Source organism: Erithacus rubecula (genome assembly GCF_903797595.1).
Source record: "Erithacus rubecula genome assembly, chromosome: 3".
Classification (NCBI taxonomy): domain Eukaryota; kingdom Metazoa; phylum Chordata; class Aves; order Passeriformes; family Muscicapidae; genus Erithacus; species Erithacus rubecula.
Window position 1 is genome coordinate 109,360,126 of NC_136689.1, and position 144,179 is coordinate 109,504,304.

The window sequence follows — 144,179 nt, forward strand, 5'->3', positions numbered from 1 at the left end:
ATAGCAGTTTTAATTCAGGCTTTCAAACAAAGGACTAAATTGAATGTTGCAAACATTCAATTGCCAAATTAATTGCAAACTGAAGACCTTTATTAAAAACATCCTAGGATTCCAGCCACAGCAGAGAGTTGGGCAAGACAACTTCACGAGGATCCTTACAACCTCAACTATTCTCTAAACGCGATGCTGCTTGAGAGCATCAACTTAGAACTCAATTCTTAGCCAGTATTTGGAGTCTGGGGACTAGACGTTCCCATGCTACTCAGTAATTTTTGTGGATGTTTTTAATATGAGTGAGTGTTAATAGATTGAGTGCTAAAGGAAGTAACTGTTTACTCTTTATCATTTATCATTGCTGCTTCAGGACTGCAGAATGGCTTGTAAAGTGAGCTAAAGACATCAGTGACCTTAAAATGCAGCATTGAGATAGATCACCGAAGTTTAAAAGGCTTGAGAAGGCAAGGAAGTTATTTTATGGAGAATGCTCCATTTCTGGAATTATTAATTTGGCACTAAGCAGTAATTCCCTGCATTGCAATTGACTAATTAAAAGAATTATAGGAATGAAACAGCACTCCAAAGTACTAATAAATTTTTGCCATAGCTGCTTACAGCCAATCTGGCTCCTAGCTAAACTCCATGAAAAAGGGGAGCAATGTAGGTGACAAAGAAAACAAGCACTGCAAAAAGGCACATAAAATTCTGCAGAGGGCAGACTGCCCAGTTCTACCATGCAACACAGGTAACTTAGAAAAAAGTGTATACTTCAGTGTATAAATGCTCCTACTCAGACCATTTTAAGATTCAAATGCAACACAGCTGAATTCTAAACAGCACAAGATCCTGACAGGAGACCAACTGCAGAGCAGTGCAAAAACTGATACACTTCTCAGTATTCAAATGGATGTAGCTTTCCAGGAACACTGGAAAAAAAAACCCTTTTAAATTATCACATCCTTTCTGTGTTAAGTCTGCAGGACAGCATTTGCTTTCAATCAACTTTTTCTACCATTCATTTTCCTTTTTGCAGTTCAGAAAAACAAGTTTCCTCTCTCTAAAGCCAGACTTTGGAATAAACATGCATTAGCAGTAGCACAGGAGGCTTTTATTTTTAGTATTTGTTAAGTTTCCAACATGCTGCTCCACAAAAGAATTAGGGAAATTTGAGATCATCAAACTTATCCTCCAACTTCTCTCCCATTCCTCCTGACCACGCTCCTCATCCAAATTATATAGCTATACACAGAGTTTTATTATGGAGCAAGATGAAGCACATAGATGGTACATAACAAACATACTTTCAAGAACTAGTAAGGCTGTGACATACAAAAAATATGTAAACTACATTTTTCTCAATGACTGTTCAGAATCATTACTGAATACATTAGAAGTTTGTTTGACAGAATTTCCATTTTGAATATACATAAAGATTATAAAATGAAACACATGACAAATATTCCTAAAACCCAAAGCCACTGCTGTTTATTTATATTTTAAAAATATGATGTCATGTAACAATAACAGATACATCCTGGCATCCTTTTAAGTGGTAGATATCAGCAGGGAAGGAGTTTTTCTTCCCTCATAGTTTGCATTACAGCACTTAATTTTAATCAATTTATTTAGGTGCTTCCCAAGTTCACTTTCATATATTGTTCATGTGTTACTGAGTTATATAAACCTCAGTCATGTCTTTTTATCTTAAACTAGAAATCAAGCCAACTTTCATAGTATCATAAATCATCACTGCTACTGTCCATATATAAGCTTAAAAGTATTTTTAATCTAGGCAACAGTAAAATGAGACTAGAAAGTTTAGCTGTTTTTATAGACAAAGATGAAGGAATTTCTGAGGTTTTTTGGCAAGGAGGTCAATTCTCAGCACGAGTTTTGTACTCACCTCACTTCAGCACTCAGGGCACCATCTCAGAGCCTGCAACAAATGAACTTCATGGTATGTCATCAACACAAAGCAGAAAGACACAAAAATAAGCATTTTTCTTACACTGTGAGTCATTGAGCACTAAGGTTTATGTATGCCCTAAAAGGGGTGACACTTGTATGTTCTCTGTCATGTAGGGCCATCACCAAATTAGCAGTTTTATCCAACTTGGAAGAACTTGACTGACAACACCTTTCCTCCATGGAGAAAATTCTAGGCAACATTTTACTCATCTTTTAAGTAGACTATTCAATAACAAGAGTGGGGTCTTATGTTATAGAACTGGACTGCCCCTTGCTACACAGATTCATTGATGCTACTCAAGGAATAACTACAATCCCAGAAATGGAAGGATTCAGTGCCTCTCAGCAAAGTCTGATGCCTCCCAAGAGACAACTAATCCATGGAAGACTTCTAATATTCACAGCAGTAGTAACTGAGGCTGGGAAAGTTTTGTCAATGGGTAAAAGACATCAAGGCTTCTCAACATTTGGCATATTAAAAAAATGAATTATGCTATGCGTGCAACTTTTTAAACCACTTGTGACTCAGCTGACTTAAGGAACAAGACTGCACCAAATTGCAGACAGAACTGACTTTCCATTTAGAGGAAGATGAAAAATTCAATTACAAAAAAAACCCACTGCATCATGGGTTGTTTCTTTGGCTTGCTTTTTCATGCATTAAACCTGTCCTATAGATCTATGCTATTTACACATTTGACATTGTGCAGTACTCAACTATGGTAACACAATTCTTGAAGAACAATGCACATTTGAAAACTAATTTTAAAAGGTCAGTACATCAATCAGTAAATTAAACCAGGTGAAAATGCAACTTGATGAAACGACATTCTGTTTTCCACAGATCAATTGTCTCAGATTTATTTAATCAAAGATATGATACAGTTACAAGCTCATGCATTTTATAAAAATCTCAACTTAAAACTTTTATGGAACAAAATTTTTAAATGAAGCATACACAGATGTTTCTGGATATTCTGGACTGATTAATCTAGAGAAATATTATTCGCAACATATGAGCAGAAGCACTGAGATTTTAATTTCTTTTTTCTTCCTCCTTACCTGAAGATAAATCACAGCTGAATAATCCTATGGATTAAATCCTAATTATAAACTCATAACTGACCTCATAATTTTATTACTGGCTACATATTTATAGTACATCCCTTTTATACTGTTATGAAAAATAAATAAATAAGACTACATTTTAAAAATGTAGACAGTATCACTACTAAAAATGTCCTTTATCCATTTAATATGCTGACAAATTCATTTTTATGGTAATTACAAGATTACAAGGTAATTCTTGTAATTCCCAAAGTTTTTTTGAAAATTACTACCTCTCATGGAAAATCTGGGTATTTCTATGTGATGAAACTGCTGGAGAAATCACAGAGAAGATGTAAGAAATTAACATGAAATAAATATGGGAGAGAGTATTTTAAAGGCACACAAATACTTCAAACACATACAGTTTCAAATCTTTATTGTTTTAAAATTCTACATGTCTTTTACAATTACAATAATTTGTTACTTAAATGACTCTTGTATGGTTAATGTACAATGAGTTTTTTCCTGAAACTCAACCATGAAATACAATTTCATCAATATGATTTTTCTAAATAGATTAATACAAGACTTCTGTTTTCCTGGGAAGAACAAGTGCTCCACCTTGAATAAATGGCACAGGTGTCTTCCCTTCAGAATCTGTGTGATCAATCCATCGAAAGTGCTTTTGAAGATTGCAGATCTAACTGTGACTGATTTTCAAAATCAGTCCATCAAATTACAAGGGCTTTTTAACATTAAAGAGCATTTTCATGTAATGAAACAAGCTGCAGTAGTTATTTTTATTCATCTACTGAGGCAAACTCATGTTGAAGAAAAATTATATGATTATCTGCATGCAATGAACACCCTCTTTAAATAGTTGATGAATTTTACACATATAAAGAATCTGTTAAAGAGTGCAAGTACTTTGATAATGATTTCACAAAAGGACATATGCTGGTAATAATGGTAACTAACATTTAACATCTAAATACAAGCTAATGTATATTTAACAGGCAATTAACATGGCAAACAAACCATGTCTCATGTGGTTGCCCTTCGAGAAAATGAACTCATTTGGTCCACACTCTTAAAGTTATCTGGGTAAAAAAATCGAAGCAGTTAGGGCCAGAGTTTTTGATGAATTTCTAAAATGTCACCTGTTAAAAAGTAAAAGCAGTACATCAATGACGTATCTTGTCACATGACCTCAGTATAAAAAGATGGCCTGGTATTTGGAGCGATGAACAAGCACTGAAGGACAAGTCAAAAAAGAATAGAGACAGAATGAACTAAAACTTTGCTGTGTTATACTTTCTTGTTCCATGGTACTGCTTTCACTCTGTAGAATTTTGTACCCAAAGGAACTTTGAATCTGTTTTGTGCCTACAAAAAAAAAAAAGAATAAAAAAATTAAAATGTGGAATTATTCTATTGATTTTTGCATTTTTAAGCTCAAACTGATTCCCACTACTCAGTATTCAGGAGACTCTCAGGAGTCTCGGCAAGGCTCTGGACAGTGTGGATGCAAATATCCAACCCAATCATTCTTCTGGTTCCCCTACTCTTGATATTCACTGACTCAAAATAAAAGCAAGAATAGCAGAACTTTGGGCAATTTTCATCTAACTTCTTCTGCAGAGAGAATTTGTCACAATTGTTAAAAATACTAAAACTGACTCTCTTCTCTATTAATCACAGATGATTTCTCATTACTATTTTCTTACCTTTTTTGCCTGGCAATATTCCTTTTCCATCACTTTTCCTAGCACCCAAGGTCTCCTAGATGCACCTGATGCTAAAGAGAAAATATATTTATTATTTTGGATAAGCAACTACAGGTACCAGGATATTACATTAGATTTTCATTAAAAGCAGAACTAAAAAAAACCCCTCAGTTTAAATATATGAACCAACATTAAGTAAGGTCAGGTTTAAATGCAACATTTTGCTGGCCCTTGGAAAAATAATTCACAGTAGCTAGGTCAATACCAATTTTAGCCTATCACAAATACAATTACTGCTTTGAATTTCATTTTCCCCACTTCCCCAATGCAGGAATAGAATCAAGACATGGTTTCCTGAAGCACTAAGAGACAAATGCATCCCTCAGGCAATTGATAAGTCTTGGTTTGTTCTATGTGTAGTTTTCTCAGATTTGAGATTAACTCTGTTCAGCAATTGGTAAGGACTACAGCAAGCAAAGTCCATTTGAAACAGACAGGTCAGTGAATTAGGTACTTGAAGTAATGTTCAAATTGATGTGGCTTCCACCTAATAATATGCAAAAAAAACAGTAAGAAAAGTCTACTGTATTTTACACAGCTATGTATGCACTACTAATGCCACAGTTCAGAATATATTACACCTGGAATCAAGATAGGTATTTTCCCCTTATGTTTCACATATAACATATGGCACCAATCCTTCAGCAAACTCAGAATCCAGTTAAGGCTTAGTGGTCTTCTGGAGATTACACAATTACTCAAGATCTATCATCTTTCATCATAACTGCAACCTACAAGTGAGTCTGCTCAGGGAAATTATTTAACAGCTTGTGACATGCAATAACATAGAAACATTCACTGATAAGTTAGAATTAGTTCACATTTTCTTTTGATACATATTCTTAGATGTTTTTACAAAGCTGGGAGCCCAGGTGGGTTTGCAAAAAAACATGATAGTTTAAAGACATTTCCATGAATCCACTTCATGTAGTTCATGGTTTAATAGAAAACATTGTTATTTTTTCCTAATTTAAAAAGATTTCAATTTAGCTAAGTTTAGATAGCTGCCAAAAAAAAAAGGCAACAAAGAGCCTTGAAAATTAAGGGAGAAAAAAGTAAATGTGCCATCAACTTGAACATAAAGAAATACAGAAAGTCTTCTCTGAAAATTTGCAATAAATACCATTTAAATTTGGTGGAAAAACTATGAGCTAAAATATTGCTTGCAAATTCCCATATACTGTTGTCTACATTTTTTTATTTATTATTTATACTGAGTAGTTAAAGCAGCCTGATGGGAATGTTAACATACTCTCTGCATGTACCAAATTGGCATATTCTCCCTTTTTTTTTTTTTTTTTACAGCTTATTTTGAAGAGGCAGATACTTCCCCCCAGTTTTCCAAGAGATTAATATAAATTTTTAATTTAAAATGTTCAGCTTTGAAAGATATTTTGCATCAGACCAAGTAGCAAAAGCTACAAAGATAGCTGGCAACTGTTTCTTGTATTTATCACATACATACTTATAAAAATCATTTATGTTAGAAAGTTAAGAGTGTTAGTTGCAAGAGGAGGTAATAACTAGAAAAAAAAAAAATCTGACACTTACCACACTCACCTGGTTTGAGATCCAATGCAGCAAGGGACTCTGAGTGCAAGAAATACAAGGTTGGACTAACAGTAAACAACACGTAGTTGTCATGCCTTTCATCCAAGATAATGAGAACCAAATCGCCAACCTGAAAACTGGGGGGGGGGAATAAAATCACAGAACTTAACTAAAACCAGTACAGAAGCTTAAAACTACATTAATTACACTACATTTTTCCCCCATGTATTGCATGAGACAAAGCTGAACAGCAGCAGACATTTCCACTTGCTATGTCAACTCATATTCATCTATTTTCTGAAGTGAACAAAAGCAGGCTATCTTCAAAAAGTGTCTTTGAAATCTTCTACACCCATTAGCTCAAATTATTTTTCTCAAAAGAACTGTCAGTTTTGCTTTAAAAGATAATCAGTAGTACCTAACTAAATGTCAATGTTTCAATTTTGTATTATTTTTATTCAACAGTACTTAAGGCAACCATCACTGTCTAGTTATGTTTACAAACATTCTTTTTTTGTTTTAAACTGAAGCATATTTGAACACGGAAAAATACAGCAAAAACATTCATACGGCTTTCAATCTCAGAATTTTAAACACACAAGACAAAGAAGGGATGAAGTGTTCATCTCTGATCTAATGATGAAAGGCCAAAGAAAACACTGTGGCAATTGTACAAAAAAAAAAAAAAGTTTTAAAAATCTGCTTCTTCCTGACACCAGGGTAACATAAGAAGTTCTCATTATTCATTTCAGTAACAGAATTCAGAGAACTTCCATCTCCAAACTTCTTGTTCCACAGTGTAAAGTGTTGGAAGCATATTATTTACCCATTAATGACATGAAGTCTATAATAGCTACAAATTAAGCATTAGATCAAGAGGAAGCTCTAAGAATAAGTATTACTTCTCTGGGGACAAGGGAGGAAGTGCAAAGAAAATTAAAAACCTCTCCATAGAAGAAGACTACAGACACAGTCAGTCAATTGAGTAAAACTAGAGAAATTTAGGTCATCATCTTTAAAGTTCATTTCTAGATTAAATAAACAATGCTCCAAGCTTTTCTGCCTGGACTGACTTTGAAGAGAGGCTATATTGACATAAAAACATTTTTACTGGATAGATGAATTCTTCTTTGACACCATTTTCCTCCTCAAAATTACCAAGATATTGGCAACAATTTTCAGATACTAGAGAGAAAAAGTAATTCTTCATCTGCTGATCTTGGTTACAGCAAAAATGGAAATTGGTGTAATTCAAAAAACATTAACAGAGGAATCTGTGCAGGTTTTATTTTGCAAAAGATTTTTTTCTATTACTCAAATAATTTATAAGCCTAATATTAATCAAGAAGTTGTCTGTAGCTTTCACATTTTACAAGAATACTTTTTTTTTCCAGCAACAATTCTACATGCAGCTGCTAATGGATTGATAATAGAAAATGTTTGTATATGATAAAACAAAATATTTGAGCTAATTTTATTTCATTCTGTTGGAGTAAGGCAAGAACTTTGAAACCTTCAGGAAGGTAAGACTTCTCTTGAAATATAATACAGCACTATGCATAATGAGAATGAATAGATTTCCTTTTTCTTAGCATGACTTCAAGGTTAAAGATAAACAAAAAAGGAATCTTAAAAAATCATCAGAATTCTAGAAATCCCATGAAGTACAGAACTCAAGAAAGTCACTGACAGAATTCCAAAAGGCCACTATATTGTTTATAAAAAGGCTTTATAAAATTCATTTATGCTCAACTGGGATTGTTCAACAGCTGATGGTTAAATTATAGTGATTTATGCATCTTTTCATCACAGAGCAAGAACAGAAGAACTGTAGCATTAACTATACACTTATTTTACTGAAAGCATATCCAACTGTTTATATGAAAATTAACATGTACTTACTCTCTAATTGCTATTTTTTCAGAATGTCTTGAGGATACTGATGACATGCTTTGGGACATCTATAAAAAAAGAGAAAAGCTATAAAGTACTGGCAAGCTACAATGAAATGTATATTGCAGGTAAGACTACACCAAGACAAATTTTCATTGATTTCAAAGAGTGCCTAGTCTTGCAGATGTTATATTCACTCAGAAAACCGACCATACTTTTGTCATTCTGTTCTGCTGCAAGTTTGGTTGGTTGTAATTTGGTTCTGGTTTTTATTATTGTGCTTTTTTAATAGCTACCTTTGATTATAAAAGTTCCTGCATAACTAACTTCTCCCTCATTATTTAAAAACCAGAAAGGGCTTTTCATATCAGTGCCAGTGAAGATTTATTCTGGGCATACACAAGATCCATGACAAAACTGTTCATGTTAACATAAGTCACTGCCACTAGAAAAGGCTGATGATAGAACATGAGAGATTAAACATTTATTACAATTAAACTCTAGATGTTGAGCTCAACACAGTCTCTTAATTTTTCTACAAACTGTCACAAAATCTAAGTTCTATTGTAATCAACATGGCAGCACTCCCTGGAACAAAAGTGGAGTCAGATTTACTAAGAACAAACCAAGGTTTACTTCTGTAAGGATCTGGACATAACAATTCTCTTACATGTATATTTACCTTTAATTCTGTTTAAATTAATAGCATACTAGCACATGGATCAACTTCAATAAGACAAACTAGACCTAAAAATAGATATAAGTGCACACAAAGTTTCTATAACAACTGTGATAACAAGAAATGACAATGGGTAATTAATGCTACTTCTATCTCTAAAGGAACACCTATCCCACAGGCAGGCAAGTAGCTGGGGAAGCTGTCAGATGTCAATGTATCAGTTCCATTACCCTCTTGTAACCTCCTTACAAAAGATAATTCATAACTGCTGAAACTCTGACTAGAAGTCCAGCAGATTTTCCATCCATTCCCACTTCCTGGACCTTTATACATGCTATCCAAATCTAGATTGCTCACACTTGAAGATTAGCATGTGATTTTTCAGCTGTAACTCAAATATTGCTCCCTACAGTGAATTTCCTTCCTATTGCCAATGTTGCCCCCTGCCTTCCCCAGAGGCAGTACCAGCCTCTGTCTCCATATGAGCTTGAAGCCTATTCACAGCTCATTTTCTTAATTTCTTCAAAGAATGGGTCCAAATTGAATGCAGTATATCACAGAAAGCTCTCAAATTCAGATAACACTTTTAGCAGTTTTCTTTACACGATCCATCTTCAGGTTTTTTTTTAAGGCTACCTTTCATTCTTGAAAAAGTTGCAGTTAGCATGACATTTGTCAATTTGCTGAGACTGTTGACAAAATGTTTGAGAGTTCTCCTCAAATACCCAGAGCAGATAATTTGTTATTTTTTCAAACTGGAATAAGTGTTAAACGAAAACACAAAATAGCTTGACTTCTGCATTTTTCCCTAATTTCTAACTTCAAGAAAAATAGAACAAATTTGAGTGTTGAGAATAGTTACATTAGAACTAAGTAAGGAATGTTTTCTGAGTACAATTGTAATAGCCTTTATAAAGAAAAATTTCTCAGTAATTAATTTACTGTAATAAAATCCTGTAATAACATTGCAAGTATTAAAAGGAGCTCCTTTTTGCTCATTGTAGAAATAATACACAAGTTCTTCTGCAAAAGCCAGTGACCTATGAAGATATACTTTTTCACACAGAATGCCTTCTGAGCTCCTTATCTAAATTTCCTCAATTAAAATAAACATTGGTATTTAAGTGTTGATGTATCTTTCAATTTTAGAAGTGCATTTAAAAGGAGGGGGAGAGGAAAAGAAAGATGAAAAGACAAACTTATCTATGTAAAAACTGATTTTATAAGTAAGTAATCAAAATTATATGAAGTTTCTGTGCCCATTCAGAAATCAAATTTGAATCGCTTTAGAGACCAATGAGCTGCCAATTTCTCTTACATGGCTTTGTATTAATCATAACAAGAATAATCTTCTATTTGCCTTGTACACAGTTGTTTGTTCCATTTTATTTCACTCTAATATGACAGATCAACAGTTTGATTCAGGAAATCTATAGAGAGATTTAGAAAACTGTCTGGGTGAATTTCAAGTGTCATTACAAAATCTACACTTGAATAAATTCTGTGTACTTCACTGACACTATGAATTATAAATAATTCTTTAAAAATTATACTTGTAGATGTCTTGTGACCCTTTCTTACACCTGGCACGAAGTGCCACAACACAGATATCAGTTCCTACCAAACTTCTAGACATCATCTGTGACTTAAAGTGTGATCTCTGTGGCCAGTTCAACTGAAGGATGCACCTGTTTCCTATACACAGAGAAATTTTTTTAAGACTAAAAACTGAGACCTGCTAGCAAGGATAAAGTGGGAATAAATAAAAGGAAAAGAATTTATAGTGCACGAATAAAGGGCGCTCTGAAACTAAATTATTTTTCCTTCCATAGGCATTTACTGTATTTGTGCATTTCATTTGGTGGCTGTCTGCTACTAGGCAGCATTACAGTTTCACACCTTACAAAGCTGGCAGGTGTAGTTTTCCCAAAACAATCTGTAAGTTATTATTAACATTCCCAATTATGTTTAAAGTGGAGGCGTATTTATATTCTTGTAAACTGGCCTGCAAGCTACTGCTGCTGAAAACTGAGTCATAGTGCCCTGGAAAATAGCACACCATAACCCCAATTCTGGATGGTCTGTGTTCTTTGGGAAGAAGTCACTCTCCAGTCCTGAGAATGTTTTTCCATGAGAAGACTAAGCCCAGGTGCCTCTGGAAGGTTAACAGGTTACCTATTTACCACTTGCTTAACCCTTGAAATATTCTTAAAATTAATAAAAAAAATTCTTAGATTTTAATAAACTTAACAATTTTAAGCTTTTTTTTTAATTTTTCATGAGGTCTACAAAGTGGATTACACAAATACTTACCAATCTTTGATTTAATCTCTTATTTTCCTCTTCTTTCAACTGCAAAGTCTACAAGAAAATCTTAATCTGATTAATTTGATATTATACCTCATAATGTATAAACATTTTTTAAAAAGTTCTGCTATGACTAGAGCCCTGCTTGTACAATAATATATCTTTCAGTTCTAAAACAATTATCAAAATATCTCTTGAACAAAGACATGCAAAACTCCCCTTGAAGTCTAGTAATTATCATAGTGCTACAAACTCCACTGCTAAGATTTTACCTCCATACTCACACTCCTCTTTCAGTTAGAAAAACATGTCAATGAGAGAACAGCAAAAGAAATGTAATATATTACTATGTTATAGCTTCTACCCACAACAAATCCTTTGTAATCAGATGACAGAAAAAAGCATGTATGTGCTCATAGTCAGAAACATCCAGGAAGTTGCATTATTAACACAATCCATTAACAGAAAGCATTTCTGTTCTTTATTTAGTCACAGATTTTAGTCCAAGTGATCCTAGAAAGCTGGAAGTTAATGACATCTTTTTTTACAAAAAGAAGTTGACTTTAAAAAGACAACTGAAACAAACTTAGATATGACTGGTCAGTTAAAAATTACTAGAATCTGAAATATTCCAGGGGTTAATCTCACATTTTACCAAAAATACAGCCTACAAGGAGAAATTACCTATATTAATGAAAAACTGATAAAACAATCTTAAATCCCGTCCAGCTGTTTTGTATGGCTTAACTAGGAAACTAAATTATAACTTTTTCTTATATAGGAATTCTTTGAGTCAATGATCTGTCCCTCCTAAAAAGAGGCATTACACCTGAGACATTCATATTGAAGCCTACATAAACATAACAAGGATAGGCCAAGAGTAACGTTTTAATAGTTATCTTGAATTACAAGATATCACTGAATTAGTGACCCAAAAGCACAATAAAAAAACATTCCCTGAAACTATATTTTATAATTCTTGCAGACACTATATTGCATCAGAGCATGTAACCGAGCACATCACAACTTCACATGCACATATTTTTAAGTACTGAGTCAAAACACTTAACCTCACAAACAATCTACTCACTCTTTCTAACAACATTATCCTCTGCTTTTCTTCAGACATATGAACATTTTCACTAGAAGAGAAAGAAAATGGATAGGTTAAAAACTTTTTTCATAATCAAAACTTGTCTTTTATACACCTACCTGCCATCCTCACTCAGTGAAGAATACTGTATTTTCGCTAGCACAGAGGGAACACCATTGTAAGACACATGCTGAAAGAATCAGCATTGATAAACCATACTAATCATCACTTCATTTTAGTTAAAAAGCTGTTTAGCTCTCATGTAATAGGAAGCAGTCAATTTTTTTTTTACAGAAATCTGTAAAAGCATCTGTCTAATCATACGCTGAGCCATAAATTTTTTGTTCACAAGCTCACTTAAATTTTTTTTGTACATTTGTTCTGAGAGTGCAGATGAATGGATAGAATGATTACTATAAGAAACAGTTCTTTTTCTAAAGAGAGGGTAGTTCCTTGTTTTATTATGAGTGCAAGTTTAGCTTGGGAAGGACAAACTGTTTTCACCTTCACTTCCACAAAACTCTTTGGTGCTCTGGGTATGTGATTCTGGGTTAGGCAGCATCGGTTGTGATGGACAGACTGAAGTTAATGTAAACACATCTAACAATTCTGTTCTTGCTCCCCTGCTAAAAACCTTGCTCCTCTTGTGTGGCTCCCAGTCAGGTTTCTTCTGTGAAAGGTATGGAGGAGAAGCCTGGGATTCTTCAAAATGTTAATGGCATGAAAGTGAGACACTGCTCAACAGATGTGTCAGCAACATGCAGCCTCCCAGCTCATTCAGCATTACAGTTTTCCTTCTGTTTGACTTACATTTTGTGTACTTAGGTATATCTTTTATGCTATGATTGTGGAGCCAAGTTTCACATTGAAGCTGCATTCTTCAAAGTTATCAAACCCACATATTCCTAGTGATTGTGACACCACAATTGTATGCACACATATTTTTAGAAGAATATTTTCAGTAAGGGTATCAAAGGCAGGGGGGAGAGTTAAACATGCTCATCTGTACTTCACACCACCCAAGAGCACATGTTTCCAGAACGAGAGCATGCTTTGTGTGTTTCTACTCTAACACCCCACACTTACTGCACAGCCATCATACTGGTTTCCATCGTGGAGTCCATTCTCCCTTCAGCCCCAAAGTCAGCAACCAATCTGTCTGTGTCAGTGGGCACATCAGCTGCACAGGCTCCACAAGCTTCTGACACTGCTGCCAAGTAGGTTGATGGAGAAAAATTACTACTTCTCAGCTTATTAACTTCTTCTTCAAGCTTCTTCTTCTCTTCAAGTAAGCGAGCTCGATCTTCAGAAAGTGTTTCAATCAAATCTATGACACAAACAGAATTTCTTTTAATTACAGCAGCATTAAGGATAAAAACCAATCTGAAAAGAATTGAATGTCTCTATTAGAAAAGATGAATATTTCTTCAGAACTTTGCTTACCCTTATCTTTTTCTTGCTGTTGTGTAAGCGCTTTTAATTTGTCACTAAGATCATTAATTATGTTTTCTTTTTTCATTTTCTCCCTTGCCAGAACAGTGTTAAAGTTGGTCTGAAAACAGAAAGGAAGCATTACTGAAATAAGGAATGTACTGTAAAAATATAATGCAAAATAGTACAAAAGACAGCATGCATTTCAGTTTTCTACATTATAATTAAAAAGAAAAAACTTTTTTAGTTGTTGCTTTGGTGAAGAGATAAAATGCCTGTACATTTTATTTTTATGTTTGTCTGTAAAATTTTCTTGCAATTAATTTTATTTTTAATGCTCTCATTCCCTCAGGTCTGATATATACAAGTAGTATAATAATAAAGAAATCATTTTTACAATCATAAGTTGTTGTTTTTTCTTTAAATATAATACTTTCTTTCCAGATAATGTAAAATAGCTGAAATTCTTTATTTAAAAGAGTTACTTGAAGGCTTCAAATTATTAAGATAAAGCTGAACTGCATCCAGATATGTTACATACAATGAAAAAGAAAAATACCATTATCAATACACTATAAACTGAATTTAAAACATATTTCAAGTCAGTGAACAATTAACTATTGCAAAAGATACATAGGAATCCTGGTTAATAGCTTGAATAGGTGAACATAAAAAGGCCAGCATAGCCTTCAGTACCTGTCTAACAAATCTTTCCCTCTATTGACCATTTGCTCTTTTACTCTTAGGGCGCTGCTGAAGAGACAGACAAAATCTACCAACAACCATCTATTAAAAGGATATTTCAAACACACTTTAATTTTTCTGTGAATTTGAAGATTGTCTTGATATATGCCTATCAACTCTCAGTCTTAAAATGCAAACTACTTGGTTGGCTACACACTTTACACAGGACACAGCAGCTTCTGTTATATGTCTGCATAACAAAATTCTCACACCTCAAGCATAAGTGACATCACTACAGAAACTACATAGAGGAAAGAAAACAGAACTCAAAAAAGACAAAGGCAGAGCTAAATACCCAAAAACATTCAGTAATCAGCGCAGCCAGTGAAGTAAACTGTCAGCACTGACTGGTGCACCATTTTTCTGGGTTTTGGGGTATTTGTCTGCTTTGGTTAGGGATTTTTTTGGGGGGGCGGTAGGTTGTTCTTGTTATGTTTTAAAAAAGTTCCAGCTTTCCTTGGAATTTCCTGTCAAAGCCTCAGAACCTTCCCTTCCATGCTCTGCTGCAAAAATGAAGAATACTATTAGATAATGAGGAAAATGGAATACTAAGGAATATTGGTAAAATGAATCTAATGATTACCAGTGCAAGAAAGACTTCCTATTAGATTTACTATGTAAGGCTAAGTTCAGTATTAATGCTTGCAGCCCAATTGCAGTAATACTCCTTTCTTCACAGCCATCTGAAATTCTATGCTCCCTGCACCAGAAGTGATTCATAGCATTCATTCACTAAGCTGGCTGATCACCACCTTTGTCTCGTTGTCCTTATTTGATCCTAACACAGCTACAGCTAAGGAGAAGTGCTTAAAACAGAAAATCCTTTTTCAGTGTTTAAATGTAATAAACCTGCAGATAATAGCTGTTACTAACAGAGATTTAATTTAAGAACTCAAGACTCATCTACAGAAACTAAGAGGCTCAAGATGTTTTGAAAGGGAAAAAAAGTGTGGATACAGATGTAAAATATTAATCCAGTGCAATACGATTTTTTATCAAGGAGTACACAGCAGTTTAAAGTTCATTATGTAAAATGCAACATACTTAGAACCTCAACATACAGCATATTTATGCTTTGAACCTCAAACCACCAACTGCCCATAGAAATAAACTTTAAAAGCCAGTAAGCAGCAATCCAAATCAATTAGTATTTCAAATAATTAATTTAGTGTTGTCCACCAATTTTGTAACACCTGGTATCTTTCTGCAGTTAAAGAGATGAATGAATATGAATTTCAAGCACTTATGCTAAAGAAATCACAAAAACTGAATCTGGATTGCCAGTTGTTTGGCAATTGGTTTGGCCTTTTGGTCTTATTTTTTTCAGAGGGGTTTTTTCTTTTTTTCTTTTTTTAATGCTTAAATGTTTGATTCTATTAACACATCCTATCCTGCCTTCAGATAATCACACAAGTTTAGAATGTGCAAGTATTACAGAGCAAAAGAGAAAACTGTACCCTAATTTCAAAGCAGGGAAAGAACACAACTGTCATGGGAGCAAAAATAATTTTTAAAAACCAGCTTTACCTGCTGCTCTGCAGTGAGCGACGTTCTGATGTTCTGCATTTCTTCATTCTTTCTTTTCTCTTGTTCTTCAAGTTGCTCTAAGAACTTCATTTTTTCTTCCTGAAGCTTCTCCTGAAGTTCAGCAACTAAGTTTGATTCAGCAGATGATTCAGCAGGAGGACTTAAAAGAAAATGTTTAGGCTTTAAATGTGCAGCATATACTAAACCCTCCAATGCATGAAACAAGCACACACTAAAAATGGCAGACATTCATTTTGAGACATTAGTCCTAAAATATTTAAACAATACTATATTGCAATTAAGCCATTACTAACTTCAATTCTACTTTTAATCATGTGCATCTCAACAATTCTTACTCTTGGACATTGTGTTTTTAGTGTAGCACACTGCCTCTTTGAAGTTTTGTTGTTGGGGAGGACTTTTGTTTATACTTTTACTAATGTATCAGAAGGTATGGAAAGTGGTAAAAAGAACAAACAACTATCAACTTTACAAAGATACTTAGTAGGTCAAAAGGCAAAGCCTTCAGAAATATTACATAAGGAAACCAATTCAGCAGAACATCTAGTGCTAAGAAATCCAGAACTCTGGAATGCAGACTGTGGAAGACAACAGTAGTGATCATAAAGGAAGGAAACCATCAACAGTCACAAAGGCAGGAAGAATAATGGCTTAAGGATAACATTAAATGGCTTTTGAAACAATGTTACATAGGCTAAGTATTTTTCACCACTGAATCTAACTACACTTTCTGTGTTTTGGCCTGAATTACCAAGAACCACCCAGAAGAACTTCAGAATAGAGAAACCCCTGTGCAGGGCAACAATTGTGAAAAAATGCATTATTTTAAATTTGTTATTCATCTTCACCAGAATCATATTTTAACCATATGAATATTAAAACTAATCATATTTAAACCCAAAGCTCTTAGCTGAACTAAACCAAAGCAGGAATCATCTGCCTCTCAGATGGATTGCCTGGAGCAATCTTTGCAAATAACAGCCAAGTAAAGGATATTGTAGTTCTGCAAAGGATGCTAGCACATTACCAGTTTTTACACCTCATCACTGTACCAGGCAGTAGGTTTAAATATTTAATCTGGAAAGATCTTATCAACTACAGCAACAGTGGTAATGACTAAGTTTATTGTTTTCAAGATACCAAAAGTACCTATCTTCAGATTGGGGTTTCTTTGCAAGCAAACACTTGTGCTCTAAGATGACAACGGATGTACTTAACAATACTGCTGTTCTATCAAATGGGCATATACTGAATATACAAACTATTATGCAGCAACTAAGCACTCAAAAAGCTCATAAGAAGCTTTAAATAAAAGAGCTCTGAAAGCCAACTGAAGTTCTCAGAATGGTAAACAGCCTCTGACATTCTAGAAGTCAGAAGCAAAACAAGCAGAGTGAAGAAAGTCATGAAACACTCACACAAGTCTGTTTTTGTGCCACCAAGAAAACATTTTTGTGCTTGATTAAATTTTGATTCATTTCTAAATGAAGCCTAGCTAAAAGAGAGAGGACATGTGCTCTGCTGTGGTCTGACAGAAGTGGCTGGACATTACCAAGAATGGAAGATACCAAAGAAGTAATTCCATCTTCAAAGCAGCTGGGATTCCTATTCTACTTCTGACATTCTTTACAATATTATAGATATTTTAACTAACCAGAAAACGGTTTCAAAATGTTTAACAACAAATCATTAAAGATACTGGCTTTTTCTCTACTGTTTTACAATATTACACATAGTGCAGAAAGGGTAAATGGATGTACAAATGCCTTACAATTTTATTATCTTTCCTAATCAAAATGACTTGATTTTCAGACACACCAAACCACATTAATTTTTACAGTGTGGTAATGCACGGATAGCAAACACTTCTTTGTTGCCTCTAAATACTTTTGTTCATTTTCATGAAAGTTCAAAAAGTAAATTCCTGACACCAGCACAACACCCAGATCAAATTTAACAATCCCTCTTTCTGTCTGTACCTTCTGAATGGCTAATGCAACATTAGTCTTGCCAAAACAACAGACACATGCTAAATAAAAGTTGCTTTCTACCATTACTAGTAAACTGCTAAACAATGAGTGAGGATAACAAACCAACTTGAGTTACAGCTTGGGGTCTTAGGAATCCAAAAATCAAACAACTAAATAGTGACTTTGAAATGGTAGGACAGATTTACTTAACACATATGCCTTTTGGAGATAAAAGGTATCTTGATTCATAGAGGAAAAAAAAAAAAAAAACTAACAGCAGACTAAAAGCATAAAAAGAAGCATTAGGAGGCAAAATGCATTCCAACAGCACACTAAAAATTAAATTATTTGACAAAACTTATAACTAACAGCACTTCTTTAGATTGAAGCAGATAATATTTCTTTTAAATACATCATCTGTTTTATCCAGTTTGGATAGAAGGCACACAGCTGTGCTTACAAGTTCAAATTTAAGTGTGGGTGGATTTTTAGAAAGTCTGATGACATAGCTACATCTTTTTCCTGCTGAGTCAAGTTCTTCAAATTTCTACAATGCATTAATACACAGAAATGGGAAAGAATACAGAATTTATAATTTTTCTTCTCATTTCACTGTATTTCATTAAGAGAATATTTTCTTCAAATAAGAAGGGCTGTTTTTAAGTTTCATTATATCCCAATCTTAACTCAAAGAAACAATATTATCTTGGTGCATTTCTTTATACACTGACAAGCAAACAGTCACTAACACATCACATAATTAATGATGGATTTGCTTGCATTTGAAAAACCTGAGGTAGCAAACATTTCCAGTGAAGACACTCCCATTTCCCTTGGACTATGCTGGTGGACTCTGCATGACCTCCCCCCTCTCTTACTGGTTTTGTTTTTTTTTAAGTATATTGACACTCAAAATTTAAAAGCTAACTTAAATCTGTACTAATCTCTTGCAGCATTCTTGCTTTTATGCCCACTCTGTCCATTTTATTGATCTTTGCCCATTTCACATACTTAGTATAGCCTAATACCTGGGAAAAAAATTCATCTATTAAGATATTGTACAAACAAGATCTATCTGCTGCATTGATTCACACTACAAGAATATCAATAAGTAATGCTAGCATTAAAAAAAAAAAAACAAAAAAAAACTGTTGCTAAGCCTTAGTCACACCGAAAAATTCTATTTCCATTCCATAACAGCACAATCTAGGCTGCTGGCAGGTATTATCAACTCATAAGTACATAAAATACAAGTAGTCAAAAAGAATAATTCTATACATTCTTGGCAAAGGAAAATTATATTTTTAAAATGGAAAATCTCTGCAGAAATTAACAAAGAAAAACAGTGATGTTAGAATGTTCTTTATGACTGTTGCACCTTTGTGCTTCATTATGAAGCTTAAACTGAAGATCCTGAAATATGTAAATGGGGCAGCAGAAGTCAATGGAAGCCCATATGACCATGGGACAGCTCTCAGTCAATCCTGTATAAATTCCAACACAAGTTTTCATGCCACCATTATCACCAACCTAGTGTACAGCTAGCCAATAAAAAATTTATCAGGCTAACCTAAAAGCCAACCACTGCATGTTCTCAAAATGCTAGCAGAACAAGTTTGGCAAAAGAGAGAGGGGCTGAGACCATCAAAATCAGAATTTCAAGTAACCTGCTACTGTGGAAACACTCCTTCAATATGACTGAAATATAAAACCTTCATTGCTGTCTTAAAATCATTCTGTATAACATATTTTACAATCTTTGCGTAACTACAGACATGGGAACATCAGTACCTATAAAAGGAAGCAACTTGAAATGTGAACGTAGGAGCCAATACAGATAAACACTATTACAAATACAACAATTTTAGTTGCTGCACAGTGTCCTGGATGCAACATATTGATTAAAATACTAGGAAATCACAGTAACTTAATTCTTACAGTACCTCTGATTCACTTGCATCTCAAGTTGTAGTATTTTTTCCATAAGCCCTTTTTCAGCAGCTTCCCTCTGCAACTCCAACTCTTTACAAGCAGTTTGCACTGCATCCTCTTTTTCACAACTGAGCTTCTGAATGAGCAACTGCCTGTCTTGTTCGTGGTTAGATACTAACAGTTCTTTCTCTTCCTTTAGCTTATGGATAATAGCTTCATATTTTTCCTGCTGCTCACAGAGAGATAATTTTTCTGTTTTTTCCTTCTCTAGGGCACTCGTTTCCAACTCTAACTTACTTTGCAGTTCTGTTATTTGCTCTGAAAGTCTTTTTTCTGCCTCAGCAGTTTTTTGATGAAGAAGAGTTACTTTATTTAATTCAGTTCTAAGCAAATTTGATTCTTCTTCATACCTATTTACTAGCTCAGAAATACACTGATCTTTCTCAATTGTCATCAGAGTCCTTAGTTCTGATAAACCCACTTGATATTCATCACTGCTGATTTGTATTTTATTGTTTAATTCATCTATCTCCTTTCTTAAGCTTTCAGTTTCCTTGTCAATCTGAGATCTTAAGGTCTCTTGTTGCTGGTTTCTGCTTTCTTCCAAAAGAAGCTTCATTTCATCAGTTTCTGCCTCTTTCAGGGCAAGCTCAACTTCTAGTTTGCACCTCAAATCAGACAGATCTGAAACTTTGAGTTGTAACTCTTCTACTTGTTGCTGTTTCTCTTGCATAACTACTTCATGAGATTCCTGCATTTGTTCAAGTCTATGCTGGTTCTCTTTATTTAATTTATCCAAACAGTCCTTGTGCTCAGCTAAGACCTTCTCAAATTCCTGTAAATGCCTGGCTTGTAGGTTGCTTTCCAGTTCTTTTAAATGGCTTTGCTCTAAACTCTCAAGTTCTGCCCTCAGGAGTTGAAGTTTCTCGTTATTTTCAACATGAAGTTTTTTCAAGTCTTCAAGTACTATTTCACGTGACTGCCTCAGTTCCTTGATTTCAGAACTTTGTGTCTCCATTTGGCATTCCAATTCAAGTAATTTCTGGTCTTTTTCATTCTGAAGGCAAACTACAGCTTCTTTCTCATTCTTTACTATTGCAAATTCATCATTTTTATTCTGAAGAACTTCCTCAAGGCCTAAGAGATCCCCTTTTAACTTTTTGATTTTCTTTTTACTTTCTTCACCATCCTCTAATAATTTATTAATTTTAGTTTCATACTCACTTTTCAAAGACTGCAATTCATTTTGATGTTTATCATTTAGTGCTTTTTCAAGTGAAAGTTTTACCTTTTCAATTGTATTTACTATTTCTAAGGAAGTACATTTTAAAGAATTAGAAAAGTCACACTGTTCTCTTTGTACAAGTGTTTTGAAATGGCAAAGATCTTCTTTTATGCCTCTCAAATGTACCTTTGAGTCTTGAGCAATAACCCTACACTTCTCCACACGAACACTGAGAGAAGCATTTTCTACTGAAACATCCTTTACACAAGAACTTGTATCTTGCATACGTCTACTGTCTATTGCATTGATAACTGAAGAATAAAGAGATTCCACCATCATTTCTGGGCTTTGTGGGTCACTTATTACATTAGGAGACACTGGATTTTCTTCTATTACAAACTCATTTACTGCTGACATAAAGTCAGATTCTGGACTCTCTGCTAATGAATCCAAATCTAATGATCCTTGCTTGAGAGCTTGCTCCAAGTTCGGATGGGCAATAGTTTCAAAATCGAACGTGTGAGCATCAATGCTGTCTGGAGACAATTCTTCTAATGGAGCTGGGGGACACACAGGAGGACACAAGGGACCCTGAAGGCTGAGTGATGGAGGAGTTCTTGAAGAGGTAGCAATTGCAGTTCCTGTAGTACTTTCCGTCCTTGGTGTGGTAGCGGATTGTGGCGATGCTTGGCTATTGGAGGCCTACAAGTTATAACAAGAAATAAACACAAAGTGGTAAAAGGAACTGTTAATATTAAAAATTAATTCAAAACCACCAGGCAAAACAAGAACTTAAAAAAATCAGCCTTATTATTTGCAACAATCCAAAATACGAACTATTGAAACTTAAGCAAAAATTGCAGAAAGTCAAGATCTTCCATTAAGTTTTAGAAAAGCATAATTTACAAATGCATAAATAAAATACTAAATATTCACCTAGCCGAAAATCCTATGTAGAACATACCCAACTTTATCTTAAAAGTCAGAAATAGGCCTTGGTTCTTACAGCCTACTTGTTTTCCTAATAATTTTGTTACTAAAATATTTTTTTTCTATTATTGCCAATACTGCTATTAAAAACTCCTTTTGTACCTTATGCTATTAACTATCATATACAACACAGAATATGGAAGCCCTAATGCCAATAATACATCTGTACATTCTTAAGACAAAAATATAAACCTTAAGCTTCAGCAAGTTTAGAACACATTCCAGTGTAAACCAAAAAGCACAAGCAATGTACAGCCTCAGTATCCACCAAGGACTCATTCCTGAAAAAGTTTGTAATAGGATGGATAGCGAAGCAATTTTTCCTAGGAAAATTACAGTGAAAGAGACACAGTTAAAATACATAAGCTGTGAGACACAGAATTAAAGGGTATGCACAGGATCATCAGGATCACAACCTGGAAGTGATGCAAAGCTTTCTGAACAAAGTTTTCAGTGCTCTGAAAGATCCTAGATGTATTCTCTGTAACACCATAGCTCAACCATTACCTTGCTCTTCCATCCTTCATCACTAAGAACTCCTTTGATTTTATTCATCTAAGAAATGTGACCACCTTGAAAAGAAATATTTCCTGAAGAAAAACTCATGGGAATTTTTCCAGTAGAAAATTCCCATAAGATGTTCAGTCTCAAAATGCTGGGAATCTAGTGGTGCTCTTCTTCAAAAAGCCAAACTGCCTTCAGCTGATAATTCTGTGATCCCACTCAGGCCTCTTTCCCAAACACTCCCCCACTGCCTCAATGCACCTAAAATGCATGTCTGGTGCTCTTCACTATGTTAGCTGTTACTGAAGAAACTTCTGCCATTCATTGATTTCAGCTACTTGACTGGCAACAGTTAGTGGAGCTTGGCAATAAACATTCAGCAACAGAAGTCCAAAAATCCCAGAAGTGACAAACACTGATCTGCTGCCATATAAATAGCCTTTATTTTTTTGCTTTCTTGATCTTGTAAAAATAATTGTTACTCAAAAAGGGACCCTACCTTCCTCTGTACCAAGCAAATCTTCTCTTAATGGAGATAGTGTTTAACAATTCTCAGCTGTGATTCTATTTCCAGTTTCAATGCTTATCTATTTAGCAGAGCTGCATTTGCACCTCAGCTCCCTTAGGTTTTGCATCTCTATGAATCTAAATGATACAATGATTTTTACATCATTGTGACAAAAAAAAAAAAAACAAACTCGTGGTCATTGCACACAGAATATTGCATTTATGAAAAATGAACAGGACATGAGACAAAAAAATGGAAAGGAAATGCTCATTTTTAAATTTTTCTATTAGCCCAGGTTTAAGCATTTCCCTTAGATTTAATTTCAGCTTGTTTATCCACGAAAACTTACAAATAGAGGTGTTGAAGGGTACCTTCAACATGTAGCATGTATGCTGATACATGCCTGAGTTCAAAGCATGCTTTAAGTGACAAACATTACCATTAATAAACCAGAGCTTTAACAATAACAAAAACTAGCATCAGACATATCAGGTATACACTACAAAAAGCACTTCAAAGACTCTCAATATGGAAAAGTCCTACAGAAATCCACATGCAAAGGAATGATAGTATCTACTTTTGGCAACCTTGCAGAATTGTCCTAGAAGGTGAACAGTAAGGATACACCATAAAGGAGAATTTAAAAAAAAAAATGTTACTCTGTAGAACAATAATAAACTCCTTCTTCATGATCGGAGCCTGTAAAATAACACATCTCAGTAGTGGCTGCTGGGTGTCCAATGAGAGCACCCAACTACTGCTTAGAGAGGAGTTAAACTTCACATTATGAGTGGTTGAAAGCATACAAAGACTTTGTTTACTGACAAGCCCATACCTGCTATCTAGTCTGTTTACAATCTACAGGCAGCAATGTATGCACATGTCACACACTAGTTTTTGTAATGACAAAGGAAGAGGAGTCAAGAGCAAACAATAAAAAAATTGAGACAGAAAAGCAAAATTTATTTCCAAGTTCTCAGGTATTGCAGGATTACATGCCTTGCTTGACTTATGTTACTACAAAAAACAGTAGTCAGGGAATGCTGCAATTCTCAGAAAGATTACAAGCAGTGCTTCAATTCCAAACTCAACTAGAAGAACCGGTAGATTTACAATCTGATTTGAAAACTTTAACTCATTTGTTGATGTGCTTAAACTCTGCATTAAGGAAATAAGAGGGCACAGCACCATCTTTGATGCGAGGCTATTAAATTATAAATAATAAGGAGAAGATTTTAAAAATGAAACAGATTTTGAAGTACTAACAAATTAAACAACTATCCGCAAACACGTCCTTTAACTACTCCTGTGTAATACTAAAGTAAAAAATTATCATTAATGTTCTATAAACTTGAAAGCTGAAACAGTTATGGAGACACTTGAAAAGAAATACTCTCAATGTCTCCAGTATTCTGGGGGTAAGTAAGGTGCTCTTACATATCTCCTCTGACTTGCTGTTTTCTCACTTGTCTGCAGTCACAACTTTTCCCTTCCGCCTAAAGCAACTATTAAAGGACAGTTGCTGAGGCTGATGCAATAGGATGAACTTCCACTTGACTCAGACAGAATTCAACCGCTGTACTACCAACAATCCAGGGAAACCACACCAGTCAAATCTGAAAAACCAGGCTTCTGCTGCTACTAGTATGGAAAGAGGGTGAATGTGCCTCCTTGGTAGGAATATGAGAGTAATAATATGGGCAATGCTCAATGTTTAACCTGCACAGTTATTGCCAACTCTGCACCAAGCTGGGACAGTTCACCACCAGATCAAGTGGATGCATGAAGATGTAGGCATCTTCAGGACAAGTATTAAATGTTTAGTCATCCTAATTATTTATTGTGAATTCCCAGCAATACTGAAGATATAAAAAGGAGCACTTTAAAAATTACTTAATTCTACACCACCAAAAGTAGTATAATTTAAAAAACCACTTCTAGATTATCTGCAAGCAAAATAACAGAGAAAGACTTTGTGTCTTTCATGAAGTAGCAACAAGAACACTGTCTTGGAAAAGAAAAAAGCTCTGACAAATCTGTTTGCTACATTTCCAAAAACAGCTCAAATGAATCACTGAAATGACACAGAGACGGGCATTTTCAAGATGACATCATGAATGGTCCAGCTCTGACTGTGCAATGCAATTTACTCTAAGGAAAGAGACAATTATCCAAATCTGTCTAAGCACCTGACATTTCTGTATGAGTGAAGAATCCAAATTAGTCAAACAAAAGCAAAAGAAGAGAGTATTTTCCTGATTTGTCAAACATCTTTTTCAGTACAGCCAGACACTGATAAAATTTTTCCAGATAAGCATGTCAGAACAAAGAAGGGGAAACTACAAAGACTTAAACAGAAAATCTGTCTGAAATTTTTATCTTTCCACTGTTATTATGCATATTTTGAATTAAAACATAAATTTCACATTCTTCTCACACAGCAAACCTTAGTGAAAAAAAAATAATTTATTAGAACAACTAACACTATCCTGGTTTCTTACGAGATAAATTTGAGGATGCTCCATATTGGGAGTGAACTTCTGTATTTTATAGCAAGGTCTGTTTTGTAAGGGCATGTTCAGAAAATGGCAAAATTTCACTGAATTTCACTTCCTGCAATTTCAATGGCTGTTAAGTGTTCAGGCCCTAATATTTTTATTCTTAATGACTGTTCATTTGAAAAGCAATCTTCATAAAGAGAGCAAATAGCTGGGAAATTACTTAAGTGACACACATTTTTTAAATTACGGAATATAGAGCAGCCGAGATTTCTTATTTTACACAAATAAAAGATTTCCAATAAATCTCCTGTTCAAATCCCAGAGAAATAAATGGAGAACTTCAAGTCACTTGGTTTAAGCAGAAAATTGCCATTCAAAATTAAACAAGTCCATAGACTTATCTGTTATATAAGATGCTTCCAGTAAGCCAAGTGCATAGAACAATTTACACTGCAGACAATAACACAGCTCCTGGAAAAACCTACTGATTTTCTACAGCAAAAGAAGCCAAGTTTGAATCAGACAACTTCACGAAAAATCTTAAGCATTGCTAAATTCACTCTGAGAAAGGCCACAGTCAGAAGCTAAAAGGAACCTATTGTGTGTATTAAGAAAGTCAAAGGCTGCATGCACAGAAGCAAAAGTGATTGGCAGAAATACAGTTTCTAGGGGAAGGAATCTTTTTGACAGGCAGAGTAAAGCTAGGAAGAAATCTTTTTACCATCTGTTCCTCCTATATACAAAGGAAAAGACTGCACAACAGCCAAACAAAGCCCTAAAATCTCCTTAACTGCTTGTGGCAAAAGGACCTAAGAAACAAGAAATCCAGAGAAGTAACAATGCAGAAATCTAGAGAAGTGACAAATTCTCTGAATACAAACTAAGCAATGAAGTCAGAATGAACATTCTGCACACAGAAGATTTGAAAATGACAAAACAAAATATAAACAGTGCAATTTTACTTCTACAACTTGTGTGGAATACAAACACTTGTTAATTATTTACAAGTTCATGATTAAAAAGGAAACTCATGCAGTTAATCTTTATATCGGGAAAAACAAAGATGCATTCTAAAGTGTTTGATATAACAGTATTATGAAAATATTCCCTGTCTTAAATATAATATTCTCATTTTTATTGATAAAGAAAACTGAAAATACCTTTTGTTCATTCAGCAGGTCTGTAATGGTTTGTGACATTTCATCCAAACTCTGTGCTGCCTTGACCAGGTTATGTAGAGCACGTACATGCTGGTGAAGAGGTTCAAAGTCACAAAGTATGGGAACCCTTAAAAACAGTACAGGATTATTTTTTTCCACACTGTTAGTTTAATACTCCAATCTATTAAATTATTATGTGTGTATTTCAACAACACTAAGCTTCCCTCTGAGTAAGGTCCATATTTTCTTAATTTAATCTATTTTATATGGAAAAAAGTCTACTAAGACTTCCTGGTATTTTTATTTAAAATCAATTGGGCAGTTTTAAGGAGTCATAACAATAAACAGTGAATAGGAAGTAATTCCAGTCCTTCCTCCCTAGGAAAGCATTTGCCAGTAGTACCTAGAGATCCAATGACAGCAACAGAAGTGATTAGATCTCTAAATGAAGCACTTGTGTTTCTAAATGAGTATATCTTGTCTCCAGTTGGATTCTCTTCAATCCAGCTCTTCCTTTGAAGAAGCAATTAATTCTCTACTATTTTATTTTCATGACAGGTAACCTAAATGATCAAATTTCAAGTGTTGCAAGCTGAAAACACAAAGCAGGATTTTATTTAGACTAACAATACAGTAAAAGCAGATTACACTTCAATGTACTCTGCATTCTCTGTTCAGTATATAGCACAAGTGGCATCAAGTGTATTTTTGAAGAATTAATATTTCAATAATTGCCCAAACACACAATTTCAGAAGACTGAAGCACTGTAAGTAAATTAAAGAGTCATTTTAATTATGCAGCTAAGAGGTTTAGTGCTGATAGAAAAGGATTTTGTGCAGGGTCTCATTTTTGCCTGTTGCTTGCTCTTTACATGTTAAATGAAAACAAAGAAAGTACTACTCTGAAGTTTCCTCTGAAGATCAGCATCTACACAAGGTGTGTGACAGCTTTTGCCCACTCCAGTTTCAAGTTCACCCCTACCCTCTGTATTTTTCAACAAATGCAACCCTGAGCCCAGAGACCAGGAGGAATGACATAATCCCATCTCTATTGCCATCAAGTGGAAAGCTATGTCACTACAATTCAAACCAACTAAAGTTGGTCATAGGTTTTCTAACAATAGCAGGACAAAATTCTTCCTGAACTCAGTATTAACTTGCAGGGAGGTTGTAAAACTCAGGCAAACATCAGGAATAAGATCGTATTGTTGCTCTTTTTTCCCCCCCACAAAATTAATGAGAAGAAAGCCAAGGAGCAGAATAAGAAATTAAAATCAGCTGTAGCATGACCTATGGCAAATCTACTGTCAAGCTGACTGAGCTCACTACACTTGTTAACTCCACCAATACCACCATAAAGATAGTCAGGAATTCTGAATAAAAAAGAATGCCAGTCCAAAATACAGGTGATAAAAAGCAGTGAATTCAGCTCTTGCCTTATGCACCAGTAACAGGTGACACTGCTGGTGAACCTGAGAGATGGCAGTGAAGCAATCCCAACTTTGTGGAACTGTAGCCTCAGGGTTTAAAAAAAAAAAAAAAATCACAGCAAATCTCAAATCTCTAGCCTCTTTTAGGAGGAGGATGATGATAAATGCAACATCGGAATGTGGTCATACTGAAAAATCTCCTAGGCAGAACCTGACATAGAACTTGCTACTGCTCATTTCTGGCTCTTTATCTTGGTTGGTATTTCTCCACCTTGACTGCTCTGAGTTTGGAAGCTCACACTAGCAGTCATCTTTTTCACAAAGATAAAGATCTAGGATATATAGATCCTAGATATATGAGGAACTAATCCCATAAATTGCTTGTGAGACAAACCAGTAGCTTTCCTGCCTACACATGCATGTCTGCCTCATTATTGGGAAGTATGAAACATAGAAACAGAGCTTCCATGCAAAATGACAGACTTCCACAGACAGCAGAGGAACTTAAGAGAATACACTTTTCAGCAAAATCAGTTTAATAAAATTGGAGAAAAAGCAAAAATATAGGAGATGTCTATGATCTCATGCTGAGCTGAAGACATTTATATTATTTCTTCCAGAATACCACACAAAGAGCAAAAGAAAAAAGAATCAAACCTCATTCTGATCTGACAAAACATAGTATGAATTTATTTCAGTTTAAAACTGATAGCCATTTTTTTTGCTTTTTAGCTCTGAGGCAGATCAAAGGAACACCCAAAATCCTCTACATCTCAATACAGAATAGACATGTTCAAATCATCACAACTTGAGGACATATGTATCTGCATTAAGTCAGTGAAGATCATTGTAATAGATCAGAAAATATCCATGTTTGCTCTTTATGGAAAATTACCTAAGAGGGTGGAAAACTGATAGGGATGGGACCCCCCCTGGAAATATGGGAAACACCTCCTATTTCTATAACATACAAAGTATAAAAAGGTGCCTTACCTGAGTAATGGCTGTACTTCTGAAGGGCAGAAAGACTGCAAAAACTGCAAGTCACTTAACGAGATATCTGGAAGCTCACTGTCAAATCTGCGAGGTTTTCGGGTCTGTAAAAAACATATTAATTTACACATTAGTGTAAAATATCAGATTGATAAAGAAGGATTAAAAAGAGCTTAATAACACTGAAAAATCAGCAGTAAACTGATCTCTTACTCAAAAGATTTTTCATGTTTAAGAAACAATATCTAGTCCTGTATCCCTAATAAAGTCCCTTACACTTGTAATGATTAACTATTCACAGTGCTTGGGCAGCAGTGGAATAGAATATTCCAGCTGGAAGGGACCTACAATGAGCATCTAATTCAACTTCCTCCCTTTGACCAAGCTTCAGAAATATTATGGATGCATTTAGAAGTTAAGGGACAGGCAATGGCAAGTGAAGCTTTATTTATTGTGCTGCTACACATACCAATATTAATTCAGTTCAGTATTTGAAACATTGAAATGAGTAGCATTCGTATTTTTCAAGTATCCTTTAAACAAAAACAAGCAAAAAAAAATGCTGAAAAGGTTAAAAAGGCAAAGTGCAATGGCAACATTAGAATCAGGGAGTTAGCTTACTTCAATTAACTGAGCTGTACGAAATCAAAGCTAACAGACAATGCTCAATTACAATGCCCTCATGTTATCAGCCAATTAAGAGGCCAAAATGCTTTTCCACTCATCCAGTGATTACATGGAAAACTTTTACTTGCTTTTACCATCCAATTAATTTTACTGCTCTATTATTCACAAGACAATTAGGTGATCAAATTATTCCTCCTGGCTTCTTTTTTCTGACCATCAAGAGTAATTTTTTTTTTAATACCATAGACCTTTCAATAAAAAAGGACTGCTAAAAAGGAGAGTTGACATTTCCTCTCGCACTGCACTGCAAGTTACAAACCAAGGCTAATACAGGTCACTTGAAATGGCAGAGAACACTAGCTCCAGCTTCTTCATCTTTGTCACAGCAATACGAAAGGCACATAGCTTCAATCAATTAAGCCAGGTTTTTAATTCATGGAATTATATAGAAATTAAATAAACCCGAAGATATGACTACATACACAAAAAGATGGAGGCCAGGAGTCGAGTCCTCTAAACAATCGATTCCTTAGAAAAGACTTCCCTGAAGAAAAAACCCAAACAAACAACTTAAAGGAAGAAATGTAACATCTCAAGAGAAATCAACTAAAGTTACTGCAGTTTAATAGCTAAACTACACATGGAAGCATTACTACTTATATTGATGACTACATAAAATTGCAAATGACCACAGAACATCAGGCAAAACCCACAATTCAAGCAGAACTCCTTTCACTGAAGCCTCTTTTTGCTTAATGGTCACACAGGCAAAAGCCTCAACCTGTTTTTGAAATTTTCACTGTAATCTTCCTCATCTCCTTTCCAAGAAAGTTTGATAAACTTTCACTCAACTGTCTTATTTTAGCTGTTCCTTCAGAACGTAAGTTACAGACTTTGTAGAAAAAGTAATCAAAATTGTTTTAGTAGAGTCTTATTTCAATTATTTTTTAAAAACTTCTGGTGAATGTCTTTAGATAATGGGTATTAATTCTTGCATTCTTCTGGAGTAGTACAGAGAAAGTCATAGCAGTACCCAAATATTCAGTAACAGTTTTAGAAGTGTTATTTAAAAGAACAATAAAGCTCACAAGGCATGTTTAAGCACAAACTGCATTCAAATGTGATAATGAGGAACAACATCTTTTCACAACTTTCACATTATTTTGGATAATCTATATGAAATAGTTAATTATTTGATTAACAAAAAAACATTTTCTCTGCAATAGGACCAGCATGAACTTCCTATTTAAGTAAAAGAAAATTATCAGATATTGGAATTTAGAGTACGATGAAAAGTATTTTAATGGCAAAGACACATGATATATTTTTAACACAATTTACTTCACAGAAGAGAAATTACTTACTAAAGAGTTTACCAAAAGATTCCCTTTTTGCCTTTTCAGCTTCATATAGATGTTTCCCATCTTTTATTAAAGCACCTGCCCACTGTGAAAGCAGAAAATATGTAGTTAATTGTTAATTTATGTACTGACAGAAAAGTTTAGTCTCAAAGTTTTGTTTACTTACCTCTCTGTAGTGTTTTATGAACATTTTTCTCCTCACAACCTCAACAACAGCTAAACAGTACATCTGAGGAACAGTGCTGAGAGCCTCTACAACTTTGACCCTTTCTAGGAGCTCTGTTACAAGACGAAGCAATGCTTGTAGTTTCTCTCCATCTTGGTCAGCATGAAGCATTACAAAACAACACCATCTGCAAAAGCAGGTTACACTTTAGAATATCACATCTTAGCTTTTTTTTTTCTATTTAAATTAGATTAGCAACACATCTGGATGAAATGAACAGTAACATTTCACATGGGACAACAACAGGTTAACTGAAAGTATCAAGCTATTCAGAATTCAGTAGTCACCTGGCAGTTTCCTATTAATTTCTCACAATAGAATATCCACATCAGTGATCAAAAATTAACATGTGTCACCATTTTCAGTTAAGACATTGTTTTTAACAAGTTCTTAGCATATATAACCTTAATAGTAGTAATAATGCAACTTTCTCCAGTAGAATTTAAAAAACCTGATATATCCCGAGCAAAAAAATTTCAACTTTTTGTTTATATTAAAAATACTTATTGAAAAGCTTTAGCAAGAGGTATTAAATGTTGGAATGCTGTCAAAAAAATAAGAACACAACACTGGCAAATAAGTTCACACAATGCACTACAAGTAACCACCCCTGTACCAAAACCTCATGTCTTGCAACCACATCTTCAATTCCCTTAATCATACAATCAACAGAAAAATTTCAAGCACAGACACCAATATAATTAAACCACAGGATAGCTGCTGAGAAGGTGATCAACTGGTGTGCTTGAGAAGAAACATTACAGGAACTTCACCACCAGAGAAGTCTTAAGGTGGAGGTATATCCCACAAGTAATAAAAACCATTAAATTACTTTTATTGAATTGAAGCAAAAGTGAAACAGCAAATACAAACAAGTCAACATTAAGCAGTCAAGAATATAGACTAACAGACAGCAATCAGGAATATGTACTAACAGACACTACAAGACATGTACTCTTGATATTTTCATAGTAATGATTTCCTTAAGACACACATTCCTTAAACAGCATTGCTGCAAGTAGCAGTAATATGAAGTCATAAAGTGTTAACTTACTTCAGTCTGACTTGCAGATTATTTGCAAGCTCCTGTTTGGCAGTGGTACATTTCTGTTTAATATCTAACAGCTTTCTGTGATTAGTTAACATAATCATCAGCTGATTTGCATGACTCAAACACAAATCAGGCAGCACAGAAGGATCTTTCAAGTTCTCAGCTCTCTTCTGATTAGCCAAAAATCCCTAGAGGAAGAGAGACATTTGTTACATAAGCTTTGTGACAATCAAAAAGTGGGAAAGTGATACATATTCTCTAAGATGCAACAATTTTAACAAACTTACTGAAACCATTGAGAAGTGTAACAGAATGATACACAAAGAAAGCAAGTATCAAAGTTGCTTTCTTTCTACTCTGCCCTCTTTTCCATACCAATCTCTTACATATTTCACCCATGGTTACCAACACAACCATAATAGAACTTTACACAACTAACCAATAGCAGTAAAAGACAACAAACCCTAATGCAGCAGAAACATAACTTTACTAGGATGGAAGAGATCAACCATCATTTTAACTTCTGCTAACAACAATTTTAACTTTTGGCATTTGAAAGATTAAACACCAATTTAGAACACATTCAATACTAAAATGGACTAAAGAATTTGTATTTCCTGCCTAAAAAAATTCACACATGAAACTAATTCTTCCCAAGAGCCACACATCTTATTTGCATGCAGAATACACCCTTACATCATAAGTAAAGGAGGAGACAACTTATAAAAAGAAATGAATGGCAAGGATGAAGATTTGAACATTTAAGTCTCTGCCAAGTCTTGAAAAGGTACAAATTCTAAATTTACAGTAGCATTTAAACAAGGTGACAAAGTCTTTTTCCAACTGACTGCCAGGCTTCTCACTTCCCAAAGTGGGACTTGTAAACTTGAGGTAGGCTCTTCATCCAAGTGAAGAAGGAAAAAATAGCTAAAAGCACCACTCACAATTCAAGGCAACCAAGCATAGGGATGGAAAGATTAGCTTAGCCATCACACTAAATTCACTTGGGCTTAGCACTAGCCTACAACATAAACACCACAAGACTGAAATTTAGTACAAACTTGCTCCTAAATTTACTCACTGAACTTATCTGGAGACAGGCTCCACTTTTAAACAATGCTGCCAGAAATACTGGTTGTATCCACCTTCACATACCAGACCAGAGGCAATAGGGAGCATGGTCCTCCACAACTCAGCCCAGCACTGTCCTCCTCAAAAGGGGCCTCTAACCCCCCCTCAAAATAGGAAGGCAAGATTGTTCACTTATTCCTACTAATAATATATCAGTATCCAAGCAGCAGTAAGAAACTCATGCCTTTTTTCAGAGTCCCAGCTCCATGGTCATGGTAAAAATCTGATCATCATATATTGCCACATAGACAGTTCTTTACTTTCAGTAGCAAACAAGACATTAAAGGACAATCCTAATTAACTGAAGCTCATTACAGAAACTGTATTTAATAAAATAACTTTCATATTATACTAGAATTTTTTTAAAAATGGGAGCTACACATTTCACACTTAAGAGTCTGACTAAATTTCTTATCACTTAATGACACTGTCCAATGAAGACATAATACTTTTTCTCCTTACTAGTATATTGATGACGAAGCATTAGCCTATTCCTTGATCCTGTATCACTGAGTGATAAATTATGAAGGACTATTTCCCTTCAAAATTAAAATCAATCCACTTAACTCTTATTCCATATCTCTAACTAAAGCTCTGATTTTCTAGCTGAAGCTTTAAAACATGTAAAAACATAACAAGATGTAAAAACTGTCAATATTTAAATGTCAAATTATTATGAAGTAGCACCTTATTGAACAAACCCCAGTGTGATATGTTGAAAACTATCTTGCATTAAGACATGCAATTGGTTCATTGCAATTTTAACAGCACACACAAATCAAAAACCTACCATATTCCGATGCTGAACACACAATTGTGTATTACCTGAGCAAGTTCTTTTTGTTCATTCACCAGTCTGCTGCAGCTTGCTATCATCTGGTCCAATGCATAGAGTCTATCTTCAAGGCCTTTAATAGCCTTCATGTTCTGATTATCTAGTTTGGCGATAGTTTGGCGACATTCTGCCAGAAAGGGTTGGATGATCCTTGGATCAAGCTAAAAAAATAAAATTAGTAGTAGCTGACACACTGAAAGGTGATTTCAGTTAGCTAAATGAGGGTTTTTAACATTTTTTTTTAATCTAATGTATGACTACATCTATCATTGGTTTCAGAACTCTCAGTAATTCTATATCACAGTATGAATTTTTCTGAAGTATTCCAACCAGACCACAGCAACTTGGATCCCTATAAAGGGAAGGGAACAAATCAAGTTTAGGGGACAAGTCAAGCTGCAGGAGGAAGAGGCACTTTCTAGCTAATGGACAGTCTGACCTGTGACAGTCCATAAAATTACAACCAAAACCGAACATAAGTGTGGCTCCATGGAAAGTGCAGAAGGGAAGGTAGTGAGAAAAAGCTGCAAGAACCATAAATCCTTTCCCACTAAAGGAGTGTTTTAATTGACTGCTTAAAAAAGCAGATAATTCCTAAGCAACTGGAAAAAAACCACGGAAAAATAGTGTATTTGTCATACTTTTAGCTAGAGAGTTTTCTTCCCAACAGAAACACATTTTAAAAGTTATTTCATAATATTTCTTCACACATCATTATTCAGAAAAAAAGAACTATTTGAAACACTAAGGGTCTACCAATGCCCACAGACTCTTCATGCTCCACTCTAAGAGCAGTAAATTAAGAGTTCTAGAAACAACGTAGGTAATTGTTGCCTCGTATGAAGGTCAGAGTTTAGTGTAAACCTGAAATGTGTCAGTTAAGAACATAGTAAAAATCATTAGGGGAAGCAGAAGATGAACCAATGTGCCCAAATTTATCCAAAATGCTCATGGTATGCCATGTCTTTCAAGGAATCCAGTGAAAATGATGCTCTTTGTGAAGTCACACTGGCTGTCACAGCACTGGCTTCTTCCTTTAATATGTCAGGTTTATGGCACTTAAAGGGCACACAAATCAACCTCCATCCTCAAAAAAAAAGCATATGACTCAATAGTAACATAACAAAGTGCATTTTCCCCCTCAATGTACTATTTGACTAAGTTTTCACACATAACACTTCATTCTAGAAACAACCTTTGGCACAGGGAGTAGAAAGAGGAATTTGGAGAGGAGAAACATTAAAAATTAAGGAGCAACTATAAAGAATAGGTCTCCCATTTACTTCAGAAACAAACTAATCAAAACAAAACCAACCAGCCAACCAAAAACTTCATGGGAAAGTAACAAAGCCTAGTAATTAACAGAGAACTCCTGACAATAAACAAACAGTGTTGTTATTAATGTGACAAAATACATCCAAATTCTCTGAAAACAAAGATTAATTTTTTGTATGTGATTATCTTATGAATCTTGATGTTTTCTCAAGTCATTTGTCCATCTTCAAGAAACAGTAGTATCTAACCAGATTGATTTACAGGATCATCTTAACTGCCATCCTGTTCTGGATTACTCCCTACAGCACCCTGAATTAGTCCACTGCAGCATCCAGAAGTTTCCTAACAAACAAATTACTAAGGAACAATATGGTGGGTTTTTTCTATTTTTACCTTCTTGAACTAATGGTGTATTATCTCTTTTTACAAAGAATGAGAATTTCTTTCATTTTTTACTTACCTATTTCCTCCATCCACTATTTTCATCCCACCTTTAACCTAATTGCATCTATACGATTCAGCTTTACTTTCACTGGTAGGTAATATTGCTCTTTTCACCTTTTAAAAGCATCTTCCATTTCCAGCCTCTTATTTAAGTGGCTGCAACAGCACTTAACAAAGCTCTGGTTAGCTCCTACTTAGCCAGTGCTTTTACTGTAGCCAAGGTTTATGTAATTAGAAGTACCATTTTATACAAAAATCCAGAAGCTAGAACTATCAGAAACTTAGCAAGACTCTGCAACACACTAGTTATGTCAAAACTACCAGTACCAAATGTATAAAGCTCTTTCTCTGGTGCTTTAAGCTTTCAGGAAAATCTTACCTGGATTCAGTTTTTGAAATAAGAATTGCAATCACAAACCATTTGTATGGTTCATATTTCCAAGAAAAAGGCATGGGGAGAATGCAGGCAAAACACTTGTTAATAGAATAAAATGACACTAACTTTTATTTTGTTTTTTATATTAAAGTGTCATCTCAAATGAATATTAAAAGAAAAATAATTGTGCAAGATACTTATTTAGGATTTTCTTTCTCTTTTCAGCCGCAGGCCACTTCTTTACTCAACTAATGCTAAATCAATGGTGAGCAAAGATTTAATTTTTTGTCTGTGCTGCTATCAAAACAGAATAAATTAATGTTTTCCTAAGAAGAATCAGGAATGCACTACTTCAAAGCTTTGGAGTTTTTCTGTGAACCAAAGTGGATCAGGACTGATCAATCACAATTGCTCTGGAGGTGGCCAGAATACTCTGAGTGAAGCACTTTCCCTACCTGCCAATTTTGCTTATGCCAAGAATACGAAAAGAAACTCCATTTTTTGCAGATTAAATCACAATTTTTTCCTATAAAAATTGACTGCAGTTACAAAACAATTACAATAGTTAAAAAAAAAAAAATATATTTCTGCCTAATCTTAGATGAGACAAGGGCAGAAAAGACAAGTATAAGATAGTACCTCTAAAATATGTGATATATGTCAGATAAAACTACAAGCTAATCCAAAGAGAGAGAGTATGTACTTAATCAAATTATTTGCATTTTTGTGTCTTTTGACCTCTATAATTTATTTGGAAGCAATTGTTTAATGTCTATCTCTTCAGATACTGATTTTTAAAGCATATATTCATGTTTGTTAATATTACATAGAAATTGAATTTATTGTCTCACAACCCATCTAGTGGGTTCTGTTACTCTCATTTACAAATAGCAGAAAGTACCTTACAGTGTTACTAAACAAACAGGACAAAGAACTTTCTCAGGCTTCAGCCAATAGGCCATCTTTACAAAGACTCTTTTTTACCAAGACAAAATCAATTCTTGTTTTTGATAAAGAAAAAAAAAAACTTGTCATGTCCAATCTTTTCCTTAGTCTTTTCTAAGCTACTAAAATCTTAGACCTTAAAATTAAGCTAAATTCTCCAATTAATTTAAGACAGAATCAAAATATCAATGTACAGAACCAACCACACCATGATACTCCCCAGAACAGATGGGTTTTAGAAATCACTGATTCAGTCTTCCAGTCCCACCTTATAGAAGAAATAAATTGTCAAAGACAACAGAAATTGTTGTTCAAGGCATGTTGTGTTGCAATAGTCTATTATACCTATGCAATCATGGCTAGACAATGTAAGAAATATCAGCTACAGTAAAAGCAAAGAGAGAAGGAAAACTACAGGCTAAAGAATTTTAAAGAGTTATAATGCACACCGATTAAAATATTAATTTTGAAAGTAAAGTGAGCACTGTTGCATACGTCCAGCAGCAGAAATATAAACTGATTAATTGGGCCCTTCTGATTGGCCCTTCTGTATCAGCTAATAAAGAATGCAGAGATATAGAATATTAATTTATCCCAATTAACCATGTAATTATTTTCTATATTTTAATAAAGGCTTAACTATTTTGAACTCAACATTAATTTTGGTCCAGGAAAATCTTTATTTTTACTAAAAATATAGTTTCTATGAAAAAGGCAAAGAAATAATAGTGTCACTTTGCTTTTGGCATTCCAAAAGAAATGGCTATTTGAAAAATAAGCAAGATGACAAGCATGCATAAAACTATACATCTTTCCAAAGGTCAAATTCTTATCATTCAAAGTTATAAAACACTTCCCCCACACTAATCCCTCCCAAGTGTAAGCTTTGGCTTTCATTCAGAAATTTATCAGAGAAACAAGTTACAAAAGAGCTTAGTCAGTCACTTCAAAAGCACCTGTATCTGGAAAAAAAGCAGCAGCATTCAATGCAGTGCAATTTGGTTTTTATAAAATTATTAACTTACCCTGCTCATGGAATCAAAACATTTTCTGACCAGGGATTCAACATCATTAGGTCTATCTTGAACATTTATCCAGTCTAACAAAGACACATTGAAGGAAGGCTGATCACCATCTTTCAATTCTACTGACATCTCACTGTCTTGAACAGTAGCATTTTGATCAGATTCCTTATCATCTTTTACATTTTCAGGCTCTGTGCCTTCCAAAGCTGAATGTTCAACTGACTTGCAAAATGATGCCAACATTGATTTACTGTTCACTTTAGATACATCAGGATAAAGCACCAATTCAGCAGATTTTCCATCCTCAGTTCCTTCACTTTCTGTTCCTCCATGTTCAGGTGAAGATTCCAGTCTTCCTAAACACTCTCTGTAACTATGTCTTGTTAGGCACTCCAGCAGAGGTATCTTGGCCATGATAGAAACAGCAGAACCCAAGCTTTTTAAGAAAGTGAAAAGAAAAAACCCGTCAGTATCTAGAAGCCAACATGACACAAAATCTCAGATTAAAATCACCCACAATGTGAACTGCTATTCATTTTATAATTGAAGGAGATATTTTACAACTACTATTTACAACTTCTGTGCTGTATATCAACATCATGGAAAGACAGTTAAAGTAGTCACAGTTTTTGCTCTCCCACTGCTGAATATGACATCTACACTTCCAAGCTCACACTGAATGACAAAAAGGACAGTTTGATAAACTGAGAGACACACACTTACTCCTTTGTTTAAACACACAGCTAGGACTTAAGTTTTCTATCTGCATGGATATCAACACTTATCAGAACTATGAGTGTCCTGTCTGACCACCTTTGCAGAGTTTGAACTGCTTATATTTGATCTATGAAGCTCAATTTTTTTTAAAAAGACAAAACATATTTATGGTTTATTTTTTTAAGGATCCAATATCCATTTCTATTCTATTAAGCAAAGCACCCATTGAAATACCATAATGCTACAGTGGCTACAAAGATGTAAAATATTTTCTTTGAAGTAACCTCCAGAGTTTGCAGGACACAAGTCTGCAGACACATGCACACACTCTATATACATATATATATACACACACACACACATATATACATGTATATATATATATACACACACACATACATGCCCCCCCTCCCTTTCAAAGGTAAACAAATTCACTCAAACTTTGTGTTATGACTTCATACTTCCAACACAGATTGTAATCCTAAAAGATCCGTTCAAGTTACTAAAAACCAATTAATTCAAAAGTGTAACAGACAATTAAAAATGTTAATGTGTGAATTTGTAATCCAGCTTTTTGTAGTGCACAAATGGAATGATTCCAGCTCTTAAGCAGCTGTTCATTAACCACCTAATCTTCCATATAATTCAATACAGGTTTCTTTGTGCTGACAAATACAAGGAAAAATGTCAGTTACAAAAAGTCATTAGAATAGAATGAAAAGAATGGTCTCCATGACACATAATCAAACAAATACATGACTGGTTAATCAAAATAAGCACTAGACATTAAACATTCAAAAAACTAAGTTTAAAATAGAGTAAATTTGGAGATTGAGAATGAATTTAATGGCAAACCTACTGTGTAAGTTTCAATTTTATATCATCTATGGACTGCAAATAGCTTGAATACACATTTTCAAACTTGTAAAGCAGCTTTTGGTAAGAGAATGTACAATCTTCCAAGTTGGCCATTATGGCAGCCCAGCCTTGATGCTGAAGATGTTCATCATGTACAAGACCTTCACAAAAGGAGCAAAGCTTCTTGGCAACCTCATACATTTCCTGAAAAAACAATCAACAAAATACAAATCAGGCTATTGCAACTTTGCTGAAGATATTAACACAAAATTATGAAATTTAGACAGCTAAAAAGTTGTACACCTTAAAACTTCATAAAAAATAATATTTTCTTAAAACTTAAAAATGAAGGAAGTTAATTAGATGACAAAAAAGTATGCACTATTTCCTGAGAAGTAGCTTCGTAACACAGAGGCAAAAACTGTAGTTCCAAAACCACCTTATAAAATTAATTAAATTCTGGTAATAGAAAATATTCAGGGTACACACACACACACAAATAATAACCCTTATACTAATAATATGATAGAACAATCTGGCAAAGTCCAATAAGGAGAACACTTTTGATGAGCCAAGCAGAAGCTCAGAACAAGACAATAAAATGCACAATCAGCCAGCAAAAAGTGCAGGTGGATCAGGTGTAAGAAGATATCCATGAGGAAACAGCAGAGAAAATAATTTAAGTCTTTCATTGATTAATAAACCAGATGCAACATGAGGAGCAGCAGTACAGTGTCCACAAAACTCTAAAACATATCCTGAAATTTGGCATCTGCAAACCAATGTGGAAGTTTTTCTGTTCAAGTACTGGATGACACAGAGGCATTTTACTGCCATAAGAGGATGAGAATTTACCACCCCACTTGGCAAAGTTAAAACAGATCTACATATGGCAATGGCCAGATCTTAATAAAAGTAATACTTAATACTAACAGCAAGGCCCATTATATACATTCCAAAGTTTCAACTAGTAGGAAAAGAAACTATTTTAAGTTTAGGAATTTAAGAAAAAGGCTGTTCATCTCAAAGGGCCTACTAAAATATTGGAAAGCAAGAAAAGAAGTCATACAAGAAATCCTTCAACTGAAAACATTACAAGTAACAGACTCCTTGGAAAATACTTTCCTGAGCACATCAGGTTTTATATCTAACCTATAAGACTTCTAGCAGGTTGACCATGTTGTTAAACCAGGACTGAACACTCTTGTGCTATCATACATGTGAGAAAGCCATGCATGGAAAAACAAGTTACACAAAATACAGTGAGAAAGCAGTGTTAAAAACTGAACACATTTCATAATGCATATTTCAGAATGCATTTGCTGCTGAACACATGGTTAGCAGCACATATGCACACTCAAAAAAATCTAGGGACCAAGAACACTTACATTCTGAAATAAACCACAAAACTGCACAGCATTTTGAACAAACATTTCATAATTCATACTGACAAAACATGAAAGTTATGATCATCCTCCCTGTTTCAGAAGTCCAAGCCTTGTTTCAAGCAGCATGACAATTCTACTGTCCTTCAAATCACTGACAGCTAATCAGCAGGTGAACAATGAATATTCAAAATAGTTATATATGCAACTCCAACAAAATCTGAAGTTATTACAGATTCCTATCACTTGGTAGTAAAGGTGGTATTTCTTGTTCTCTGAACTTTTTCTGTGCATGCGAGAATGACGATTTCTGGTGTGAAAAGTTATCTTAATTGCTGCAGGAACTCTTGCTTCCTAAGTCAAAAATCAACCAATAACACAACTGCACTGGTATCCAGACAATGGTGAAACCTGCAAGTCATTTTCTCCAGACTATTCCCAGTTTGGCTCTACAATTTAAATGTACATAAACTGACTAATGCAATACTGACTTGAACATTTGAACTTTTTTTTACTGTCTTTAACTCACTTTTTATATAAGATATTCAAAGGGAAATTGCACAGCATATAAAAAAGTAGAATTATTGCTTCCTGAATTATCATATTAAGAACCAAAAGAACAGGCTGTTTTACCCTAAGATATACTAAAGAAAGTATACCAAGAATATGAAACTGAAAAGGTAACTGAATGTCTCTGTCTCATTCTAATGTACATCCTGGAAATGTACACAAACATTTTACATTCAGCTCACAAAAATTATTCTTCCTCAAAGACAACCTTCTTCCAAATGAGGATCCATATCACTCCCAACCACCACAAGACATAGTTCCAGAAGTGAGAGCAAATACAAAAACACACATTAGTTTCAAACAGTTTAAAACAACATAAACCACCCACAAATTCAAAACTAATCATAAAGTCTACTCCAAATGAGTATCAACCAGTCAAAGTAAAGACTGCACTCAGCTGTTTCTTTAAAGCCCTGAGTAGAGGTTTTTGCCAGTTCTATTTGCCTTTGGACAAACTTATCAAAGCACAGATCAAATGTTTAACACATTAAAATATGCACAAGGCATCATATGACCAAACTTTCCACCCTGAAACATTCTTATCTAGTAGAAATGTTTGCTTTTTCACCTAGATCCATTTATTGTGTTCACAATAGAGTTCAAAAGCTACATGTTAGAGCTGCCCTATGAAGCTTTATTATAAGCCACTTTTGATACTCCTTTGAGAACCTAAGTGTTGCCAAATTAAGATTCTAGTTTTAACAAGCTTGTTTTCCCAGCAAAACACTTTCAAATACAAACAGAAGTTACAAGTAGAAAAAAAAAACAAAACCTCACAACTGAGATTGTTTGTTACATAATTCAAAACCAGCACTGACACTCTAAGAGTCTAAGCTGTGGCAATTTACTCAAATTTAACCAAACCAAGAACTTCCATCTCAGCAGTCCAGCTCCTAGAAAAGCAAGGGCAAACAGTATTTCCCAGAGCAGCTAATTAATATTTTTAGTATTTTCAGAAACCTTGTAACAGAAGGACATTCTAATAAGAATGTCAGAATCTCTCATATAAGAAGATACATGCCCACAGAACTATTATATAAAAATACCCCAACACCATCTAAGTATTCAACCAGGTATTCATTGTCAGATGAATAATTCTTAATGTATACACAGGAGATGTGGACAATAAAATAAAAATCCCCTTATGAAAGCTGTAATAAATATTGCTCATAAGACATCTCAATCATAAGCATTGAGACATACTATGTCTCTCAGAGACAGAAGATTTTTTTCTGAGCTAACTCTGAGATTAAAATTCATTAGCTAAGTTTCTTTTAAGTAACATGTTTTCAAAGTTACCCATATGCTAATAGACTACAAATTAGATTGTACAAATGAACAGACATGTTTCAGGGCACATATGCAAGGTATTACAACAGCATCCTGCATTGTCATCCTCTCAAAGTTATTTTTACACATGCCAAAGAAATTCTGTCTAGGTGGTGGGATGCAAACGAGAGAATTCTATCAGCATGGATGAACCTGAATGCAGCCAGAGTCCACAGAAACACCATACTGTTTTTGATGCTGGTTTCTTAAGCCATATCATTAAATAAGCTCATTACATTTAAATAGGAAAGAATATTACTCTGAATTCAGGTTTCAAACAGATTGTTCTAAATGAAGGTCAAACAATATGGAGCAACTATTTGTCCACATGCCAGAGCTGTTTCAGTCTGAGACTATACTAAGCAGATACAAGTGCATACAAGAACACTATGTCAAACAAGTATTTCATTTATTTTGTTTTAGTCAATCCTGCTTTCAAAATGTGAAAGCACGCAGCAAGAAAACAAAGCAGAGAAGTTGCTTTGCAGCCTTTGGAGTATCTATGTAACAACTATTTTTCTTTAAGTAATGAAATTAAAAGCTACACAAATGTACCTTTCGTATCTTGCCATCACTTCTGAAATAAACCTTCAGGTGATGTGGCTTGTTCTTTCTGCCTGCAGTCTACCTCCATGTTCAACATTTCCATGAGAGATCTCAGGCTACTTTAGAAGGATCTAGAGCAATTTATTTTATGTAATTGTATGGCTCTATGCAAGAAAGAATTAAGCAGGTATCTGCTAAATGAATAAAGTCTAAAAACTGAATTATTTCAGGCACAGAAGTAAAGCAATCCAACATATGTTTTAATGTTTCTCAGTAAGGCTGCCAGCTCCAGCACAGAAAATGCAGCCTGCTTACCAAGAGGCTTGCTTTTGTCATTGACTGTTCACAGACACACTCAAGTCTTACTGGCAGACACCCAGTGGCTCACAGAGCACAAAAGTTAACTTCAGTTGCCTTGTAGGGCTACATTCATCCTACTGGGAAACAGCAGCATATCCAGAACACCAACAGCCTCATCCCACCACTGGAATGAGGACCTAAAAGAACACCACTACCAGAACATGAGTGCTAAGACCCAGACTAATCCCCAAGTGCTGTTATGTTGAAGAGTAAATAAAGACATCTTCACTACTCAATTTTTCAAGAAATTCACAAGGCCACCAGAATGCATTAAATCTTTGGCTGGGTGTTGTAACAGTGTGTTTAATTGAATTATTTCCTTTGAGAATTGCAATTTAAATTTAGGTGACTCTTCTGATTATAATGAATTCTGTTTTCTAGGTTTCAACCAAAAATCAGTAGAAGCAACAAACTATGTTTTGTCTAAAGCAGAAATTAACTGGTGAATTGTTCAGGATCAATCTCAAGACTGTCTCTGCATCCTACTGTCATAATTCTGCTTATCTGAAAATGAGGTCTGTTTGTCTTAAGTGGTCAATTAGACTTATCTCTAAAGATAGTTCTCATGAAATGCAGGGTTCTTTCCATTCTCTAAAACCCTATGGTAGAAGGAAATAAGACATCAAAGTCCTATTGCCACATGTCTGAAACCTTGCAAAAGGTACTCCTTACAGGTTTCAATCACCCTAAAAATCAACTTCAGACCAATGCAACTGATCCTTGAAAGCAAAATTCCACAAACTCATACACTGTAACAGCAGATAAAGGCTTTCACAACAAGGAACTGTTACTTTATTGACCAAAATTAGTAACCAAGACCATTATCCACAGCTACAACACCAGTGAACCCCCTAGACCTAAGATACACTTCAAGATTTCAGTTTTCAAAACCTGTAACTTGGAGCAGTTAACTTCACTGTGAGGGTGACTGATATTTCATGGCAACTTCTCTACTTCCAGTAGACAGCTGGTTATTCCATTCTCCTTTAATATTGGTTATTTTTGGTGACTGCATCCTTCTGATATTTGGGTTTTTTATCCTGACATGACTTATTTCCTGCTCAGAAAGTACTTCTTTTACCAGCATAGCACCAAAAAGTTATTTTGTAAGTCAGAGATTAATGACTTTCTTCAGTACTGCCTTCACCAGTGCTCTCTGATATTATAAGCAGGTTTGGAAAAGTAAGTGACAAAATATACCATCAAAAACCACACTGAGAAGTGACAAACCACCAGAGTCAGGGAGTCAAACCATGGTACAAGTTAAGTCTTAACTTCCACTAGCTTGATTCCAAGTCACCCAACTCTTTTCCTTCTGATCAGCTTTTAAAAAGCTTCATCTAAAGTTTTGGTTACAAAGGTAAAAAAATTAAAAAAAATGCTACAGTAGCATTTACAAAGATCTACCTTAGAGCAAATCTTGCACTATTCCTTAGCATGAACTAAAACCCATTTAGCCTCACTCTGCTCAATTACTTCAGAAGACTGAGACTGATCACTGAGCTACAGAGAAATCTCTTCTTCTTAGGAGGAGTCAGAAGTTTCTGACTATTAGATGAATAATTTAGCCAAAATTAATTTGGCCACACATCCATTTCAAACACTACACACCTTCAACAACATTAATATTTTACAGCAATTCTTTCAAGAGAATCTCAAAGAAACTTTCTAGTAGAAAAAAACATTTCTCTAAATAGTAAATCCACAGCTTTCAGGAAGCATGACTGTATTTCTTGGCTTTAATAGCTGAAGTGTTTGAAACTAAACTGAGAATGATCTATGACTATGTACTATGATTACAGCTGCGGTTTTACACAACCAAATGAAATGACCACACAGTTTCTCATCCTCATTTCCACTTCTCAAAGAAGAACTGACAGGAATTGACAGCTTGATCATGACAGCAGTGGCATTCAATGAAATGGGAAGTATACCCACCCACAAGAAGTTCAATATCCTTCTGGGACAAATGACATGGGAACTTCAGTTGGATTATAAGAAAAATAAACACAAAACCAAACCAACCTCTCTAAAGGATAAGCTCCCAGAAATTATTTTAAGCAGTGGTGTTAAAAGACCACAAGATTGACACAACACAACCTATTGCACAACATACTGTGTAGAGAACAGCTTGTCTTCTCAGCTGCTGTGCACATAACTTTTTGCAAACACTGTGTCCACCTCGTTGTCCACAAGGCAAGAGTCCACTGCAGTGCCTTGCAGCTCAAGGCAAGAACTACTCAACTGCAAGAAAGGTGGGAGACCAGGCTAGTTGTAAAAAAGGCAACCTGGAATGCTTCAGGTAGAGACATCTCAAATATAAGTTTTCAGTCCAGGAGAAATGAGAAGGTCAATTCATAAAATTAAAACAGGTTTAGAAAGGTGATATAACTGAGCTTTTTTAAAAAGTGTATGAGCAAAGACATTGGATTGCAAATGACAAAACCTGTGGAAAGATTTTCTGTTTAAATGGCAAAGGAATGAGTTAAGGGAACAGATGTAGCTTCTTTGAAGCTACCTAATCTTTATGCTATGAATTCTACATAATGAGATCATAGGTAGTGAACAGGAACTAAAGAAAATCTGTAATAGACGTTAAAATCATGAAAACAGAAAGAAACAGAAAACAGATGTATCTTGATATGACAAACACAGTACCATGGAAACCCAAATGCAAGGTAAGTTCCCCACAGGAATAATTTTTGGTTTGGAGTTATGAAATCTAATAGAAGTCTACATGTAACTCAAAGAAATTAGTGTTAATTGGGGGGGAAATGGCTGCTTTTGCATAGACTTATATCCTACAAATATATATGCAACAGGCCATAAGAAGGCCAGGACCTCCACTATTAATTAAAATATGATTTCTAGGAACACAGTAGTAACAACAAATTATGGAAAAAAAAAATTATGGTTTTGCTTTCTGCTTAAGTCAATAATGGTCAATTACAGAAATAGAAAAAATGATGGAGAGGCCATAATGGCATGGATTCATAAAAATACTTGTTAAAGGAGACTCTAGAATGACTTTTATTGAGAGGAAAAAAAATTAGAAGCCATATATCATTGTATGTTTGCAACCATATATCAGTCTGATTTTAAAGATCATATCCTACAGTCTCTGAGCAGAGCAGACACCAGATTAAATAGAAACAAATATTCTCCCCTTCTTTTAATATTTACACACCACTGCTTCTTGTTGTTGTCAAGAACAGGTAAGACTTTTTCATGAGCAACAATTTTGACTGCAACTTTTATTTTCCTACCACACACTACATTGCCCTCATGTAAATAGCACCCATATTAGTAGTAAATATTAATTAATCAAATTTAGTAATTAAAATGCTCTAAATAATTACAACAGGCAAAAACCTCTCCATCATCAAGTACTGCCATTCTGCTTTTCTGGTAAAGCAGGTTACCCTTTCTTTAGAATTAGTGAAAAGACAAAGCTTGTATTTATCATGTCTATTTTGCAGGAATCCTCCCATACAGTACTCTTAGTGTGGCTTTGGGAGCATCAATCACACAACCAGAGAGCTCTCCCCAGATCTTAATCAATTTTGAGAAGGATTAATATCCCATGTTCCTTCTTCCTCCCAGGCAAGAGGCTTACGGTGAACCTTGGAGAAGATTAATGTTCTAACCACATTACCAGTCCTCCCTCAGTTTCTTCTGAATTACTGTTCAATATTCTTCAAGCAGGCATCATGAAAAACTACCTCAGTACAACACTGCAATACTTCTTTATCCAGTTTTCACACCTTGGTGCATCTAAAAAATCACAACAGACTATTTACTAATCTTCTATCGCATATGACAGATATATCAGTCCCCTGACATCCCAGAGTACTCAATTAATTTTCACAGCCTAACACAGAGCCTATGGCTTTAGACACTTAAAATCTTGGATAAAATTAACTGTGGATGTAAAGGTGAATCAGATTTACGAATACCACCACCTATTTAATCTTTAAATAAACTTCCAAGTTTTTAATGAGAAAACAAATACTATCACTATAACCATTTGATAAGCAGGGAAGAACTGTCAAAAGTGGGGAACAAATAACAGTCTTCCCAAAAATAAATCTGCAAGCTATAAATAACACCTCAATTCTACCTGGATCCATGTTTAAAGGCAATTCCTCCCCTCCCCCCACTTCCTCCAGTCCTGCAATACTACTAGTAGGTGACACTAAGTATGGAAAGATTTATTTTCTCCTTGCAAATCAATTCACAATCATTTTCTCTATATAAACTTTCCAGTCTGTAGCTAAATATTAATAGTATTATAGACTTGCCTCCAGAATGAGCCAGTAAAGACCTAAATAACATATTTAATTAAATAACATTATTAATACAATCTTCAGAATCAAAGGGCAATGATTAAGCAGCACCAACAATTATTTACAAGTCTAAATAGGAGTAGCTTTTATAAAACCTTGGAATAAAAAAAAAAAAACAAAAAACACCAAACAAACAACAACAAAAAAAATCTTACTCCAGAGGGACTAAATATGTTCTATTATTGTATAGCAATTTTAACATACTGAAAGCCAAATTAAGAATCTAAGAGCAGAAAACAGGGCACAGACTAGAGAAATTAAATAAAACAGTGAGAAACATAAGACTGAGTTTATCACCTTTCACTTCCATTACCCTCAATAAAACAAACACAGACTGTAGCAATTACTACAGCCCCCTCTTCATATCAAATCAATGTAAAGTACTTGGAAGCTATCAGTCTTGCTTACTTTTATATCCTCCTCTTAATTCTTCACAAAAAACAGTTTTAAAGCACTTTCAGTTTCAGCTGGTAAAACCAGAACCCTCACACTCTGAAGAGCACAACTGAAAACCTCCTACTCCTTAGCTGAATTCACATTGATATCCACTCTGCTCTATGACAGTCTTATGACTCACAGATACCTAATAGCTCAAGGTCCTAGTTACAAAGTCAGCTCTGTCAACAGGTGGGGGAGAGAAAAAGTCTCCTGATCTAAATCCTTGCCTTAAATCAGACAGTATGTCAAGGTCACATTATTTCACATTATTCAGGAGAACTCTCCCCCTCCTGACAGGCTAGGATGCCAAGGGTGAAACCAAAATCCCTGTTTTACATGCAACAACTAACACTTTTCTCTAAATTTTGCTGTATAGTATTAAATCCCAGCCACTTCAAGCACTAGATGTTCTTCTTGACTGCATTAAAGCTCACACTGAAACAAATTTTAATACCAAGACAATAAATATATCACTATTCATTTTGTGTGAAGTGCTCCACATAACTATTGTGCTGCCAGCAACTAGAATCTTGCACAATCCTTAGAAATACAAAAATAATTAATCCATGTAAATGTAAAATTCGTAAAGAAAACTAGATCAGTTTTTAATACAGAAGCATAATCAATCCAGCTACTAAGGTATTGTGTCAGTGTCCTGAGCATGCAGCTGGTTTTTAATGCATGCACACTTGGTATCTTACTGACAATGCTGCAGAGCTTTTCCCTATTGAAACAACACAGAAATAATCAAATTGGACTTCTGACCACTTTGCAAGTAAATATATGCAATATGCAAGTAAAAGGCAGTGCTCAATAATAAGCAACCTGAATTTTGGGAAAAAGCTTAGTTTTATTAATTCCCCACCAGTTGTTTATATATAAAACATAGAACAGAAGCTTGGCAAGATGCTTTTAACAATGATAGTGTTCATTTTCTACTTGAGTTAACAATGCTTCCAAAGTTACTTTTCTCATTTCAGGCTGAGGCAGACTGAGAACACTGAAAACAAGGCAGTGCAATAAAGCATGGTGCAAAGCAACCTGATTGCTTTTGTTTAGCAAATGCTGCAAACATACACATCCAAAAGGTGTCTTACACTACAGTTTTGAAAGAAGCTCTGACAACTTTGAAGAAACAAGCACATTTCAAAACTTATCTTGAAACTCTGAGACACAGGCACTGAAGAGTGTATCATCACTAATACACCATTCTTACTGCCTTTTGAAGAAACTATTTCATATTTTACATCCAGCTTTCCCTCTGACATTTTCCTTTGGTGTGCAAATCCAGCAACAATCTACTTACCACAGCAAGCTGTGTTCGTGATGCTACTGTATGAAACACTGCAGGCATCATAAGAGATTCTTCTACTTTCAATTCCATCTCATTCTCTGCTGAAAATGTGGTTTTGGGGATAGCTGGTGGACGTTCACACAAGATCATTTCTTTGTTGAATAAAAAAATTGGGTTGGTGTCCTACACACAAAACAGAAACAAAGCCAAACACTGAGTAAAGGCAACTTACTGTTGAATCATCAATTATTTCCTCAAGTGGGTAACACATCTTGAGAACAAGTTAAAATCTACACTTAGAAGCTGAACACAAACACCTGTTTCTCAAATCAAAGACATCCAGCAAACAACACACTTTGCAAACATACTTAAAAATCCCTTAGTAATAAATCTTTTTCTTCCCCTCTAGATGAAAGTTTAGGCTAAGAATGCAGCATGCACTTACTGTTCCAGCACTGTAACTACACACTCTTCTGTCTGGTGCCATACACTCTCCACCATTGACAACCAGTACTTGGTGCTGAATGGCAATCTTATACTTGGTTTGAATTGCATGTTTCAGATCAGCCACACTGAAAAAAAAAAAATGGGAAGAGAAGATGATGCTATCAGATTACGTATGTCTTTAATTTTACATATGTCTCTAAGAGAAACAGGTGACTTGTCTGTGTCAAAGCAGAACATCTTTAAAAGAAATATTTTTATTCTGCACAATGACATATTTCTAAGTTTTGAAAGTGCTGTGATGTGTTGCATTGTGAATATCCAGTTAATAAGCTATCAACTAAAAGAAAACAGCCTCTGCATTGCTGATAAGTCAGCAGCAATATTTCTTCCAAGATCTGTTAGCATGCTGAAAGTCTGGATTAAGTCACACCAAGTATTTAGGATAACAGCTGTAAAAGTCTTATTGTGTTCCTTGAATTTATACTTTATGACCAAACAGCTGACTTGCTAAAGCTCTAGAAGTCAAGACTATCAACACTTCATTATTTACAACATAACCACAATTCCACGTAATAAACTCTGACTGATTTATTGTACGTGAAGTACCATAAAGCACTTAACAATAACAGGAAATTTAATAATCAATATATATATATAACAAATTAATATAAACATCACAGACTTTAACACAGAAACAGTGTATTAATAGACTATTTCTGGTTTTAATTCACCAGCCTCACACAGTTCATTCTAGCTGATGACATCTCAACATTACAGCATATTTTAAAGACAGTTCTAGACTTGGTCATGAAGACACTTGTAAACAGCAAAGTAAACAATCTGCTACAGTTACTGACCCCAGCTAACATAACACACTGTGGCAGCACCTGTGCAAAGCTATAAAAAAAGCTTCAGAGTATGAAGTGAACAATATAAGCACCAACAATTTTGGTATAACTGGCAGGAAACAACAGTGTTACTGTTACTTGAAAAAGATCATAAAGACCCATTATCTAAAAAAACATGATTCAGCATGACATCAAAAATTCACTGCAAATCTCTCATGAGCACAAGCTCCTACTTGCTAGCTGTGTTACAATAAGCATTCACCTATCATCTCCATGGTCTTTAGGAAGATAACTTGGCCTGTCTCACCCAAGAAAGTTAATCTTGCTAGAAAGAGCAAGTCTATACATACAGATATACAGAATAAGCAGTCACACTGTTCAACTGAAGAATCTTTGATTTTGTGTGGCCCAGTTGCTGGAAATCTTTCTCAAAGAACAATCCAACTGAGTAAAAAATGGGCCTATAACAAATTATTAAGAGTTTGACATGGCAGGTTTGATGCTGCACCTCACCACAATTTAGAAATGTAATGTCTAAAGGTATCAGCTAAGGTCTAAAGGTAAGACAGCTTACAGAAGTGTGGGCACATCTGTAGAAAGAGGATGGCTGAAACAATATTTCATGCTCAGTAATAGCCTGTCAGCTGGCTTTAGAGAAGAGCACACAAAAACAGTCTAAATAGTCTTTTTTTTTCAGAAAATTACAAAGAGGAATTCGGGACAAAGGAAGCAATGAATTAGAAAAGAAATCCATGGCAGAAATCTTTCTTATCCAGTTACTTACAACACATTCATCACTGACAGAATATGAAGACAGCAGGTGAGCTTGGCTCTTGCCAAGACACCTCCAAGGTGCCTTGCATATGAGAACAATGAAAAAGGATACAATACAAACCTCTCTAAAAAGCATCTATACATTTGAAAGATGCTTTCGTATGCAGTGAAAAAAAATATGAAAAGTACATCTGCTGGGACTTTACCACGATTCTCTAACACTAATCACACTTCAGGCATTCAGAAGTGGCTTATATATAAAATAATGAAAAATAGTTTGGAGCACGAATCAACTTTTACCCATCCAGCCATGAGACAAAAATCTTCATGCCAATTCTTTAGCATCTAATCTAAAAACATTCCAGAGGACACATTTTCTTCATGGTGAGTACTTAAAAGAGAAAGAAAAATATGCAGAACTCCCTCTATGATGCCAGACAGTGAAAAATAAGCCTTTTACAGAGAAAACCCAAATAAAAATACTATCCAAACAAAGAGGCACAAAAGATCAGAAGTCAGTTTTTTCAAGAAGCACCAAACACACCACCACACTCAATGTGGAGCAGATCAGCCTCTGCCACTGTCCCAAAAAGTAAATAACTTCTCTACTCTTTCATGGAATCACACACACAATCACCTGGCAAGGCACTGAAAATGCTAATCACAAAAAAAAAAAAAAAAAAAAGTAAAAAACGACCAAAATTCCCTCAAATACCAGAAAACCTAGAGGAAAACTACAATGACATACTAAAAAAAACAACCTAATCTTCATCCATCAAATGCTTAATATATAGAAGTATACACACTTTTTAATTTAAAACAACAATACACAATTAATTTACTCTCTTACTTTTGTACAGCAAGTTCAGTATCAAATGTAAGGGTAGTTCCAGTGTTGACCAAAAATACATATAGCTTCATGATGATTTCTTTAGGTCTCTGAAGTTTATAACTTCCACTGCTAAAATCATTTAGAAACTGCAATAAAAATGTCAAGTGTTAGTTTCACAGGAGTTATGAAAAAGACACAAACATGCTTTCAAAAACAGTCTTTCAAACATCTAGTGTGTGATTATATCAGTGCTCATATTCCTACAGTTCTTTATTCACTACCAAAGACACAGATGTTGGGCCTCTAGCCAGAAATATGGGCAAGGCAAGTCTGCATATACAGACTTAAGACATGTAAGGAGAACACATGAGAATATACACTGAGAAGAATAAAAGAAACTAAATTAGAACAAAAAACAAAAAAAAGAAAATATGGCTTCCAATTGCAGAACCCATCATCCCAGATAATTACCTGGCTTTTCTCAATTATTAAATACCCTTTTAAAGCCCCAGATGTTAATTTTCAGACATCTTTTCTTGATTTTACAAACAGCTGCACAATCTAATACTTTCTCAACTTACAGCTACTAAGTCCATCTGCTCAATGCTATCCCTATCCATAGTTTTTCCCTCAGAAACTGAAGGATTGGCAGAAAAAAAAAAAAAAATTCTGCTGTTACCAGATAACTATATCTGTAGCTTCTTTCTTTGTTACTCATAGCAAACATGAAATATTCAAGCAAGAATGAGCAGGCTATCACATTTTTCTGTGCCCTACAAGAACCTGGCACCTTTGCACGTTTTTCCAGAGTGTGTGACAGATGAAGAACTTTAACCTGCCTCATAAAACAGAGATTTAATTTGAGGTTCTATCACTGAAGTACTTCATACTACTTCTCCTTAGGAGCTAGGAAGCTTATGAGTAATTTCCATCACACTACCAAAGCTGCTGCAGAAATACAGCACTGCAGTCTCTAATGACCTGAGATTTTTATGTGGAAGGAATTACAAAAAGTTAAGCTGCAAGTTTTAGCCACTAAGCAATATTTTTATATCATTATAAAAATGGCTTTTTGGATTCAATTACTACAGAGGTAATATAAGTCATCCCTTTTCCCTTGAAATATTAATAGGGCACACATACAGGGTCCACACAGCTAATCATATGACTCGAAAATTAGTCTGAATTTGCACTTCTCTTTGCCTACACATAAAAAATTGAGAAATCACAGAGAAAAATAACAAACATGCCATTAATATGAAAGAGGGGGGAGAGGCTTTATCAAAATATTTATTCCAGAAAATCATAAGAGTTTGCTTACAAGACAGCAGCTATCCTCATGCTTTTCAAGCATTAATTACAATCCTAGTTAAAACATGTATTTTCACAACAAGGCTTCGGAAACAGAGGTACATCAAATAAAAAAGGACCAGTTAAGTAATTTGATCCAAAGAGAATTTTGTTGCCCTTCTACTGTACTCAGTGGCACCAGCTACACTTTTAATCAGAAAAATAAGAACATACTCTATAAAGTAAGTTATTAGACAGGTAAAAACTGTTGAATACCAAGAACTAGCTAAAAGTTCCTTATTTTATTAATAAATTCTTTAGACCATGTTTCAGAACTGATCAGTCTCATGCATAGACCCTTTTTTCCAAAGGATATTCCTGACTGTGATCAGATAGAATTAGAAACAAACATTTTTAAAAAAACACAAAAAGAAACTCTTTCCCATCTAAGCACAGTAAAAAGCTTGTATAGGACCTAGTTTTCATATGAACATTACTACCCAACCTAAAGCAGTATTTAAGAGAGAATCTGTCCAAGCCATACACAAAGCAAAATTTTAATCAAGCATTTATCCATCTATTCCATAACATTAAACCTTACTAAAAGATAGAAAGAAGAAACATTAATAACATCAACAATATTTATGACATATCTGCCATACATCAGGAGTCTCTAACTTTTTAACCTCAGACATAGAAAGAATTACCTTCAGGCATTATACAGAGCTACCACCTTCTTCAAATTCAGGAGGAGAGGAACAGCACACATTTGTTTCACTTGATTTTTGGCAATAGAGTAGCATGGCTGTTCAAAGCCAGAGAAGATCTGCAAAGAAAATATTCAAAATGCAATTACTATTAAAATGTCAGGATTTCATGATCATAATTACATCTAATACAGAAATCAATGTATGTTAATGCCAGAAGAATAATTATGTGGTAGATGTTTAGGGTTTTGTTAATTAACAATGCTATCCAGTCACAAGCCTGCCCAGATCTGCTACACATCTGAATACTTCTGCTCAATATTTTTGTTTATTATAACTGTCAATCATACTTTTGAGTGTTTACAAGGAAAGAAATTTAGCTCACTATTAAGAACTGCTTGCTTTTTCATTAACTGAAATTAATTTTTGGAACTAGTGCAGAATGCTGATACAGTGATACTGAGAAGAATAGAGAAAGTCTTAACAATGTAATTTATCTAAGAAAATCCAGCATTAAAAGGCATACATGTTACTGCTGTAGAATGAACAGTCTTATCCAGCAGCTGTCTCCCACAGATTCCTTCAGGAATCATTATCACCTTCCTTATCTGAAAGGTAACCAAAAAAGGTCTGAAAAAGCCATTCACCTACTTTCAAAACATGTTAGATTTATTTATTATACTTTTTTGAAAATAAACTGAAGATGTTACCACTCCCAGAAGTTTGTCACTGCATCTTGGTCAGGGGCTTCCTCTCCCAGAACTGCTTTTTAAACTACAATGGCAACTACAACCAAAATGAGCCAGATCAGCAAAGGAGACCTTTCTAGGCTACCCTAGTTCATTTTAACTGTGTTCAGTTAAGTAGCAGTGCCAAAGGAGAAGGAGCTTTGGCAAAGAACGTCACAAGCTGTTGGGCTCAGGGCAGTGAAGCAAGTGCACAAACTCCAAACTGCAAACAAACATTATTTCTATCATGTTAATGCCCTAGCAAGCTTTCTGAGAAGATGATCAGGCACTATAAAGGGTGATAATCCATTACTAAAAATAGGCTTGCTGAAGCCTGAAAACCATTAGAACACGTAAACCATTTTATACAACCTAGGCTATTACAGATAAATCAAAAACACTCCACCCCACATCTGAAAAACCTTAATAAAGGGCAAAATTATTTTTATGGTCATGGAACAGAAGAATTATCTTCCTTTTGTTCACTCCCCCATCACTCCTATGCAAAATGCACACATAACATTTTATCAGAAGCAAGGTACAATAAAAGGGAAATAACCAGTGTGTTTAAGTGCTACCATTAAAAAAATTGCAACTGAAGTGTCCTCCTCCCATTTAGCTATTCAGCAGTCAGTTGCTGTATTGAGCAAAATGATTTTATGAATACTTGCTTTAGGTCAAAGTAATTCACATTAACATGAAACTAATGAAATACTTCTGCCACAAACTAGGAACACAACACAATCTCCAGTCTTATTTTTTGCAAGCACTAAGATAACAAAAAAAAAACCCAAAAAACAAACAAGTGCTCTTTCTTCACTCAACATTTCATTGAACAATGCTGGGGGAAGAGAACTACACTAATGCAGTGTGGACATGCAGGTAGGACACATTTGTATTAAACTGCTCTTTAAAAAAAAAAAAAAAAAAAAAAAAAGGTAGAATTCACAAAATTCCATGGAATTCACCCACTCTCAAGGCTGCTACATTTCAGTGAACACTTCCAGGATGATAAAAATGATGTAAAGCAAGGCTCCAGAGAATACATGCCTTAAACAGCAACCTCTCCTGCAGATTCACTGATAGCCAACAAAGACACACTGCAGCTCTTCCTCCCTCCAGCAGGAACTAACTATGCCAAGTGCCTCTCTCCAGCTGCCTGTTTTCACAGCAGCAGAACAAAATTAATTTTGAGAGCTCTCCCTAGTCTTGCATCTCTGGACAGCATCTGCCTGTGTTCAAAGTTACAGAGGGCATGCATGAAAACCTACCACAGATGCCCAAGTTTCTTTTCTTTCAAAGGTCAGGTTATTGCAGACTGTTTCAGGCAAGGTCAGCTACACATCACAAACGAGCCTCCAAGTTTTTTCCCAATATTCTAGAATACTGTCATTATCCAGCAGTAACACAAGGTCTTAACATAATCTTGGGGTGAAAGTGACACCATCAAGCTTCAACAGAATATATCCATACATATTTTGCTCTTCTTCTGTTTGTATTACCACAATAGGTCATTAGGAGAGGATCAGGCTTTATTTATTTATTTTTCACTTGATACTCTTATGTAGTGTTACAAGTTTTAAGGCTTTTGGTGCTTCATTGCAGTAATTAATTTTGTTTCAATAGAGGTTCAACAACTACACAATTTGGCAGCTACTGAAGACAGAGCTGCTACCTACGTAATCAAATAAAAAACACAAATGACTAATTCACCTAGATTATTTGTTTAAACTGTATGACTTGCAGCATTAGAGTCATGCTATCATATAAACTAGATCCTTCACACTATGGTATAAACTTCTGTATGACCAACTGCCATGAATTATCAGGAAGACCATTTAAAAACAGCTGAACATTTGAAATTTTCTGTAACAGCTGCCAGATCAGCCAGAATATGGTAAGGATGAATAAAAGAAAATAGATGAGATGACAAAAATGTAAGAATGGCACAAAGCATAAGAAGTTTCCATAATTAATTGAAAATACATATACTGTCGCATTAGGTAATAAAACACCAAAACAAGCCATACACTGTGCTGGTTGTAACAGATTTCAATGAAATTACTGCAATCTTTTCTTATATAATACAAACCCTTCAACAATCAACTACTTCTGAAGTCAGTGTTGACCAATACTTTCAACACATGCTGTTTACAAGTATTAAGATATATCATAGCTCAGAACCTGTTCACTGTTACATCTCTAAAAGGAAATTAATGTCTGTTTACAGACTCTTTTTGTCAATACAGCACAGGCATCACAGGTTTCACAGCACACTACAAGTAATCCTATGGCAACATTAATCATCCATTTCTGCCTTTAAATGCAGAATTCCTGCTTCTAATTATCCAATGCTGACCATTCCATTGTTTCATAGTACAATGCCTTCCAACTTCACAAACTCAGCATTCAGAGCAGGACAAAGATAGAAATCAACATTTATGCTATTTGGGTTTAATAGGACATTAATCAACTTCGCTTCAGTCATTAAGTTCCCTCTGTATTATCTTAATTGTTCATGCTCATGCTTCTGACATCTAATTTCCCATACTTCCTTTATAATCTGGATTACAAACTAAACCAAGGAAACAGACATAGTGATAAAGTTTTCTTCATAACATTTAAACTGAACTATGCAAAAGTAATCATTTTCCTTTAAACCCAGTGGTGTAAAATTCCATCCACAACAGCAACACACAAGCAGTATACGGTATCTTGCTTTTTGTTCCCAGAGAAGTGCCGCTCCACATCTGTATACTTTCATCTGCCAGGTCAGACAGAACCAAGAGGTCCAAAGTCTTTTCCCCCTGTATGTATCACCAGGTCAAAATGGGCTCAAGCCTGAAAGCAGACAGAACTAGCTAAATTACCTGAGGCATACAGTGGCTGCATTTCCACACTGCTATTACACATTCACATACTTCTGTGTGATCCCCATCTGTGTGCTGCTGATAAAGAAGTTTCACTTCCCTTGCTGCAGAAGTGCTGAGGCTACGCTAGAGGTAACAGTGTCTCCTATATCAGTCATAAATGTTATTACCCCATTGCCAGGGTCAAGAGCTTCACAGGACGTCACCACAGAATTTCTGCCTGTAGAAAGGGCAATTCATGTGAGGCAAAGGCTGACAAATTTGTGACATGCTTAAAAAGAATCAAGTGCTATTCTTCAGTCAGTGAATATCTTATCTGGGTAACATCTCTCCTCAAGGCCAATATAACTTTAGTACTTCTTAAGTTGGAGTAAACTTGGAGCACATTAGCATGTTATTAAATTATGCTTCATTTCCATACCGCAAATCTTAAGGTTTGCCTCTCAAACGCTACAGTTCCTGTGATTTAACCTTTCAGAAAAGAATTTCATGCTTCACCTTAAGCAACTTGAACTTAAGCAACTCCATTATAGACCTGGAGAGTGCACCTTACAATTCATTTTCTTTTCTTCAATAAACTTGCCTTCTACCTCTACTTACTTTTTTTCCAAGTGCCCTTCTCAAAAAATGCTATCTTGCTCCAACTTGCAGACCCCAGAAGCATTTTATAGCACATAAATCAAAGGAATCAAAATGTAAATAGAAACTGAAGCTAAATTTAATGCAACTAACACTTTTCTTAATGTCAGTAGTATGACCCTCTCTAAAAGCAGGCTTCAAGGATCTTTCTTCAATGCTGCAACCTAATGCATTTAACCAGAAATACTTTAATTTTGCAGAACATTACTACCACCACCAGAAGAACAGAAAGAATGACCTCATTGTGAAGGCACACATTCTTCAGTATTGCTTTATGCAACATAAATGGCGATGTTTCTAAAACACAGTGCAAATGCATACCATTTCCTGGATAGTCAACTGTTGAAAAGAAATATGCTTTAAAAGGCACTTAAAAACTAAGACAAAACCCCAAAACTCTCAGATGTATGATGAATAAGTAGTATGGCTCCTCCTGACCCAGCTGCAGACAATAATTTAATTCTCCTACTCCTCCAAAATAAATTTAACGAGAAGACCACATTTAAATACCGAGATAAATACTGCTGAAGGTGGAGATCCTATCTCCCATTACCACTTCATATCAAAGCCTATAAACCTCATGTTCAAGCCACACAGTATTCTTAAAGAAAGGCTGTCAATCCCTGACATCTGTAAGGTGCCATCTGGAGCTCTATTTATATGTTGAGATGTGCATCAGGCACAGAGGCGGTTACTTAATTACAGCATCTCCAACAGTCACTGTGTTCTTAACAGCTCTAAAACTCAGCTGCTGGTCAGCAAAGCAGCTCTTTGCCACTCAACCCAGGAGCCAAGCTGCAATCCCGCACAGTAACCAGGATACATTCCTAAATCCTACTTCCCAACTCAATAAATAGGAATTTCAAAAGTCAGTAATTCAGTAATTCTTAGTCTAAGAGACTTTTTCCCCCCTTCCCCTCCTTTAAGATGAACAATTTTATATATTACTGTCCTAATAATTCAGTTACATATGGCCATCATATTCAGAGTCTGAATTACATGGAAGCTCCTCATTCAGCTAAGGAAGTGCTGCAATGCCTTCAAAAGTCCTCAGCAACATCAAGGGTGAAAGAGCAGATCAAAAGCAAATCTGGGCAGGCAAGAAAACACTGTACATTAAAGAGTGGCTTTGAAATTGGTGTGGCCCAAAACAATGCAGCTTCTCACAAGTTCAGACAAAACTTATTCTAGGAATTCTAGGAATGCAACAGTTTCAAACACGTACATGAGGCAACAAGCACATTATCAGGCACTGTGTCATGATTCCATATGAACATGACTATAAAGCTTCAAATCTTTGTCTTTCAGACATTCAAATGATTGTTAGCATCTATTTATGCTGGTTTTCACTGATCTGAGGAGCTGCCAAAACAGCCTATATAACAGATCAGACAAAAGTTCCAGTCTTCCAATAGTAAGTACAGTTTTATCCCATTTTTTAAAGCTTCACATCTCTTACATAATAGAAAGCAAAACTTTTGTGCCTCAGTTAACAGGTAGAAGTCTGAAAACAAACCTAGGATTTCTGACAATCTTATTGCTAGGAAATAGTCCACAGCTTGTAGACTTATCCCTTTTCTTTCTTTCCTTTTTTTGTTTTTAATTGATGCAAACAAGTCTTTCCACAGCTGTCTGCGCCTTAATTTTTGACAAAGTTAACTGAAGGCTTTGTCAGATTTTTCTTTTTTTTAATGTGCAATTTTGCCAATTCAAAGCATTTGTGGAGTACAAGCCTCCCTTGAATTACAGAGATCAATACATTCCCTTTGCAAAGATTGGTACTCTCGGGTACATGGAGCTTCAGGTGGTTTTATTCAAGTTACTGACTGACTCCATAGTGGTGGGAAGGTTCTTCCTGTAGGTACATATTCTTTAAAATAATTTGCATGTAAAGCCTTCCAGTGTTTGCAAACAGTTCTGCAAGAAACAGACAACAAAAATTCCATTGTTTTTTATACCCAACTCAGACAAGACGGCACCAACACTTCTTCCACTAATGCTCTCTCTGATCAGCCAAGACCACAAACTCTGGCAACAGAAAGAGAACCAGACTTACAAATCCCTTTCCTCAGCCACTTCTTCTGCTCCTTTCCCTGCACCAACTTTCTGTGGTGCAACTACCCATATTTCTGTGAACTAAACTGGATGACTTTGCTGTAACAAGTCAAAAACAGCACACTTCTCCAGGACACTGATAGCTCACATCAGTTTCATGATCTGGTTCATTACTTAACTCCACAAACTACACTTCATCTAAGGCTGGAAAGAGGCCAGTGAATACAGAGGATACTCAACATGAGAATCATCATTCAAGACAAGTGACAATTTTCTGAAGGCATCAATCACATTTCTAACTGCCCGTGCCATCCTCAGTTACTAATAGATCACATCTTGGAAACCTAGCAAAAAACCCAAACCAGCACCGTCTTATAAAGCAGGCTAAGGTAACTTAAAAATATTCAATTACTGCAGATACAACCAACAACAAATACAAAATCTTCAGATACAAAATACTGATACTACAACTTTTTTTTTTTTTTCCTTTATATGGAAAAAAGAAAAATCTTGGCCAGAAGTATTTAAAAGAAAAATAAAGAACATAAGACTGATTAAATGGCATTTACTTCACAGGAATGAAAACACTACAGATGGAAAAGAAAGTCAAAGATTGATAATAATGAAATGTAAGGGAAGTAAAGATCCTTGTGATTTAGTCTGACAGCCTACATAAAAGTCACAAGTTCTTCCTTCATTTCTATTCATAAGCAATCAGATTTTTTAAAAAGCATTAAAGTTTTCTGGTAACAAGGAAATCCTCTATTGGTAAACTCTTTGGTTTGCAACTCTCAAACTTGTTTTGAATACTTCTTATTCTACATTAATTATAAAATCAGTATTTGAACTTTCATGATCTAAAGATAAAAAAGAGAAATTTGATAAATTCTAAGTTTACTTATAGCTCACACATCACGAACCAACCTCCTCCTATTCATCAACCTTCATACTGTCAGTGGTATCTGAAAGTACATGACCACCAGCAAGATGCAGAGCTCATACAACCCCCAGTCTCCCTAGGAATACATATTCAGGAATGTCTAGATTCTTCTCAGATTTGTTTATTAACTCCTCTTGGATATCACATATTTACAAATCACCTTTGGATCTCTACTGGCAACAGCGTGAAAGAAAGATAACAGCAATGTGCTGAGAAACGAGAAAAGATGCAAGATAGTTTGCAGAATATTGAATTGTCTCCAATCTCAATAAGGTGTTTTCTAATTTTCATGTGCCCTTCTTTACCTTTCTGGAATATAAATCTTTGGCAGCTTATAACAGCCAACAACATGCACCAATAAATTATTTTATGGAATTCTGCCAACTTGAAAACTATACAACCACCAAAGAAACCCCAAGAAAACCACAGAAAAACACAACTTACAATGACTGAGGTATTACAACTCTATTCCTGCCTTATTGAACCCTGGTTGTGCTTTTTAGAGGATGTGAAAATGTTGTTACAATACATTTTCTTTTTGAAATGTATAGGCATTTTACCACCAAGCCCTTAAAATAAAAAGGAAATTTTACACACTACCCCTCCCCCCTTCATTCAGACAGAACTGAGAATTTTGAGTCATATTTTCAAACCATTCACTGGGTGAGAATCAAGCCTCTTTCAATCAGCAGACAACACAAGTACTTGTAAAGAATATTTTTAAACAGAGAAGTCAGCTTGAATTTACTAGTAGAACACTTACAATATAGCATAAGCACAATGTATTAGAAGACAGCTTCTAGTCCTGTTACACAATATATTCTTATGTAAGAATCTTCATCTGAATTTAATAAAAATACACACTGTGTAGGATGGAAGATAAACTGTACCAATAAAAGCACCATTTTGTCAGTATGAACTGTCTATCCTAAGCCAACTACAATAAATAAGGGTCAAATTTTCACACTTTTGACGTACCAGCACAGCTACTTGTCATCAAAAAGCTCAAAGTTTAAGATAAACCACTGACACTGAAATACTGCCTGCAATACCAGGAAAAAAACACCATAAAGAGAAAAAAACACTGGAGCTCTAACTACAACACAAAATAGTACAGCATGTTCAATCATAGAACTAAATCAAAATAGAGTTTGGGAACTTAGAAATAGCAACCTTAAACATTCAAAAATCAGACCTCAGCAAAGTGCAATTCTTACAGAATTTATATTTTTGCTTTTGCTAAGGTGGTATAACTTTTTGAATCCATGATGTAAGAAAAACTCTCCCTATAATTAGTTCTTCAATACTGCATTCTACCTCTAAAATACATATCATTTTCAATCTGTTCAAAATGAAAACAGCATACTGGCCTGTCAAACACATCTTCAAGAAAAATAATGAAGATTGATGTATCACACAGATACTAATTCCACCTAATTCCTCCAAATAAAAGCAACATGCAATCGAAATACTGAACACACTATTCCACTATGGCCACCATAGCTTCCCTACTCTCCTGAAAAACCAAAGATGCTGTTCTAAAAGAAAGTCTTAGGAGGTAAGAAAACATGAGCTATTTTATGAAGAGAAAATAAATCCATGTTCTAGAGTCAGTTAAAAACCCATTAGAACATTACTTAGGCAGAGCTGCTCTCAAATATTCACACACCATTCTTCTTCTCATTGATCTCATAGCATTACACAGCAAGACAGATGCAGGACATTTGACTAGGAAAACCAGTCAATAAACCAGTTTTACATTTTACTTTCCATTAACAAGTAATTAACACAGGTCAGAAAGAAATTCATACAGCATTCAAACACCCCTTTTTTATACTTATTTGTACTAATTCCTAGAAAACAGCCCATCACAGCTTATTTTCTCGATGCACAAGCTACTAGAACTTTATATATAGCACACTGTAATTGTTTTGCCTCAATGTGATAAAGACAGCAGGTCCAGCTGCAAAAATCTGTTTCCAAAAGAACTGTCAACATCTCAGACGGACATGAAAAGCTACACTGAGATGTTGCTTGAGCTCAGACCCCTGTTGAACCACAGAATGCAAACCTGAACAACAAAAGGAAAACACACACCTGGAGATGGACAGAAGACAAGCAAGAATTGCCCTGACTGCCCTGTCTCAATCTACGAACGGAAATGTGGGATCAATAAATTTGTTTTGATATTTCTGTTGGCAACTTCCAACAACTGGTACTGACATATTATTCATGCATTATTAACAATATAGTTATGCTTGAAACCTATCAGAAAACACCAAGTATATCCATTTCCAACTCTGCTTACAAACAGAAAAGATAGTAAGAGATGGTACATAGCTATGATGTTTTCCAACTTGCCTTTCAACTGAACTAATTTAAAAAACCCTAAAATTTAAATTAAAACTAAATAAAGAGTGGATCTGCACTCATAAATAGACATAAAGTGACTTTCTCAGCAACCAGAGAATGTTAATTAGCTCACAAAAATAATTGCTAGCAATATCTTTATCACCATTAATCATGCTATAGGCTTTCACAACACCCAGTTCATGTGAGGATCTTTCAACTTGCACACCAAAATCATTAGTCTGGCAAATCAGCTACAGACACTCAGCAATTCTTACAACTGAATTAGTAATTTACATATTAATGATTTTTTTTTTGTTTTGTTTTGTTTGGTATCACTACATTCAATCACATCCTGCAGTATAATACAATATTATTATGTAAGCTGGCATCTTGTAATCAAGTGTTTGCTATGCGGTAATACTGAAGAACAACTTTGCATCAGAATGCTAACTATTAATAGGTTCATTGAAAGTATTAAGTTTTTTTTTTTTGTCTCTTCATCATCTTCAGAAACCGTTCATATAATGTCACTGAGCTGTGGACCATAAATCAGGAGCACAACTTTCTTGAGCAATATTGCAAATGCAGAAGGAGACACATGACTGCTTGGGCACTATCCAAATGACTGAAGTGGCTCATGTAATAACTGGGTACACACACTATAGTTTTTCATTTTAACTTGTTTTCACATTACCTGAACATGCTAATGAACCCATCCTGTGCAATTTAAGTCTCAAGACCCTAACACCACTCTAAGCCAGTCTTTCTCAGAAAGTAACTGCTAGTTTAAAAGCAAATAAAGACTTAAGGACACACTGATAACAGACAGAATAATTCTTTCCAGTGATTCCACTGTAACAGCCACTCTTATCAAAAACAAATCAACATGCACTACTCCCTTATCTCCAACACACACTCAGTCCCCTATTTAACCAAAATAACTGAAGTTCAGTTTAGAAATTATGTTTTCCACCTTCGTTTCTGCAAGGCTACGAAACAGCTGTGTTCAGACAACATGCAGAGACACACCAGACACCACAAAAGACCTCAAAATAACCCTTGCCCTCTTCTCCAGAGCTCAAGTCTGCTGCATACACTTCTAATTATAAACAGAGTAACCTGACATGGGGAGAGAGACAGCCCCTCTAATATGATCTCAGAAACTACTAACCCAAATCTGTGCTGAGCACAAGCCTAGAACAACACAACTGCAGCTAAGATAGATTGCTATTTTACAATCTACCCAACACACAGCTACTTGTACAGGGTGAACAATAACACACTTCCAAAGTGCAATTAGGTCTATCTTACAACAATCCACTATCTCAAAAGATCTCATTTGTATTTCCAGCTCTAAAACTGGAACAGTTGAAGTCCCTTACCATGTGTTCTTCACCAAGTATTTTTCTTTACTACTCTCAACATAATAAAATAAAGCCATTTTGAGTTCCAGGCAGCATTTAGAGTAAGTACCAATATATCTATCAGTACTTACTCCAAATGCTGCCTGAACTCAAAACTCTGCCAACTTTAATCTAAACTTAATGATGTTAAAATATCTAAATTCTTTCTTGTTAATATTTGATTCTTGGCACAAAAGTTTGTATTAGACCACAAGATAAGAGCAAGGTCATTTCTTCAATGTGCTTCGTCTTTTAAAAATTTCTCAAGGTACTACATACTAAATATTCTTAAAACTCAAATTTATCATAATAGTGTACATTTTCATCATTATTATTATTATGCAGCACTTCCCTCATCTATGGAGATGAACTTTATAGAAGGGTGTATATGGGAGAAGACAAGCAGCAATAGCTTTATATCGAGAGTATCAGTTTAGATTGCATATAACGGAGAAATTCCTTACTGGGAAGATGGTGAGACACTAGAACAGGTTGCCCAGAGAAGTTGTGGATGTACCATCCCTAGAAGTGTCCAGGGACAGACTTGATGGGGTTTTGAGCTACCAGGCCTAGTGGAGGGTATCACTGCCCCTGGCAGAGAGTTGGAACTAGGTGATCTTTAAGGTGCCTTCCAACCATTCTATAATTCTAATTCTATTTATAGTATTATTCCTCACAGTACTTCTCTGTTGTATCAAATTCAACTGTCTGAAACGTTTTTCCATTCTTGTTACTTCACCAGCATTGCTTTTACCCTACAGTTAAACACACCTCCAGAAATGTAAGTCCTTCCAGAAACCAAACAGCACAATCTACTTCTGACAAACACATATGTGAGTACAAGGAAAAAAAAACCCAAACCTCAACCTGCTCATTCTTTCCTATAAAGAAATAAAGGTGAAAGCTTAAAATATGAACCACAAGAATTGGCTCATGTCTAGGACATACCCTGTAATTACTTCAGACAAAAACAAATGACACACGAGAAAAAAAGCTAAAGTTATATGAGGTCTAAACCAATATTTCTAGGTTTCTCAGGACCAAACATGACTTTTGTATTTCATATCTGGATGATGTTGAGTAAAAAACATGAGCATTACCAAAGGTCAGCTCATTTAAATCTCCCAGTATTTATATTAGTATTTCTACCTCTGGATCAGGAGCAGCCAGTACTTTTGGGGGTCAGTGAGAAAGAAAAGCGAGCACTAATCCACAGAACTGCCTGAAAGTCTACTAAAGAACCGAAAGGAGAAACCGAAGGGAAAATTCATTACAGGACACACGGTTCCTCGGGAGCAGGACCAAGTAAACAGCCGAGGGAGAGGCAGAACAACGTTTGTAAACACACAACGCTTCGGCACGGCGCTCGCCCGACCGCCGCCGAGGGCGAGCACGGAGGCGCTGCCAGGCTGAGTCATTCCTTGTAGTAACTTCGCCGCGAATCCTCGCCCTGGCAGCGGAGCCCCGGGCAGGCAGCGAGCACCCCGGCCCGCCCGGCAATGCTCCCCGCCGAGGGCCGGCAGCCACCGCCCCCCCACAGCAGCCGCGCCGGGGTCACTCCGCCGCCCGGGGCCGGCTCCAGCCGCGGGATCCCGCTCCTCCCCGAGCCCCGCTCCGCCGCCTCCCGGCTCTTTGTCGCCCGCCCCACGGGCACAGCCCTGCGCCCGGCGCCGGGACCGCCGCCCCTCGCCAAGGCCGCCCTCCCGGTACCGGAGTCCCCGCCTTCCCCGCGGCTGGGAGGGGCGGAACGGGGCGCCGCGGGCAGCCCGCTCGTCCCCGGCAGCGCTCGGCACTCACCGCCGGCTCCCGCGCGGAGAGCGCCGCTCATCCCGCGGCGGTGGCGGCGCGTCCCCCCCGCGCCGCGCGGCCGGGCCCGGCGGCTCCGCGGGGGTTCGCAGCGCTTCGGCGGGGCCCGCGGCCGAGCGGGGAGAGGCGGCGGGCCGGGAGAGGCGGCTCGGCGGGGCCGGCGGGGCGGGCCGGGGGCCGCGGGGACCGGGGGAGCCCTGCCTGGGGCGGCCGCCGCCGCCGCCGGTGTTTGTTGTTGTCGTCAGCCGCTTCCGGCGCGAGGGCTGCCGGGAGGGGGCGGCCCGCGGGAGGGACCGCGCGGCGGAAGCGGCGGCGGCTCTGCGGGCCCGGGCGGGCGCGACCCGGGAGCGCTGTGGGATGCAGGGCCCCGAGCTCCGGTGGGTGCAGCCCCTCTGCCCACGGCACCGCACCGGCCGCTAGGCCGGGGTGCTCAGAGCGCCGTCCGCCCTGGCCCTCGGTGCTTCCCGGGTGCGTTCAAGATCGTCCCGCCGTACCTCTGGGCAGCCAGTTCCATTTCTCACCACCGTCACACTACGGACAGTTTTCCTATTATCTAATCTAAACCTCCTCTTTTTCAATTTAGACACATTTACCTGCGTGCCCTTGTAAGTAGTCTTGCCCCGTGTTTCCTCCAAGTTCCCTTAAGGTACTGAAAGGCCACAATGCTTTGGTCACCCCAATGCCTTCTCTTCCAGGCTGAGCAATCCCAGTTGTCTCAGCCTTTCCCCACGGGAGCAGTGCTCCATCCCTCGGGTCGATTTGATCTCCTCCTCTGGACTCCCTCCTGTGCTGGCACCCCGGGCTGGATGCAGCACTGCCGGTGGAGTCTCACCAGAGCAGAGGGGCAGGATCACCAGCCTGGTCCTGCTGGATCCTGCTTTTCATCCAGCCCAGGACACCACTAGCTTTTGCAAGTTTGCCCTTGGCCTTACCCGAGCGGGAGGTTTATTTCATTTCATTTTAATCTGAGATGAAAAGAGACCAAAAGTTTAGGAAATCTACAGAGAGGTTTAGGTATCTGTCTCCAGTGTGTTTTGAGTTTTATTGTATAGAGCTATAACAAAATAACTTGTGTGCTTCATTGATATTTGGAAATTATAAAAAGAGATTTTAAAAAGAGATATTTTTAGATTACTTGCTAAACTTTCTTACACTCTGCACAAACAGAAAAATATCAGCTTTTACTAGAGAAACTTAAACACTTTTGCTATGAAATGTAACTTACATCTACAGGGATACCAGTTCCTACCAAAATTCTAGGTATCGCCTGTCATGTAAAGAAAGTGACATCACTATGGCCAATCCAACCAAGACTGTCTGTTTCCCAAACACACAGGAATTTTTTTAAGACTAAAAGTTGAGAGCTGCTAGCAAGGATAAACTGGAAAGAAATAAAAAAAGAAGGATTCACAGCATGGGAATGAAGGGCTGTCTGCCATTTTATTATTTTTTCTGCCATAGGCATCGACTGTTATTTAAGCATTTAAGATGATGGCTGATTGCATTCCCAGTTGCTAGGAGGCAGAATTTAGCAAATGTTCAATTCATCCCTGTGCCAGCAAGTGAGTGTGGCCTCAGGTGTTTAGGCCACACTCCCATCCCCCAGGGATGGGCCCTCACAGAGCTTTTGACATAAAGGAGCATTGGGGTGGGAACTGACCTCTTATACCTGTCTGAGAAAACAAAAGTAAACCTCACACACACATCACTTTTGGTTTCTGTTTTATTACAAGTTTCTTTAGAGGCTTGGCCCACAGAACTTTTCTTTGATGAGGACTTTTCCACATAAATCAGAGAAGAGTGAATTTGAGAAGAATACAAGCAAGAGGCTTGTTTGACTCAGAGATGCAGGAGAGGATCACAGTGGTGGTGGCATCAAGGACATCCTCTATCCACAATCCCTTGAGAACACCATATAGCTGGATTGTACTTTCTCTGCTGCCTACCTTCACCTCTCCTTCCTTAACATACACCATAGGCAGCAGGTCACGGCAAAGCAGGTCATGGCAACATTATGGCCAGGGTACATTCAGACATGGAATATACTCTGCACATAAGAGGAGGATTGCCAAAAAGAGTGCAAGCAGGTCATGGTCCCTAGCACAGGAAGGACATCAACAGGCTGGAAGGAGTCCAGAGGAGGCCACCAGGTTAAGTAAAGGGATGGAAGATCTTTCCTATCAGGAAAAGCTGAGAGAATTTGCTTTGCTCATGTCAAAAAAAGAAAAGGCTTTGGGCTGACCTAATTGCAGCTTTGCAGTACCTTAAGGTACTTCTCACAAACTGGACCAGGCTTATAGTTTTCACAGTAAACTTATAGTAGCCATCTCTACTATGTTGGAGAGCTTCCTACCTGTTTAAAGGCTATGTTGAATTGTCACAGCCTGTCCAGACAGGAATTGCTTGGCCTTTTAAAGAAAGCCCCCAGTTGCCACCTTGTGGCACCCCATAAAGAAGTACTCCCCTGCACTGCAGCTTGTTAAGAGATGTGTCCAAATTCTGAAAGACACCTTTGGCACTTCAGGCTACAACAATAATGGAGCTGGAAAGACATCAGTACTAAAACAGATGTAATGTAATGGGAAGTATAATGCAAGTTCCTATCAAAGCGATTCAAGGCAGCTTTCTCTAATATAACACTGATTATGTCAAAGCTGTTTTATTTTAGTTCTGCAGATGTTGACTTCTGCTTTTTGCATCTCCTGAAATGGTCATCTTCTTCATAAATTTTTTATTGTGATGAACACTAACCTTTAGTGTGAAAGTAATGGTATCCATTGAACTTGACAGAACAAGTGGCATGCATGCCATCAGAAGTCAAAAACAAAACAAAACAAAACAAAATCAACTTTTGAGTTTTGTAAGCCTGAAGCATGAATAAGCCTCATTAAAATTCTTTTGAGGAGAAACTAGTTAGAGTGACCTCCTGAAGTTTGAGAAGCTGAGACACTGGCAAGGGAAGCAGCAGCATCTCTTCAAATACTGCAACAGCAGTACTGACAGGGCTTATAGTTTTCTGGCAAAGCACCTCTACCAGTCAGGCTTTCAACAATTGCATAAAATGAGGCTTCAGGCACTTAAGCACAGTTCTGGTTTTTGCAGCACGTGTGGGACAACTGTTGATTGATTTGAGAGGCAGCTCAGGCAGGACTGAAGCAGGAACTTTGGTTCTGGGGAGGAAGCAAAGTGCTGCTAGCAGAGCAGGTTGTTCTGGCTTGTTCTTGTAACATTTCATTATGTTGCTTCCTCTCAAAGTGTTCCAGAGCCACTTAATGCCAAACAACTAATTACAGGGTTTTTTCATGAGCCTGTCTGAACAAAGCCTAAAATTTAACATTATATCTAGCACTCCTATCGTAAAAAGGCAGCATTTTATGAAGAAGTTTTTACTCTAGGATATAAGAAAAGAAACCATTGAATCAGGGTTACTGAGAATTCTTCACATTTTCAAAGTGCTGTCCAAAATGTAGGTTATTATTCTTTTTTTTTTATAGGATCCACCTATATATTTTTTCACATTCTCAAAAGTAACCAAGAAGGTTGAAGGGGTTTTTCACTGTGCGCTTTTAATTTTGGGTGCTAAATTTGGCATACCGAAGACTGTGTCTCTTAAACTACATTTATATGGAGCTATAATCAGAGAGCAAAAAGAGCAGGCTGCTCTTTAAGAGAAGGCAAACTAGGAGCCAAGGCTGGCAGCAAGGGACACTGTCATGGACACGGGGCACAGTCCCACAGTATCAGTGAGGTCTGGTGATGGTTTTTATGTACAATTGTTATGTGTATGCCAGTAACAGACCAATACTGTCAGTATTTATTTAGTTCCAAATGTACTTCAAAACCCACATCTTCCTATTTTCTTCAGCTCTGCTTGCCAGAAAATTGCCCTGTGTACTTCTGCTTCCCTTACTGCTGTCTCTTGGTTTAACCCCAGGCAGCCACCAAGTACCACAAAGCTGCCTGCTCACACAGCTCCCCTCTGCTGTGAATGGGGAGGAGAAGCAGGAAATAATTGTAAAACACATGAGTTGAGATAGAAACGTTTTAATAATTCAAATAATTTAATAGTAAAATAATGATAATAATAATAATAGCAACAACTACAAAAAGAGAGAGAAATAAAACCTGAAACAGCCAAGTGATGCCTAAATCAGTTGCTCTCCACCCACTGACAGATGCCCAGCCCTGTCTTGAGCAGTGATCAGCCCCTCCCAGCCTCAGCTCCAGTTTATATACCAAGCATGACATTCTATGATATGGAACATCCCTTTGGTCTATTCAGGTCAGCTGTCCCAGCCATTCTGCTTCCTGGCTTCTTGTGCACCTGCTGACTGCCAGAGCATGGGAAACTGGAAAGTCCTTGACTTGGGATAAGCCCTGCTAAGCAACAACTAAACTATCAGTGTGTTATCAACATAATTCTCACACTAAATTTAAAAAAAACCACAGCACTGTACCAGATACTAAGAGAAAAATTAACTCTGCTCCAGTTAAAACCAAACACCTTGCTGTCTTCATCAACTTCCCTTGATTTTTGCTTTGTTGGGGTTTTTGTTTGTTTTTTCTTTTTTCCCTTTTTCAAATACTGGAAACAGCAATATTTATTCCTCTGCTAGATCAGGCTGATTTTTAAACCCAAGTTCCTTCCTTCTCTGTTGATGCTTTGTGGCATCTTGCAAAGTAATCTCAAATAAGTATTTGTTTTCAATTTAAGTCTTCCTCCAACTAAACAGCCATTTCAGAAACCAATATTTTTTAAAGGACAAATTTCTGTTCTGACCTGGAATACACAAAGCGAACACCAGTCTTCAACAGCACAAGTGCTCCTGCGTGTTTTGGGAGAGACTTCAAGAACTTCAATGGTCCTTTAATGTAGCCTGGCAGTCCATGGCAAACACAAAGTCATATCTCATCTCTTGCTTCTTTTCAGGAGTACTGACTGGTCCAAAAGCAATCACTAATTGTTTTTGAATGGCCAGTGACTCAAGAACAGCTGATGCCATTTTGAAAGCATGCCACTCCTTCTGACCTCGTTATGGATCATTCCTAACCAGTGATTTTAACATTGTGTGGCTTCCCAATGTTTCAGTAGTTCTGACTACACAAGTTTTGAATTCATAAGTGATTTTTCTTGTTTGCTGACAGAGCTCCTCACAGGAATGGAATAGTTAGGTTCAATATAACATCTAGGTCATGGGATCAGGTCTTGGTTCTGTGCAGAAATATGCAAAGGACATTTAAATCTCAGATTAAAAAGACAGAATGGACATACCCTCAGAAATGGTTAAGGATAGAAGCTCTCAAAGGAAAACACATCACCTGAATAATCTTGTAAAAATCCCTTGTTGTGCATTTTCATTTAAGAGGCTCCACTTTTGTACCACCACTTCTGCTCAGCACTCAGATGAGAATGAGTACAGCAAGGTCAAACAAGCATTACAGTGCAGACTACATAGAACAACAGTAATATTCTTAGTAATATTGATAGAAAGTTATAGCTGTGTAAGCATTACTGAATATTTAGTGTTACTGAGAATAGAATTCCCATTCTTTACTGTCTATCAGCTTTGGTTTTTTTATATTAAAGCACTGAAGTCATGTTCATAAAATCATAGAATGGTTTGGATTGGAAGGGACCTTAAAGATCATCTACTTCCAACCCTTCTGCTGTGGGCAGGGACACCTTTAACCTGACTAGGAGCTCCATCCAACCTGGCCCTGAATGTTTCCAGGGATGGAGCATATGTTTCCAGGGATGGGGCATCCACTACCTTTCAGAAAGACTATTCCATCATCTTAAAACCTTCAGTGTAAAAAACTTATATCTTAGACTTTTACTAAGGACTGGAGTTGGGGAGATGCTAGTGAGCAAATTGGTATTACTCATAGGCCTGTATTCTATTTTTTCCCCTTTTAAAGGGATTTTCCCGCTCTTTTCCAGTCAGTGGGAACTTTGCTGACGTCTCAAATATGATGGAAAGTAGCTCAGCCACTTTCTGTGCAAGTTCCTTCAAGACTCATGGATACAACTTATCAGGTCTCACGGTCTTGTTACCTTCAGAATCCTTAGATGGTCTCAAACCTGCCCTTCTGCTATAGTGGGCAGTTCCTCATACTTCCAGTCCCTGACTTTACCTTCTGCAACTCAGGTGTTGTTGCTGGAGCACATGCCAGTGAAGACTGAGGCAAAAAAAGTCATTGAGTACCTCAACCTTCTCCATATCCTGGAGAACTCCCCTGTTCCCTTCTGGAGTGGACCCACATTTCCCCTACTCTTTCTTTTACTTCTTATATACCTATAGAAGCTTTTGCTGTTGTCCTTGAGATCCCTAGGTAGTTTTCATTCTTTCAGGGCTTTAGTTGTCCTAACCTGATCCCTGATTATTGGGACAATTTGCCAGTATTCCATCCGAGTTACCTCACTTCCACCCTCTGTAAGGCTTCCCTTTTCCGTTTTTGTCCATGAGTTCCTTGTTAATTCGTGCAAGTCTCCCTATTAACATATAAAATCAGAATTTTAAAATTTAATTCCTGCTAACAAAAAATCAATTACATGTGCAGATATTTCAGTTGAAGAAGTTATACCAGGACTTTGTTTGGCCTGTACTGCTAAAAAACTGGATGTATTTTAGTTTTTACAGTCATGAAAAAAAAAAAAGTATACTGTCCCCATTTACAAAATAGCATTCTAATGATCTTTCTGTTCACAGATGACACACTCTGATCCTTTCTTCATTTGCATCACTCACTCTCCTGGTTTGGTAACCATAAAGACAGAATCTGGAAACCAAGGGGTACAAGCTTCAGCTTCTCCCTTAGCCCTGCATGCCAGTGGACTTGTGTCTCACTATAACCCGTGGGACAGTGTGGGAATCCAGATCCAAATGGCAGTGCTGTGCCAGGAGCAGGGATTTTAGGCATCTCCAGCTGAAACCTCAGGCTACAAGCCAGCCAGCATCACAGCAGCTGGCCTGGAAATGTACCTCATCAGGCACTCAAGAGTTAAATGCTTCTAGACTATGTCCACTCCTTCTATATTTAGCTTTTAATGTGCAGTCTATATTTGGAGGCTAGAAAAGTATGGTTATATTTAATCTGAGTCACTAATTTAGACATTTGGGGGTTTTTACATTTTGTTAATAAGTACTAATTGCCTTTTAAAAATCTAAAGCATCTAAAGCATTTAAATCTTTAAGCATCTAAATTCCTCTCTCATTCCCAATCTTTCTAGTTATACAAACTTCAAATTCCTTAATATTTTTATTAATTTATTTAAATAAACTACAAAGAGCCTTAAATCAAATTAATAAAACCCACTTTGTACTTACATAGAAGTTAATTGCTAACTGAAAATACAATCTATTAGCATATTGAATGCTATTTGTCCTTTTTTCTGGTAACTTATATTATTCAATCCTTTTTCTTTCACTTATATTTCTGAATGGAATAGAAACAAAACCATCTTCCTTTTTTTACAGCTCCCAGGGACCCAATTCAAAGAATTAGTCACTGACCTCAATTAACAGAGTAAACTGAAATGATGAACTAAGTACACTGAAATGGTGATTCTTTGCATTTCCAGAAGATACTATACCTTTCAAATATTCCTAAATACCTAGCTACATTATTTTAAAAGATACTGTAGGAGTAGACTAATTTAAACTAGGTTTTAAATCTTTTAAAAAAAAAAAGAAAAAGAAGAAAACTGACTATTCTGAGTGCACTTGCATTCATTACTCATTCTTAGGAGCTTTTTTATATTCATTGATGAGATCAGGCGTGGGTGCTGGTAGAGTCTTCTTTCAGAGCTTTGCAGCTTTGGAATCTGCTCTTCCCTTGAGCTCTCCAATACAGCAGCTCAGATGGTTTGATTGCATCATTTATGTTTCCCATGCATTTTAAAAGCTTGTATAGATTGTTCAAATCTGTGCCAACAGGAATTCTTTAGATAGATGGAGATTGTTGGGCTATTTTGCAGTTAGAAATACCAAGGCTTTTAAATTCATGCCTTTCTAAAATAAATTTCTAAAATTATCTCATCTAGTACATTTTTATGCCGGTGTATGAAGGACAACCAAATAGAAACTGACCCATGCAAATCTCTAGTAATTACAAATTACTGTCTTCTACTGAACTAAGCAAGTTAGAGGTAATTGAGACCAATGCCTGCCTAGTTATTTGAGCTCAGGAAAGCAGGAAAAACTGTGTCAAAACTGTAATCCCAAGTCTGGCTCACTGGAGGGCCTGGTGATGTACATTTCCAGGCTGACTGCTGTGATGTTGGCTGGCTTGTGGCTTAAGGTTTCAGCTAGAGATGCCCAAAATCCCTCCTCCTGCCACAATATTCCTGCTTCCTTGAAGACTGATTTTGATTTTCTTTTTTCTATTTTACACTCTAGGTACAAAATCAGATTTGTAGATAAAGCTTAGCATTGCTTTTTATTTAGCAAGGAAGAAATTTACTTCAGTAGTAATATGTGCTTTACTCAAATGCATAATTCTAGTCAAAATTTACTTGTTGGAGTCCATTTTCACAAAATTTTTCTGAGCAATATTTACTGTTCTTAATTCTTCTAGCTGTACTAACTGAGTTGCACCATTGGCATCATAAAGAAAAATTATGTTGTAGATGTCAGGTCAAACTACAGATTAAGCAGTTTTATTTCTTTGCCCTTTTTGAACATTGCCATAACATGAATACTTCCAGTCTTCTGAAGTTTCCCTGATTTTCACATTTTTATTAATAGTAACTTCAGTGGACCACAGCATAAAACAGCAAGTTAGCTCAACTTATTTCAATTCCATCTCTGTCCAGTCACTTTCTTAATTAGCAGCCAATAATTTTCATGTCATTAATAGTTTCAGCACTTTGTTGTAGGCTCACTGTTTAGTTCTAGAACTCTGGGGACAAAAAGAGACCCCTGCCTTGACTGCTATGGACCATGTTTTATGGCTTGGAGTTCACATTACTCCTATCAGTTTCTTTTTTCCTCTGTTTTGTTACATAATACTAATTAGTTTTGTTACTGATGTTGTTAAATTTTGAACTGTATTTCTATATAAGTGGAAAAGCTCTTAGCAGTAGTTCTATCTAGATTGTGAAATTTGGTATTTTTATCTGCCTATTAAAAACTTTTTAAGATAATTTTCATCATTCATTTTAATTTAAATGTTTGTTTTCAATTACTTTTTCTCAGTACTTTGATCTCCGGAAAGTTAGTCAAAAGTAAGTGCCAAGTTTACATATGTCCTTTAATCTTAAAAAAATATATCTGTTTTGAATATAAAATAAGAGCTGTTGCTGGTCACTGAGCTGTCACAAAGACTCACTTAATTTAGATTTATCTGAAGAAGAAATTGTTGATGGTTTTGTTCCAGCTTAGTTATGAGCTTAACTTTTAAAGATGGTACTGGATAAACTGTCATAAAAATTTTTATTATTTCTCTACATGGTAACTCAATGCCATATAGAAATTCAAGGATTTTGTGCAATTATCCATAATTCAGAAATTCTCCAGACTGCAATCTCAAAAAGCCTTTTTTTTTTTCTACACAGCCTTAAGGTCATTACGCTTGTTAACTTTTTTGTGAAGTGTGTTCTGGCGTGTTGGAGGGGTTTGTGATTTTACTGCTGGCAGCTAATCCAAGGATGAGCACACACTGCTAATGCTCTATATGGGATCTCAGACCATGGAAGCAGAGAGGAACTTGCTTTGCACAACTGTAGGAAACATGGTGTGGCTCAGGCAGGGCTGCAGAGCCAGCAGAGTGGAAATCCACCATGGGCCAACCCAGCCTGAGCTCTGTGTTCTTGCAGCTATGGCACCACAGTGTAAGGAACAATTCAACAATGTGTTTAACACAGTTAGAGGGAAAAAAAGAAGGAAATATTAAGAAGGAGAAAAAAGAGGCACAAGTGAGAGTAAGCAAGATCCAAAAGTGGAATTAGACACAGAAACATTACTCTTCAGTACTTGGTGACAAGAGGAAGCCTTGGAAAACCTCAGAAGATAATTTCAGTTCAGCTGTTTTTGGAAAGTACCCCTCAATCTTCAGGAAACCCACACAAGGATTTCACAGTGAATTTCATATGATCTTTTTAATCATTCTGCCGTGGCAATTTGTTCCTAAAGACAAATTTTCATATTTCATTGAAGTTGTCGACATTTTGTTCAATATGTAGTAGATTAAAAAAAAAAAAAAAAATCCTGCCTCTTAAGTAAGTGCAAAAAAAAAAAAAAAAAAAAATCTAAAAGCAAGGTCTGAGATGTAGGATAAGGCCAAGAATTCTGTGGTGTTACCAAAGACAACTAGTTCATTTCCTCTAAGCCTCAGTGGGCAGTTGGTTTAGATCCCAGTACTGTAATTTTGTCATTTTATAACAACATTTGTTTATCTAGGTTTTTTTCTGTTCACTCTGATGGCTAATAAAACCAATATACAACATGTACATTTGCTTGTGAAGGGGACAGTAATGGCATATAGGTCGTCTTAGAAAGCAACACTACTTTCTGTGAAAATGATCGAAAATATGTGTGTCCAGCAAGAGTATGAAATATAATGCCTTCTTATTTACTCTTCCTCTTGGAATTTCATTCACTGTCTCCTGCTCCCCTTGTCCTACTTGCCCTGGGTTTGTAAGCCAGCAGGAGTGGCATCTCACTGATACATAATCCTTGTTCTTGAAACATGTGCAAAGAAGAATACAGAAAGTTACCCACTGTACCATCAGATATAGACACTTTCTACCCAAACAGTAAAATGCTTTTTTTTTTTTTTGTTTTTCTTTTTTGAACTGGAGAAATAGCAGAGTGTTTTCTGCTGCTGTTAGCTTTAGGTAATAGACAAAACATTTCTCTTTTTTAAAGGAACTTCTTGTGTGCTGCACTAATATCTGAAAAATACAAAGTCTAAAAGTCCCTGGATGCTCCCTGGATGCTCCATGGATGCTGGCTTATTGCTTGCAAGAGTGTTTTGCAGTACTGAAACCACAACGCTAGAGGACACTGCTAGTCCTTTACATTTTTAATCTGTCTGAAAGAAAGTTTTGGGAGCTCTCAGTTGGTGATAAGAATTGCTTTTAAAATTCTTTAAACATGCATGGTGTGCAGTATATCCACTCTTGATATATGGTTTCATAAGTTTTCACACTTTCTTTTGGATTGTTAAAGATGTATTTTTAAAATAGTTCTTTTATTTTATTTTTTTTTGGAGTAAGACAGCCATCCCAGAATAGATAAGAAAATATATATATTAAAAAGAACAATGATCTTAGCAACCTGTATGCCAATCCTGTGCAATTTATGTATTTCTCTCTAATTGGTTCTTAAGTAATTTCCCAAACTCTCATTTAGTGAGGATGGATTTAGTTTTTTATATTTTTCATTAAAGGACAGCATTAGGAATATCTACTGTATTCCAATGCAGAATATCATATATAGAATCCTTTGTGAGGCTAGGAAAGTTGCTAGAAAATTATTTTAAGTTTATTCTATTTCCTTTTCAGTCAAACGATTGCAAAGTTGTCTGAAGGTCTTTTACTATTTCTGAAATTTATATCCTTGAATATTTCTAATGCACTACTAAACAGCAAGCAGAAATTTAGAGGTCCAATGCAGCATGACATCAAATGTTCAGGTGCTAATAAAGATACATGTACTTAGTTTCACAAAGGATTGAAGTTTTTTGAAATGCTTATTGGATTCCAAGTTATGTTCCAATTGAAAATTACCATGTTCACAATTCAAAGATAGCTATAGAAAAAAAATGGAAGGAAATGACACTTAAAATTTATAGAAGAAATTGTTTTCTTACAGAAAATGAGTTTAAATGCTTTCAGAACATTGAGCTAATGAAATTTTGTTTGTTACTAACTGAGGAAATAAGAACAGTGTTTTCTTGCTCACTGAAAACTGGTCAATATCATTGGTTATTTCTAGATACAGTAAATACAGTAAAAATTAATTTAGGAAAGTAGTACTAAATAGGCTGAAACCTTTATTTTCCTTACCCTTTTAAGTTCAATATCTACCTTAATCAAGAATGCTGAGTTTGCATTACTCTTCTAGTAACTGCTAAATTATTATTTTAAAATGAAATTTTTGTGAGGACATTGGTTTTTTTATCTTAAATTTTATAGACATTGATCCAGATTCCTTCAGCTAAACCTATAATAATATTTCTGCCACTTTGCAAGGATGAGAAGATGAATATGAATCAGTTTTTTGTAAAATTTTGAATCAGTGCATCTTTTACCTGTTCTTCAATAATTATTTTTATTATTATTATTATTGTTGTTGTTGTTATTGTTAAAAAAATAATCGGTGGAGTTCTACTGTTTTGTGGTTTCTGGGTTGGGTTTTTGGTTGAAAAGGCAACTCTTTTAGGTATGATTTTTTAAAACAGCCTTTTATTAATATTGTTCATGTTAATAAATTGCCTTTATGTAATTTTAAAATTTAAAATTATTTAGTTTCATTATACTTCCTTTTGTACTTGGAGTAACATTTATGAAGTGAACAAATAATGAACATTTGGCACCAAACTTACACTAACAAACAAATATTAATGCTCTGTATTAAGTTTATAATTTTAAGTATCTGGTGTCATGGTTCCTTGAAGCCAAATTTACCAGGACTAGATAGATTAACATCATCTCATATTATTCATGTTTACTTTTTAATCCTGTTTCCTTTTACAATCCTGAATACAGTCCTCACTTTGCTCAAAATACTTTGTGCAATGTTTGAATGTTGTGAAATGAAAAGTGAATTTGGTCATGTGGATGTGACAAGAGCATGTAGGTAGAAACAATAATTGCATATGATCTTTCATTTTGAAAATTAATAAATATTTCCTTGAAAAGGTGATCAGCTATTTTCAGTGCAAACTTGCTAATTAAAATTAGAAACATGGGTGAAGAGTAAGGCTCAAACATATAAGCTGTGAATATGGCTCTGTTTTTCACTGTGCAAATATATAAATATAATATATTTAATATATTTAATGTTATTCTTTGGGCAATTAAATTTGTAGTTGTTGAGGGGGGGTTAATTAAGTCGAAAAAATTAGTGTTTCATTCTTCTGTGCGTTCTTGCACTCTTCTTCTTCAGCAAGCTCTTGCAGAAAGTACTTTTGTACACTAGATGACAGTGAAAGTAATTACAAACAAGATTTTGATAACTGGTAATTGAAAACACATTCTGTAAGGTTATCTACTATGTTTACTGGTGTTATTTATGGTGTTATATATTTTGCATGTAAGAAGAAGTATAATCAGTGTTGTCAGTTTTGTTAAAATATGTTTTTGTGTTATTATTCTGAATGTTAATGACCTCATTTTGTTTATTTTCTTTGAAAGCTGTGGCATGTTTAATTCAAAGAGAAATGGTTTTGTGACAGAGCTAAGAGCTGAACTTGTACAACAGAAGGACAAGATCCATACTGCGTTTCATTTTATATTAGACTTGAAAGAAGAGGTTCATAGCAGAAAAATTAAAAGAACTTGTATGGACAATAAAGAAACATTCTTTTTATTTCTCATTATCATATCTTGATAAGGCCAAATGTTTTTTTTCCTATACTTTATGACTTTTTCTGAAAATCACAGCTTCTGGGTGAAGTGAGCTTGTGGCTCATGGTCATTTTCAAACTAGATGTCAATCTCTGAAAAATAGTCTAGTATCCAAAATCTTAGATGTTGAATATCTACATCTACTCCTGTTAAGGAGCTATTCCATCATTTCAATTTCCTTTTTCCTGCATCCAGCTCACAGCCAGAGTTAAGACAGTTAAATAAATGTAAATTATACTCTGCTAAAAGGTGTGCTTTTGAATTCTTTATTCAGTCAAAACAAACTTTATCTATAAATTCAAATGCAGCAAAGCTCTGCAGTCTGAAAAAGCATTCAACTGAATTTTTTCTAGCCTTGAGCTATTCCTGCTATCAATAATAAATCCAGTGTAATAATAAATGAATTAAAGCACACTTTTTAATAAGCATCTTTGGAAGGAGCAGAATAAAAACAGTCAGAATAGTTTAACATGTGGCAAAGCCAAGGAACCGGAAACATATTTCTGTTTCAAAGGAAAACAAGAAAATTAAAAGCGCAGACAGAAAAGAAATATGCTGTTACAAGAAAAATGGAAAAGTTATATAAATCTATGAGAATGGGACACTGCATTTTAGATGGATGAGATAGCCTACCAGAACTTTATTTAAAAATCATGATGCCTTTTCATAAATGGAGACAGTATGTTTTGGAAAGTTAAACTGGGAATACTAGTTAACAGTCTTTGTTACAAACATATAGCTGGCAGTGAAAAAGAGAACCTTCTCCAGAGGTTGGATTGCAAAGCCTTTGCCAGTTCTCAGAAGAACTAGAAAATACTGTATCCTGTCTCACTAAAAGTTGACAAATTTACACCCAAGATGTATTTCAAGAATATTGAGGTTTTTATGAAACATAGAAACATTTATCTAGAGCAAATGACAAACAGAATTATCTTAGATTTCTTCAATGAATCTAAATCAACATGTGAATGAAAGTATATATTTTTTAACATACCATATGATTTAATTGGTTTCAGGATAGTGGAATAGTATAATGAGTACAATAGAGCAGTATGGGTTGTGTATGGGTTGTCATGATAGTACAAAGAGCTCCTCATACCCAGCAAGCAGTTCTTACTATAGCACAATAAAAAACACAAAAGGGATGGGTGAATTGCTTAAATCATGTCACACTCAGGTAAGGTTAATGCTAAATGCTGATTAAAATGCTGATTTTAAAAAACAGAAAAAAAAACCAAAAAAAAAAAAAAAAAACTGAAGAGAGGACTATTTATTTTCAGTCAAGGAAACGTTAAGGCAGAGTAAAACATGCTAAACCAGTGTGTCCCCTCATTTTTCTCTCTGAAAAGTAAGTGAAGCTAAACAAACACAGAGATATCTTTCTAAGCCATAGTCTTTCCAAGCTTATTTTGCAAGTCAGTGAGGAGTCCTTACAGAAGTTCTCTCAAGGACTGTCAAAAGTCTCTGTGTTTAGAGTAACCTGAAAATGGTGAAATGACATTTCTCCAGGGCTACAGAGAGCCCCAGTCACTGTCTGGATAGCAAATAATATATGTCAGGGGGGTTTGCCTGGGAATAACTACCTTTTGCTCAAGTTTTATTTCACAGACTTAAAAAAAACCAAAAACTGTTAAACAGAGTCATGCTTTGGGCCAGGAAGTATTCCTGGGAAATGAAAATATAGTCCAGCTGGTTAGTGTCATCATTTTGAAAAGATTCAAATTGAAGGCATTCCTGACATAATGCTGTTGTACCTGAAGAAGCAGGCTACATACAGAAAATGAAATGTTTCATAGATAATGCATAAAATAATGCTAAGCTCAAAATTTTTATGCAACCTTTTTAAACTGTAAAGTATCTTTTGACAGAACAGTCAATTTACTACTGCATGGACATGCAACCTTCCATTTCTATACTTTTGCAGTAAATAGCACAGTCTCCAGCAGCACCTTTTTATAACTATTCTCAGAGAGATATTCTGATTTATAAAACTGCTGCAGCTACTACTGTTGAATAAATGACTGGGAAAACCATCACTCATTTCTTATTTTGGGTGAAATAATTGTGGGTGTTTCTCTCCAGACTTTTCCCATACACCATTTCCATGAAGAGGGATGGGGGTGCACTCCTTACTACAATTAGTGGGGATTAACCACTTATTTCAATAAGGTCAAGATTACATTTTTATGAAGATCTATATATGTCCATGTAATGCAGTAGTGGCTGTGTCATAGTTTTAAAAAGACAGAAGATACACAAACCCTTTCATCTCTGAGGCAGAATAATTGCAAGCATAGTACACAGCGTGCAGATGAGATGATAGAGATGTTCAGGGAAGTTTCATTAAACAAAGTAAGTTTCAGCTGTGCAAATGATACATTTATCTGATAAATCATCACTGCCAAAATGTGTCACTGGACAATGAGTGACAAAGAGTAGACAGATTGTAATAGCTCTAATGTTGGGTTAGCTGGACAGTGTTTAATCAATTTTCAGCAGTTCAAGGGAGGCATTTATTGCTTTCACTGACTTATCAGAGTGATTAAATGTAGCCATTTATTACTTTCCTGGGAAAGAACAGATATCCTCTCTGCTTAACTTAACCTTAGAATCACAGAATATTTTAGTCCAGAAGGGATTTCTTGGCTTGTCCAGTCATCTTTTAGATATCTGGAAGGATGGAGATTTCACATCTTTGATTAACATACTTTAGTGCTTAACTATTTTATTTTTCATTTGTCCTTGTACCTGTCAGATTTTCCCCTGCTACTGCTTGAGGGTACTGCCTGTCATTCTATTCACTATAGAGAGGCTGGAGAGAGAGTCTTCCATATCCTGCATTTATGTAGCTGAAGACCAGTTACACTTTTAGTCATCTCTTCTCCAGTGTGAAAAAAGCCACCTTCTTTGGTGTTTCTTCATATGTTAAACTACAGCACCCCAGCCATGTTAGAACTTTCTGCTGGATTTTTTCCAGTATCTCAGACTCTTTTTTTTGCAGGGGAGGAGGAGGACACAGAAGAGGACAGTTACCCTTGCAAATATGGAATAGAAAGGAGTAATCACTTCTCTTGACTTCTTGATGCACTCTTGCTTATGCAGCCACACCATCACTACAGGGGAGCACTACAATTTTACCTAAATTCTTGTCTACCATCATCCCAGGCTATTTTCTGCAGGGCAAATCCCCAGTCAGCAGGAGCCATAACTCTACTCCTGATAAGATAATTTAAAAAAATTATATTTGTTTAAGTAAGTCAGCTCTAATTGTGATTCTGAAATATTAACTTATTCTTGTACTTTATCAAATAATTTCCTAGGTGATAGAGAATTTTGCAAAAGAAAATCAGATTTTTTTTTCTCCAGATTATATATATATAAATTCTCTCAATTTTAATTTCAGTGTCTTGACTGAATTAATTTTAATTTCAGTGTTATGAAGATCAGTGAGGTTTTGTTACAGAACAGTTATATTTTGTTAACTAGATTTCATAAATACAGCTTAATTTCACAAGAATAGAGATTGCACTATTTAAATGAAAACTTATAATTTCAGCAAATGTGTTAAGGCAGATTTCAGGAGCTGTAGATTGTCTTGTAAAACTGTTATTTGAACCAAGCCTTGTGTTTGTGATTTAACTTGTAAAACCTCAATAAGTATCAAGCCAGCTTCTCAGTGACAAGGCTGTGCCATCAGTTGGGTTGGGATAGCAACAAGTGTCTGGGAACCTGAATAACCTTCCATTCAAACAGCAGCACCTTGGAACTGTGACAGCAAGAAAAAGCTGCTTCTCTGCAGCAGATGAGACCATGGTAATGGAAAACCAAAAATGAAATATGCATATATAAAGGAAAGACACTTCCACTGGTTAGAACCATAGTTTTGACTTGGCAAAAATGTGTGAAAGTTGAAAAATTTGCTTGAGTTACTGAGACTCCTAAATTTTGGCAAGGAACAGAATTTTAGTGCTAGAGCAAACTCACTAGGAATTCTTCCTATGGTATTAGGCCAATAAATTCACTCAAGCCCATAGCTAATTCTTTCAAATTGATGCCTGCATGGAAGCACCTAAAACTAGCCTGCAGGTTCAAAAGCAGCCACATCATGAGAAATGTAATAGATGTACTGTAACTGTGACAACTTGTTATCTTCATTTTTCCATTCCTGAGTATAAAATCTATTTAAAGGTATGTTTTTCCTCCCCTGCAGAAATTCACCCTGCTGCTAGTAAAGGTGAATGGAGTTCAACTAAGTGAAAAATGACTTCTTAGTATGGAAAGTCATGCTCAAGTTGATTTAGAAATGTCAAAATAAGGGATATCTGAGAAATAGTTGTCTAAAAAAATTTTGTCTTCTTATGTACATAATGGAAGTCAGGGTACAGACAAAAGAAAATTTGAGGGGGAAAATTAATTTTAAAAAAATCTTTCTTTGATGATGCTAAGTAATAGATAAAATTATTTTCATAGCTTCTTCCAAATTCATTAAGGGATTTATTAGAAGGTATAATAAGAGATATTTATTTAAATTTCTAGTTATTAAAGGTAAATGATTGAAAACTCTAATTATACTCCTTGAAATTCCAGGCTTAAAGAAATGCTCTGAAACAGTATTTTCAAACTCATTCTTTGAAAAAACCCCCAAACACTTAAATTGAAGATAATTTTTGGGAAATAAGGGGAATATACTATAACAACATAGAATTTACAGGAATGAGCACAAACAGGAGTGACAAATGTGGGAGAAACAGTATTACTCTGCACTACTGTGGCTGAAATATAAACTGAGTATGTGCTGCTTTCACAGTCATCACTAAATACAGATTATGGTATCATACATTTTGTATGAGCAAAGCAGACCTCTTTCCCTCAAAACTAATAAGTCAGCCAAAACCAATTAGAAATCTGTGGTCCTACTTCAGCGTGCATTTGATCTAAAAGAGTTTAAAACCTGATTGTTTCCTAAATTTAAATTTTACAACAGGAAGTCAGTTGAATTACTTTTTGCATTATAAAAGGCTAAACCCTTTATTATATGTATTTACTAGTAAAACTAATTTTCACAGTGGAAGTATTTAAGGATTCCTTTAAGTAATAGCATTTACAGTTTTTCATAAGAAATGTGTCTTCATAACAGAAAGATATGCTAGATTATTTTAGTGAGTTATTCACATGCTTTCTCAGTGTCTGGTGAATATGTTCAGTGAATGTTTCATTACTGGCTTGAGAGGACCTGCATGTTTATGTGAGCAGAAAGAAAGAAACCATCTTAGATTGTTTGTCCATTTTTACTTGGTGCCAGGAGATTGCTGCTATTTTGAGAAGTTCAGTCTTCAAGACAATTCAATAATCATATCAAACAGCAGAAAAATGAAATGTGCAGAAAAGCTGAGGAGACTAAATCAAGGAAAAACTTAAAGCAAGAGAAAAGAATGATGTTAGGAGTTATATAGTTATGAAAAGCAAAGATGGCACAATATCTACACAACATTAATCTTTGCACGAAAATATGCTCAGGGAAGAAGAATTATGAACCAATATTAGTATCCATTTCACCATATATATGTATTTAGGAATGTCATAGTTCCAGTTATTCAGTAACAGATACATCCACAAAGTCTGGAAAGAAATGGAGTGAGGGAACAGGAACCTAAGAAACTTTTGATAATTTTGTTGGCGTTTTATGTACATTTGGTTTCCAAATATTTGAAATGGAAATGGAGAATCAGGAGAGGATCCCATTAGCTGGTTACTTCTTCAAGGATGATCAGTGACAAAGTGATGTGCAGTATGAACCTCAACAGCTTTAAATTTCAGAGTTGGTACTTCATTAAAATTAGTTCACAGTTCGCAGCTCTCAAAGGCTAATTTTATGAAGAGAAAGAAGACTCACAAGCACTTATACCCAGCTCATCATGAAGGAAAATCATTAATTTATACTTAAATTTGTTTGAACAGTCGTGTCAGCTATTGCTCCTGTTCATTGCTTCATTTGCATCTATGATTGTTTGTGGAGCTGTTTGAAAGGCAGGGAACAGGGGCAAGTTAAAAATAGCCTGATTTCACTACTGGTTTAATTTCCAGCCATGAATTTCCCCTTCCAGTTGATCACAATATGTTAATAAGAGAGTGGGAAAGAAGCAGGGATTGGGGCTGGAAGCAGCCAATTCTTTTATTGTAAGAAATAACTTAATATGCTGGTAACTCTACTTGGAGTTTTGACACAATATGGCATCTGGAATGTACAAGACATGGAAATTCCTGTTTGAAACACAGCCTCAATTCTTCTGCTTGGGCACCTGGTTGAAATGCTTTCAGGTTGATAATTTTGTCCACTAGTATTTTTTCATCCCTTGAGAGCTGTCTGTGCAACTTGATCACAATATTTTACCCTCTCAGAGCATGACCACGGAGAATTATGGAGGAGACAAGGACTGAACTTATAGGGAACTGAAAAGCAGAAATCCCATCCTGCAGAAAATTCCAAAATTAATTACTTTTACTTGTATTCCACATCAAATCCTCCCCTAGTTCATCCAGAATGAAAAGGTGATGGTAGAATGAGGAGCTGTTTTAGCTATTTGGAAAGCTGAGGAAAGTTGATCCTTGCAAGACTGAAAGTTTGAATGAAAAATAATTTTCATTAAATACAACAGCAAGTGACCTAGATATACTGATAAATATTGATACAATACAAAATTCAGACTACATTTTGGGTCAGTACAATGCAACATTTGTGTCATTTCTTAAGAGAAATGACAGTGAAATACCTCTCCCATGATTTTTTTTTCCATATGAAATCTTATTGCTATTATTAATGAAGAGGAGAGATTATTAAGTGGAGAAATAAGCACATATCTTGCAGAAGAAAAGTGAAATTCTCTCTCTTTTTGTTAGATGATCAGTATAGAGCAATAAATTAGGGATTTTTTAAATGCCTTTCCAAATGCCTAAAATGTTCACACGTAGGCTCTTCCATCTGCTTTAGCTATCTAAAGTGTTTTTGAGTTTGAACTACTTTCCTTATAAATCTTTCAGAATTCTTCAGGAAGAACTGAAACCCTCCAAAGGACAGCTTGATTTTTTTACCTATCCTGATTTTATGTCTATAAACCGTAAGCAAGGCTGAGTGTGTGGTCACTTCACATGGTGGAGCTGAACAGGATATGCTTTACCAGATCCAAGTAAGTGCCTGACAATATTTTCATGGGGAAAAGTTCTGTGTATCCAGGCAGCATCTCTCTTGTTTCATGTTGTGCCTGTGGTCTCTCATACTCCCCCTGCTCCATGACGAGTCTCTGTCTTCTTGGGATGGTATCTTGGGTATTATGTGTGAAAGTAAAAAATTTTTTTTCTATTTGTGGTTGGTGTGAAAATATACTCTTTGAACACATTTAATACAATCACATTTCCTGGGGTTTTTGATGACAGTGCAATTTTAAAGAAGACTAGGAAGACTTCAGACTAAGTGGGCTTAAATCAATTTTATTTTCTGTAAGGGATGTTGTTGTATCTTTTCTACTTCACCTTTGATGGGAGGTGATACAGGAAAATACAAGAATGCTCCTACTGAACAAGTGAACATTAAAATTAGATGTTTTATTCAGGTAACAGTCTTCCTTAAAATTACGAAAAAAATAAAAAATCAAATGTTTCACAATGTACAATTATGAATTAAACTACATCTCCGTGCTGGAGAAAGTACATCAAGGCAAGAAATCCAGAATCACAGAATCATCAAGGTTGGAAGAGACCTTCAAGATCATCTAATCCAGCTGTCAACCCAGCACCACCATAATCACCCCAAAACCATATCCCCAGATGCCACACACAGATATCTGCAGAGATGGTGACTCCACCACCACCCTGGACAATTTATTCCAATGCTTGATGACTCGGTGTTTTTTGGGTTTTTTTCTAATATGCAATCTGAACCTGCCCTGCAGGCCATTTCCTGTCATCCTTTCTTTTGAGACATGGCAGAAGAGACTGACCCCATCTCCTTTCAGGTGATTGTAGAGAGTAATGAGGTCACTCCTGAGCCTTTGCTTCTCCAGACTAAACAACCCCAGTTCCCTGAGCTCTTGCTCATAAGAATTGCTTTCTAGACCCTAAAGGAACTGTCATGATTTCAACTTTTCTTTATCAGTGCTCAATCCATAAGTTTCCAAAGGTTAACATTATGGATGTTTTTTCCAAATGCTACAGTTGTAATTTCATTCTGCAAATAGCAGAAAATATTTGAAATAGCAAAAAGATAATATTGACATTAACTCAAGCTTCTTGGAGCTCTGATCATATGATAGAATTCAGCCAGTTTGTCTGTGTTCATGAGATGAACTGAGCACATGTCAGTGCATGGATGTGTTTAAACAGACACACCCTGTGTGTGTACCCAGCTGTAATGCCCCTGAGATTGGCAAGAGACTATTCACTGCAAACACTGTGCAGTTTAATAAATAAAATGTTGCTGTTAATTCAATTTAGTTAAAATAGCTCTGTAAAATAATATAAAACCTATTAACTTCAGTGGTGGGTGACTGTGTGTTGGAACAAGGAAATTAGATGAGCCTCATACCATCCTGTTTAGTTGAGTGTGGATAGAGAGATAAATTATATGCACTAAACCAAGTTAGGATTGTTGTAAGCTTTGTTTCACTGCAATTTTTTGTCTGTCAATGAAACTTGTGGGGATGAAAATGTTTCAATCAATCAGATCTGATTTTCATTTTATGAGCAAGCAGCAGATGAGCAATTTTTTTAACAGTTTTAGACAGGTGGGTTAATCCTTTAGTTCTCCCTCTGATTTATATTTTGCACTTCTAAAAGATTATTTAATTGTCCTGCATATTTTCATGATAAAATTAATGATCACTTGCTATTAGTCCAATACCCAGACGTTGACATGCTGCTGCTAGGTCTGGAAGCTGAAAACTGGTTTCTAATATGGGCAGTAAAAGTGAAAATACGGTTAATTTTTAATTTAGAAAGATAAGACAAACCAAGGTGATTTGTTTTTTAATTTACATGCAAGGTGTATATATACAAGACAGAAGAGAAGAAAAATAAAATTTTATAAATGTGACTAAAATAGGGGAATGATTTTAAAATATTTTGACTTGTTCCAGAGAAGGAAAGCCCTTTTAATTAAAACCCAGTACTTGTTGAATTGAAGAGAAAACTGCCAGAAAACAAAACTCCAGTACACACACACAGGAAATAGAGGCAAGAAATTCCAACTGATAACAATGAAATGCAAACAAAGTTGACGGTTACAAAGAGGAATACGTGGAAATTATGCCCAGGAAGGAAATAAAAATGCATTTTTAAAATATTTTAAAAACACCAGAGTCCAACTCTAGTACAGGTTCAATAGAGTCAACACCATCACAACTACATTTGCAGAAAGCAGGGGCTTTACATAGGGTGACTGGAATAGCTCTTTGTCCTGGTTCCAGCCAAGACAGGGTTAATTTTCAAATAAGGCTGTTGTGGTTTAGGAATGGCTCTCCACAATTTGGTGCTTCCACTGAGACTCTCCAAACCATGTGCCACTCACTTGCACCCCACTCCTCCTCCTTCTCTCTCTGAAATGGACTGGGGAGGGAAATTGGAGGCATAAAGATCAGGGGTTGAGATAAGAGCCATTTACTGGAAAGAACAATGAGATAAGAAAACGAACAGTAACAGCAACAATACTAATGACAGGGTACAAGAAAGGCAAATTGTTCTCACAGAAACCTCCATAATACCCAACCACCCCTTCCACCACACTACACAACCCAGAAGGGAACCCTTCACCCATCCTGGAAAACAACATGAAGTGGTGCAGAGTAATCTTTGTGTCCCAGATGTGTCCTTTCCTGGCTGCTGCCAAAATTATTCCTGTCATGGCCAGAATCAGAACACTCATAAACGTATCTGGAAAAAATACAGGAAAGAGGTGAAGGCAGGGCTGTACATTTGTGTACCCTTGAGAATTTTTCTTGCAATGCTTCTGACTACAAGAGCTTTCCTCATGGCATGGGTTTGGGGATTTTAATATAGGAATAAGAATAGATTGATTTGATATGTCAGAGGAATCAGGATCTATTTTATCCCTAGAGACCTTTTGGAAAGATAAAACTGATTATTTCTTGAAACACAGGGCTGCTATGCTGCAATAGCATTGCAATGAAAATTCCCAGTGCTATTAAAATTCCACTTAACCAGAACTTCTATTATCCCATGCATTTCTGAAGTAAGCTCATTGTCTTCTGCAGCTTAACCAGATTCTGTCCTGTCATGAAACAGCCATGAGGTTTCTATTTCTTCTTTGTCATTAAAATAAAATTCCTATATTTACTGTCTCTTTCCTTATTCCTGTTCACAATTTTAGGTTATAGCATGTGTTTTTATGAGAGAATCCTTCCTGAAATTCATGCTGTTTTCTATCTAAAATTGGAAAAACATAACTTTTTTCTCTCTTAATTGCCATTACTTGTAAAATCTTATTGCTATGTATGTAATGGTACCATAACCATTGATGGTATCATAACCTTCTAAGAGATCTATGAAATTTGGGCAGGTTTCCCACGAGCAAGTTTTACAAGGCTCAGGGAAAGCTGAATTCATGATAGTGCTGATGCATCATTTCACACCCATCTCACACTTGGAAAGCTCAAAGAACAGTCACAGACCACAGACCAGGTCTCTTGCCTATGCCAAAAAACTCCACACTTTTAAAATGGAATTGAAGTACACCATTGGCAAGTGGAAGGATGAGCAAGCAGGTACATACTGCATAAGAGTGTTCATTTATAAGTTAGTCTCATTCATAGTGTTATCCTCCAAAGCCCCATCATTAAGATGTATTTGATGTTTTGTGAGTTTCCCCAAAAGGAAAAGGAGAATGAAATATTAGCAAAGGATTTATTGTAGGGGGACTTTATTATTATTATTAAAATTTAAAAACCTTGTTCAGCAAGGCCTGAGTAGGCTCAGTTTCATTTCAAGCCTTTCTGAAATACTTCTCAGCAGAACTGACCCTCCAATCATAGCTTCAGATGATCTGAAATCTCCCTGGAGAGGAATACTACATACCACAGCAAAAGTGTACTCTTTGCTTCCTCTCAGTACCTTCTGACACCCAAAAAGGGACAAGATCCTCAGTCTACAGGTGGAGACTGTCCAGATGTGTCCAGCTGCTTCAATGAAGAACAGTGAGAGATGCCTGCCAAGTCTTGTTCCCTGTGCTTCTCCCAAAGAGAGCACGTTAGAGGTGACTAATGTAGACTTCAAGGTCAGTTGGACAGGCTTTGAGAAACCTGATCTAGTTGATGTCTTCACTCATTGCAGTGGGGTTGGACTGGATTATATCTAAAGGTCTTTTTCAACCCAAACCATTCTATGGCTCTATGATTCTGTTAATCTTTCCAAGAGGCTTTGTGTTTTATTACTTGCTATGGAATTTTTCTATAGATACAAACCCTTTGTACATATTATTTTGCAAAACTTTGCTGCTTGTTGTAAACATGCTGCCTCTGAAACAGAAACAAATTAAAACAAACAAAAAAAAATTGTGTTTACCTTTAGCCTCCTGACTAAAAGTTGTTACTTTACTAATAGTTGTTTCTTTAGGCAGATTTCATCCGAGGTCACAGCTCTTTCAGGCTCAGCTGTCTCATCCAACAAGAAGCTGAATTGTATTTTCACCCAGACAGACCATGGCAGAGGCAGCCTCTGCCCACATCTTCTCTGCACCAAACACATCACACCAGTTGTCTGGGCTGGCTGGAGCAGACAGTCAAATTTCTCTTTAGAAGATGGTGCTTCCTGTGAAGCAGACAGCTAAAATACCTGAAACTGTACATACCTGGTTAGCTTTCCACCAGTGCATGAAATGTCTTTGATTAAGGATTTATTGGTTTATTTTTTCTCTGAAGAATAAAATGAGGACCAAGGAAGAATTTTGTAGGCACAAACCTGAATTTAAAGGCAATAAAGGTGCTAGGTTTCACACAGCTTTGTACAGCCTACCTTTTAAACAGTGTTTTTAAATACTCCTCTGAATTTATGAAATGCATTGGCGATACTATAAGCCAGAAGTTTAAATAAAAGGTTAATAATAAAGGAATTTTTAATTTGAATTGTTTCTTACAGTTCAGTGGAGGAATTGTATTGACTTATGGATATTGCATAATTTTTTATGAACGTGTTTCTGGGTATTTTTTAATTTTCAGGCATGAATTGCTAATTATGGCTAAATAATTACTTTATGAAAAATCCTATTATTTTTCCCATACAAAAGTAGGGGCAGTTTATTAAGTGGAAGAAACTAAGCCTTATTTCAAGACTAAGAGGGAGGAAAAAAAGAAGAAATTAAACTAGCCCATCTGTTTTCCTCCATCTGGTAAAGTACTATTATATCTGTAAGTGTAGTGCTATCACCATGAGCATGAGGAGAAAGTCAGCCTCAAAAAATGAGGAATGGCAAGTCACCTTTTCCTATCTACACAAAAGATAATATGGGAAACTGAATGTAAATGCATTTGTATTTTCATGAATTAAAATCAAAATAAGTCATTGCAAAATGAAATCATGCTTCAATGTAATAGATATTTTTTTTATAAATTACCTGTATGTAGGCATGGAAATGCAATAGAAGAGTACCATGACAATCACCTTTGTATGACTGTTGTCTTCTTTAATGATCCTTGTCTATTAGCATTTTCCAAGATAATGCCACAGCCTTTTATTATTTTAGTTAGGCATGGATCCAACGCACCTAAGCACATTCAGTGCTTCCAGACTGAATCTTGTCTCTTTCTTGGAAAGGCTTTGTAAACTAAATCCCTCTAGAAGGGAGAAAATTAGGCATGAACATCAAATTATTTGTCAAAGGCAGTGTAGATACACAGACTTTGCCTGTATGTGGGGTAGTTTAAAACCATATACATTGAGGTTTAGAACACACCTGAAGAAAGCCAGAATAAGCCTGAAATGCCAAGGTGAGAATCTCTAGCCAGTGCATGAACTCAGAAGCACCAAGTCTACATTTCACCACAGGAACAGTAATTTTCACAGGGGAAGCAAATGTCCTGTGTGCTGTCATTAACTGTCACAAATGGTATGTCACAAATGACACAAATGTCACAAATGACACAAATGTCACAAAAGAGACACTGAAAAAAGCATCAGTTACAATGGTATGAAATTGAGAGAAAAATACCAAAGATGTCTGAGGAGTCTGTGCTTCTGTGCACAAGAGTGTCCTACCATCTGCCACAGGAATGGTTTCATTGGGGTCTAATGAATATTATTGAAGTGTTACTCTATCCTGCTGTTCCTATGGAAATGCTGAAAATGCCCCAGCATTTCCCTTCTCACAGACCAGTTTGAATTCTGAGCCTTGCAAGGGATATTTATTATTCTCTGCCTTCACTCAGATGCCACCTTTAGGAAAGTTGGCTGGGAATTTGCAGAGTGCATTTAGGCACAACACAATGTGTGTTCTTTGCCAATGAGGAAGTCATAGCCACCATTTAAATACAGGTTTATAGACCTGAGACATTACAGCATTGCTTTAATTCTAAAATTAGGGATCATTATATGAGGATGTAATAAGTGTCTCTTAACTATCCCTTCTTTAGCACCTACTGAAGTCAAAGAAAAAGTCAGAAATTCTGGCTATCTCAGTAAATCTGATGCTTTGGGGTGTTGTTTAAGCCAATCCTGCTAAGCTGTGAATAACACTGCCTACCACATTTTCAAAGGTTTGTTACCATATGATGCACAGTATTGGAAATAGTAGCAAAGGTATAAGTGCATCATTTAAAAGTCTGATTTAACCTACATTGTTCAAAGTTTTACTAGCAGTGGTCTGAAAACAAAAACAAAAAACAAAACAAAAAAGTCTCTTGATCTTGGGCAACAAAATCTAATGAAAATAGAAAGGAAATAGATATTACAGGAGTTGAATTATTTTGTTGGATTATTTTTTCCCTAAAAAAAACCCATAAAAACCAGATAAAGGTTGTCAAATTTTGTGGGTTTTTTCCTTGTTTAATCTGTGATACCACTAGAAACCACGTGGTGCAGCATCCCATCTCCACTTTTCTGTGTTAGATCAACCTCAAAACAGTTTTAAAAGCATTCCCACAAACACCAGAGACCTAATAATCTTCAAAAACTTTTAAAAGTATTTTATGTTACACCTCTTTTGGTGATCATCAATTCCATAAAAAAAATATTTTTCATTTTACTTTGGAAGTTTTGTATTTCTCATTCCAATTAGGCACTTGGGGGAAAGAAAAAAAAAAAATCAAACAACTCATTGATTTCTGTAGGATTTAAAGCTTCTCTAACTACATTTTGTCAGTGGCTTGGCTGTTACTATAAAGGGTCTTCCTTTCTTTGTTTTCTTTCTTTGAAATATCACTCCCTTCATGGAAACTAGCCCTTGGCCAGTTGTCCTACTTTTCATACATGTTAGGCAGTGTGTCTTGGATAGCACTCTTACTCCAGCACTCTTACTTGCACAGATGCAAGTCAAAAGGTTGGTTTTACAGATTCCTGTTTTCTGTCTGCATCACTGCCACTCCTCAAGTCCTTCTCTGTTTCTGCTCAACTAATTTCTTGTTTTTCACTTGAACAGCTCTTGATCATCTTCTTATTCCATTAAAATATTTCATTTTGTGTTATACTGATCTGCAGTGCAATTTACAGCTGAAGAGCTAATATAGTGAAGCAGCAAATTAAATACCTGAGAAAACAATGCTAAAAAAATTTTGCTTTACATAAATTCTCACCTGTTAAGAAAAAGGAAATTAGCGTAAGCAAGCAAACAACAGTTACAGATTACTGCAGTACAGGCAGTACTTCAATTTTCTTAATGTTCATTTGATTTAAACACCTCATTGTATACAGCCTAGGTATTTACACTTTCACATTGCAGTGAATGTTACTTATCAATATTGGATTAAAGGTTTCTCCAAAAAAGAGAGAAATTTAATAGATGCTGCAATCTCTCTTCTATTTGGAAAAGTGTTCAGATGGGGTAATTTCCTGCTGGTAACTTTTTAAAAAGAGAATTGAATTAGTAAATACTCAGGGGAGATTAATGCAGCTTTCAGGCGCCAGATTAGAACAGGCTGCAAGATCTTGGGATGAATTAAAAAGACTGCAATTTTGGCACTACACAAATGTAATCCACAAATCTATGCCCTTATACTGAAAACCCAACTGGTATATTGTTTCAAAGTCTGTGGATATTTTGGTGGATAACATCAAGCTTGTTAACCTCTGTTTATTTAATGGACATATTAGATACACAGCAATTATCTTGCTATAACTTCATGGATCAATTAAATAAAGGTGTAATCAATCAAAATTACACATACAGACACAAAAGGAAAAATTTAAGTTATTTGGATGGAGGAGAACAGCTCCTCCTGCCAGATTTTGCAATCTAGTCCTTTGCAAATTTCTTTTGTTATCATTGAAAACAAAAGTGATTTTAAAAATTTCCAATATTTCAAGCAAAATTAAGTAAAATGGCAAATATAGACATTATGGTTAATATGATCCAGCCCTGTCCAGTTGGGTTTGAAGAATCTTTCTGTGGTGTGAAACAAGTTACTCTGAAGACTGCCTTGGATTTTCCAGCAATGGGATAAAAAGACTAAGCAAAGTCATTGGATGTGAATTGAAAGTACAGACAGTAATTTTAGAGACTGTGATTCTGACCTCCCCATTAAGCTAGAAATTATGTTTCACTTCTTTCTAGTTTTCAGAAATTTGATGCTTCCTGGTGAGGTATTTGATGCTTTGTTTTACAGGATTTTTCCCTTCTTAAGAAATCCTGCTGTTTTGTTCTAGTATTTTTTCATAAAAAACCAACAGCACATAATGCGTAATACAATTAATTTATTTTCACTAATGATAGTCTTCCATATTAACCAATACCCAGCCCTTTTATTTTATGCAGTCTGCTGTGCTCTGAAATATGTTATGTACAAGTGTGAGAAATAGGCCAATAAAACGGAATTGAATTTCCATAAATACTGGCATAATTAGGATTTCAAATAACATATGTTAGATTACAATGGCCCTTATGTGATGGATACATGAGTAATTTTAAAATCAAATTTCTAAAAAGACTTATTGTGGAAGTCGATAATTGAAATAATATAGCAGTGGAAGAGGATGTTTTCTCTGGTTCAGAAGCAGTATTTGAGAGCAAGAGGGGTTTGGGGTCTTAAACTTGTGTCTAAATAACAGGTTTTCATCTACTTCTGCATAAAGTTTATTTCTGATTTTAGTCTTCTCTTGTGAAGAAAACCAAGAGTTGGAACATCACTTTTTTCATTAAACCAGAATTCTACTTTTCTGAAAAGCTATTTGAAAAAAATTTTGGAAGTCGTTTTCCAAACTGAAAAATCTTTTCAATATTTAATTTCAAATTATCAAGTTAAAAGGACAGTAGATTCTATCAAATATACCTAAACCAAACAAAAATTTATTCAAAATCAATGAGTTTCTTTTCCTGCCTTCCTCCTCCCAAATTGTGTTGAAACTCCTTTTTAGCCTGAATCAAAATATTTCATAAAATCATGGTAATGAATGGTTTGGATTGGAAGAGAATTTAAAGATTATCCAGTTCCAATTCCCCTGCTATGGGCAGTGATGCCACTAGATCATAAAACCCCATCCAACTGGCCTTGAACCTTCCAGGACTGGGCTATCCACAACTTCTCTGACAACTTCTTCCAGTGTTTCACCACCCTCACAGGACAGAATTTCTTCCTAACATCCAATCTAAATCTCTCCTCTTTGCAGTTAAAACCAGTCCATCCTTGTGCTATTTCCATACTTTCTATTTTGACTGCTGCTCTAGAAAAATGTTCCATTCTTCTCATCCTATAACATGGCAAAGTAAGAAAAAATATATATTCCATTTAAATGATACACTTTCCTACTTTGAGTGAAGAGGAACACTTGACAAGAGGGATATTTTATGTAGTTGCACACACACACACACACACACACATACTGGGATTTCAGGATAATCATATCATCAGCTCTTTATCTTACCTCCCTCCAGCCCATTGCCTGACAGGATAGTGCATAACAAAAGGCAGCCCTCATTACTGATCTCTCACAGTCCTGCACCCAGGTTTGAACAAATTTCACCCTGATCCTTCACTTACTTTGACCTCAGTGTGATTGCCACCCATCACTTGGTCTGCAGGAGTCCTGCAGGTCATCACATCCTCTTCCCTAACAAGGCTCTTAACCTGTCTAGAAAACAGCAGGAAAGGACTCACGCTTCTGAATCTTTCAGTTTCAGACCTGACTCACTAACAGGAACACTCCATTCCTTCCCTTCAGTCCTAATATCCCTTTACTTTTAAGAGAGACAGATAAATTTTTTAACCATTTAATTCTTGCTCTTATTCTGCACACGTATATGTGATCCAAGACATCTTTCAGCAACTCAGAAATGACAATAGGCTCTGTCCCACCCCTGAGGAAATCTTGTAGTGAGACAAGAAGTGGGAAGATATGCTTCTACCTTGCTTCCCTAGCTGATGGCTCAGCAGCTTCACCTCATTCACCTCCCCAGTGGCCAGTCTAATGGAGGCAGGCAGTTCAATGCAGTGCAGGGAGATGTGGGTCATTCAGGCCACCTGCAGGTTGCCCAGTGCAGCAGGGAGCAGCTGGGTGCTCAGCCACACGTTGCTCAGGGCCCACAGAAATGTCAGAAGATTGTCTCTGAGTAAATCATGTGCAAATCAGCTGCAGTGGCCCAGCTGCTCTGTGGCAACTAACAGGTCATTTTAATTACTTATGAATTCAGTTTATCTGCTATTGTTCAATTTCCCTTAAAAGGGCAGAAAAAAATGACTTTACAGACAATTAGGTTGCCATCTACCTAACTGAATTTCAGCAACCAGCTCAAATTGAAAGTGAGAAGGAATGACTTAGCTTTGTCCCTGAATCCAAAATAATCCCAGAAACCTCCATCCAGATGCTATCTAGCCCTGGGAAATCTCTGATTTCATAAAAATAAGCTGGAAGTGAGGGAGGGGGTCTGGCTCCTGAGTTCAGCAGATACCTCTCTGCTATAGGTACACATCAATAACATTGCTGAACAAGTAACTAGTATATTTAAACAATTTGGAGAGCCACAAAGGAATCTTTCTCTCCCAGAAGGGTTCTTTCTAGAATAGCCTGCTTCAAGCTCTAAAGCTCTAACATGATTATTGGAGAAGTTGTCCAAAAAATGTCTGTTTATTCTCATCGCTTGATTACTATTACTCCTTCCAGATTCTCAGCACAGACATAAACAAAGTACTTACATGATATGTTATTTCTCTAAAAACACATCACTACTCATTCTCCAGCTGTGGAACTTTGAAGAAAGAAATTGAGCATTCTTATAACCTCTGGGTTTAGGGATCCACCTGTAGCACTGGGCATCCTGCCCTGGATGGCCTGGCTTTGGACTGGAGGCTGGATTCTTGTTTCCAGAGCTGCCTCCCAACCTCAGCCATTTGGGGGCATGCAAAATAGAGAAGGCCCTACATTCATGATTCTGGTGTGAAGATTATCTCCATGTTTTTGCAGTAGGAAGATGTGGTTTTAATTTCTACATCAAAACCCACCTCTCATGCCATGGTAACAGAAAACATAAGGGTGCTTGTTCATAAATACCTCCAGATCACCAAACCTTTTAGGGTCAATGTTAAAGTGAATCAAAATTTTCTTCTTTTTTTCCTAGCATCTCACCAGTCTTATCTTCATAGGGTTAGCATGAAAATAGGTACCTTTCATCTAACTATTTTTGTTTGCCTCTCTAAATGACTTCCTGTTATTTAGTCTACAATCATTGTATTAAATGAATTTTATTTGACACATCCACTTTTTCAAGATGCCAACTGATTAGTTTAAGATTAATTTGCAGCACCAAGCAGATGATAAATTTCGTGTGGGCACACTAGGCTCTGTAGTTCATGACTCATTTTCCACCAAAGTGGGTCTCAGTCAGAAGACTTTTCTCCTATGTATCTCTTTAAAAGGACACAGTAAGCATTAGCTTGTGATTTTGGGTTACCTCTCCTGTGGGGGGCAGTCGGGGGGGGAACAAAGGGAATTTTCTAACTTTATTCTGAAGATGACAACTGAAAATAAAGGCAGCATTTCAGTAATTCATTAAAACACTTTCTAACATGAGAGCTAACATTATGAAACTGATGAAATACAATTCAACTATTTCCTTACTATGTCCATGATCCTTGGCATTTTGTTACATATATTTTTCTTCCTTATTGCTATTTTCTTCTATTTCCTCCTTTACTCCTTGCTACTGTAATTCCAACTGTCATGTCTTGTCTTTGTGTGCATGTGCAGGCATAGTGGGAAGGAAAATGCTTTGCAAAGGATTTAGAACTTTTCCATTTTCTTTGACAGATATCATAAGTAAAATGGAAATCTAGACATCAGCAATGCAGTTTCCCACATCCCTCATGTTTTCTTCTATATTGTCCTCCATGAAAGAGCTTGGGATACCTTCCTCTCTGTTGGCCAATTCCTTCATACAATAAAGGTTTATTCCTTTTCTATCTTCTGTGGTCCTACAACAAAAGAATTGCTGACATATTTTATTCATTTATTATAGTCTTATTATTTATTCATAATCTATTTTAGTCTACTAAAGCTATTTTTTCTAGGATTTGTCTCAAAGGAAAAAATACCTTTAAAAATGAAAAAGACAGTCCTTTAAAGTTCTTGAGGTTTTGCAAATTCTTACACTTTGCAGCGTATTTTCTTAAGAAAAAAAATGAAGTTTACAACTTTTGACTAAGTTAATTACACCTTTAAGATATGCTCCTCTAAACGTGGCCTGACGTCTAACTTATTCTATTTTATTATTTAACCTGGTTTAAGATTTGAGAAATGTTCATCCCTATATCCACTTTATTCCTTAATGGATTCTTTTTTACCAGTACCATGATAAGTGTATATTGTCTGAAATGACCAATATGGGCAATATTTCCAAGTACACATACACCTGTCCTTTAATGAGATATAATTTACCTCCTCTTTATTTAGACTCTCATATTATGCATAGTCTTCTTTGCTTTCCTGAGTAATTTATATTCATGGTGGTGCAGTTTCTTCTTTCCAGGATGAACCACCTTGATGCATCTATTGATTTCTCCCAGATGATTTGATTAGTAAATCACTTATTTCCTCACTTCAGTCTTTCTTAATTTTCTATCTCCCCCTGATAAGTGTTTAATTATAGCTAATACTTTCATTTCCTTGCTATCCACCAAATTGTCATCTTCATTTCCTCTTTCTTGTTCCGTGTTCATTTGATTCCCTGATTTAAATTTTTGACCCCTCTAAGCTATGATATCTATTTTAGTCTTTGAATTTCCCATCTCTCCCCTCCAGAAAAAACTTCATCCTGCTGAATACCTGTTGTGCTCTTTTAGGATCCTGCTAACTTTTTTTGCTGTGGTAGTAACTAATATGGTTAAGAGGAATAAAATTGTTCTTCCCCTAATTCTGAATGTGCATTACCTGTTCAGCATAGAAACCTTTTCCTGGAACATAAAAATTAGTGCCAGGATCTACTAATGTAACCCAGGATTGCTTTCAGTACCTCCTCTAGGTGTTTCCAGTCTAAAAGAGGAGGAAGCTGTCTACAAACCTACTGTAAAGCCTTGAATTTCTGCTGACTTTTCCCATCATCAGGGAGTCACTGCAGAGTCTAATTGATAAATTCTAAAACCTCAATCTCTTCTCCTTGCACTTTTTTCAGACTTGTCCCTTTTCGTAGCATCGAGATTTCTGAGAGCAGAAATCAGTCAGGACTTGGAATTTAGCTTTTTCCTTGGGAAAACTTCCTCACATCCTGATAAATTAAGAAAACAATATTGTCTATAACCAGATATAAACAGTTCATCACTTTTCTAAGAGCAAAATGTTCTTTCCTTCCCAGCAGAGAAGACTGAGATCTCAGGACAAAAGCAGGAGATTATCAGTCAACCTATTTATAAATGGTGAGTCTGTTACACGCACCTATATAGATACATACATATACATATATACATATATATGTATATAATATATGCATATATATATATATATATATATATATAAAATATGTGTGTGTGTGTGTGTATATATATATATATGTATATATATATATATATGATATTATGTGTGTACTTTTAAATTGAGCTATGGACAATAGTAACAAATTACTCAATTCCTGACCCTTGTTTGAAGCCTACTATGGCAGACACTTCACATTTTCTTACAAACCAGTATCTATCCTGTTTCACTTCATTGTGTATGGCCAGAGAAGAAACACTTATTATTGTCTCATTGGACTATGGGGTGCTGCAGGAAGTTTTCTCTAACCACCTTCCTTGCTAGTTAAATCACAGAATATTTGAGATTGAAGGGACCTGCAGGGATCATCAAGTCCTACTCCTAAGTGATAGCCCCATACGGAGATGAAACCTGTGGTCCTGGTGTTATTTCTCTGCTCTCAACAACTGCGGAAATCTCATGGTGTATTTTTTCATACCTGCCTGTTTCAGTCCATTTCCAGGGCCCAAAACCTGTGATAGAAACCTGCCTTCTTTCTGGTATCAAACACAAGTCATTCATATGCAGTGAGAAAAAACAATATTTCTCAGCTTTCTCTTAGGGCTGTAAATATTGGTGGTGCCAAGAAATCCTGCCATCCAGAGATGAGTGAAATGATTTATATATAAAATAATTGGTAGCTATAGCCCATGAAAACAAAAGAATTTTCTGCTCCTCCAGATGTCATCCCAAATGGGAATTTCATTTATTACCTAACTTCTTTATTTTGTATCTTTCCAATTGCAATAAGAAAACTAAAAGTAGTTACAAGCAATTAGCATTTACTTTACTTAATTCTAGAAGTTTGGTCACACTTGCCAGTTTAATCTGTGTATAAATTGATGGCCTGGCAGAAGTGACCTTTGAAAAAAAGCATATGGTAGAGTAAATCACTGTGAAATTACCAAGGCTTTGCAAATCATTGGAAAGGCATCCAAGCAAGCTGTTCAGCAGCATTAAATCTTAGCAGCTATATATTAGCTACCAAAGTCATGTTCCAATATCTTCTATCACCTTAAGCTAAATATCATCTGTCATTGATATTGAAAATAATCTTCAAGTGGAAAGGAAGCTACTGACCAAACCTACAGCCTCGCTAACAAGATTTTTAGAGAAAATAATTATTCACATATTCTGAAAAGTCACTATTTAACTCACTATGTCAGAAAATTTTCCTAGAACACATTTCAGTTCTTTGTCAAGTTCAGTGTAATAACTGAAAATTGCTTCTGTAAGTCAGTGAACTTTTATACAGCTTGACAGACCTTACCATTAAGCATTTTTTCTAGCATTCAGGCTAGATTGCCCCTTGCTCCATTTCTTTCCATCAGTTTTAATTACAAACATTTATAAAACCATAAGTCACCAATGGTTTTTCTTCCTTCCTGGTGCACACAGTCATTTAATAACTGTATAAGGATTTGGGCTCATTTACATAATGCTCAGTAAGATTTTGCTCTATCAGAAATCCCACTGACTTCAACAGGCTGTAATTATTGAACCAAATCTTCCATCATGACCTTCACCTATAATACCAAAATGTTCAGGAACTGCATTTAAATCATGGCAATTAATTCAGAATGGTTCATTTTGGGATCAAGTCTGCAGTAGTTTTGTCTTGTATTTGAATGAAGGTGTGCCAAGCAGGGAAGATGAGGAGAACAAGGTGGACACCTTGCAGAAGAGAGAGCTGAAGTGCCACATTTATCAGCCTCTAAGTGAACAGTGTGGTGTTTGGTAAACTGCATACAGCAGTTTTCCATCCTGGAGTCCTGACACAGATTAAGTTCTGTGTCAAATGCTGCTACTGATACTCTATTAGCCTGGTCTGGAAATAATGGTTGCTGTCCTACAGGATATTAGATTTTATGACTTTACCACTCACAATAGCAGGGGAAAATATTTTAAGCAGTGTAATTAACATAATTTAATTGACAGTCCAAATGCTAAAATCTAAACAATTGAAGATTCAACATTAGTTTAATCAGACCTACATTGCACATATCTGTAATTATATTCTGAATTTAATGGATAGTTTTTATATCAGGTGCTACTTAAAACTCATTAAATCTTTGTACTTTTGAGTTGATATGCCTAACTGAAGCAAAAAACTATTGTATGAAGTGTTATAAAAGACAACTATGACCATTTTATTTGTTGAAATATTCACATTAAGAACAATAAAGGAAATCCCTCAAACATCTCAGAATGTTTAATCACTTGAAAAAAAAAAAGACAAAAATCATTTTTAAAAAAGACATTCATTATATCCTACAGATAGAATTATGAAAAACTATAGTAGGATTTGCCATGCATGGAGAGAAATCAGAAATTTAATAATACATTTTAAAAGTTTCACTAAAAAGCAACTCAATAAATTATTTTTTTGTCTGTTTCCTGAGAAACACAGGGTAATCAATCTCATCTATCTAGGAAGGAGTGAGCCTGTAGGTTGAAATTACCTACAAGGTGTTATGAAGTATTTTGGGCCAGAAAAATGGCACTTCCATCTAATAAGACAGTATTGAGAAATTTATAAAATCAAAACTTCATCATTAGTAACCCTAATGAGTGCTGACATTTCTTTCTGAGCTATAGCCAAGGTCAAATTGAATTTCCAGACAAACAATTTCTTGCAAGTCAGTGTCTAAGGAGCACCCACACTACCAAGGCAGTGGAGGAAAATGTAGATAATTATCCTTCACAGCAGGGGGGCCCCAATATTGTTTGCTGATTATTCAAGGCAGTGAACAATTAGATGTGTATGACCTGAAATGTGTACACATGACACAGTTTTCCACTTGAAAGACACTCCTCTGATGAAGAAATCCCATCCATTTTATAGATTTTAGGGAAGAAAGTTTAAGAATTGTTTACTTGCCTTTAAAAACCAGAAAAGCTGGAGGCCTTATGACTTGCTAAGAGAATTCTGTTCTAGATGAAGATTCACAGAAATAGTGTTAGTAAAAAGAAAAACAAAATTTCTTTACATTTTCTTCAAAACTCAGTCCTGAAATTCAGTTCTCACACAGACAGCAGCTGTAATAGATGCCATCTCACTGCCTCTTAAAAAAAACAAAGCCAAGTGATCCATATTTGGGTCCAAGTGTATCCAAAAGCTTGACCCACATTTCAAAGTTTGTGATCAATATGAATCACTTTAGTGTGCCATAGCTGCAACAGGCATTTGAAAACTTTGCAGGAGTCTCAGAATAAAAAAAAAAAAAATTAAAAATGTATATGCAGCTGAGAGTCCAATGGTCAGAAGAGAGGCGTCTGAAGTGAAAAAATAGATCTGTTTTTTGCCTGCAAGCCAGAATTTTGTTATCAAATAGTCAGAGACAGCCTGGAACAGTCATTCCATCTGAAACTTCAAATTATGTATATTTTTATCCTATTACATTCTCACTTTCACATCTCATTCTACTTTCAGTAACCAACCTCGTATTCTTTAATCAAGCTTCTTAATTCCTCTGGAAATCAATGTCTAGCAAATGATTTTGCATTTTTAAGCAGACACATGGAAAAATGTTAAGTCTTCCTTCTGGCACTTTATTCAACAAATATTAAAGGATATCACAGCTTTCTTCATGCCTTCTCTGCTTTTCTCAGTAAAAGCAAGCTGTGCTAGGCTGACACATTATAGATAGTGCCTTTATAAGTGATCCACTTTAGCAAGCATAAAAATACAATTAGAATAAAATATTTGAACACATTCCTTCATCTAAAAATGACAAACTGCAATGTCTCCATCTGTCCTGTAGACATCTATATCTCCTACACAGTTGCATCTGAAAATTATTTCCTTCAGACTTATCTGTCTACACTACACATTGCTTAAACTCAAACTTTTAAACTTGATTCTTTGTTTCAATGTGTAAAATAAGTGTTTTCCTTCAGATATTAAATGTTGTATTCAGATATCGAGAGTGAGGTGCATCTATGAGCAGATGAGTCTTTCCATTAGAATTTCTGGACATTTGTTTTCCATCAAGCAGGCCTCTTAGCCACCTCTCAGTTTTCTGTTGATTACAGCATTATGCCACTTTCCACAAGTGATTTATTTATGCTGTCAGTATTTACCTGTGACACCATTCAGGCTTTCCAGTATTTGCTCAAGAGCTTACCTTTTCTGGGGAAGAAAAAAGGTTTATTAGCTCAAAATATTTACATAATTTATTAATCAAAATAAACATGTGTTTAATAAATGAAAGAATAATATTCACTTTGGTGTCAAAATGAATGCAAGACTTCTCTCATTTAAACTTATTTCAAAGGATTATGTATATTTTCAGAGTTACCAATAGGTGTAGTGACTTAATAATAATAACAGGAGCCAACTGGAAAGCTATGTCCTTCTTTCTAGTGCAAAATGTTGTTTTATTTTTCTCTGGAGGAGAATATATATTTTAAATGAAAAATGGATTTCAAAAGGTGTAGTGACTTAATAGTAATAAAAGGAGGTTATTAGTGACTTAATAGTGTAATGTAGTGCAGTGTATTTTCTTCTATGGAAATTGTTAAACTGGCACAGCTGAAATAAATCATATCTATGTTAATAACAGCTGTGAGCAACAATAGGATATCTTCAAAATATTTCTTCTGATAGTTTCCTAGCAAATGCTTTGCATAAACAAACAAAATAGAAAAATAAAGTTACTTAAGTTTGTGTTTTTCTGTGTCTGAAGCCATCTCTACTTCTGGACATAGTACAGACAGAATGAGAGCCTCCTTGTTTTACTTAGGTGACAGATTAATGCAGTAAATGTAAAAACTGACTGAAAATATCTGAAGATGGCATAGGCTGATAGAGCTGTAACACATTCACTTGTTTCCCTGTTTGTAACAAAGCACATTAAAAGTCAGTGAAGGAAATAAAAGGTGAAGAGCATTGTCCAATGTGTTGAAACACATCACATCTGTTTTAGCTACAATAAAAACGTTGTCTATCTTCTTCATTTCCATTTCTCTGATATGTCCTTATCTTCTTCCTTTTCTGTATGCAGCCACAAAATTCAATGGCTTCTTTTATGCTGAGTCTCTCTTTTAACCAATTCTGCTCAAACTCCTTGGAGAAACTCACAAAATCTCACTTCATAAAGATTAGACAAGGTTATTTATGTATTCCAGTTTTTTTTCCATTTCTCCCTCACCCAATCTCCCTCCCTTCAAATGTGTTTGATTAGCCTTCAAAAGTTCTATTATCCCTAGTTCTCCCTGAAATAATCCTTCTCCCTGGATATGGTCCTACTCTGAGGCTCAGACCCATGACTGATTGCCTGAGCAGCTGGCTTACACAACAGGAAAATTAAAAGCTCATATTTTTTTTCCTGCACTGTGTACCTCCTCCTACGTGGGGGAAGAAAAAAAGAGAGGGATAAAATCAATAATGAATAGTTTTGCAATTTGTTCAGATGCAGAGAATTTCTCTCCCAGGGCCAGGAACAGAACTCAGAAACCATTTTTTAATCAACGTAATAAAGCTTGGCCTCATTATTCTGCCTCTGTGATTTCAATGCTATTGGCATACTGGCATTGTTGCTGTGGCACCTGCAGCATAAGAGGCTCAATTATAAGATCAGCTATTTAAAAGCATGAGAGGTCACAGGATCTGTAGTTTTTCCTCAATACATTCCTATATTTTTCATTTTAAAAAATTTTATGCTAATTATCCCTTCTTTAAAGCTTTGAAGCAAATTATTTTTTCCATTCTACATTGGTTCCCCAAACAGCTGGTGAGAGCTGCAGTTCTGCTTGTTTTTACTATAGAGCCTACTCTGGTTTATGGAATTTCAATCTGCAAGGAAACTGCATAGAAGTCAAAGTTATTACCTTGTATCAAAAAAAGATTCAAAGGCAATTATGCTATTTTTGATTTTAATGACCTTAATTCAAGGTTTTCATCAAAGCTTTTTATAGTGTAGATACAAAATTCTTCCTATGGGCTCTCCAGTGCCCTTTTTGGAAACTCAAGAACTTTAAAGATTCCAGGGATGTACTTTGTTGCAAAGTTATGGTCAAAACTAAAGAAAAGTAATTACCAACTTTTTACTGTCTGTTATGTCTTTACACATTCCAACTTGAGCCACAGGAGATGGCCAAGTCAATTTGCCCTTATCATTTTCTTTGAATGTGGCTGAAGTTCTCACAGTCTCCAGATTAATAGATTAGATTTATCAAGTGTTAGCTGTCCTCAGTGCATTTCAATGTACTTGTCTTAGAATTCAGTTAATTAGCTCAGGGAGGGCAGGATGGGGAAACAAATAGAGCCAAACAAACAAACAAACAAAAAATTAAAAGGAAAACCCCAAAATCAAACAAGCAAAATCTAACCAAAAACCTTGTGAGAACCCTATGTTTTATAGCATAATTTGTACATATATAGAGTAAAATATACATATATACATGCTTTATATCTACATATATGCTTTATATATATTTTCCATTTTCAGTCATGTTCCTAATTCTGTTTTTGTACTATAATTTTTCTTTAAACAAAATACTGCCAGTATAGGGAGGATTTTCAGTTTTTACTAAAAGAAGGGTGAGTTATAAACTTGAATGGTATTGTGGGAGTATGAATCAGTATTTAAGGTCAAAAAGTTGTTGGTTTTTAAATTCTAGTTTTGGATTTGTGCTGTCATACATGTAAGTGAATTTTCACTATGATCAAATCAACCCAGAGGAAAATGGAAAGTGAAGCAGACCACATGAATTTCAGAGCAGCCAGACATGATCATCTGATATCCCACAGAACTCTGACCCAGTTATTAGGTACAGGAATTAGCTTTGTACTTGTAGAGCCCCAGAATTTTCCAGACACTGCATTTTTTAAAAAGTTGAACCTTATGTTACGGGGTTTTTTTAAAAGGATAACAGGACAATTTACCAGCATTTACTCCTCCACAGTGGGAACTATGAAAACTGGGACACACCAAAAAGATAAATTTTTCTTAATGTACCATATAAATACAAAAGCACCTAAATGGAGCATGCCATTTTCTACAAAGCTTCTCAATAGTTTATTATATTCTTCTAAACTTATTGCAGAATCATGAGAGTTTCAATGCAGAAGTTGATCACCTCATTAAAGAAAAATGAGAATTTCACTAGAACTCCCCATTCAAAACAGGGATAATGAAATCAAACTTCCAATTTTTTCAAGTTGCTCAAGGCCAACCAAATTTGAGCATCCCAATGGATGAAGGTTGTACAATCTCTCTGGTCACCTGCTCCAGTGGTTGACCTCTCTCATTGCCAAAGTATTTTTCTTCACACATTAGAAATCTCCGTTGCTGAAAATGCTGACTGAAGAGACTGAGATTCCTGATGTGCCTGCTTTAAAAATGCTACAGGACACTCTACTGCTGCTAAGCCTGTCATAAGAGTTGAGAATTTTTTAAAAAAATATTGAGAGAAAAGAGCCAGAGAACTGGTTTGATAAATGCACATTTCCTCTTTTGCTCCATGGTGGGCTCATACACACACAGTTGGTAGCTACCAAGAGAGATGTGAGTTCAAACAGGATTTTCAACTGTTGACTGTTTTATCCAGAGAAATTATGTTGTCTAGTCACCATGGCTTTCTGTGACCTCCAGCAGATTGTGGAGCCCAGAAGTAGACAAAGGTCATGAGATGCCCCTCTAACCCCCCTAAGTTTTAACATGATTCTTTGCCATGTAGTAAAAGAGTTTTTTTGCTGTTACACTGATTTCACAGACTGGCATACAACCAATGGTGCAGCAAAGATCAGGGAGAATTAGTCCTTGGCTCCTGATGTCCAGCCATAAAAATGAAGTCTCAAGAAACTGGGGATATATGCCTAGCTAACATGCAAGCTAACACACATACAAAATTTCAGACTTTAAGGGAATGGATAGTAAAGTTATTGTATCTACAGCCTAGAACAAAAGATCACCAGTAATGCACAGTCTCAAAGTATTTGTTGTGTTATGTATGACTATATTAGATACAAAGATAGACACAATACTGTAAGAAAATGAAAATTTATCAGCATGGGTTGTGCAGATTTATTGTATTTGAATTTTGTCTGAATTGGAAAAAAAATTAAATAGAAATAATGAGAAAGTTATTCCAACTTCTGTCCCATTAGATATGTTGTAATTCTTATTCTGTGACTTTAATATTGACATATAACACACAAAATTTATTTCTAATGCCACTACACCCACAACAATGCACCCAAAGTTGTTCAGTCTCATGAAAATTATGTATTTAGTTCTATTTCTTGTTTCAGAATAAGAAACACTCCAGAACTTTTAAAATACTGAGAAAAATATGCCAAACCATTCACAAACACTTCTTTCAAGCCACCACCAGCTCAATTTATGCCAATTTAGATCATACTGCCATTTCAAAACTGTGCAAGTCTCCCCAGTGAAACTCCAGTCCCAGAAGGGAGAAAGAATTGAAGTGTAAATATTTAAAGTTGAGCTGAGTTTATACTTTGCAGGGGCACAGGGTTTGGATAACAATAACAAACACTGACAACAAATCAATTTGCCTTTGAAAACATGACTGGACCTTTTGAATTACTGAAGGATAGCAACATGGTGCATCACTGCCTGGAGGCAGCAACTTTATTGCCCTGTGGAGCAGGATATGATGTGGCTGTGCTGTGCATCCTTAGAGTGGGCTGTGATGGATGGTGGGTCTGGTGAAATTAAACCAAATGATGGTTTGGTGCCTGAGCTCTGAGTGCTGAGATGAGAACTTCACAATAACTTTCAGGTTAGCTGAGGGGAGTGCAATAGGTCTCAGCAGAGCACCCAGTGATGATTTTCACAGAACTTTTAAATTCATCCCATGAACTACTTTGGTTTCTAAATAGCCAATTTATTTTTTCCTCAAACAACATAGTCCAACATGTTCCTGGAATTCATATTGAAAAATCTGTTTGTAGGAATGGTTCCACAGAAAGGACAGAATGCCCCTGAAAGCCCCAGCTACAGTGAGGTGTTCTCTTTCACAGGAAGTCCCTTTAAATTTCATTTTTGACACTAAGAAAAAAAATATAAATATAAAGGTTTAAAGCTGAACAATAAATAGGATAGAAAGACACATACATGCAGTATTTGAGTAAATTATGATGCTATATTCTTGCCACAGCCAAAAATACTGCAGGTTTTTATCTGGAAAACTCAGGTGATCCCTTGAGAAAAATAGTGTTAACATTCAGAGGAACTCCTGCTTTGGTGATGAATACTCACTGAGAATTCAGGACACCCAGGAAGATGCTGATGAACTATCCCAGCTTAAAAACAGCAGCACTGGTTTATTGACTGGTTCTATGTATAAATCTGGCTTCAAGTCCTAGCAAGGCAGCCGGACTTACTGATTCTACCTGGAGTCTCCATGAGTTAAGACAACTGCTTGCAGAAAATCCAGATTTCCAGGCTCTTCTGCTCCCCTGTGAGTGCCTGGGCACTGCATTCACCTAGATACAGATATGATGCTTCCCAGAAAAAATACACTCAGGCAGCTAATCTATGAAGCTGAAGGAAAAATTCAGCATCTTCCTGCTAGCAAACATCTGCTATTGGTCACCTTACAGGGCTCAGAACAATTCCTCCTTCTAAAGCTCTGACATTTAGTATGATAAATTAATATTCTTTTCTGGCAAGTGTTCTTAATTTTTAACCATATAACAAAACAGTACTTTATTTCAACAATAGAAAATCTAGCTCTGACAAGCTGTTGTTCTAAAAATGAGTCACTGTTTTATTATTTTCGTTCTGAGGCCTAAGTACAAAAATGCACCATTCATTCACTATAGACATCCCAATACTCTTCCTTGAAGTATCAAACCAGATAAAAGACTAATTTTTTTTTTGTCAACATAGTTTGGGAAAAAGTCTTTTAGAGACTTTATTATGACTCCCTCATTTTATTTCCCTCTGAGGCCATGAAGAGGGAGAGGAAGGATGAGTACAGGTGTTGGCTGAGCAGTCTGGAGTGGGCTCCAGCATCATTGAATGCCTAGACAGTGCATCAGGGTGCAGGTAAGGATGTGGAAGGAAAATTTCCTCCAGCATCCCCACTCTGGATGCTGCTACTGGACTCAGGACATTTTATATGTCTGGCAAAGAGCAAACCAAACTGAAATGATGATGCCTTGTACAAAGTGCTCTTGACTTAAGTTCTATCACAGCATAAAAACCTGAAAGGAAAAGCCTTTAACTATAGACCCTTTTATTCACCTGGTTTCCATTTAAAATATTTACTATCCACAGTTTATTGCTGGCAGTTGTTCTCTGTGGCTTATGAGTGAGAGGGATTTGGTTTCCCATGTGGCTCCACAGTGTTGTTGCCAACTTACAGCCTGTGGAACCCTTATGGGCACTACAAAGAACATTCAAGAAAAGCTTTGCTTTTCTTGCTTTCCACATGCTCAGAGGACTATTTGTTTGCTGCACAGATAGAATGAGCAAGGAAGCAAATTAGTTTTGATCAAAAAACACACTAAAATATCCTATAAGAAAGGAAAAAATATAATCTAAGTGCAGACAAAGAGATTGTACAATAAAAGGCTGGTGTCTGGACTTTTACCAATCTTTACTTTTTTATCTTTGTTTTAGAGATAGAAAAGCATTCATTTGATTTGGAAAGCAACTTTGAAGGACTTTATTTACCAATATGTTTTGTTGGAAACATGTCTCTGGGTGATAAAAAATTCCAAAGGTTCCATTTATCTAAAAGCAGACATTGAATTCTGAGTTGCAAGCAGTACAGTCTTAACAGTCTTTGCTTTCCAGCAATCTACCTTTTGTACTTAGGAGGCTGATTAATTTGGAGTGGTCAGCCTGCAAGACTGCAACACTAATAGGACTCAAAAACCAGCCCTGTGCCTAGGTTTCATCAAGGGCAGCAGTATTTGTTCCTCACATTTTCATATTTAGTTGACAGAAAAATTTCTTTAAATTCTGGACAAATCAATCAATAAAAGGACATTTTAATTGCTATTGAAAACTGCTCTATTTTACTTGCAACCTCTTTTTTAGTTTTGGAATAATAAAATAACAAAAGGTGTGTAATTGATAACAAGTACCAAAAATATGATATCAATAGCATGATTCTATGGAAGATGCTAGTTTGACAGACATGAGTTCAGCTAATTTAGCAAGTGATTTAGAACCCTTTTCTAACATTTTACACTTTATCTTGTCTTATGAAGAAATTAGCCATTAGGCAAAATAGTGAGTCATTATTTCACTTTCTTGTGAGTGAAAACCGAGAACAAAAGATGGTAAATTGCTGATCACCATGGATACCTGTTCCCTTCATAATACAGGTACTTTTATGATACTTGTTTTGAGGAAAAAGTGTAAATTATCCGATAAAATACTCTTCTTTTGGGGGGGGGGGAACCCACAATTTTTACATCTCCCTAAGGCTCAAGAAACCAAGAATAAATTATTTTTCTCAACATGGTGATTGGCAAAACTCTCAGATGTATTGGGGGGGGGGGGGGAGGGTAGAATTTAAAGATTTTTGAATCATTTGACTTTTTTTTTAGATAAAAAATTTCCATTTGCCAAAATTACCATTGCTATTAGTTTGCAGGAGTTTATTTAAAATAGACATTGATGCAGTGTGATCTCAGCATAAACCCATGACTACCTAGTACAAGGCTGTGGCATTGAGAGAGGTCTGATTGGACCCCAGTGATACCTCTCTGTTCCAGATTTTACAATGGCTCTGTATTTGAAGCTGCTGTACATCAAGTAAGTATAAAAGCAAGTCTGAAGCATTGCTGCCAACAGAACCTTAAACTCTGTTCAACCAATATTTTTCTTTTTCTGTTGTCTGAACAACCTGACTTGTGAGGTCTTTGCATTCATGGGAACAGGAACTTTATCTCTGTTAATGCTGGCTGCAATTTCCTTTTTTTCTTTTTCTTTTTTTTATTGTTTGAGTTTTGTTGTTGCTTTGGTTTTGCTTTTGTCTCTTTTGGGGGGTCGGGGTGCTTTGCTTTGTTTTGTTTTTTCTTTTTGGAGGATCTTAACCTAAGGATCTAGACTACCAGAATGTCATTCCCTGAGTTGAAGCAGGTGTCTTTCAGAAACAATTGGACCTCTAGCAAATAAGTTGTTAAATTCAGCTGCTTTTTTGGTAGCCACTCCACACATTCACAAGCTGATCCCTCTGTAAAGTTTACTCTATTCTTATCAAATGCTAAAATTAAAATTTGTGAATCCATTTTTTCATCCCTGTACTCATTGCTGGCTCTATCCAATTACCAAGCTAAGTGTTGCTTCTTTTGGGTTAAGTCAGTCTAGGTGTTCTAGAAACAGAAACATTTCCTATGAAGAGCTCTAGATTTTTCTAGACTATAATATTATATATTTTAAAAGGTGAGTGATTTTGTGTTAAAATAGTTGGACATGAGAGATAGCAAAATTTTCAGCAGGAAAAAAAATCCCAATGAATAAAAGCAAACCTGGCCATGTCCCATCCAACAGTAAGTAGTTATAGACTACTTTGCTTCTTGCTAAAGAATAATGTTGGGTTTAGCATCTGACAGTTTCCTTTGCAATCTTTTCAGGTCAAGAGAATTATTTATTTCTAGTATAAATTATCTAACTGAAAAAGTAGAGTGTTATTTGTGAGCAAACAGTATAGGTTTGGGCATGATTAATGCCATGATTCTCTCATTATTTTATTCATAAAAGGGGAAAAAAAACCATATATGAAAGATAAGAGGAAGTACAACACACTCTAAAGAGAATTTTTAAATGTTGGTCTCATGCGGCCTTGGACCAAGGACAAGTTTTGCAATGTGCTTTTACACACACTGACTTAGCTAATTGCAGGTCTTTTGCTCTTTTCAGTCCTGGAAATACAAATCCCAGCATGCATGGCATGGTTAACTGTGACATTCAGACAGATTTACACAGGCCACCTTATCTGCTTTACCAGCTGTACAATGTCTTTTACATCAGAGTGCATTCCAAGGCAGGTGAACTTCATTTCCAGCACATTTGGTGTAGAAAAGAGACTGTACTTGTGCAGCATCTGTTCAAGGTGAATGAGACATAAATGGGACATAGTCTGAAATCCACCCTAAAAAGTGGCATTCTGATACTCTGTATCTATAACCCTCTTCAAGACAGACTGAAACCTTAAAGTCTCCATCACTGTTAATTGCCCTCTGTGGAAAACAAACATCGAGGAGCATAAATAAAATTATTAAATGATAAATCAGAGTGGAGGACAATTAAAAACACCACAGAAAATCAAATTGTAGAATATTAAAAAGGGCTTGGTAATGTGGTAAACAAATGTCACTATCAATCACTTGACATGAGGGACATTGCATCTGGCTGTTCTCATCCTGGATTAATAGAGTACTGGGAGGCAAAAGTGGAAACACTTCATCAGTCCACATGCAAGGTGATAAGGATGGACAATGACAGACTGCTCACTGTCACTCCACCTTTAAAAAGGTATTTTAAAAATAGTTTCTCCTTTGAAGTTGTTAAGGCTTTTTGGTTTGATTTGATTAAAAAATGAAAATCAATACCTTCAGAACTGGTAAAAAATATCTAATAGTCTACAGAAAGTCTGGCTTCAGAAGAGATGGAGTTTTGCTAATGAAGCTAAAGGGGTCTGATGTCTTCCTTCACAATTGTACTGACAGGAGCCAGCCTGATACATTGCATGCTAGTTTCCTGGTGCAGAAATACTTGCACAACTGCACAGTTCTTCAGGATTACAATATTTCCTTAAATCTCATGGATTTTCTAGTCCAAATTAAATGTGCTCACCACATAGTACAGATAGGGTTGCTGTTGTTGTTATTATTATTATTATTATTACCATCATCATCATCACCACCATCATCATCATTAACCTTAGGAACTGGTATTGTTTAAGAGACACAAGAGCTGCATCCTGGGGCTTTTCAGCACTGCAGTCCTTTCCCCTGTCCTCAGGAATGAAATGAAACTGATGAAAGTGGGGTCTCCCAGCACGTATCTTATCCCTACTTGCCTCATTTTTTTTCCCCTAAGCATGAAAATTTATGATTTGCAGAATGCAGAAATTGGCATGCAAACAAATTTTTGGGATAAGTAGTTTGTAATATCTTTTGTGCAGAAGAAAAATTAACTGTTATCTATAATTAGTGTGATATTTGAAGCTGACAATGTATAGACCCACAGTTTAGTATTTCTACAGGTAGAACTCTCTAAGCCAGGGAAATCACAGCTTTAACAGTTCAGTCTCAAAAGACATCTTATCATATTATTTATATAAAAAAAGATAAATATATTTGTGTGGATTTATTTCTTAGTCACTGCCTTTCTGCATTTCATGGTATTATTTAATCAAAATCATAAGACAAGAGAATGTCAAGATTTAACTACCAGTTAATAATCCCACAAGTGTTAAAGACTACATCTTTTTTCCCCTTGTCTGAGGATTGTATAAGCCTATTCTAATATTTATTCCTAAAGATTGGCAAGCATAAGGATGGGTTACTGAGAAAGGTAAGAATAGATTTAGGGTAAGCTTTTTAAACAGCTTTGAACTGTGGCAGTCTATTAGGACTAAGCTTCAAAAAACATATTATTAATCTTTTTTATGTGAAGGCATACTGGCCAGTGCTCATTAATGTCTTTTCAGCTATTTATGGCCTTATTCTTATCAGATATATTTTTATGATTGTTATTGTTATCAGTATTGATAATTTATTATCAAGAAGTTCTCTGGAAGAGTCTGTGTTGGCCCTAAAGTCACTATCTGCCTATGTTGAAAACCCTGATTTGGTTGGAGATTAAATAAATAATTAATTTTCCCAGCTGCTGAAGCTCAGAGAAAATACTTTTACCTGCTCATCTGTGCCTCATTGAAGTCACAGACATTAATAATTTTTTTTCATTAGGCTAAATTAAAGCACATTTTTTTTCTCCCTACCTTGACACACTTCAAAGGAGCTGAAATTTAAGATGCAATGGACACACTCAGGCAACAAAAATGATTATTCACTGGTATTCTCATTTTGCAGCTGGCAAATGTGAACATATGAAATGTGTAGTGGCTGATAATGGCACTAATGGGACAGATGCCTTTTCACACTAATTCTGCCAAAAAGTAAGAAAAAATGTTGGATTTTTTCATCTGCTTCTGTGTGATACATTGCCCCAGTGGACATGTTACGTAGTAATACTTTTTGAAGATTCCTTGAGACCTGGCATCCCGACCATGGAAAAAAGACATAATCCTGGAATGAAGAAAGCTCTTGGCATGAACCACCTTAGCCTAATTTCCTCCTTCTAAGACCTAATTTATTCTAAAAGCAAATCCCCAGCTTCATCTAAATGGAACACATTCCCCATTTTCCCTCTGCACCTTAACCCAAGCGCCCTGCCATCTTCTTCACCTCCTAGAGTGCACAGCATGCCAGCTGATGAGCAGCTCTGTGGGACAGGCACCTGGTCCAGCACCTGTCTGTGCAAAGCCAGAGCCTGGTCTGCACTGCAGAACTGGGCAGAACACACCCTGCAGCATCAGAGCACTGGGCACCAGCCAGGCCAACACAGCAACCCTTCTGGGCAGGGTGCTGTTCCCATGGCTCCAAAGCCACACAGCAGCACAGGGCTTCTTTGTGAATTTTCACATCAAATTCCACCAGAACTGGAAGCTGAGCATGCCTGTGGAACTCTGACTCATTGGAAACATGGCTGAAAAGTGGTGGAAATAAAGTAATGATTTTTAAATGTTTATGAAGATATATTCTATCCTTTAACTTGTGCTGGGACAAATCTCAGAAGTCTGCAGGGTTCTCTTATTCTCTTGGTGAAGTTCCAAAGACTGTATCTTACTGGTTACAATTAGAAGCCAGGGAAAATGGGAAGTTTCTTATGGCAGTGTTGAGGGCATGGAGTAGGGAATAGCCTCAGGATCACTTGGAGGGGCTGAAGCCAAGTTCTATAAATTATGTGAAAACTTGAGACTCAGTAACATGGCATACATGCAAACACGTCAAGAAAGGAAGAAAAATAATAAAAATAAAAATTTTAAAAGTGCTAAAATGAGGTGAAGGGAGCATTTCCAAGACTCACAGAGAAACTCTTACTCTTCCCACTGACTTTTGATCTAAGTTTCATACAGCATGTTAAGAAGGTGAAATCAAGAGCAGCCATGTACATGTTGGAGAGAAGGACCTGGAATGAATACTCCTTCCTGCTCAGTCATGTTCCTCCCTGGCCTATATCCCCACCTCCCACACTGAGACACTCTGGCTCCTCTTCTGCCTTCAACTTGCTTCATTTGGAAAAACAGAAAAAAAAAAAAAAAAAGGTGAGAACAGATGCTTTTGGCATGAGAAATTTTCCAACCACCTCTTCCACAATCCCAACTGCTTCCCACACTGTGACTAGCCTGGGTCCTCAGAGTTCAAGCTGCTCCCAGTAACTATTCTCTAAGCAAATTTCAAGCTTTTTTAAAAGTTGTTCACACAAGCATTCTCAAGCAACTTCAAAAAACTTCTGTTATTGTTGTTGACTGAAAAATGCACCTTTGATGACCTCTAGGGTAATATAATTATTATGCTGTTCATTATAGGAAAAGGAATAAAAAGCTAATGTTACCTACTTTATAATGTTCAAATATGATGTGGACATACTCCAGGCATACAAGAATTCCTGTGACTGAAATAAATGACAGATCAGTATCTGCAAGGAAAAGGTTTTGCTGGCAAAGAGACAGAACTGTCAGATTTCTCTTGGGTTCATTGCTGGCGGACATTGACTCCAGGCCTACGGTTCCACACACATGTATACACATAAAATAAACAGCACCCAGAAAACAGTAATCTCACCAAAATTTATTATTCCTTTTAGAAGGTGAAATAGTTCCACCAATATTTTTTTTTTTTTCAATCTGAACTTTCCCTGATGTCTTGTCCACTTGGGCCAGACACTTTTCCAAAGCAATTCCTAGACATTGCTCAGGCCAAGGACCATTCTCAGTGAGTATCATCTTAAAGCCAGAGATTTGGAGACAGGATTTAGCACTAAGGATGCTCTCTGTTCATTCCTACTGGCCTCAGTGTCTGAAAAGTAATTAATAACTCCACATAGCAGTTCACTGTCCTCATGCAGACACAAAAATTATGCACTGCATATCTCAAATTAGTTTTTCTTGCATGCCAATTACAGCATTTTACAATTTAAAGTTTTATATTTTAGCACTTAGGGGAAAAAATTGAGTATTCAATACCTGAGTATTCAATATGAGGCAAAAATAGCTGGATGCTGAGTTTTACTGCAAGACAGAATAGTTAATGATGTACTCATTTTTCACAGTCTTGGCCACAAGCCTGACTTTTTTGCCTCTTTATACTGATTGGCAACATTATGGGTCCTAGGGATAGGTTTAAGTCAATTCTTTTCTTGTTAGCCTGAGTTATTCTTTCCAGGAGAATTGCTGGCTGCCTGGTACTATCCAGATTGAGCTGAGGATGTCACAAATTTCTCCTCTTTTTTGCTAAGAAAAAATCTAAGTATTTTGGGAGACTCCATCTGTGTTAGTGCTACCATGATTAGAGATGGAAGTGCTTGAACTGTCTCATTCCTCATCCTATAAAAAGAGTTGTCAGCAGAAAGGACAACATGAAAGTTGATCATACTCCTGTTTCTGTAACAAAAGGTTGTCTAGGGCACTGAGGCAGATCCTCCTCTTCAAGCTACCTGTGAGAAATATTAAAGCAAATCTACTCCTCTGGCTCTTGACATTATTGTATCTTTCACAATCAACTGCAAGCCTCTCCACTCTACCTTGAAAATAGTAAGTTTTATTTAAACATGAAAACAAATGACACAAGAAACCCAACTTAAAATTAGTCACAGAATTATATAGAATGGTTTATACTGGGAGGGACCTTACAAATCATCTAGTTCCAACCCCTTTATGGGCAGGGACACCTTCCATGCTGCTCAAATGACAGGACAGGTAATGTCCCAGGACAGAGGGGATAGAAAGATTCCTAGGCTAGGGCACTGCAGCTGGCAATTTAGGTGTATCAGTCCATCAGGAAGTAAATTGCTCTGTGTTTACACATAGTGGGAACAACAGCAGGTTGGAACAAGGTATCCCATATAAACCACAGTTTGCCAGAATCAATGCCATGCTCACAAGGCTGCATTGGCCTAGCTCCCAGCAGCTGAGAATGCCAGTGTTCCTGTGAATACATAGGAAACTGAAGAACAGTCAGTGCCTAGGCTTGGCATAGACCTAGAACTGGTCAAGAGATGAAAACTATTGTGGGCCTCATTAAAAGTGGCCTCAGGCCATAAACAGACACTTACCTTAGCAATCAAACCTATGCCTGCCTGGCTGAAGCCACAGACAACAGAAGCAATTACAGTCAAGAAGCAATGAGAAAATTTCAGTCTAGAGCACTCCCCATAAAACAGGTAATAATATTCCAAACTTCAGTGTTTTGGAAACACAGGTAATAAACAGCTCATGCACAAGCAAGGCATGATAAAACAAGTACTGTGCTTGCAATTTGTGTGGCAAAAATTAAAAGGTAACATGAAGAGTTCAGAAGAAATTATTTTAGTTTTCTGAGTGAAGTGCCAGTAAGCCCTTGTATTTCATCTCACATTCATTAGCCAGGGTCTGAGCAGTAAGCTAGGAAGGAAATGGGGACTATATCTGTTTATGTGTCCCCTATGTATGCATAAAAGCAGCATGGCTTCCTTCCTGGTTTATTTTCCTATTTTTCATTTTTGGAAGATGTAGGTGCAGCTTCTTCATTTATTTCACTCTTTAAGTTATTTCTTAGTAGCTGTCTTTTACAAGTTATACTTTCTGTCTTTCCCACCCCACAGAAATCAGACTGTATGTGTAACTTATTTTCATAGACCTCTTTTCTTCCATTTTATTCCAGTCATCTTTGCCTATGAATTGGGGCTTTGGGGGAGGATTTTTTGTTTGTTTGTTTGTTTTGGAGCATTTTTTGGTGTTAAAAAAAAAAATTATTTTACTTTGGAAGGTGGTCCACCCAAAAGAAATCTCTGTATTGCTTTTAAGCATCTCTGACTTTGGTTTTCCTTATAAAAAGCTACAAGAGCTTTTTGTTTTCTGTACTTATACTGTATTGCCAGGGCATTGCCTTAGAAGTTTATCTTCATGCTTTGTGATGATTTGAATAGCATGGGCTTTCTGAAAATTCTCCTCATCCTGGGGAAGCTTTTCATAGCCCGACTGTGGTGATAAACACATTGTGGTTAAGGGAGATGAAAGCTAAGCAGCAGTCCCAAGGCCAGAGTTGGCCTTGCCCCAGCACAAATGACTTTCTTTGTCTCTGGAAAGAGAATAAAACAAGTCACAAAATGCCAGATGTTATTGGTTCACAGACTGAAAAATGCTTGGAAGCATTTTACTTGAACACTTAAGTAAAGGGAGAGCATTGGGGTGAGAAAAGTGTGAAGGAAAACCTGACTCTCTGAGACTGATAATTTGTTCTGATGAATATTGTGAAGAAAAAACCCACACCATGTAGTTTCATCATTATATCCAAAAATCAGTATTTGCTACTCTGCCCAGCTCCCTGATTTTTGCTTCAACAAGCTTTTCTGCAGCAGGAAGCTTTTCTTCACCTCCAGCCCCAAGCAGTTTCATTGATGGTTGTTTTCCATTTAAATCTCATTTTTATCTGTATATTTAAAAGATATTATTAATTATTTGCACTATTTCTTAAATAAATAGCTGCAATAACAAAATTGTTCCCCTGCAAAATTACTTATTGAGATATGAAGTACTAGTGTCTCTCTCCTCCCATATCATGTTTAATGCAGTGAGTCAATGATTAAGAGCAAAGGCTCACCAGCTGGTCTGCTTGGTGTGCAGTTGGACACCACAGCTCCCTAAGGCCTAATTTAGGTTTTTGCCCTTAAAGATGATGTAGCTCAGTGGTGGGAATCTGTGGGGAACTTCACTAACTGGCAAACCAAAAGAAAAAGCAACAGCCAAAGCTGCAGAACTGACTGGAACAAAAGAGAGAAACTTGCAGACCTCCCAGGCTGGTTTTTTGTGCTGCAGAAAGCATCTGCACACTGTGAACCTTGAGATAACACACACCTCTAGGACTGTATGGGTGCATCCTGCCCCTTACAAAGAGGAACACACTCTTTAGACAGTTATGGGGAGTTTCTAGATAGTTTAAAGGAAGGCCTTTCCTCATAGGCAGCTGTGTACTTGTCCCACAGGAAACTGAGGTTTAAATGTTCTGCTTGGAACAGTGAACAAACACTGGGAGAGGATGTAAGCTGGCACCTCCTTGGGGACTAAGTAAGCTGGGAACTATTTGGGGAGTCACCAAGGAAACAGACACTAAATGCAGCAAGTAGAGAAATATAGAGCTTACACAAGTGGTAAAACTACTAACACAACTGTTTCCAAAATACATGGACAAGTTCAGTAATTGCAGATAAATTAGTCCTTCAATCCATAACATGTTGGGGTTTAGGAATGGTATTTCCCAGTTTAATACTTCCACAAAAGAGGAAGCCATTAGCCACTCATTACCTGCTCTGGTTCAATATTTGCATTTGACACACTTGCATCTGTTTGATAAAAAAATTCTATTTATAATTTCTAGCCAGAGATAGATAGATAGATAGATGGATAGATAGATAGATAGATAGATAGATAGATAGATAGATAGATAGATAGATAGATAGATAGATAGATAGAAAGATGATATATAGATATATAGATATATAGATATATAGATATATAGATATATAGATATCCTTTTTATGATTTATTAGCTTAGAGCAATCTTTGTAGTAGGGACACTTATGTATAAAAGAATGTCTCATTGTCTATGTTTGATCATTATTCCAAGGTTAACAGCTGGACATTTTATTACCTTCTACCCCCACTTTTACAGATTGCTTTTAAAAAGATGAATCCAAACCACAACACACTGATTTAATTAATTCAATGTACTAACTTTGTTGGTCCTTGCACTATATTATATACACAGTTAATATGGACATGTGAGGAATAAAAGCCAATATAAAAATCAAGAAAATGTATGTGACATTCTAGACTGAAAACATCAGCTATGAATAATAACAGACAAATCAAAGTGCATGCTGTGGAAATTTAAACAGCTTGTTGAGAAAGAGGATCTGGTATGCTATCAATTATTGAAATGCACTTCAGAAATTGCTGACGAATCTTCTAGTTTATTTTGGGGTCATTTTTGGAGTAATATTATCAGATCAGTTTATCAGTTTATCTGTTTCCACATTTCAGTCACAAAACTCTTCTTAGGAGAATTACAAAGTTTAAGTGACAGTTGCATGCTAATTCAGTCATATAATCTGAGAGATTTAATAGTGAGCTAAGAAAACCAGCAGCAGATGAGAAACAGTTTAAGGGTGTGACCTTGTATTCAATGTCAAATCTGACAGAAGAAGAAAGGAAATTAACTTGACTGTGTTTCCATCAGTTAGGAGGAGGAATGATGCACCATGATAGACTAGGTATCTCAGAAGAAACCTCATTGTTCTCTACAATGTTCTTTAAATATCAGAGAACTTGCCCAGGAAGCTTTTCCTGTGTGTTGAAAACAATAAGAGTTAGGATTGACTATGATGTCTCACCATGTCAAAACTGAAAATTTGAACCTTTTCTTTGGAGATTGCCCAGAAGCTCTTAAATATCTCACAGTTTTGTTGTGTTTTTATTAAAGATTTGCCTTGGAGAAAAATAATTCCTTAGGTTAGCAATCTTGATAGGGAAGATAAAAAGCAGATATTTCTATTTCAGCATTTGCAGGCTGAAGAGCACTCAAGTATTTCAGAAGTTTTGATTAAGTTTGGACAGCTGCATTTTGTATTGCTGTTGCTTCTTTTCTGTTGCTAATTTTTTGTCTTGTGGATTCCTTTTCCCTAACCATTTAAATGTCTTTCCAATTTCCATATTAGAACAGTGAAAGTAAATGAACTAATGGAACTATGGAACTAATTCTCTGTACAGCAAGCACAGAGATTAATACAAGCCCAAAATATTTGTAAGAACCGACTGAAATTAATGGATTTAAAATAATTGCTAAGTTCATCAGACTGATGAGGCTAAACAGTCTTTTTCCCAAATTAAAAAAAAAAGACCAAGAAGTGTGATGAATACACTGAAGTTCAGTGAATTTTTTTATTACCAAAAAACCCAAACCCTGCAGACAATAAAAACATACACATAGTGTTTTTTGTTGGGTTTTTTTTTAATTATTTATTATTACTCAGCTACTGCTTTTGCTTCTCTTCAGTTACCCTTGTTACATTACACTCATAATGTACTAATTAACTTCACACACACATACATACACATATACACACACACATATATATATATAAACTTGGCTTTATAAAAAGCTGTCTTCTCTCTTGTTTAAAAAAAAAAAAAAAATTCCTGGTACCAATCTTGTTTTTAAAAAGCTCAGAATTGATTTCTAAGGCCTGCATGGTTCAGCTGTCCTTCCAGCATGCTGAGGTCTAACACTTATTCACACTGATGCAGTGCTGGAGCTCAGCTGCTCCCAGGGAACACAAGGCAGAGAGATTAGTTCACTCTATGGGACACAAGCTCATTTTACTGGGGTGATTTTGGACTGAAACCAGTAAGATGTGATAGACACAGGCTGATTTCTTGCTGGGTAATGCAGTGCAAAAGGCACCATGCACATCTTCCCATAACAACTTCCCATAGCTCCAGTCTGACCTCACAGGACTCTTTACTTCTCCAAATACTGAGTTCACAGAAGCCTGCCAACCCTGACTAAATCAAAACAGCCTGAAGCTTTGCCACAGGCTTTGTTTACTGATGTGAAACTTTGCTTTGGTACTATCACAAACAAAGGACAGATAACAATACTAAAACACCAAAAGGCCCCAAAAAACAAAAACAAAAAAAACTTCCAGGGACTGAATGGAAATAACTCCTCCTCTGATCTCAAACAGATATGGCAAAAGAAAAGACAGTAAGAACTGGTTTTGTCAGCTCTAGAGAGAAGAACTTGCAGTATTCACACATGGAAAATATCATCACAATGGACAGAAAATGTTCAGTTCTCAGCTTCCATTTGGGGCAGGAAAATAACCAAAGGGTTTTACAGTCATGACAAAAGATCAGGGTTTGAAGAACAGATTTTATTGGGCAAATGCTCTGGAGAGGCTGTGGTTCTGCCATCACTGGATGTTTTTTGAAAGAATTCTTGCAAGAATGAAAAGATTGACAGAATTTGGGAAGATTGGTACAGAGAAATCTGGTCTTGATGTCACCTGGCAAATTTATTTCTTTCCCCCTAATAAATAGAGCTATTAATCCAACATCCTTGCTCCCTCAAGGGCAGGAGTCACAGAAGGAGCCTCTCAATTGAATATTTTTAAAGTCTTCCACATCTGCACTTGGTGTTGGCAAATAAGGCAGTGCCAAAAGTAGAAAATTAGTGCATTGCAGAAGCTGCACCCTTGCTCCATTGCTGAGCTATTTTCTGTACTGATTGTTGAGGCTGCCCTACAAACAGAATTACATGACACTTTTCCCCCACTTGAGGGGATGGAAGTTCTTCAAAACTGACCCAGTTCTCCACGAAAATGGATCTCTATGACATGGATTTAGCCCATAGGAGGAAAGGATATATTCTGAAATTCAGGCATGGAACAATTGAATAGAGAAGGTACAAGACTTGTAGGCTCATTATGGTGAAATGTCAGCTCTTAGTGGAAATTCATGAAGTCATTTTCTCCTTTGTTGCTCATCTAGGTCACTGATAATGATACTGAAATACAGCAAAGAATCAATTATGACTTAAACTGCTAAGAAAATTATATATGACTTCTTCCAACCTGGACAGCATGAACTGCTTAAAGTATTCATAAGGGAACACAATCAGAGATATTCTTTATGCACAGAGAATGATTACAAATCAGTATCTTCTCATATGCTATGAACATGCCTAATTACCACCTGGTACAACTGTTTGTCAGCAGGCACAGTTCTGCCAGAGGTAATGGGGTCATGATTCATTGGCCAAGAGCTGGATCTGGCCTGGAGATTTTAGTGGCTCCTAGAGAATCTGCTGTGGTTGTCAGTCAAAACTTTCCAATCCCGACACCCTCACCTTGTACAAGTTATCATGTTATTCCTAACACTTCTCATTTCTCTCTGTTTTCAGCTGAAAATAAAATGGTCTGTGCACCTGCTGAGACATTGAGATACATGCTGGGGCTTGGACCTACCCACACAAAAACCGAATTTCTAAGTTTATAGCAGTCAGCTATAAACATAAAACCATTTGACTGCCTCTCTGAGAAACTGATGTTATAAAAGGGGAAAATAATTACTTTAACTGCTGTGTAGGAGACCTGATGTCTTTTGACGCCTTCAAACACTACATCCATATCAGCAATGAACACTGATAATAGAGGCAAGTTGTTTATAGATGTGCTGTACAGACAGCTACAATTCCCTCAGTAATGACAGCCGTTCATATAAATGCATCAGAGATTAACTAGACCCAAAATCTATTTATTCAGCTAGAGGAGAGAGCAAAAATGCAGATTCTTCATAGTTAGTTTACTATTAGAATTGCATTTTTAACCCTGCACAGTCAAATAAACCCAAGATATTCACTCCAGGGAATAATTGGTAAAGTTAGCGCATCTCTTTTTCTAGGGAGAAGATTCCCTGTCCAACCAATGATAAACTAAAAGGAAGGTGTTTATAAATGCCATGGCACAAGTATTGTGATAAAATTTTTGTAAGCATTTAGGCGATGTCACCTCCAGAATTTGCATGCAAGCAAGTGCACACAAAGCACAAGTATGGAAGAACTCCTCAAGAACTTTCCAGGAACTTAGAAGTGAGCCACCTCTGTCATACTACTGCTACAGTGTGGGGAATAAGCACATTGAGTTCCCAAAGCAATATTCACTTTAAGACAGTTGTGCCTAAGACTGGGTCACAAAACCTGACTCAAATTCTAACTTCTAATAAACTCCACAACAAGGTGACATTTTCATTAGCTAGATTGTGAAACTATAGGCAAAAAGAGGGGAGCAGAACTCCATGATGAGCCTGCAGCATAGTATTTATGTCATTCTCATGGGAGTACACAATACCTTTTCATCTCAAATATTTATATAAAAGAAGTCAAGAATCACTGTGAGTGTCTGTCCTCTATATGGTGAAGTATCCTTTGCTATATAATGTAGCTAGTAATATGAAATCATGTAAGACAGAGTGCTACGAAAAAATCATTGCCACAAAGAAGCAAAAATACTTTGTTTGTCATTTTTCATGGATTTACTTAATAATTTATTTGCTTGGATTTTAAGATTTGTGATATCCTGCTGATCTAGGAGATTATGCATCATAATGTGAGAGAATCAGACTCAGGCTGTGTTTATCTCTTTCCATGGTACTAGCTTACAGATATTAAACAATAAAGATTGTTTGCCAAAAGATAAATGTATTACGCTATTTGTTGTTTATTAGTAATTATTGATAATGCATGTAGTCAGTCCTGCTTGTAGGGGAGAAAAAAATAAGTTGTTTACATTACTGATTTTAGAGATGTAGAACTTTTGTCAAATGTATTACAAACCCATAGAATTCTCCCATTGAAAAGGCAACAAAAACGAAATTAAAGTTTAATAGGCTTTTTACCATGCACTTTCTGGGAAAAGAAAGAAAGAAAGAAAGAAAGAAAGAAAGAAAGAAAGAAAGAAAGAAAGAAAGAAAGAAAGAAAGAAAGAAAGAAAGAAAGAAAGAAAGAAAGAAAGAAAGAAAGAAAGAAAGAAAGAAAGAAAGAAAGAAAGAAAGAAAGAAAGAAAGAAAGAAAGAAAGAAAGAAAGAAAGAAAGAAAGAAAGAAAGAAAGAAAGAAAGAAAGAAAGAAAGAAAGAAAGAAAGAAAGAAAGAAAGAAAGAAAGAAAGAAAGAAAGAAGAAAGAAAGAAAGAAAGAAAGAAAGAAAGAAAGAAAGAAAGAAGAAAGAAAGAAAGAAGAAAGAAAGAAAGAAAGAAAGAAAGAAAGAAAGAAAGAAAGAAAGAAAGAAAGAAAGAAAGAAAGAAAGAAAGAAAGAAAGAAGAAGAAAGAAAGAAAGAAAGAAAGAAAGAAAGAAAGAAAGAAAGAAAGAAAGAAAGAAAGAAAGAAAGAAAGAAAGAAAAGAAAAAAAAAAGAAAAGAAGAAGAAAATCAGGAACTCTGAATTACCCTTTAAAAAATTGCTTTCCCAGGGTTATATTTCAGTTTTCCCTTAGCACATCGTGAAGGAGTCAAAGTGTCAGGCAGAAGGATAGGGGCTACTGTGCATCCATCCTACCTCTGAATCACACAACTCATGAGAAATTCCTTTTCCTGGCAGGATCCCAGAATCACAGATTAGTTTGGGCCGGAAGGGAACTCAATGGCCATGTAGTCCAACCCCCCCGCGATCAGCAAGGGCATTTCCAGCTGGATCATGCTGCTCGGAGCCTGATGTACAGCATCGCGCTGCCCACGCCCCACTGCCGCGCCGGGACAGTCCCGGGGCCAGGCTAGCGCTGAACACTCAGCTCTCAGACCCGGCACGTCCAGCAGCTGTCACCCACAGCTGGGATCGATCTCTCTCCCCACTGCTGCGCTGCCGGACCGCGCGAAGAGATGTGACTTTGGGTAACCGCACGGATCTCTGCACTGCTCCAGCTTCCGAGCTTTAAACCATCCTCTCTGCTGCTCTCGTTACCTCTTCTTGCTGCCCTGATCGAGACGGGCACGGCTGTAACTCTCAGCACCGCGCAGAGGAGCGGGGCCGGCGCATCCCTCCTGCCCGCATCCCGCCGCTCCGGGAGCCGCCGCCGGGCTGCAAAGGTCAGTGCGATCCTGCTCCCCCTTCCAGCGCCCGGTCCAGTCGGGGGAGGGTGCGTTTTGCTTTTTGGGGAGCACACCGAGGGCACCGGCTCCCTCCGAGAGCAGGATCCCCACAGTCCGCGCACCGCGACCCGGAGGCGCCGCCGAGTGCAGCGAGGAGGGAAGGCGGCCGGGTGGGACCCCTGGGCGAGCGCTGTCACTCTGGGGGCTGGTCACTCCAGGGGAGCCTGAGCCTGGGCACTGTCACCCTGGGGGCTGGTCACTCCAGGGGAGCCCGAGGCTGATGCTGACACCCTGGGGGCTGGTCACTGCAGGGGAACCCGAGGCTGATGCTGACACCCTTGGGGCTGGTCACTGCAGGGGAGCCCGAGGCTGAGTGCTCTCCCTGCATGGTGCTCCCAATATGGGAGTGATATGGGACCCCTGGCTACTGGCTAAGTCCTTGGTGATCTTTTGGTCCCATCAGGATGACAGTGAGCAGTATATGTGAGATTTTGGAGGTTGGATGTTCCACAGCAAAGAGCAGAGGTCTCACCTAGTTTTTTCCAACTTCAGGTCGTCCTCACCACCACTGAGACTATCCATCCTCTCCAATGTCCATGGAGAACTTCTCCCTCCCTGAAATAAATTCTTCATGTGCAGACTGTACTGGGAGAGGACATTGGAGTCTGAACATGTCCACTTCTCCACCAAGCCCCAGGTACTACATCACAGTGCCTGTCATCTACTCAGTCATCTGTGCCGTGGGACTGACAGGCAACACTGCTGTCATCTATGTAATCCTCAAAGCACCAAAGATGAAAACAGTGACCAACATCTTCATCCTCAACCTGGCCATTGCTGATGAGCTCTTTACCTTGGTGCTGCCCATCAACATCGCTGACTACCTGCTCCTGCAGTGGCCCTTTGGAGAGTTCATGTGCAAGCTCATCATCTCCATAGACCAATACAACATTTTCTCCAGCATCTACTTCCTGGCTGTCATGAGCATTGACCGCTACCTTGTCGTGGTGGCCACCACCAAGTCCAGGAAGGTGTCCTACCGCACCTACCGAGCTGCCAAGATTGTGAGCCTGTGTGTCTGGTCCTTTGTCACTGTCATCATCCTGCCCTTCACTGTCTTTGCTAAGATACACAAGGAGCAGGGGCGCTCCCAGTGCGTCTTCGTGTTCCCCCACCCCGAGAGCGTGTGGTGGAAAGGCAGCCGCATCTACACCCTAATTTTAGGCTTTGTCATCCCAGTGTCCACCATCTGCACCCTGTACACCACCATGCTGTTCAGACTGAGACATGTGCAGCTCCACTGCAATGCCAAAGCTCTGGACAAAGCCAAAAGAAAGGTGACACTGATGGTGACTGCTATTCTGGGTGTGTGCCTGTTCTGCTGGACACCCTTTCACCTTAGCACAGTGGTGGCCCTCATCATGGACATCCCACAAACTCCACTTGTCATTGGGATTTCCTATTTCATCACCAGCCTAAGCTATGCCAACAGCTGCTTCAACCCTTTCCTGTATGCCTTTCTGGATGACAGCTTCCGGAGGAGCTTTCGCAAACTGATGGATTGCAGAGCTGCCCCATAGAGCAGCCCAGCCCTCTCTCCTGTCCTGGGTCCCTTTCACAGCTGCTTTGCCTGGGAGATCCCAGCCCAGACAGTGCTTTCTCTCCAGTCTCCTTGTGCTGACCCACAGGGCTTCAGGCTGTCTCATTGCCCAAGACATGAACTGGGGCCAGGTGAATCTCTCTCAGCTCTCCTGCACTCATTTCCTTAGCACTGCTTTCCTTACCCTGTTTGTTTTTGTTAGTTTATTTTTTTTTTTTTGCTGTTTGTTCTTTTTTTTTTTTTTTTTAATTTATTCTCTCTAATTCTCTTTCTGACCTCAGTTTGGAGCTCACAAAACTGCCATGAGTCCCTTTTCCCTTTTTAAAGGCATTGCTTTGTGAACTCAAGCCACACAGCTGTCTCAATTATCAGTGATTTGTAAAGCCCAATAAAAGTGTGTTACCAAGTGTCTTGCTTAATAATACCTCAGCCTCTTTCCTACCTACAAGACTACTTACCAAAGTCTTGCAAACTTAGCAACAACTCCAAAGGATAAGGAATAAACAAAGATTTTGAGCTCATTTCATTTTACAGGAGAGTAAGATAAGGTAGTTAAAATCCATGATGACATGTAAGAGAGAGGTATCAGTCTGGAAAAAAAAAATCAAACCCACCCTAGTGAATAAAAGACACAGGTGTGGATTTGGACCCACTTGCTGCAGAAAATAGCTTAACTGTACACTTAATCATTGTAGTTTGCAAAAAATGCAGCTTTTGTTTATATGAGAAGTGGTGATTATTATTTGTCATGTGTTTATGGGCTATTGCACTTACAGATATTTAGTTTGTGGTTCTAGAAAACAGAATCAGAGGGTATCTTCAGAACCAGTTACATTTTAAGGGTTTGAAAATATTTTTCTGAAACATGGGGAATATCCTGACTTCTTCCCTGAGAAATCACAAACAACTTGCAGTAGTTAGGCTACTTTTAAACTATCTCTTACATACTTACACTTTTTTGTAAGATTTATTAATATTTCTGTTAAGAAGAAGAAATGAAATAAAAATTAACATGTTTTAAAATACCCAAAAGATAGGTTAATTTTGCCTGAGGGAGGAGAGAGAGGATGAATGAAAGTTTCATTAGAATTCACATGTGCAAACACTGCATGAGGAGGTTTTTTTTTTTCCCTCCTGTCTCATCTCCTCTTTTAGCCCTCTAAGGAAAACTACAAAAATACTGAGGACTGAGAAAATATTTGCAAACACTTGATGTTTCTCATCTCAGTGGTCCTCCCTGCACTTCCCTGCAGCAGATGCTAAATCAGTGTAACACAATTTTTCTTGGATATTTTCCCCTCCACTGAATGCAGAAAGGTAGGAAAATGTGGTTAAGGATTTGCATTTCCACTTACACAGGAGGTCATGATGGCTTTCAGGAGGTGCATAAGGATTTGTATGGCACATGCAAGTTGCTCCTGTGAGACCTTGCACCAGATCCTTTCCCACTGCTGCAGTTTAAAATTCTGCCATAGGCATATGGAAAGATTCTTTCACTAAATCCTCCCAAAAAAAACTTCAAATAAAAATTTTATTCACAGATTTTAGCAATTATGCATGCCTGATACCTTTAAATAACATATAACTGGGTTGACAATTAAATAATTTCTTTTTATAAGACATTGATATTCCCTGAGACAGTTAGAGCTAAGTTCAACACCCAGTCTAGTTGTTATGGAAATTGAAGGACTCCTTTGGGGAATGACAGTGTTGTTCTGTTTCTTTGGGGGTGTATGATCTGACTCCCATCACACACAGAAGCTGGCATTTGAAAGTGCAAGCCCAAATGGCATGGAGTACCCATTTCCACACCACATTAAGAAAAGGTTCTTCAAGAACCAGTGTCCCACACTTTATCTTTCTGCCTGAAATGAAAGGTAATTAGCTTTTCCCACCAGCTGCCTGGTGATCAGTCACTTGCCATGGAGAGAGAATTTAGTCTGTATGGACCAAGCAGCAAAATCTCTTTTTTCAGGCTGCTGCTACGCACATCACCTCTCTTGTATTCTTTAGTCATCTTCACAACATCATTTGCTTAAAGAATACACATTGACTGAAAAGTGAACAGTTTTATTCTCAGAAAAGACACATGCAGCACCACTGTGCCCTCATTGGTTGTGATCCTTCCCTGAAGACATGAATGGCAGTAAAATAAAATTCCCTGTCAAACAGTCACCTTAGTAGCACAGATTTGAGCATTGTGATAGCAACCTACTGAGGTTTTTGGTCATGCTGCTAGGCAGCTACACTTGTCTCATCAGCTGTCAGGAATTCTTTTAACTCCAGAAATATCACTGAAACTTTGGTAGCTTTGTTGTGCTTCTGAAAAACCTACTCTGTACCTATACATCAAATGCATTTCTAAGATGCTGACTGGTAATAATGGAAAGTAATAAGAACAGTCTGATTTGTATTACATTTTTATCTAGATTTGAATACCAAAGTTTTATCTGTTCCCAAGCAATCTAATCTGGTTCAAGTTCTTAAATAAACAACTTTCTAATCTAGATCACTGTAGAGAGGTTTTCTTTAAAATCATTGTATTTCACAGGAGATAGGAATTAAACATTTTAAAATATACCTTTCCTCTTAGTTAATATTTCATTTCATTGTCTTCCCCATGCTCATTTTTCTGTTCTCCAAAGCGGAAAATAGGAGAAGTGTCTATTATCAAATTTCACTTCAATGTGTCTTGGACCGTTTGTCTTTTTTTTTTTTTTTCTACCAGAATAATAAAAATGCATGTGATGATATCATCCTTCACTAAATTCCTTCTCATTCTGAAGCCACATCTTACTTGTTCTTCATGCTCCCCTTAAGCTTTTTTTTTTTTTTATTTCTGAAGGAGGAATTTATGCTGTTCAGACCATGCTATAATGAACAGTTGCACATTGTGAGACAGTAGATTTGCCTTAAGGAAGTATTTTTTACATATGGAAGTATTTTATATATATGAAAATGAGTAAAATAAAAACAAATCCATTTTCCCCACAGCATAACCATAACTTGAAACTGATATTACAGATATTTGATATAGACTTCTGGAGGAAAAGCAGAGAAAAACAGATTATAGAAATAAATAAATAGAATAGAATAAATAGAATATAAATAATTTTTCTGGCTACATATGCCTCATTCTTCCCCTCTGCTCGTACCATCCTTACTGATGTTAAATTCAGCATTTTGAACTGTTGTCCAGTGCTTAAAAGCATGCAGCAAATTTGGGAGGAAGGGGGAGGGGATTCTTAGGGGGGAACAAGGTGGAAGGAATAGACAGGTCTATATTCTCAGGACTGGTTGGTGAGAGTACAAGGAGCACACACCTGTATAATACCTGATGCCTTGCTCTTTTCTAAGTCACCATTCAGCTTCCTGTATACCAAAACATTGTGATTAAACAGAACCAGGCCTCCAGCCTGTGACTGTCAACATCAAATCTCAATGCCTGTACTTCTAAAATGTTCTATTCAATGCTTGTCATTAACATCTCCCTCCTGTCTCTATATAGCAAGAAATAGAGACCCAGTGTGTGACTGTCAAGCACCCCTCCAGCCAGGAATCCCAGTCCATGTGTCCCTTGGTGGCTGAGACATGTCCTGGGAGCTCTGGTTAAAGGCATCTGGCAAAACAAATATTCCATCAGGACCACAAGTTTTCTGTAAATTGTGTTTAAGAATCACTGCATACTTTTTTTCATAAGGACTTTGTCTTAAATGAAGTATACACTAATTTTGCCTAGTTACATTTGAGCAAATGGAGTTTTTCTCAATGAGTTCAGAAGTTCTGGAATTTTCAGAGCCTGGGAAAAAAAAGTGAACATTCCTTTTCCAGAGACTATTCCTATGAGGCCTCATTCAATAGTATGACATCCAAATCTTAAAAAAACCCAAAATTAAATTAATTACTGATTAAGCAAAGAGGAAAAAAAAGGATCTTCTTTCATCCAGTGCAGACAGCAGATGCAACTGCAGTTTATAGGCTTGAATTGAACAGACCAACATTTAGTCTAACATCAACTTTGTTGTGTTACACACATAGCACAACTTGCAGCCTGCAAATGCCCTGTGTGTTCACATGTGCAAAGTGGATAAGCTTGCATTAAAAGAGGATGTGATTCTTTTGCTCGTTGTGGTAAACAGCTACTTATATGAGCAGCCCAATTGTAATGGGGAAATAATTATGTTCTGAGCCCTGTCTGAGGTCTAATTGCTCACCAGTGCCAGTAAGGATCTTTCAGACAAGCCCATCACAGTTTCAGTGCTCCCCAGTCCCCCTGGATTGTTTGGCCTCTTTCTGCTTCAAAATAGTCTTGCTTTGGACAATAGAAACATTTTCTTTCTCAACAGAGCCAGACTTCCACATTGTTTTGCCAATTTAAAGCATGATTGCAACACAAGTCAACCTCTTTTTCTGCTTTAAAAATTAAAAGAAGAATAAATTAATTCTGCATAAGTTTTATATATTTTCCATTTGCCCCATCTTCATTCATAGTCATCTTTAGGAAGCATGAAGAAGACTCACAAACTGCCAACTTACTGCTATTTGAGGCTCTACAAATGCTTCCAAAATCTTTTTCTGCTTACAAAACCTTTATACCACCAGAGGGAGTTCAAAGACAAATTATTCAGCAAAGGTACCGAGTGGAAATGAATTTCTGCTGTCATACCCAACACTAAGCATGCAGTTTTCTATGTAAAGTGTCTTTTCCTCAAATTTTATTAAAATTCATTGTTCTATGATAAATAGAATTATAATGAAATAGCATTAATAAAGGTCAGAATTTTCTGGAGGGCATGATCCTAAACCTGCTTACCATTTTTCTGTTTCTTTTTAAGCATTCACTTTCAGTGCACAGTTAGAGTTCTCACCGAGGAGAATGACGTCTGGATGAGCTGAGGACACAGCAGGTGCTGCCCATTCCCCTTCATGTCAATCAGCCCCCAGGGGACTGGTTTGGGGGAGGACTGGGCAGGTGTCACTGGCATGGAGCAGAGGCTGTGTCAGCTTGCAGAGGCCAACCCTCCTCCACACCATTCCTCAAACCAGGACAGCCCTGTGGAGCCACAGCTGCCTCCAGGCAAGGATTTGCATCTCTCTGAGCTGTGCTTCACATTATTTTCATTACCTTTTTCCTGTCCCTGTTTCCTATTATCCCCAGACTATATTTAATGTTTTGTACATTTTCCCTCCTTTCAGCTTTCAGCCCCGAGATGGCACTGGTTCTTCACTGACAAGTCATCATTGTTTTTCTAAACCAGAGTTTAAGACTTAAAAAAAAATTGTTCCCAAGAGCTAATTTGGACATTGTGTTAGAAGATACAAATTAACGAGGGGAAACAAAAAATATGGTTTATTTTATTGTAAAATATATGTAAAATATCATGAACCCTTATACACTTTTTTTTAAATGGAGATTGTTACTTTTTAACAGGTATTGGCTGAACAAAGTATGCTGAAATCATAGGATTAGTTCGGGTTAAACCTAGACTAAAAATTTTTAATGTTCCCATATTCAAATATTTAGTTCAGGCACTAAACAGGTCAGTAAGGCAAGAGATTCTCACCACAACTCCCAAGTCCTTAAACAAAACTGGAGATTTTCTTTAGAGAAGATATGCCCAAAATATTTTATTTTTTAAAGTGCATATTAAGGAAAAGAAAAGGTATATGATTCTTATAAGCAACAAGTAGCTTAATAATAAAGATATCTAACAGAATTCTCAGGAGCTGAAAGCAGTGCAATGGATACAGTTAGGTGATTTTCACACATGAATAGTCAACAGTTGTAGGTGTTGCTACAGTACCCTTCAATACTGCAGTGTAAACTTATGTTTCTTACTGGGTGGAAGGCACCCAACGTGCCAGTGTGGCAGCAGATCCCCGTGGGAGGAAATCTGGGCTACACAACCTGGCACCTGATGGGCAAACACTCCTCAGCTCTGGCTCTGAGGGGTTTTCCTTCTGCATTACATCCCTGCCTACTGAGGGCAACTCAAACCAGTGGGAAAATGTTAAAATAGTGAAGGTGCTGGTTGATTGTTGTTATTTACTGCTGATACTGAGGTAGCACTGAGACCCTAACAACTCTGGGTTATCGTGGTACACATTCACCTACCTACAGAAAAGGAAGAGCTGCACAAGAGAATTTGCAAACTAAGAGACTTTACTTTTTTGAAGACACTGTTTTCCTGGAACACTGAGAGGATCATGAGCCTGTTTCCCTACTTGTTTCAGGAGACAGATATACTTCCTAAGGTGTATTTTTCACTTCTACATTATATTCACCTTAAAACTATAGCTGTAAAATTACACATGGGCTGCTATGCCTCACTCACTGAATCTGTTACAAAAGGGATCTGTAGCTGAAGAAATAACAAGGCTAGTTTCTGGTTGGCATAGTGACATAGCAGCAGTATGCTATATAAAACCATCATGTGATTGATATTAGGTACCTATAGAAGCTATTGTCTTCATATTTGTTGAGTCTTAAAGTTTGGCATTTGTTCACTGTGATGAGCTAAAGTTACTCAACTATCAGCAAAACTTATTGTAATAAATCATTGTTGGTTTGTGGTGCTGCAACTTGTGATGGGAAATTTGGACAACTAAATATGTAAACTTTTAAAGAGAAAAACCACCTAGCTCTCCATTTTTGGAGATACCTCGACCATTTAAAAAACCCAAACCTGAACCTAAAAAAAGCCTCATTAAACCTATCTTCTAAGGAGTACTGAAGTATTAAAAGAAAAATATTCAAAATATTATGGTGATTTTCCCCTTCTTCCTAAATTTTGATACTTCTCTGATATGCTTGTTTATTCACAGAGGCTATATATGGTAAAGAGAATACTAAAATGCTAAACATCTCAAAAAATGCTATTCCCAAAAAACTCAGAACAAACTTGAACTCTGCTGACAAACTTTCTTGGTGTGAAAGAAAGTTTGACTCTTATTTGAAATACAGTAAAATCAAAAATAAATCAAGAGATGTCACCTAGCTAAATAAATCCTGGTAAAAATTACTTAGAACACAGTTAAACCAACCAAGTCAAACCAGAATATATGACTGGAGAACCAATGCAGAAATCACTCTAACAGGCCCTACTGTAGTTAGCAAACATATTTTGAATTTTTTCCCTCTATCAATTACTGGGCTCTTATTCAAGGTTGATTAAATCTGAGATGACCAGTTTCCATCCTCTGTGATGAGGCAGTAAATGAAGAGGCTCTCTGTGGCTACACTGCACATTTAATTTTTTCCATGTTTTTAAGAACCACTACCACTGAGTTACAGTACTGTAGTTAGAAGCATTCAAGAAAAAAATAGTATCCATTGTAAAATGCTGGAACAAATCCACTATTTCAGACTTACCATTCTAGATCAAGCCAATGATCTCTTGTGTCAAGTAGTCTATTTTTAATGGATCTTAAATTATGTCTCTTGACGTGGTGATGTACAGCTGTTTTCAAGGACCTTATTACATAATGTGTGTGGGCAGGTGGCAAACATTGCTACCTGTCAGAATTAAATCTGGCAAGGCAGAAATAGAAACTTCTACAATTATTTCAATTATTTGTACAGTGAGAGCATAGAGTTGGCCAAATAGAATTCTCTTGGACTGAGCATTCTTCAAAATACTGACTACAAGATTTTGATCATAAATATAACCAAATCTAGTCTAAGACAAGGATATAAGTGAGCAAAGGAAGAAGTTCTAAAGCATCTTAAGGGTAGGAAAAGCAAAGCAAATACAGAAATTATGGATAAACCTAGATTTGTTCCCAAAATATGGCCTGAAAATTGAGAAGAAAAATTACAAAAGAGAAGACAGAAGCTCTCCAGCAAGCTAGAACAGGTGAGCAGATGACCCCACTTGCTGCATGTCAATAGGGCCCAATTCCATTCACCAGTTATAACTGTTCATGGAAGGAATGTGTTCCACTCACCAGCTGATTCAGAGAGGGAGGATAAGGAAACCCCTAAGAATGAATGCCTATTCTAGTTTACCATAGCATTTGAAAGACAAATGGACTTACATACAATGCCATCATTCATCCAATATGTGACTTTATTATCAGCACCTACATGCTACACTAGATTAACTCTTCAAAACAGCCCTACAGTTAAGACAGATCTCACTTTCTCTGGGGGAGTCCAGGTTCTGCTGGCTTCTCTCAAGTTTGGATGTTGTTCACTGAGGATGTTAAGGACCTTCTTTCCCTTCTGTGCTTACCTCTGCCTCATCAGTCATCCCATCAATCACAGGTGCTCAGCAAAATATTTTCTTCTACTTTTTCAGAGTCATTAACCTGTTCCTATCAGAGAGACAAACTTCGTTGTGCATTTCCTCTTGTCTTCTGAATTGCCTCAGTCAAGTTTATGTTGCCACTAAAATGGAGTGAGTTAACATGATCATTATTGAAGTGTCAGCTGCTCCTCTGTTCCTCTCTTGTCTACTTTTAGGAGACTCCAGCACACTCTGCACTACATTTCCCACTGCTCCTGCAAGAGGACTTAATCATTTATGGTGTGCTGCAAAACTTTTAGGAATTGCAGTCTACCTGCTAAGAAGTACACATCTCTCAGGGACCATGAAGAAAAGCAAAATAAAGCAAGGCAGCAGCAGTGTTAATTCTTAGAAGATGGAAAAAGATGTAACATAAACAAATAACTGCTTTGTTTGTTGTTAAAATGTGTTTGTACTCAGAAAAACATCTTGCAGCAATTTCTTAGAAGATAATCTGACCCAAAGTAGCTGATATTAGTAGGAAAGAGGAGAAGAATGGCTCTCAGATGCTCCCATGCTGGGGATGCTGCACACTGTCCAAGAACCCAATACAATTCTCAGGAAATGGTTATGGAGTCCTTCAACATGCAATAGTAAAATTACCAGAAGGTATACTTGCATATATGTATAAATCACTGCTAAAGACATAAAATGAAGCAATTTATGACACTAGATGAGGAAACTGGGGACTTTACCATATAATTTCTTTTTTATGAGATTTCAGAGAAAAAAAAAATCAAGAACTAAAGATGTAGTTAAGCACTAAAAGCTATACTAATATGCACAAGGAATGAGCCAACCTAAATAATTTACTAAACTAATGAAAATCATCCAAATCTTACATAAAATTTCCAACCACTTTCCCAGCAATTTTATTGTAATGAATGGGTCCAAAACCTGTGTCTTCAACAGTGTTCATAGTATATTATATATGTATTATAACATAGTATGTTAATTCAATTGCTCCAAAATTAAATAACAAAGTTTTTAACTCCGTTTTAATTTACTTTCTAACAAAATATTTAACTGGGCAATATTTTATTACTATTATTAAACAAAAAATCTGATTGTCAGGTTTCATGTTTTTATTGCATGTTATATGTGTAGAACTGTAGCTACAATATGCTAAGTAGAAAACTGTGGCTAGAAATGAATTTTCTATATATTGGGAACTCTGCTTATAAAAATAAAAAATAAGTGCAAATGCCTGAGAAATTTATGCATTGTGTAATTACAAAATGTTAGAAGTACAATTATAGACTTGCTAATAAGCTTTTCATTTCCTTCCCTCTTATTTTAAATATTGCTTCATCTTAGATGATTTATTTCTTTCTCTCATAACAAGAAAAGGTTTTCCAAAATGAGGATTTTTATAGAGTTTCACTATTTGTTTTGCAAGGGAACAAGTTTCCAGAAACTGTTTATATTCAGCAATAAGCTCTTACATAATTATTTTAAATAGAGTAAGTTTATGAAAACCACCTAGAGCATCTTGGTTTAATGAAAATTAAATCAGAGCTGTTCAGTATATTCCAGTGCTTGGAATAAAATGTAGTTTGAATGGGAAGAAAAATACAACCAAGCAAAATAACCCTCAGGTCTTTGAAATTATTCATTCAAACCTTGGCAATGTTTATCTGGAAACTACTTCACTACAGCCAGAGGAGAGATGATTGCTTTTCCATCACTAACCTTAAGATCGGGGGGGAAAAATCAACTCTTTAGAGAAACAGGGGGCAACAGGAAAGAATTTGCTGCAGGAAGGATGATGAGCATAGGCAAAAAGCAAGGACAAAAACCAAAATAAGAGTCCTTGGTTCTGTTCTTTCTTGCTGTCTTCATACCTTTCAGTGAATAAATGATGTATTGTTTAAAAAGCCTTAACTGCAAGGAAAGATGTGCAACTGAGGTGCTCATTGTAGTTTCATTCAGTTGCCTGTCCAAAGGCTGCCTAATTCTCCCTCTGTACCAGTTTAAAGCAGAGAGAGCCTGCAGCAGGGATGTGCTAGCAAAAACCTCCCTGAGGATCCTCAACACCGGAACTGTGTTTAACTACCATGAAAATAATGATTTCCTGGGTTGCAAATGATGTTTCCCAATCTAACCAGAGTTTGATCTGAATCCAAGACCTTTCTTGTTTTCACTGCAGCTGTCATGTCTGAATACAGAAACCCATCCTCAACAAATCTGTGCTTATTAGGAAGTTGCTTTAACAAAGTATTTCCAACTGCCTCTGACAAACACTTCATAAAAGCAATTTTATTTTTTCTGTCTGCCTGCCGACATGGTAACAGAGATAAAAGAGCCATGCAGCACATCATACCTCATGTATTGTTTGTCAATAAATCTTTACAAACATAAGCATGACAGGCAGCACCAGGTCTGAGCAACAAGCTTGAAACACTAATGGATACAGCAAAGACACGTTGTAGGGACAGAATAATTTCTCTGTGGAAAAATACAAGAGTGAGCACAGCACTTTCTCCACTCTGCAAATGGTCTCACAAAGTAACAGCAGAAGCCAGGTCTTTTTAGAAGTCATATGGTAATCAGGGGCAACACAGGCTTTGAAAAAGACTAACATCAGTAAACTCTGCAACACTGTCTCCTGTCAGCTTATGCTGGCATCACACTAAATTCCTTTTTTCTTCAAGGGTATGGCTTTACCTTACAATAAAATTAAATGTTTTACTCTTTTCACAACAGCAGGGTATACATATTTAACAACCTACTGAGAGATCTGTATTCAAAATAAACAAATTATAATAAATAGGAATTTTCATTAAAATTAAGCACATATTGGTATTGTATATAACAGTGTCAGCTCAAAAGCCCTTTCAGGACACAGTAATGGGGTACAGCTAGGAACACCTTAATATCTTTATACAAAGAGCAGCTGAACTCTCTATAGTAAAAAACTTCTCCATCTGAACCTATCTTAGACACCTTTCTATTTCCTATTAAAATCCTAGCTAAACAGAGAAGGATTTCTTTTTCCTTCTGCACAGATGATGAAATTTTAAAGACATGTTAAACTGGAGAAATAACACGAACAAAAAATAATTCCAATTCTGACCATGTGATCTAACAGGTCATTTTTATTATGCCTCTCCTCTTATGAGAGATACTTACTGAAAAGTCAGTGAGGTAAGAATGGAGGCATGCATACCAAGAATCTAATGCAGAATATGTTGTAAAATTATAACTACTGCGAAGTACATTTCAAAGCAGAAATGTTGTTCAGGATTGGCAAAGTGGGAATAAATAAACAGAACAGGTCAGCTAACATGCTTTGATCGAGGTCTGTCCAAATTTTGAGGTTGCTTTTGCCATCCTCTGTGACCCAACTCCTCGGGGGGAATTCTGTCTAACTGAAATTACAATGACCAGATTCTGCATTAGCTGAGCTGAAGGTGGAAATGTCTTTAAGTATACTTTCTTGAAGTATAAGCTGAGGAGTAGTTATCAAAACTCCTAAGAAGGAAGAATAATCTTTGCACCATCAGAAACACATTTCAGGTCACATTATGGCTGTTAGAGGTAGATTACTCGTGATTTATATCAAGATGTTCATCTTCAAGAGGAAATATTTCCTCTTTGAAGTTTCCAAGAGACAGCATTTTATCCAAGCAGAGGGGTGCTGGAAACAGTTTTTTCTTTGGGAAAAAATTGATTCTGCCTTATTCAAAGTAAATACTATTGACATTCTAATAATGATTTCAAGGTTGCAGGTATTGCATATATTTAGTTGCACCCAGGTATATCATCCCACAGTTATGCAGGCCTATAGATTACACCAGTAATCCTATGAATAGTTCTATAATTACACAGTATCTCAATAAAAGAGATTATCTAAACACACAAAATAATATCCTCATTTGAAATAGAAATGGTCTGCCTTCTAAGGGAGCTTTACCAGGAGTTAAAACATCGATTTTTTTATCTATTACATTGATCTATAACTCTTTAGCAAATGAATTTCACAAGTTCACTTTGAGCTCTCATCCTTAAAAGAAAGAAAAACATCTTCCTTTGGGCTGCTTATCTTTCAGAATCTTTGCTTTTTGATCCTACCTGAGTCCTTTGCAATATCCCAGATAGCAGAAGTGTAAAATAATCTCTCCATGCAGGTATATCAACATCAGCTTCTGAGAAAAAAATTGTTGAACAGAGAATATAAACACTGAAAAATTAATGGGGAATGCCATTTACTCAGTTCCTCAATAGTGTAAGTTCACACCTGTTTCAAGAGGACAGTAACATTTTTAAAAGATTTTGACATATCAGATTCAAGCCATACATTTTTCTGTGGTCACATATCCTCAAATTCATTTTACTGCACTACAGCTGATTCTGACTTTTTCTTGTAGCAAAGACAGTACCACTGATGAGTTTTAAGACAGGGATATAATGATTAATCTCTAATTAAAGCTTTTGACATCAACAAGGGTGCAGGCTACTCTGCATTGTATTGCCCATGCTGAAACATCAGTCTTACAAACAAGGCAAATGGATAAAGACACAGCCATTCTCTTCATTCACATAAGTATTTTCTACTTGCTCATTGTACTGTGCAGATCATGTTCT

General features: G+C 36.4%; 3 protein-coding genes across 4 annotated transcripts; 1 reads left to right on the top strand and 2 right to left on the bottom strand.

The window, feature by feature from the left end:
• Positions 1-3,434: 3,434 nt before the first annotated feature.
• RB1CC1 (RB1 inducible coiled-coil 1) lies at positions 3,435-68,356 on the bottom strand. Of its 2 annotated transcripts, none has more exons than XM_079299846.1 (24): positions 68,083-68,356; positions 55,299-55,417; positions 53,320-53,447; positions 50,846-50,972; positions 50,413-50,583; positions 40,134-40,336; positions 38,558-38,993; positions 34,483-34,653; positions 32,530-32,714; positions 31,416-31,602; positions 31,253-31,334; positions 30,371-30,432; positions 29,262-29,365; positions 26,839-26,965; positions 19,962-21,877; positions 16,028-16,187; positions 13,769-13,877; positions 13,412-13,652; positions 12,323-12,374; positions 11,239-11,286; positions 8,256-8,314; positions 6,363-6,490; positions 4,743-4,813; positions 3,435-4,401 (listed from the first exon to the last, which is right to left on the bottom strand). In XM_079299846.1, the coding sequence occupies exons 3-24, from the start codon at positions 53,388-53,390 to the stop codon at positions 4,324-4,326; spliced, it is 4,788 nt and encodes a 1,595-aa protein (XP_079155972.1). In that variant the 5' UTR covers positions 53,391-53,447; positions 55,299-55,417; positions 68,083-68,356; the 3' UTR covers positions 3,435-4,323. The 2 variants fall into 2 exon arrangements, with proteins under 2 accessions (XP_079155972.1, XP_079155971.1); XM_079299845.1 differs by having other exon boundaries at positions 6,354-6,490.
• On the bottom strand, positions 66,903-88,953 carry LOC306799033 (uncharacterized protein; the record flags this gene model as incomplete). Its single annotated transcript, XM_079299549.1, has 4 exons — positions 66,903-66,993; positions 67,560-68,054; positions 74,462-74,584; positions 88,840-88,953. 4 exons carry the CDS (start codon positions 88,951-88,953, stop codon positions 66,952-66,954), a joined length of 774 nt encoding a protein of 257 aa, XP_079155675.1. The 3' UTR covers positions 66,903-66,951.
• Positions 88,954-130,283: 41,330 nt separating this feature from the next.
• Positions 130,284-131,471, top strand: NPBWR1 (neuropeptides B and W receptor 1). The gene has a single exon (XM_079302874.1). It carries the CDS (start codon positions 130,295-130,297, stop codon positions 131,282-131,284), a length of 990 nt encoding a protein of 329 aa, XP_079159000.1. The 5' UTR covers positions 130,284-130,294; the 3' UTR covers positions 131,285-131,471.
• The last annotated feature ends 12,708 nt before the right edge of the window (positions 131,472-144,179 follow it).

Excerpts from the sequence above, each read along its gene's own strand:
- RB1CC1 (XM_079299845.1), bottom strand. The coding sequence starts at position 53,390 with ATGAAGCTATATGTATTTTTGGTCAACACTGGAACTACCCTTACATTT. Across the intron at positions 34,654-38,557 it reads GTTTTGATTCCATGAGCAGG|CTTGATCCAAGGATCATCCA; the intron begins GTAAGTTAATAA and ends TTATTTTTTTAG. Across the intron at positions 21,878-26,838 it reads ACCTGCTGAATGAACAAAAG|GCCTCCAATAGCCAAGCATC; the intron begins GTATTTTCAGTT and ends TATAACTTGTAG.
- NPBWR1 (XM_079302874.1), top strand. The coding sequence starts at position 130,295 with ATGTCCATGGAGAACTTCTCCCTCCCTGAAATAAATTCTTCATGTGCA.